The sequence below is a fragment of the Pomacea canaliculata genome, linkage group LG6 (genome assembly GCF_003073045.1).
Source record: "Pomacea canaliculata isolate SZHN2017 linkage group LG6, ASM307304v1, whole genome shotgun sequence".
Taxonomy (NCBI): Eukaryota; Metazoa; Mollusca; class Gastropoda; order Architaenioglossa; family Ampullariidae; genus Pomacea; species Pomacea canaliculata.
This window is the reverse complement of record NC_037595.1, coordinates 22,576,653-22,705,921: the sequence shown is the minus strand read 5'-3', so window position 1 is coordinate 22,705,921 and position 129,269 is coordinate 22,576,653. Positions and strand designations below refer to the sequence as shown.

General features: G+C 40.2%; 4 protein-coding genes and 1 long non-coding RNA gene across 11 annotated transcripts; 2 read left to right on the top strand and 3 right to left on the bottom strand.

Annotated features, from left to right (window-relative positions):
- The first annotated feature begins 12,976 nt into the window (after nt 1-12,976).
- Nucleotides 12,977-51,205, top strand: LOC112566740 (ras-related and estrogen-regulated growth inhibitor-like). The gene is made up of 5 exons (XM_025243078.1): nt 12,977-13,572; nt 16,550-17,629; nt 36,597-36,653; nt 40,770-40,843; nt 49,621-51,205. The coding sequence occupies exons 2-5, from the start codon at nt 17,563-17,565 to the stop codon at nt 50,077-50,079; spliced, it is 657 nt and encodes a 218-aa protein (XP_025098863.1). The 5' UTR covers nt 12,977-13,572; nt 16,550-17,562; the 3' UTR covers nt 50,080-51,205.
- LOC112566739 (putative nuclease HARBI1) lies at nt 17,971-19,484 on the top strand. Its single transcript, XM_025243077.1, has 2 exons — nt 17,971-18,676; nt 19,072-19,484. The coding sequence occupies exons 1-2, from the start codon at nt 18,149-18,151 to the stop codon at nt 19,342-19,344; spliced, it is 801 nt and encodes a 266-aa protein (XP_025098862.1). The 5' UTR covers nt 17,971-18,148; the 3' UTR covers nt 19,345-19,484.
- On the bottom strand, nt 19,835-21,365 carry LOC112566741. Its single transcript, XR_003099689.1, has 3 exons — nt 21,148-21,365; nt 20,503-20,529; nt 19,835-20,291 (listed from the first exon to the last, which is right to left on the bottom strand). It is a non-coding gene; the product is annotated as an uncharacterized LOC112566741 (long non-coding RNA).
- Nucleotides 51,206-53,865: 2,660 nt separating the features above from the next.
- LOC112566097 lies at nt 53,866-81,027 on the bottom strand. Of its 4 annotated transcripts, none has more exons than XM_025242063.1 (15): nt 80,694-81,027; nt 75,769-76,088; nt 67,930-67,960; nt 67,559-67,699; nt 67,114-67,245; nt 66,510-66,607; nt 66,201-66,265; nt 65,876-65,919; nt 64,316-64,408; nt 63,181-63,261; nt 60,990-61,070; nt 59,293-59,447; nt 58,610-58,681; nt 58,283-58,420; nt 53,866-57,665 (listed from the first exon to the last, which is right to left on the bottom strand). In XM_025242063.1, the coding sequence occupies exons 2-15, from the start codon at nt 76,059-76,061 to the stop codon at nt 57,455-57,457; spliced, it is 1,635 nt and encodes a 544-aa protein (XP_025097848.1). In that variant the 5' UTR covers nt 76,062-76,088; nt 80,694-81,027; the 3' UTR covers nt 53,866-57,454. The 4 variants fall into 4 exon arrangements, with proteins under 4 accessions (XP_025097848.1, XP_025097847.1, XP_025097849.1 ...); XM_025242062.1 differs by lacking the exon at nt 80,694-81,027 and adding an exon at nt 79,945-80,229; XM_025242064.1 differs by lacking the exon at nt 80,694-81,027 and adding an exon at nt 79,496-79,720.
- Nucleotides 81,028-87,504: 6,477 nt separating this feature from the next.
- LOC112566096 lies at nt 87,505-126,281 on the bottom strand. Of its 4 annotated transcripts, none has more exons than XM_025242056.1 (26): nt 125,880-126,277; nt 124,884-125,086; nt 124,360-124,487; nt 123,772-123,866; nt 122,193-122,256; nt 120,609-120,767; nt 120,096-120,264; nt 118,567-118,644; nt 118,160-118,216; nt 117,550-117,614; nt 115,466-115,631; nt 113,590-113,799; nt 112,844-112,971; nt 112,043-112,080; nt 110,913-111,073; nt 108,210-108,325; nt 104,080-104,120; nt 103,598-103,680; nt 102,629-102,727; nt 101,786-101,896; nt 101,079-101,184; nt 99,838-100,765; nt 98,809-98,958; nt 98,486-98,557; nt 88,787-88,862; nt 87,505-87,566 (listed from the first exon to the last, which is right to left on the bottom strand). In XM_025242056.1, the coding sequence occupies exons 2-24, from the start codon at nt 125,028-125,030 to the stop codon at nt 98,521-98,523; spliced, it is 3,336 nt and encodes a 1,111-aa protein (XP_025097841.1). In that variant the 5' UTR covers nt 125,031-125,086; nt 125,880-126,277; the 3' UTR covers nt 87,505-87,566; nt 88,787-88,862; nt 98,486-98,520. The 4 variants fall into 4 exon arrangements, with proteins under 4 accessions (XP_025097841.1, XP_025097843.1, XP_025097844.1 ...); XM_025242058.1 differs by having other exon boundaries at nt 113,596-113,799; nt 125,880-126,226; XM_025242059.1 differs by having other exon boundaries at nt 113,620-113,799; nt 125,880-126,216.
- Nucleotides 126,282-129,269: the final 2,988 nt, after the last annotated feature.

Here is a 129,269-nt window from a genome sequence, read left to right as displayed (position 1 = left end):
GCATCCATCCACCGAGGACGCATCTCAACGTTGGCAGTGATGCTGCAGCAGACACACCTGCTGTTTCCCGTCATCCACCGGACCAACCACACTGCAGCCAGTTAGCGAGTCCAGCACTTTCACTAACGGCGATGAAAACATCGACGACACAAGAGCCTCGCTTAACGAGTTGGATTTACGGCAGCTGGGAGGCTGCGCACGTGCCGGGTAGCTGTTCCGCCGTCACGCCCCTCGGGTACGTCAGAGGGCGAAAAACTTGCCAGGTCCAGCTGTTGAAGACTAGCTGACGGAAGAGGATGCATTAACGCCTGAAAATTAAGGGACGAAGATTAAAGGGGAGAAGAAATAATTAATCAGCAGCCATCTTGCTGCCGTAACCTCCATCGTCAAGTTGATGGAGGTATCGTCAGGAGCAGCAAGCTTCCTAGAAGTTCCTTTGCCCTAGTCGCTCACCCACCAACCCACCCAGGAATAGGAGGAAGAGGACTTCATTGCACAACCACAAACAGAAAATTGTGGATTAGGGAAAAAAGTTTTGTTACTGTATTATGTAAGAACTTTCTAATTATCAACAAGCTTTAAAAACTCCAAGCACTTGTTTCACCATGCTTTTGCTCATTTTAGTGAGAATAAAATTTACACCTTCATTAACTTTAAATGTGTGGGAGGACCGTTGTAGGGATTCAGTGCAACTGTCCAAAAATAAAAAAATAAATATACAGACATAAAGACAACAGGAAAAGCACCATATAGGAGCAGAGCATATTTTTCGAGCATCTAGTTTAGAAAAGGCTGATTGTAGTGATTCAAAGGACAATCAGTGGCTGAAGTGTCTAGTTGTTAGTGTTAACACTGTGGTGAAACTAAGGCATGTCCATATAAAAATTATAGCAGGCTAGTTTGTAAGTTGATAATTTTGTATGGTTAGCTAATGATGCTATAAATATCAAAATGGTCGTCGGAGGAAAAACGGATCCCCACCCCTGCGCGAAAGTACACTTGAACTGAGGTTGTGGTAAAACAAACAACATCAAAAAAACTTCATACAGACACTACAGTCAATAAGTAACACATAGGATAACCACAATGCACAGTCCTAAAACAATCCAATCCTGGATGTCAAACACAATTTAGAGTCAACAAAAATTCAAAAAGAAGTTGAAATGTTTGCCACGGAGGCAAGTGGACATCGTCGTTAACGTTATTCCGAGCATTCGACTCAAAAATGTTTATAAAAATATCAGTATTTTAACCGACTGTTAACTACGAATTTAGCGTATTTGAAAAAAGGAGGAGCATTTGAAACGGGTGTTCAGAAGTTTCAGAAATATAAAAGGCAGCAGCTTCCATCTATGCCCTGGAGATAAGCTACTGACAGGAAAGTGTCATCGCTGATGATAGCTTGAGTCTGGAGGCTACATCACTCTGAGGAGACATGAAAGAGAATACTGAAAGCTTCATGGTTATCAGCTGGATGTACGGAAGGATGGTGAATACCAAGGATGATTATAAATATGATTAAAATCAACAGCTACTGCCACCACTTCTCTAGTCACACGACATCCCACATAAACATGAATTATAGCATGGGAAAGTAAATACACATGGTTGTTGATCGTCTCTGCTCTAGTCGAATGGCTTTCCGATCTGTATCTCTCTTTCATCGAAATCTTGGAGTATGAATGTCATCGGACAGAAGAACGACCTGGGATTTCTGTTAACTTCACAGAGAGAGAGCCAGAGGATGATGTTTGTCTGTCTTGTGTTTTTGTGTTTGTAATGTTTGGAAACCTGGCTTTGGCTGAGATACTGCTCTATAAAAGCTTAAATCATCATTATTACTGAAAACAAATTGAATATTATGTTACGAAACTGTGAGATGTTTTATTTCATTCAGAATTCTGCCTCTTTTTATTTTTTTGCTTTTTGATATCATATCCCCGTTCTTAATCTTTTAAAGATTTATTTTCGTGGCAATGCGTTTGTAAACTGTCAGTAAAGCAGGTCAGCACTTTCCCCTACAATCGTATACAGAAATGCTTACAAGAGATATACCATGAATTTGGTTTTCAGATTATGCCAAACGGCTTTCAGCACATCATGAATTGTAGCTCGCTCCTTCCTGAATCTGAATGCTCTCTGTATTTGTCTGTCTATTCTGTGCGTTCATGCTTGTGCATGTGTGTGTGTGTGTGTTCTTTAATTATATTTCTTCTGGTAATTTTGGCTTCTTTTCCCACATCTCATTTTCCCCAGTCTTCACATTTCCTGGACATAAGGCAGCCGTCTTATCAGCAAGCATGTTGACACAGCACGCAGCCAAAATAAAGAAAAATAAAATAAAACTGACATAATGCCTTCTCTGTCCTGCCAGGGCCTAGGTGCACGGCACAGTTTTAGGTACGAGGGGAGAACCACAGCTCAATTATCTATATTTTTCGTGCAGTCCACCGACTGCTTTTATATTAGCCATGCAGCTAGGACTTAGCAAGAACGTTCTTTACTAGTCTAAGCTCCTAGCTACCCGCTGTGTACCCGACCCCAGAGGACATCTACATCCTATCCGCGGGAGACAGACTTCAAGCAAGATGACCCAGGCCGGCTGGAATTAGAGATATGTATTTCTTAACTTGTTATTAATCACATAAGCGACGGCGTTAAGTACTGTTGAATAAAACGTTTGGGTGCACGATGCCAGGGGTTACATCAGGTCCATCTTGTCTGTCTGCAATCAGTCACCGCCCTGGGGTGACCGCGTGCTTTTCATTTTGTGGGCGATGGGCTGACACAGTTCCCTCCATCAACTGTTTGTGTGCAACACGATGTGTAGTGGATTTATACATATGTAGAGCATGCGGTAGGGCACGTGCAAGACGTTACACGCCATTATACTTTCTTTCTGTCTTCACACAGACCAATCCGGATGCCCAATCACTCTTGCATCACATCCCATCATCAATCGGAACAATAGCTAAAAACATTAACGATAATTATTTCTCTGCTACCTGTGTGTGTGTGTGCACTCACTTTTATTTGTTTATACAGTTGAAGTCAAACTATTGTGTACATGGTATCCGGCTCCTCTCACCATCCATGTTGGGTTACTCGCTCCAAAAAGGTGTCTGAGGACACAAACAAACACAGAAAGCAGTTGCTAATGGTCTGTTTATACCCTCCTTCTGTTACTTCTTCTCTTCACGGTTTACGGTCACCTCGACGTGGCGATTGCCAGGTGTTGTGATTTATTATTGGACAGGTGCGACTCAACACGCTCAAAGCAGGTTCTGCAGAAATCATTTGCTGGGGAGGAGAGGCTGGGGCTGCAATGGCTGCAGGAGGACTTTTTCCTGCTCGATGCGTCAGTACATGATAAGTATTTCAGACCTACACCTCTTGGTGTTACCAAGGGTAACAGAGCCGGGGAGGCCTGTGATCTGATAGTGCATAAAGGTGACTGCTGCAGACAACCAGCTCATCCAGAGATGGCGGCGGATGATAAATAAAACTATTGTTTTTTTTTCTTGGTGATTTTGGTGCAAGAAATCATCTTCCTTACACCCATTTTCCTCCCATCATCCCTCTGTGTGTGTGTGAGTGAGAGCGAGAGAGTGAGAGACCCTCTACATGTTTGTGTTTGTGTATATTCTTCTACAATATACTCAATCTCTGGCAGTGGTCCAAGAAACAGCATGAAAAGGCAAAACTAAACAACATCCCCTGCTGATGATGATTAGTGTTTCCGAGAAAAATTACGGCTTGTTTCAGCTGTCAGCAACAAGAACTTTGTTCAAGAAATATTATCCGTAAGTTGATAAGAGATCATAACATAAAAATATTCAGTACATAACATCAACCTCATCACTCACCTCTTCACATCTTTACTACAATGTCTTCTCTGAACCTCGTCTTTACAGATTCAAACTAATAGTACAAGACATATAAGACAGGAGTTTGGCGAAAACAGCGGATTCCTTCATGGTCACACCAACTCCCGGATTTTTCTGTTAAATCACAGCCTTGGCAATCAAACTCTGTTCGTACCCATCATTTTGATATTTTTGTCTGCAGTTTGCGAGTTTGCTTGAACCCATTCAGATCTTCCAACCGTCCACGTTCATCATGTCTATAATCCTGTCCAAGAACACCAAGCAAAAGTGCACCATTCTCAAGAAACATTATACATATGGTTAATGTCTTCTTGTATCACATTGGCAGATGAATGTTTTCAGCAGCCAAGATGTTTTAAAAAATATGAACGATGTGGTGTGTCAAGTACCTCAAAAGCAGACATCTTTGTTGACTTTGGATAAAGTATCTTTCCCCAGTTCCTTGTTTATGGAGGGGAGGCTGAGACTGTCCAAGCGTGCACCCCTAACTTACATATTCTGTATTTTTCTAAAAGATGGGAGTTTATAGCAGACATACACAGACTTTGGAAAAGTGTCTTGATGTTTATTTATGCAATATATATTTTATACGCGGGCTTGGAGAAAGTCTTTAAACTAAGATTTGTCTGTGTGTAAACTTACCTCGGTGTCAAGGCGCGGGGTGGATTCTAACAATTTATTTCTCTTTCCTTCTTCAGTCAATCGTTGCATGAAGGTGCCACTAGACTCGACGGCCATGATGGATTGTAAATAAACACAATCTCTCTCTCTCTTGTATTGAAACATCTGTCCATCAGACTACGTGTGGTGCTCATCTCACAGAGACCTTGCGCAAGATTACAACACATTGAAATTGTCGTCTGCTTTCATTTACATCTGTATCAGTGGTGATAACAAACACGATGAAAGCAGGCCAAGAATCGTACACTCTACGGTAAAGTAGATGATTGTAAACATCAGGAAGACGGATATAAATGATGGGAAATCGCTGGTTTGGAGGGAAATGGGGAATCCACTTGTCGAAATGTTTTCAAGAGATTTGAAATGAGTGGTTCAGTGGCTGTTCTTACAACCTGTCGTCACGCGGAGAAGCAGAATATATATATAAAAATAATATTTTATTGTTTTCATGCTTGCTTGTGTTTTGTGGACATGTGTGTGTGTGAGAGAGGGAATTAAGAATTTTTTTAGTTTTACTTGTGAAACACAAGAGAAGTGCAGAGCTGGCAGTCTTGCCTTAATACAAATTTCATTAGCGATCAAAGAACTACTAAATCTTATCAGTCGTCGATAAGCTTTTGACGGCTTTCGCTACTCCATATGAACTCTGCCCCCAACTCAAATACCTGTGTGTACACCTTATAACATTAGCCGACATTTCATGAAGATCGTGAACTAATCAAACCAGGTTGTTGAACTGTGGCAGGCCTGGGGCGTGTGAGTGATGAAGATTCGATGGCAAGCTCATTTAAGATGACAGGTTCATGGTACCAGTAAACCTTGACTAAAACACAGAAAATTTCTCCATTTATCTTTCCTTTTCTCAATCCACCAATGCATGTCCATATTAATTGAGTAAATGTAGCTACATTTTTTTTTTCTCATCTCTGTTTTCCGTTGTCAAGTTCAGTAATAAATATCTGAATACTTTTCCTTCAAATAGTTTAATGTTCTTACAAGGCTTTTTTAGCCGCTTATATTATCAAATATGTGACTATGATAGTTTTTCTAACATAACCGTCATATAAAAATGTCCAAACATAGTAACATGGTCGACTTTGTTCGACAAAGAGAACTTGAACAGTGACATAGCGATGAAAGCCAGATTGGACTTCGTGCACTCACCACTGAGCTCTCGCGACACCCGACGGCAGGCACCACGTGATCTTTCATTTAACAGCTTTTTCACCTGGAAATCTGTACTCGACCCACTCCCGAGAACTTGACAACGCTGCCTATTCCACGGTTTGACCCCGGAGTTTGTTTAGACATTGAGGTGGAATCAGAGAAGCTGGCAAAACAGGAGGGTTGGTAATCACGTGACTTGTCCCGACACACCGGTTAGAATTACCTGCGGATGTTCTGGTGAGTCTGGGGCTAAAAGTCTCCATTTGAGCGAATGATAGAAGGGTATTGCCAGAAAACAGGCCTGTTTACCTGGGTGGCTTTTAGCACCTAGAGGGCGAGACGTTTGTGTACCTGACTCGGAGCCCGCGCGATTAGAGAAGCAACTGATTGCAATCGCTTACCTGCAACCAGGTGTTGTGTCACGGACAAGCTGCGGTTTGGTCTCAGACCAGAGCTGTTTACTTTCTCGTAGAAATGTTCGGTGCAGTCTATTTTTAGCTGGTGCAATCAGAAGACGGGGGTAGGGGGTGTGTGTATGTGGGAGGGGAGGGGAGAGGTAGGTAGATTCACAACAGTGATATCTCAGCTAGAGGCTGACAACAGCAGTATGTCATCTACGGCTGACAACAATATCTCAGACAAAAGAGATAACTCTGCTGCAGACTAATAATGCAGCACACACACACACACACACACACACACACACACACACACACACACACACACACACACACACACACACACACACACACACACACACACAAAACACACACGCAAACGATATGGTGTATGGCGGCACAGGTAAATTTCCCCTTTATGTACATTCGGAAGCTTCATCCACCCGCTTCTGGTTACACCTGACGAGGTTGTGACCCCAGCAGACCTCCACATAAAGCATGTAACATGCTTGTCCAGCTTTGTAACAGAGGGAAAGCGTGAGGGTCTGAAGTGCGTTCGACCTGTACAGGTAAGCTTGTGGCCATCTCTGGGAGAATCAAGGTGTGCAAAATGTTTCTTGATGTGTTGAAGCAAGTCTTGTTGACTGTCATAAACAAGACTGGCATTATCGTGTGACATTATCATGCGAATTTTAAGTCGGAATTGAAGGTAAAAAGCTTATTTATCAACAAGGTTTTAAGAGATGCTATAATTAGTTTTTAAATGGGAATATTTGAGCTAAAAACACACGAGTACAGGTATACAACTGTCTTAGTGTCAAATTTGGAATGTCCTGAACTTCCTGTACTTTTCCAACTCACTCAGCTTAAAGACTGAAGATGTAGTTACCTGCTTTTGAAATATTCAACTCACCAATCTGTCTTGACCTTCTCAGCCATGATTAATGACACACCATGTATTACTTGCCGCCAGGTATCTCTGTCACTGTTTAAATGACATAAAACTGTCAGAAACTAAACGAAGAAAGATATTTCTAATTGCTATTCTCTTTGATACGATTGTTTATGCACACATATTAACATGTATGAGTTGAATTGTAATATTTTATCCTTAAAAATTTCATTCGTACTTTTTTACTAGTTACTGTACGGTCACAAGATGCTGTCCCCTAGTGTGTACTCCCCATCCCCAGTGGGTTCAACTAGTCACATATTAGAGTCTGTTTTAAAAATAATACGCATCGAATCGACAGGAAGCTGTATGTTTATATGTAAACCATCCATAGTGCAACCCGAAATTTTGTTTGGATGTGATTCCTCAGGTCAGCATCTGAATGATAAGCTTAAAAAATACATAGCTGGAGGTCTGAAAAAACTCTGCTATGTAATGAAGTAAAAAACCAACTTTAAACAACGATGTGAAATATAGCCTCATAAAGAAATCCCGTTAATAACCTGAGCAATGTAATTTTTTGGTTTTTTTTTTTTTTAAAGTAGCGATGAGCTGTTATCGTGCTAAGATCACCCACAAATCACCGTTCCTCCTCCTCTCCAGAGAAGTGTCTGGAAATAGCATCAAAGTCGCTGATCGATGCCCTTGCACCGACTTGTTGCTGCTGCAGCAGGAGCCGCATGCAAGTGGTGTTGGCGCAGCAGCTGCGGCATGTTGCTGTCTCTGGGCAGATGTGAACCGACACCAGGTCTCGCTGTCGAGCTCTGAACACCCGGCGATCCCCCGCATTTCTACCTGACACCAGACTCCTCCTGCTGTTTGTCTACACCTTACAACACCTGGCAAACACTCTTCTTGTATGGCACTAGAACCTTCTGTCAACTTTGTGAGCCTTTGCTTCACCCACACCACACCACACACACCACACCACACCCAGCCCCCAGCCACACACCACAGCACACACACCCCCACACACACCACCACACCACACACACACCACACCACCACACACACACCACACTCACCACCACACCACACCACCACACCACACACACCACACCACCCCCACCACACACACCCCACACACCACACCACACCACCACACCACACCACACCACACCACACACCACCCACCACACACCCAACACTCACACCACCCCCACACACCACACCACACCCCAACACACCACACACACTACCACACACACCACACCATACACACACACCACACACCACACACCACACCACCACACACCCCACACCAACCAACACCACACCACACCACCACACCACACCACAACACACACACACCACACCACACCACACACACACACCACACACAACCACACACACACACCACACCACACCACACACCACACACACACACCACCACACACACACCACACACCACACAACACCATCACATTACACCACACACACACACACCAACCACACCAACCACCACACCTTTGTTTTTTTTTTTGTTTTCTTTTCCTTCCAGAGCTGAAAGATTCGAACTCATCAGTCTGTTTCCGTTAAACGCTTTTCCCACTCCTTATTCTCTCCACCCGCTTTCTACATTTTGCTTCCTACACTATTCTCTGAAAATTTTATCATTCTGATATGTCTCCACCTGACGAAAAAGGAAATACGTGCTGAGTTATATTTCTGTTTTGAACCTTTACTCAGCTATAAATGTTCAGCATGTTATTGCTGTAACTATGGGATGCTTTTAACTTATGTGTATCAGTTTCTTCTTCGGCTTACATCAAAAGCTCAAGTCAAAGGGCTCAGTAATAAGCAGTGTCAACCAATGAGTCAAGTGTAAGGCGCCATATGTCTGCAGCATGGCAAATGAAGAGTTTTAGCACGCTCGGACTGCTGTATCGGATGATACTTATCTAAAGGACGGCCCACCATCATGATGACCAGTTCTCTCGGCAAAAACATATCAGTTATAATAAGTCTTTGCATGCCATCCACAGACCAGATGAGAGCTGTTTGCTGACGAAAGCAAGTATTTCAGGGTTCTGGAGGAGACTCCCGGCGGCTTCCGAACAAATTCCTTCCTTCCACAGTGTTTCTCTCCATTCCTGAGCAATCGTCTCATGCATTTATAGGGATCCTTGTCCTATTCTCTCCCTCCACACTTTCCTTTCTTTCCTTTTTTAATGCTGTGCCGAGCGGATATTTCTGTAGTTGCTGGCAGGCGGGTAGTAAGCGAGCACAAGGAACTCGCCTGACAGGCATCCGGGGTGCGTTCTTCTCAGCGGGTACAGACGGGTACTGATGTACGGGTACTGCTTTCTGGCACTGTAGCTGATAATTGACCAGTGGGGTGACGACTTGCAGCAGACAGTTGATGAGTAGGGGCAGTGATTCACGCCTGACTGGCGATGTCTGCCCAGCATGCATCTGTGTCATGGTCTGGGGGAGTCTGTCAGGGACCAAACTAAAAACTGTCGGTTTGGTGCTTCTTCCCTCCACTGAACAACATCTCAAGGGAAGGAACAACTTGCCTGTTTCAGATTTGCAAAACATGAAGCTGATCACAAGCAAGACCAGATTTTCAAACTAAAAAAATTGGTTTAAAAAAAATCAAAGTTGCACTCTGAAGTCTGAAAATGGGCGACAGGATGAAAAGAGGGCTTGAGAGAAACGATTTAATTTCCACAGCTGCCGTTTCTTATAAAAGATCTTATGTCAGACTTTTTAAATCATATCTTCTTTAAAGATATGAAAAATGCGAGCAGATAAGAGATGAACCAAGAAGGGATAAAAAATAAATAAATAAAATAAAATGTTATGCGTTAACAATTTCTTGTCAGTTTGAATTTTACATTTAGCCACGTAGATATTATCTGTAAGCTGCTGATAACGGACAAGTGAAAGGCGAGAAACAGGTTTTAAGGGGAAGTTTTCAAGGAAAAGGATAAAGATTGAAACAACTGAGAATCCGATTCATTTGGAAAAGGGGAACACAGGGGCAGGGCGTCCAACCAACAATGCATATAATTTTGAATATTACTATTGTTTATAGATTTCTGGCGAAATATTGATTCTTTAACATATTTTGTTTGCAAGAGTTCTTTCTTTCATTTCATTGAATAGTTTTGGCAGGCGTTAGCGGATTTCCATTTGTTTGTTTGAAAGAAAGGGATTCGTCCTGATGAATTGGAATCTTTGATGGAGTTCGGAACTTTGTAGTTTTTCCTTTTCCTCCCTGCTGCAGGTGCTGAAATTCCAATCAAGGAGGAATGTTAATCAGCATAACGGGTGTAATGGTGTATAATACAAGAGGACCTTGTACATTGCCAAGGATCATGTGCCCAACCTCTAACTTCAAGCAGAATAAAATGAAATGATGGAGCTGCTGGAGATGATGTTTCATTGAAAATGTAGGTCAAGTGGAACAGTTTAGTACGGTTTATTCTTTGTTTTGTGATATTAAGTCCTTTCCACGATTGAGTTTAACCACCGGGGGACAACATTCAGAATTGCAGGCAAGCTCTAATTCCAGCAACCTTTTGATGTCAGGTAAGATAACTACCTGAGAGACTCCAAAGGAAATGCTGTTATTTGAAGCATGGGATGGATGGATTCCGCCAGGAAAGATTACGATGATGTTAGCTTCGCAATTCATGTTCACTTCACCAGGAGCTGGAGATGTGGGTCTTTGGAGATATTTCCGGGGAGACAACTCGGCTTTACTTCCGTTCTCGGTTTGAAAAACTCGTTCATTATCGAGTAATCTAAGTAATCTAATTTTGCAGGGTTCATTCGGGAAGGTTTTAATTATCGAAGGGGACTTCGGCCTGTTCAAAACCACTTGTTGTTATTTTTGCGACTTTCATTAACTTTTCCCCTTCCTTTAACAAATATTTATTTTTAGAAGGTTTCTACTACGATATTTTTATTTGTGAGTAAATTCTACCCCTCACCGATTATTTCTTTTAAAAAAATTAGTTATTTATTAAATAAAAAGAGATGGCGGGGGAAGGGGAGAGGGCTCTTATCGCTGTTCACGTGACACTGTATAGGATGTTTTGATTGGATGATTGTTTTTCTTTGATCTGCAGTCGGCATCTGTCATAGTTTCCAACCGATTTCCAATCTTGAGGTGACATTTAAAGATGGAGCAGCTCCTGTCTGACCATCTTCACATTTTCCTCCCTCGTGTCTGGGAAGTGGTTTCAACTGTCAAAGGTTAAGGGAGGTTAGTGGGTCCTCTGTACTTGCTGTGGCACCAGGGTTCGTACCCCAAAGATTTATAAGCCCTGGGAACGATGGAATGATTTAGCTGACAGCACACATCTCCGCTTTACCGGCATAGGTTAACAGACTAATCTGTCTATAGGGCTTGAGTTTTATTCTTCCTGTGGTTGAGAACATGTTTTATGCCACATCTTGCTAGGAGTGGGGTGAGGGCTCTTTTTCGCTGGCGGCGATTAAGCGAGAAGATGAGTGGGTCTGGCAGGGTACTCTGGGTAGTTCAGAATGTTCGTACTCATCTCATCATGGTCTGCGGGTGTCGTGAGCTTAAATCTCCTTTCTGTGTGTGTGTGTGAGAGAGAAAAGAAAAAAAAAAAGAAAGAAAAAAAGGCCACCTACTGTTTCCCTGCTCTTAGATCACCCGGATTGCATGTAGCAAGGGTCAGGTGTGCAGTTTGCTAAGATTCACACCTTTGGCACCTCATTCCGCCAGTCGAATTCCACATAAAAATTGTCTCTTGATGAGTAACAGTGTTCCTGATTGGGTTGACCACTTCCCTGCTCTCTCTCTCTAATGTTTAGTGATACTTCTTATCGTGCCAAAGTCTTCAGCCTTCTCTTTATTGCGCTTTTTGTCTTGTGGGTAGCACCACTTACCTGGTCTCCCTATAAATCTTCATTATGTCTCCGAGTTAAAGAGCCAGAATGGTTGTACGAGCTTTTAACTTCTTTACCTGAATGTAAGTTAATGAGTGCCAAGGTAATATATATATATGCAATAGCTATTTCAAAAAATGCGAATTGAACTGTGATTGCTTATCATAAATAAACTAAACAGCATAACAGGATAACAGATGTGATATTTTTTTTATTTAAAGGACTAGAATGCCAGTGAAATGTCTTCGCTTGCAGTTCTGGCATCTGAAAAAAAAGATTGATTCTGTCATGGGATTAGTCGAAATACACATCAGTTGATCTCTCGACAGTGTATCATATAACTTGTTTTTTTTTCACCGAACGAGGACAAGTAGATATAACTACAAAGACCAGTATATAAAACCACAAGAGCCAGTAGATATAGCCACAAGGGCCGGTAGATGTTTGGTTGGAAGTTCCAGAGCTGGTCTACATGTCTGTCCACAGCTTCTGTCCCAAGACATAGCAAAGCCATTGAACTTTTCAACTTATTAACGGACAAGGATGATGGACAAGAGCGGTGGATGATGGGTAAGGGCAGTGGATGACGGGTAAGGGCAGTGGATGACGGGTAAGGGCAGTGGATGACGGGTAAGGGCAGTGGATGACGGGTAAGGGCAGTGGATGACGGGTAAGGGCAGTGGCACACGCACCGAGTAGTACGGGCAGGTAACACAGCGAGCGTTGGCTTGGAAGAATACCTTGGTATCGTGGGATGGAGAGTTCTTTCACGTCTGCTACAAACCTTCAGCTTGAGAATTTAAAGACTTGTACTTGGCTGTCTGTCTGGCTGGCTGAAGGTATTCGATTAGTCAATCAGCCAGCCAACCAAACACTCAATCCCTCCTTCTTTTCTCTAGTAGCACCCCCTTCACACACACACACAACATCTCTCTCTCTCTTGTGTGAAGCCTAGCCTCACTCCCACCCACCCCTCTTGTTGACCCCCTTCTCCACCCGACGCTTGTATTGCACCGCGCGCAGCACGTGCAGCAGACGTGGGTGCAGCAGCCTACAGACGCACGTTGCTGTGCAGCTTGTCGCGTGCGACTCCCTCCACACAAACATCTGCCTCGTAGTGCCCGGCCGGCCGTGTCGCTCGTCTTCACCAACATCTTGACGACAGAGTAAGAGAAGTTCATCTATAATTTTATTTTTAGGAACCACCAGCCCAAGATAACTTACCGTCCTGTGGCATTCAAGTGTTCACCTGTTGTCTGCGCCAGGAACTGAAGACAAAAACAGCCATCCTGTCAACTAAACAGCCAACCAAACAAACAAACAAACGGGGCAAAAAAAAAATGCCAAACAATCAACCTTGTTAAGACACTCAGGACTTAGTGCCCGTGAACTAAATGGTTTGTTTCGGGTGTGTTTTTGTGCCTCGTGAGTTTTCGTTTTTACGCCAGAAGCAGATGTCAGGGTACATAAAATCCACTGAAGTTTTTCTTGCTGCAAGGTGAGGGCTCCCCACCAGCATCTCCTTCTGTACTCACTGGAAACTGAGTTGGTGTCTACAGGAACTGGAGCTGAATTCGTCCGACCATCATCAAGAACTACAGTCACAGAACTCTTTAAGGTAAACTGCTTTAAACTGCTTACATTCTCTAGGCTTCCTGTCATGCTGAGGACTGGTTGCAGAATCAACTCTCTTAAAACAAACCAACAAACCAACCAACAAACCAACCAACAAACCAACCAACAAACAAACCAACCAACAGACCAACCAACCAACAAACAAACCAACAAACAAACCAACAGACCAACCAACAAACAAACAAACAAACAAACAAACAAACCAACAAACAAACCAACAAACAAACAAACTCAGAGTGCATGTACATGTATGCATTAGACGTGTGATTATAAAATTTTGAGTTTTTCTTTCATAATTCTTTATTTTCATTCTCTTTTTTTGTCAAATATAAAAAAAAGTTGGAAAAGCTGCAAGAAAACTGTCATTAAGGTATTTTAAAACTGGAAACACTCGTTTTGAAACTACTTATCTTCAAGTACATCCTGCGCTGCAGTAAAGATATAATTTCCTCTTTTTTTCCCCTTGTAATATTTCTTTTTTTGAGTTAACTGTCAAACTCCGCCTCGGGTAGAAACCACGTAACCGGATCTTGAATTTGATTGGTTGCTGCAATATCTGTCAAACTACATTCACTTGCAAGCATCGGTTGTTAATCTGAGACGCCGGCACCCCGGGGGTAGCAGACCTGTAAACAAAGTTTTAGTCGATAATGCAAATCTGTTTTCAGCAGGAAGGACAAAAAAAAAAAAAAAAATAAAAATAAATGTGGATGGATCTCTCTCTCACACACACATATATGTTTGCGACAGTTTTTACCCCAAACTTGAGTGTAAATCCTTAACCGTGACCAGACCCAACCGTTTAAAGCGAGGGTTTGTAGAGAAGGGGAGGGCGCTCGTAGCATGGAGGAGGGTCAGAGGCAAAATATTGCCATCACAAGTGAGCATCGGCGCCAATTTTCCGCCTTCTTGTTCTTGGCACATCATCTGTCTGTCGTTTACCGCGATACTTGATGCGATATTCTCGTGATTTACAACAGTAAATAACTGCTCATTAAGCTGGACATAATTCTCACATGCTCCATAGCAGTGACACGATAGGCGTGGACGTCTGGCGGCAACGATAGGATGAATCGCATAAACCTCGAGCATGAACGAGTAGAAAAAGAACGCATACACAAACACAAACACACATACAAACACACACACGCACACAAACTCAGCATATGGAGGGCATGAGTAGTGCTTATCATCACACCAGATATCATGGCCAGCAAGTGGATCTCTCATCTCTTCAAGCGTATCGCGCCTCGCTCAGCAAAGCTATAAACCTGATCCTCCGGCCTTAGGATCCCTTCACAGGAATGTTGCAATAACAGTATCAAGCAAGATACTCCATGATAAGGTTACCTCAACGGTTAGACTACCTAGGAGATAGTCCGGAACGGAAAAAAAAATATTCCTTCCCCTTCTTTCTTCCCCTTCCCCTTCTTTCTTCATTGTTCCTTCGTCGGCCGCTTATTCAACAGCATCACTGGCATTCAATCCCTTCTCACCAGAACCGTTTGTTGTGAGTGCTGACGGTGCCAGAGAGGGAAGCCATGGCGACCCAAGGATCAAGAGATCCAGGTATTCGTGAAAACTATTCATCTACACGGGGTCATTGATCATCTTGACGTGAAGGAAAACGATTGATCACGTGGCTAGGGTAGGTCTGTAAATTCCCCTATACACAAGTATGGGCGGTTAAAGGCATACTAAGGTCAACATTTGTTGTGTAACTGATTATTTTGGGATTTAGACTAAAACTTCTACACTCAGCAAGAAGACGAAAAACCGATCCTATTTCGAAAACAACAACAACCTATTAAAGTCGATACTTTGAGAGTTGTAAAAATAAGCTATAAACCCTTTTTATGTTTTATCTCTATCTATATATAATACACACACAAAATACTGAGTGGTCAAAGGAAAGATGTGCACATATTTCCATTAGCACTCCAAATTACTTGGCACTATACTCTCTGCTTTTCTTACAGTCTCTGTCTCTTTTTTAAATTCAGTCTCGGAAAGGAAAAAAGATTTTCTATCCAAAAATCTTGCCATCCTTTTGAATTCGGTTCTTATGGACGTGCAGCTACACTGAAGAGGTGAATGAGTTTTATCCGAGAAAGACTAATTAGAGTTCTGTTAGAAAGATAAGTGACTGTCCTAAATGCAGTTAGCAGCTTACCTATCATCCCCAAACCTACTTTTTGTGTGAGGAGGGAATGGGGTGAGCTGTCCAAAAAGCTCACCCAGACGTTCCACGTCAGCATTCCAGCCACACCTCGCCATTGCGAAGCACACGATACATTAGCTTGCAAAGCATCATGGTCTGACAAGATTCCACACCCACTTTCTTGTTTATTTTTACGTATTGTCCTTTCACTGCGCAAAAATAGAAGGTGTATGGGGAGAAGGGCAGAGTCGGGTGGGGTAGGGGGAGGGGAGGTAAGTAGAACGTTTCACCTGTTTCCTGGCTGCTGACGCCGGCCTGTGTGTTGATGTTTTTGCTCCTGTCACTGATGTAACTTTAGTCCTTGTTTCTTCTTTCTCTTCCATCAACTGAAAAAAGATAATTATAGAAACGTGTGTTTTCTGTCATCTCTCTATCCCCCCCTCTCTCTTTCCTGTCTTCCTCGTTTTTTTTTCTCTTCACTATATACCCTTCCCTCTATTTCTCATTCTTCCTCACCCTTTTACACTCCATCTCTCTCTTTATTTTTATAACAATCTTATTATACTCATTTCTTTATCTCTTTCCTCCTCTTCCTCTCTATGTCTTTCTCACACCTTTCGTAAAGTTCCATCTTACTGGCAAACAATTTTATGTACTCTTTTCCTCTTCTTTTCTCGCTCCCTTATTCGCCCTTTCTCCCTTAACAATAAACAAACAGAAAAAAATAATTTAAACATATACAACATATTTACAGTAATTATACTGTACTTGCTGTCACACCAATACTTTCTGTGTACAGATCAGCGACAGTGTTCGAGAGGCAGTAACCTCCCTTCCTGAGTCAGCAGCGCCACCCGGCAGGTAGCGGGGTCAGCAGCGCCAACGCTCGTCTCCCTTGAGCTGACGTCCATCACCGTCGTCCCCACGTGATGTTGAAACGTCGAAAAGCTTGAGTCAGGGTATCTGGGTGTACCTGGCAGGTGAGCACCGCACCCTGCTGTCTCCCGCTCACTTGAGTATCGAGAAAGTTCTCTGTGGTGAACCTTCCACATGGATGCTGCAGCTCCACACCGAGGTCTGGTGTTGTGAGGCTGACAGAAAGTCATCAAGAAGGCAGGTGAGAACTCCTCCCCCGGCGTCAGGTCGGCAGTCTTCTCCTCCATGATTTGTTAACCGTGGCGATACTTCAGACCAGTGAAAAACATCCGTCTCTAGTTTCCATTTCCTTTGAACTGAGGGTTACAAGCTGCTTGGAGCTAAATCTTTCAGAAAAAAATATTTTTAAAACCCTGAATTCCTAAGAAATCAGAGTCAGCTGTTGAACAGATCACTTCAGGTCTACCTGCCCCATAGACAACGCCGACTACGGTTTGAAAATAAGTCCATAGTGCCTGGAAAAGTGATTGTTCTTGAACAACATAGTCGAAACTTAGTGTTTCGCGAAAGGTCTGTGGCTTGTTTATTTGTCCTGTGTTTGTATTCACACAGACCTCAGTTCCAGCTTCTCGTTCCCACACAGACATTACTCCACTGATTCAATAAAACTTCATAATAACATCTCGTAAGAAACTCCAGAGACTGACAGAAACCATCGTGGTGGCTGTTTATAAAATAAATTTGCAAAAGATCTACTGAGCTGTAAGTTTGTGAAGAAGCAGCAACTAGTCAACTCAAACAGACCAATCAGGATCAGAGTGGGATCACGTGACGTGCCCTGTCCTAGGCAGATGGTTGCCGTTGCTGAAGGGAAGAGCGAGGGTCGAGTCCTTTAGTGTCTGCTGCTGCACGTGACTGTCAGCTGACACCATCGCCATGTCACAGCGGAAGTTCACTCACGCCAAAGTCGTCATCCTGGGAGGCCCAGGGGTCGGGAAAACAGGTAAGTGTCAACACTTTTTTGTTTTTGTTTTCTTTCTTTCTTTCTTTTCCTTTGTTTCTTTCTTTTTTCCTTTTTTGTTTGTTTGTGTTTGTTTGTTTGTTTCTTTCTTTCTTTACCTTTGTTTCTTTCTTTTTTCCTGTTTTTGTTTGTGTGTGTTTGTTTGTTTGTTTCTTTCTTTCTTTCTTTTCCTTTGTTTCTTACTTTTTTCCTTTTTTGTTTGTTTGTTTGTTTGTTTGTTTCTTTCTTTCTTTCACGCGTGCTGCCCTGTTTGTAACTCCAAAATAAAACCCGGATGCTGTCTATAAGCGCCAATGTACTCGCAGACAGGAAGGTTCACCATCAGGGGCCGTAGTCTCATCGGGCCTCTAAGCCACTTAGAGGCCATCAAAGGTCCGAGCGCCCTCTATGTGGTTTAGAGGCCGAAATATGTCGCATCTTTTGACTCCGCTGGCGGCTGATTCGGCCTGTAAGTGTAGAGACGGCCGCTGGCGCCTGTAACTCGCGAAGGGCTCGTTAAACATGGCCGCCGTGTTGTTTATGCTGTATGATGCCGACCGAAATCTTCGCAGAGAAAGGATATTTCGGGATCGAAGTAATCCCATCGATTCATGGGATGACATAACCATATACGAACGTTTAAGATTTCGAAGAGTTGACATCCTGGAGATCGTCGACGAGATTCAGGAGGCTTTAACATTTGCGAATCGAGGGCACAATGTCACACCGACATTGCAAGTATGTCTTGCCCTTCGTTTCTATGCGACAGGTACCTTTCAAAATGTGTGTGCTGACCTAGCCGGCGTCTCACAATCAATGGCTGGCCGCATTATTGACAGGGTTACCAGAGCCCTGTTAGATCGGGCACACAGATGGATAACATTTCCAAATCAACAAGAAGCCGATAGACAAAAGGCGAAATTTTTTAACCTCGGAGGATTTCCCGACGTTGTGGGATGTATTGATGGTACGCACGTACGGATTCAAGCACCTTGGAGAAACGAACATGAATACGTGTGTAGGAAAAACTACCATTCCATCAATGTTCAGGTAACAATTTTACATTGCAATATATATATATTTCACTTCATTGAATGTCTTATGTGTAGCGCATTTAAAAATTATCTGTACAAGATTTTCCTTATGAATTATTCTTATTCGTATTATTATTATTATTAATGCGCACTGGCATCAACATTTCACATAGAATGTATTTAGTTGCTGTTGACTATGTATCCGATAACAGTGTGCAATGCTGTAGGTAAATGAAGTACACTGGCTACATCATAATGTGGGTCCAAGCCACACACCCCCAACATTTTATGGACTTAAAAAATGTCCCCAGCCAAATATAATGCATAGTAACTTAAAAAATTTAATATTTTGAAGCAGATGAAAAGAAAAGAATAGTTTAATAATAAATTGCTTTATATATATATCATCAGGTCATCTGCAATGCTGACTTACTATTCATTGACGTTGTGGCAAAATGGCCGGGAAGTGTTCACGATGCACGGATTCTTAGACAATCAAGTATTTTTGCTGCTTTTGAGGGACATCCAAAACCAGTGGATGGCGTCATGCTTGCTGACAGTGGTTACATGAGCAGAGAGTGGCTTATGACACCCTTTCTGAATCCCACCACTAGGCATGAGAGGCGGTATAATGCAGCTCATGCTTCTACAAGGTGCACAGTAGAAAGAGCCATTGGTATGTGAAATGTACATCAATTACAAATTATTACTAGTGTAATTCCAGACTGACTGTGGTTAATTTGGTTTTTAACTTTCTGTGTCAATAGTCAGTGTATATTGCTTACATTTTGTGTGTGTGTGTTGTCTTTCAGGTGTTGCCAAAAGAAGATGGCACTGCCTGCGAGGTCTCCGGCTTGAACCTACAAAGGCATGCCATGTTATAATAGTATGTCTCATGTTAAGCAACAAAGCAAGAATGCTCAAGCTGGAAGATCCACAGGATCAATATGACAATGACGAGGATGATGACTATATGTATGACATGCTCCAGGATAATATACTTGTGCACAATCTTCCAACAGAAAGGATGTGAGTTGCTGCAGGTCAAGCTGCAAGGCACAGATTTGTTGATCGGTTCTTCTGAGGTATGTAGCATAATTGGATATACATTTATTGGTTCAGTATTAGTTAATAGTCACAAAGTATTGCCCATAGAACAGTGCATGGTGGGATTTGTGATGAGTTACTTATGCAAGCCCTTTAATATTGATATTAATTTAAGATTGCATAATGTGCATTGTGCCACAGTTGGAAATAAGAGATATGTATTACCTGGCTTCAAAATGTCACTGTGGAATATTTTGGAGATTACAGCGTATAAAAATCCACAATGTCACTTGCATTCATCATACAAAGTACATCTGTATGATTAAGACATTTTTTTATTCATGTCATTATGCAAAAATATCTGGACAGAAATTACACATAGGTGACACGGTCAAAAATATCTCCGTGAGATATATCATCTATCTTGACCAAAGCTTTTTGTAGGATTTCCTTCCGCAGCTTGTTCAGTTCCAGGTTGGACTCATTTAATTCAATAATAGATTCATTTTTTTTTATTTCTGATTTAAGGTAGTCGTCCACAAGAGGACCTCCAAATGCAGCTTTCCTGAGAAGCTTCCTTTTACCTGTTTAAAAAACAACACATATAGTAAAAGCAGTTGGTTCACTACAGCAATGCATAACTTTGATGGCTTTTTTTTTCTTTTTTACTGCTAATTCTTGAGTGGTATGAATGAATTGTGCACAATAAGCAGTAACATCTTCTATTATTATGCAATTGCAAGTTGAAAAATATAATCTGTGCATTAAACTGGTCATAAGGTTATATTCATTCACCTCTGTTAGCCTCCTTTGACGCCATCCCTGCAAAGAAACATCCATTTATTTTCTTTATGCTTTATGTTTAAGTACTACTGCATTTAAAAGTTCAGTTGTATGGTTTCTTTTGAGCATCATAGTACTCTACAAAAGTGATATCTGATTTTGCTTCACGTAGATGAGAGTTTTGTGCACAATAACATCATTCTGTGGATTTTTTTTGTGTCATGTCTGTGATGTGACATTGATATTTTTCTGTACTTCTTGCTAACTCTTTGTTTTTGTCTTTGTACATAATTGTGTTCATGAGCATTACACAAAATTATCATCACTATATACTTGTGTTAAGTTGTCAAGTAACAGTTTTACAATAAGGGGAAAATATTAAATAAAATTACACAACAGCATACAAATTTTTATTCTGCTTGTTAGTGTGAAAAAACCCTTATTAAGAAGTGTACTTCTAAATTGTGGTGCTATGTCAGTTTTGAAGAAGTATTTCAGTAGTATAGCCACAAATCGTGAAGTGCAAGTGTTAAGGAAATAGTAAATTTAGAAATATGTCTTTTAGTTAATGACTCAAAATCTTTATTTCTTTTTATTTGTTACTTTTCATTTGTTTTTTTAATATGCATAGTACTTAGCTAACATATTGTTACAAACCTAGTGAACTGTCTGCCACTTCCTCTTCCACCAGCTCGACAGATTTTTCGGTGGCAGATGTTGATGGAATGTCTACAATGATCCATCATACTTGATTAAGAAAACTATTGCTTGACAGCACCAATCACTGTTTAAATTTATTACCTAAAATATAGCTTCACATCTTCAGAAATTGTAATATGCATTGATGTGATTTTATAGTTTCCAAATAAAGTGAGTCATGTATCACATACCAGCTTCAATTTCTTTCCTGGTTGGATATCATCACATTTGTTGTGGCCATAGGCTCATCGAGGTGTAATAAGGAATAAACTAAGCTAAACTATATCATCACATTATAATTGTGAGCCATAGATCAGATGGGATTGCTTCCTAAGTACATGTAACTCTAAAACAAGAAGTTTCCCAGATGTTAATGCAGAAATGTAAAATTAACTGTTGGCTGTTTGGCATGATTTTTGATGTTACACAATCTCTCCAGTTGTAAAATCTTAAATACTTGCATATTGTATATCATCCACTTTCTTCAGATTGTTTAAAGATCATTTTATAGTTAACTATTATCTATAGAACTTCACAGATGTAATTGAACAAATACAAACCCTCCTGTGACAGTTGATCGGTTCTGACACAAGTTGGGCTGTCACTAGTGACAGTCTCTGAAGGCATATCTGCACAAATAATGAAAAGTAGGAAGTACCTGTACACTTATGTTTTATAAAAGAGGAGCCGTATACACTGATGCTGCTTCTCATACATGTTGTACAATGCATTAGTAGATTCTACATGTATGAGGCTAGTATAAATAACACTTAAAATAAGTATTAGCTTTTACAGAGTGTAATGACAGGTTGTCGCAAGCGTGCTGTACTATTTTTTTATTTTAAATGCTTGTTAGCCTGGAAAAGGCTGGAAAATTAGGTGGAAGGAGAGGTGTAACAGACCCCAATTGATGCGGCTGTTAGTGTCGACAGTCTGAGGCGTGCCGCGCCATGCTGGATGGCGGCCGGTCTTTTTTTAATCAGTTGGTGTTGATAGGTTGTTTTGTTCGAAGAACAAAGGAAAGAGTGTTGTGATTTGAATGTTGTTGTGTGACTGAGTGTTTTTACTTGATGGGAGCAGGGAGAAGAAGATTCTCTTCGGTATTGTCAGTGAGTCCGGAGCGGACGTCGGTTTTTTTTTTTTTGGTACCAAGTCTTGAACCAACTTGGTGTTGACTGTAGAGTGCAAGTGACACATGTACATAATTTAAATAACAGCTAACCTGAGCAACTTGGGTTGTTCTTAGGCTGAACATATCTATTCCACCTGAAAAAAAGTAGCTACAGCATCGGTATTGCTTACATATAAACTACCATGACTCAGAACATATTAGTCTGTAGCCTCTAATAGAAGTAGGAAAAGCTAGTTGGATACAAACAGAAATAACATTCCATTTTATCTGAGAAAAAAAACCCATCAATGACACTGTTATTACATGCTGCTTCTATGATAAAACCAAGCAAAAAATAAAAGATGTAGAATACGCTATGATTTACTATATAAGCATAAAGATTCTTTTTAACAGGTACTCACCATCTATGCCATCTGCTATGTTGGATCCTTCGCCTAATATATCGATATATGGTATTGTCGTATTCGCATTCTTTTACTGCACCACCCCTGTGCCTTTCTTTTGTCACGCCTTCGTTGTGCCTCAGACTTCAAAGTCCCCACTTCTCTCTCACACTTACAAGACTGCGATGTTCTACGCCGCAAGAGGCGGCAATTTTGTCCGCAATTCGCTGCCATATTTGCGCTCTTCTTTTTATTAGTTATTTCATTTGTCAACGAACTCATTAAGTACTCCTTTTCCAACCTTACCTGACAAAAGAAAAAATAAAACAAAAGCACAGTCAAGATATGTAAAAAGAGAAGATAGCGAACACTACTTCAGAATTCAAGGAACAGCGCAAATAACTGTCAGTTACAAACCTCTTCTAACAAGATCCAGATTTCCTTGTTTGTCCAGTTCGCCTTTCTCTGCTTCTTAGATGGCATGTTGTCTGTTTCATTTTTTTCTTCCATTGTTCTCGATTCTTGGTAAATACTCGAACTTGTACTACACGTTGGTTCGCGCATGCGCACACGCGGAGTTCCCTAGGTATTCCCTCAAGGTCAGGGTGTCGACGGCCCGATTGCTGAAGTGCGGTTACACGGGTGACAATTTTCGCACGCATCGCGCTCGCCTGGCGGCCGGCCAGCTCTCGGGGGGTTAGAGGTTAGCGACCAGGAAATTGTCGACGCGATGAGACTATGGCCCCCTTCTGCAACTTGTCCACGCTCGAGACAAACCCGTTAATGACGTCACCCATGTCCACTGGAAGGTGGAGCAGGGCAGGATCTTGAAGGATTTGAAAGTTCCTGGGGCAACCAAAACTTCTGACCGTTGCATGCGCTATTTTTAGTGGCACTAAAGTCTTTTTTTTTAGTGTTCTGACCGGCAATCTTCGTACTAATGGGTTGCTCCTGCGACTGCGCACTACTCACTCTGCTTGTAGAGGTTTATCCTGCGTATGTCTTTGATACCGCAGCCTCCGACTGCTCGACTCGACAGAATTAGAACCTCGCCGCCAGCATCTTCATTGCCCCCCGAATTAGATCTTTCTTCGGGGTGCTTTATCGCATTGGTTATCTCTTGGCTAAAACCTTTGTGTGCCACAGAGGAAGAACGTTTGAAAGTCAGATGTACTCCTGGGAAAAAAACAACAGCACAGGAAGAAAACCGTTAAGTCGTTGCCTGTAGTTTGGTTATACGTCTGAAGTTAATAAAATGGTAAATATGTTTTTTTCTTATTATTGCATTCATTTATTATTTACAGATTCATTATTTTTATCTTTCTTTATTTTTTTGTTATCTTTCTTTGTTTACTCCCAGCAGCAAACATTACTTGTACCTTTAAAAGACAACAAATGCCATCCTTCATTCACCTCGGATCGTTTCTCCCAGCATGGAACATGTTTGCTGCCACGAGTATATCTTTTCAACAGACGATGCGATACACAACAATATATCCGTGTGACTGTTTACCTTTGCTGAGAATGGTTCTTGCAGTGGAAGTGCACTCTGGTCGTGTTCGACACCCACACCTGGACCCCAGAACTTCGACATCTGCGTTTGTTTTGAAGAAAGGTTTTATTGAGAAGTTCATGGAGGAAGGTTGTGGTGGTAGTGGTGGGAGGGTCGTCTCAGTCATCGTCAGGTAACACCACACGGCGGCAATTAAAACGAGATGATAGGGCTGGCATTCCATGGACCGTTAGCGCCATGACAGCACCAGGAGCCATTGTAATGAAGCGAGGGTAACTCTCTACCCTGGGGTAGCATGGGGAACTCAAGGTAAAAGTTTAGTTTCCGAAGTTATAAAGCAGTATCCAGACTCAACAGATTTTTATCCCAGGAGTTATAAAGCAGTGGCTAAGATGTCCTCGGGGTAAGAAACATGAAGTAGTGTCCGCGATGTCGTGAACACCGCTTCATAACTAAGAAAAAAAATTCTTTTTAAGTTTCTTATTTTACCCCGGGGGAACGACTTACTCTCGCTTCATGACTTCGGCCCCAGGAGACTGAATACGGGTGGTGGAGGTCGGGGTATGTGTGGGAGGAGGGAGGAGGGAGGAGGGAGGAGGGAGGAGTGGGTATGTGGGCAGTGACTGGCTTTTCGAGAAGCTAGGGTACGAATGATGTCAGGCCTGAAGTTTTAACGAGCGGTGCGTTGCTGAAGATAAACACCATAAAATTGCCTCTTACCTGTCCCGTCTCCTTCCACCCTCTCTGTTAATGACAGGTGCTCTGTGAAGTACCAGACATTTTAAGATTGTTCCAGAGACTTCAATCCGTCTCTGATGATGTCAGGGTTTGAACTGCCGTTTAAGATTTATCGGCTCAGAAACACATTTATTTCGAGGTCCAATACTCCCATCAGCACGAAACAGGAAACAACAAATATATTTACTTTGTGGAAATTGTGTGTGTGTGTGTACGCTGTGATTTAAAGAGAGAAAACCAAACTCTGTATTACATGTAAGAATCTAGTGAACACCCGTTACACTGCTTCAAAATAGCGCACATCACTATTATTATTCCATGCAATTAGTGTTAATGAAAGCCATGTAAGATGATACCTCAATAATAAAAACAATAACTGTTGATAACTTTGGTAATGAGCATGTGGAAAATTACCATTTCTTTAAAAAAAATCGCATTTTTTTTTTACCCAGAGCTGTATTTGTATAAATTTGTATAAATTTAGAAACTTACCTTCTACTGACATTGGCAAACTAACACTCAAAAAACAAAAACAAAAAAAAAATCGTTTATTGACAAAGTAACACGATCTAAAAATAATTAATATTTAAATTCCACCAACTCTATCTGCATGTAAAAGCAAATATCTCCTGAATCCTGATTATTACACACAATCTGTCAGTCACACATTATCTTTACCTTCATCTTTGATTAAGTCAAAAACTGAATTAATTTTAAAAAATGTTCACATGTGCTTCTTGATTCCACTTTCTTTTCTAGAAAGAGGATGAAGAGAAAATATTGAGGACTAATGTGAGATAACCGCGCACTGGCGGGTACAATAGAGTTCAGTCCCTTGACGTTATTCCAGGTTAATGTCTGAAGTTTGACTATTGAGGTAAGTAAGTGTTGTAAGACCCATTTTTTTCGTTTTTAACCCTATTCAACTGCACTTAGACTCTAAATGCTCTTCTCTAAGGCATAATGCACCGTAATTCTGCAATTATCTCTCAGGTTTTAGTGAACTTTTATGGCCCGAGGACGCAGTAAACCTCGTTAAGTATTTCTGCCGAACTTTTGATGTTAAAGGGTAAAGAACATGGTGTCTTTCTCCATTCCTCTCCCCTTTCGCTCTCCAAGCCGGAAAAAAATGTCGTTTGACATCCATGTAGCCTGATGTAACCGCATTTCGTAATAAGTCTCAATTTCACCTTCTTTGAGGTGGCTTTGAGGTCGGGTGCGGGTGGAAGTGAGCAGCTGGTTTGAACATGTCTATTCTTCATCACTAGTTAAGAAACAATTTGTAATGAAGACGCTTCATGTTACACAGAAATTAAACAGTGATGAAGTTCATTCGATTCCCATAAGGGGAGGGGAGTAGTCATGCAGCAGATGTCGTGCAAGTGCAGGAAGCAGGTAAACACACCTGTACAGGTAAGCACACCTACCATTTAGTCAGAACGGGGTTAAGTCCCATTTCTCCGGAATAAAGTCGCACAGCATCTTTAGTGCCAATAAAACTGGAGCAAGAAGCCACATCAAAGTTCGTTTCTGGGTTCTCTTGACTATATGTAAACGGTTCTGGCTTCGGTTAACAGCGGTCACTAATGTGCGCTTGGAAACCACTTGGCAGAACTCAGTCACACAGAGGATTGAACCCTGCTGAACCCTGCTGAACCCCTAGTGAGGTCGCACGAACTCTGCTGCAGGAGGCTGTGGACTGAAGACATCTTGGTCTGTCTCGGAGAAAGAATATTGAGACGAGGTGCAGGTTATGTCTCAACCCACTGATTCTTTGCTATTTACATTCTTGGTGGAGTTTTTCTGCTTTTTTTGAGAAGTGGAGATAGCAAAGCATACAACAATCAAACAGAAATGCAATCAAAGGTAGGTAAGTTCACAGCACTGGTCTACATCTGTTCTCAGGGGTCAATCTAACCAAAACAGGATGTATGTGTATGTATGTGTTTTTTTTAATTACTTTGAGTAGTCGTATCAGGGATTTCCAGACGAGGGCTGTCATGTCCTGGTAACTGCAACAATTGTGATCTCCAGTGACGAGTCCTGGCCTGATGATTGAGAACTTGCAAGAAAACATTCTCATCTTTCACCTGCATTCTGCAATGGCATGATGAGACACTCCCTCAACTTTGATTGGACCCTCATCTTTCTGGGCATGCGCTTGAGCCGCCTCATTCGCTTCTTCCTCCACTTCGCCCTCCTCATTTTCACATGAAACCTTTCAAAATTCCGACCGGAAGGGATTGTTGGTAGACTGGAAATAACAGAGCTTTATTAACCAGGAAACACTTTCATGAATATTCCTCAATAAACAAAGAGACAATTTTTACAGTTCATCTTGCTCATCCACCTAACAGAAGTGGAAAAAGGAATGAATTACGAACGGAAAAAACAGAAGCGAAAGAAAAATATGAATAAATAAAGAAGAGTACTGACAACTCATCAAAGAAGGTTTTCATGTTACAGAGCTTACAAACAACCCGACGACAGCTACATCAATCGGAAATGTTCTCACATGGCGAGGCTTGTCCTGTCCCTCCCTCAAGGTGTCTTACCTGAGTGTCAGCTCATGTACAACTATAATATTCTCTGTCTTTTTTACCTGCTCGTGATGGATGAACACCGGCTGTGAGGCACTTTCCTCGCAATCTGAATGCTAATTATGGAACGTGGGTGTTCTTATCAGTTTGATCAGTTGAAGCCAAACTTTTTTCTCCATTTCCCCATCTCCCGCTTTCTCTCTCTCTTCCTTCTTTTTGTGTAAGCATGCGCGTGACAGCTAATGTATTTGTGTCAAAGAGAAAAAAGAAGTGTGTATAAATAAATACCTGTGGGTGTGATAGCACAGGGATTTCTGTGTGTGGGTGGGTTTGGTGTGTCTGTATGTGCGTATGTGAGAATTTATATATCGTGTGTGCGTGCGCCGTACATGCGTGTTCCTTCGTGGTTTTTTTTTAACTAGACCCCTTTTGGTTACATGTAAACTGTGAAGAGATGTGCAGACGAAATCTTGATGAAATCTCATATTTAAGTTTGATTTTTCCAGACTTGAAAAGCAAATTATTCTAGAATTATTTCCCCTCTCAGGCCTAGCGTCCCCAGGTCGAAATAAACCTGTACTGTGATTGCCATGTGTATTCTGTTTTATCCGAAATTCATTATCAGAATCTTCCTCTAAACTCTTCGTACCCTTTCTTTATCAAGCAACGCCAGTAATAATCGGTATTGTAATGTTAAAGGCTTCACATTTTGCATAAACAATGAGAATCGTAAGGCGTTGTGTTCACATCTCGGTTCGGGAAAAGATATTATTTTTGTAAATGACTAGCCTGCGTGGGTTTTCTAGAGTTTCCGGCCTTTATCATCCTTCAACCCCCACTTAGCGCGAAATTACCACCAGGTATAAATACTTTCTTATAAAATAAACTAACCAACCATTTTACTTGCCACATTATCACCAGTCTTCAACTAACAGCCTAAAACTGTTGTTTTTAAAAGTTCATTTTAAACAAAAACTTCAAAGTATTCAGATTAACCTTTCTGCACTCGCCTAGATTGCGAAGTCGTGTTCCTTTTGATGCTGAGTTAATGCATTTCTATTTATTTAGTTGTTGATAAACTTCGGTCGAGGTGTAAGTGCTTTGTTTATTTTGAGTTCGCGTTTGTATATTTTGTGCTTTCCTTTCTGTACAGAACACCGGGACTACTTAAATGTCGGGAACATGCGATGTGAAAAATAATTAATCGTTAAAATCCAATAAAACAGCTGATTTTGGAATAAGTTCCAACAGATTTAAACTTTATTTAGAAGTCGAAGATGATTAAGCCCAATCTTTGACTGAAGTTAAAAAATAAAAAGGTTCAAACCGAATTAACTCGGCAGACTGGTAAATAAATCTTAAATTTGATGGGCAACAATCACAAATATTACAGTCTACGTTGAATTATTGTAGATTTTTTGTCACTAAATAGGAGCATGAGTTAATTTTTCCCTGTTTATTATTGTTAATAAAATACAAATACATTTCAAATATGAACTCCTGTAATTTTTTTTATTTGATAGAAAGTTAATTTCCAACATTGCAGTTTTATCTTATATTTACAACTAACTGATGATAATGACTTCATTACAATTAAAAATATAATAATATAACATTATAAAAATTTGATAAGTATTTATCGGTGTAAGGACTTATTTCTTCCTCATTTAGCTGCCTGTAAAAGTTGCTATTTACTTACTATCACGAACAGGGTGTGGGGACAAAGTTCGCTCGGTGGATTTAGACAAAGAAGAGATATGTAGATACAAACTCCATGTGAGTGTCAAAGAGAACATTCAGCATCACATTGTGTCCTGGTCTTTTTTTTTTAAACCGAGGATTTAAGCTTTCCTCTTCGAAGGCAGAAAAGGCTATTTTTAGAATACTGCCCTTTTTTTCACTTGCTGTTTTCTTGACAAATCCGGGTGTAATTAAGATAAAAATATTAATATAATATTTCTAGTGCCTCTTCGTCATAAAATACCACAGGAATATGTTTTTGTGATTATTCTTTATTTCCAACGATTTTCGCAGAGTGCTCGGGTTAGCCTTTAATAAATCATCCTCTCAGCGCATGATCACGAGTGAAATGCTAGTTCCACCTTTCTCTCTCTCTTTCTTTCTCTCTGCCTCCCTCTCCCTACACTCAACTGCGCTGCAGGTGGTTCCGTTCCAGATGTTTATTCATCTGCAAAACTCTAGCATTGAAAGAGATGATGAATGTGATGCATAGTTCCCGTGATTTGCAACGGGAAGCGTCTGACATCATGGAAAACACGACATGTTTCTCATTCCCCTCTAGGATTTTCTCACGACCCAAGTCTGGCACTTCCTCTTCCTTATCTCAGCCTCGCAATTTCCTTTTGTGACCGATTGCCTTGAGGGTGGCTTCCCTTGGCTGCTCGATCATTACGCCTCAGACCGAACTCATGAAGGGAAGGTAAGTCATCGTCCAGAGAAAATCAAGAACTAGTGTTTTGTCTCCACAGTTATGATATTTAGACATCGTGGAGTTCACTTTACCCCTGGAATGTAGTTGTGAATCAGCAGCAAACATGCCCTGGGGTCATCAAACAATATCCGCGGGGATCTGAACAGTGTGGCGAAGACAAGACATTGTCCTTGATCCCTCAGTTTTGCCCACGGGTAACGACTAACCCTCGCTGCGTTAGAAAATGAGAAAAAAACAAAACAAACACAAACAAACAAACAAAAACAAAAACAACAACAAAAAACAAACAAACAAACCAAAAACAAAAAATAAAAAACAAAACAAAAAACAAAACAAAAAATCAAACAAACAACAAACAAAGATGAAAACTAAACTTGCCAGAAAAGTTTGTATTTGATTCATGAATTAAATTGCTTTCGGCGATGCGATGTCCTGTGAGCAAGGGGCGTTTAACTAGAGACTTGCCCCCCTTAGTTTCACATAAACGAGGCGGCAAGACAGCTGTAGGGATGCTGCTAGGTTCGATAACTCACATTGTAGAGACGTGTCCTCCATGTTGTTCTCTGGAGGCTCATTGTCTGAATTATCTGTGCTGTTGTCATTCTCATCAATTTGTTCATTTTTGTCGGGGGATCAGTTCAATCCCTCGTTCAGTGGTCAGCCTGATAATGCCAGATTCTTGTCTCTCATTACTGCATCCGCTTGTGTGCAGGGCCGCCGAGAGCCAGCCCGGGCCCCGGGACAGACGATCTCTCCGGGCCCCTTGTACTTGTAATCAGTACCCCGAAATTGTATTCTACAGACTTGAAACTCAACTTCTGCATGTGTAATGCTTGGGTGTTCTGTCCTTAGACCTTTCTTTAAAAGAGAAAGAAAAGGAGAAGAAGAAAAAAAAAATCCACTGACCAAGGCCGGGCCCCCTTGACAGCCGCGGGCCCGGGTACACCAGACCCCCTGTCCTCCCATCTCGTCAGGCCTGCTTGTGTGAGCGAGTCAAGAAGTTCTGACCAAATAATTTGTTGATCACTGACACTTCCCAACCACAAATCAGATACGACTGAAAATACAAATGAAAAGATACAACTAGGGGTATTGTCTCTACTTCGATGTCATATTTTCTTTGTTATAACTGTATGCCAAGCTTCGTGATATGAGGGACGATGGTCCTTGTGTGAAAAGTTCTGGGCATGGTGGCTTTCATTTGCCCTTTTCAGTGAATTAGTGGGGTCAAATTTGTGCACAAAAATGTTATCCTTCTGTCTGCAAGGCAAGGTAGTAATAAACCCAATTGAATCCATTTGAGTACCAGGTAAAACTCAATGTAAGAATTTTTTTGGGTGTCTACTTCAGTTTTCAAATGTGCTTCATCTTTTGGAAGTTCATCAAACGGCGCCATAAAGCAACCCTTGTTAGGGATCCCTGTATAGAATTTCTTCTGTATCCTTAAATGTCTGTATAGTGGGACTGCATTTTCCCATCTTAACCCTTTCCTGCTCATTGTGTGTGGCTGAAGTACCACTGTCTACTCACCGCGGACACATTTCTCGAGCGCAGACAGCTGCTAACGAGTTAACGTATGGCGGCGACGGAAGTCTTTACCAACGAGGACAAGGTAATCTGAGCGAAAAATCTGGCTTGTGGCTGCCTGCAAATAACATGCCACGCCAGGAATAGAACCCTAACTGATTGTAATTCACCTTTGGGACATTCTTGAAACGGAATTTTCGCTTTCAAGCTTTAAGCTGGAGATCGCCTTACGGTGAGAAAAGTGAGGAGTGGGAGAACTGGAGGAAAAGAAGAAAGTGGGAGGAAGAGGTTATAGTTACTGCACACGTGTAGAAGAGTCCATGCACAGGCAGACACACCAACAGGTAGGACTTATCTGACTTTCCTGTTCCCTTGGCGCTTTGTAAGTTTGAATCAAGATAAAGAGAGTTTCGCAGGCCAGAGCGAGGAGGCATCCATTAGGCACTGTGAAGCAGTTAAGGTGAGCATGGCACACCTTGATATATTTTATATTTCCAGAGTGAAAAAAGTAGGGAAGCACAACCTATACAGGGTTAGTTAATTACTATACTCATGCTGGTAAGCAGGAACATACAGAGAACAGGAAATAATGTTAGGAGTCAAATAGGGACAAGAAATTGCGGCCACATTTATTTTTTTTAACCTTTTTAATGTCCAACAGAGAAGGCAAATAAACAAAGAACATTAAGGAAAAAATGTCCATCAAAGCTCCGGAAGCAATGAGAGTAAATGTCAGCAATGGCACAAATAGTGAAAGAGGAAACAAACTGAATAAAAATGGGTGAAAGACAAACAGGTGTGAGGTGAAGCGAGGAGGTGATAGGACAGGTGACAGATTGTGAGATGAAGATGAGAACTAACGACTGTCATCTCGATAACAGCCTTTCCTGCGACACACTCACAGAGAGGAGAAAGAGTGTGAGAGACAGTGTAGACAGTTACACGGGTCTGTATACAGACTGGGGAGAATAATTGAGCACGGCCATTTTATTTTTACCTGTCTGGAGAAGAAAATACCGGTGTCGGTTATCTGCCTTGCCTCGGGCGCAACCTTCAGATGGCGGCGTTCAAAGACATTGCCGCCGCATTCATCTCATTCCTTCCGACAACGAAACCTGAAGGCAAGAGGCGCCAGAGAGACAGAGATATAACAGGAAATACCTGGTTATACCACTGGTTATACCAGGGTTATACTACGGGTTAGCATTCTTATGGGGTATGACAACGTGAAGTAGGATATATATTATAGAATAAGGAAATTCCACCGATTACAACTGGATATCTGGATTTTGATAGCAGAAATAATCTGTACATGCGATTGAAAAAAATAAAGAAGATTGGTGTTAGGGATGTAGATGGCGATAACAAGACACGGGATTGAATAAATATATTTATATTAGTTGTATATAACAGTCATAGTCTAGGATAGCTGGCTATAACAGTATTAGACGGGTACAATAGAATACTTTGATAAAATATAGTATGAGCAGTTAAAATAGTTAATACGTGGATATAGCACAGAAAAAATGTGACAAAGAGAAATCTTACACGAGCATGGAGAAAAAAAAACTTGACAATTGATGTTGAAAACAAAGGAGGAATTACATAAAGAAAGAGGAAACAGGAATCGGAATGGAAATGAAAGAAACAGTTAGACATGAAATAAAATTGAAATGCAAAAGAAATGAGATAAATTATGGAAAAAAGATGGAAAAGAGGAAGAAGTAGGACAGATCGGGAAAAAAGTTAGGAGGACAGAAAAAAAATAAACAACTAAGTCGAACAGATCGGACACCATCGGAAAGTTTCCTTTCTAAGTCTTTAAACATGATTGCCACGAACTCCATTTTGCTAAGACCTGACATTGTTTTCAAGACACCAGAACGAGGTTTTCACGATAAAGACAACCTCGACTTCAATGCTTTTGTTTGCAAGCGGTCCAGGGCTGACCCCAGGTGAACAAGGTTCAAACTCCGAGCATGTTGAGGTTTGCTGACTGCGATGCTGGAAGCTGCGGCAGCAACTCAAAGTCTGGAGTCGGTGTCGGCCATCTTATCGCCCCGTCAGAATGATGCACGTGCACTGCAAGAGGATGCCGGGAAGGTTCGCGAGGCAAGGAGGACGCTGGCAGCCCACAGGGACCTGTTTGTCTCCCTTGTCTGGCCAGGTGATAAGCGCGTCTGTCAGCGGGACCACAGCGCTCCAGCGGTTTATCGCCCCTTGGCGGATGCGCGAGAAGATGGCGGAGAGATAGCAGCCATTGCCGGTGCAGGCTCCCTTGATCGAAACCTCCGACTGAAGGATTACAACCTCGTTTAGCCAGCTACCTGGAGTCAGATGCAACTTCTTTCTGTGATTACCGCAAAAAGTTAAAAGAATGAGTAATAAATAAATAATAAGAAAAAGTTGTTACTTGACATAAAAAAAGAAAAAAAGTCTCCAATGTTTATCAATATTTATATAGAACAACCATGAATATGGTTAAGCCCGTTTTATGCTTTTTTTTTTCCACCGCCACACGTACAGTTCACCTTCGGGCCAGCACTCTCTAAACTTTTTATTTGATATATTTATAGATAAGATGTTCTGAATAATTATTTACGTAATTTAAATTTAATACTGAGTCCTTGTACCAGTTTGTGTTGTTGAAGATAATTTCTGATCCGATTAAAGTAGTTCCTGAGTTCCTGAGTTCAGCTCGATATTCTTGAGAACAACGAATTCATAAATTTTAAAAACAGGAAATCATTCACCATTTCAAAGCACACGGTGCAGGCCTTCACACTGGGAAAAGTGTTTTATAAATTCTTCACTTTGTATTATTTCTTGTCGGCTTTAACCAACAACTAAACTCAAGTCTGTTTGCCCTGCAACTATAAAAGCTCGTTCAATCGCAGTGACCATCTGACACTCATGTCTGACAATTCGATTCGGTTTCTAGCCACTCGATCTGTCGACAAAACCACTCAGCATCCCTGCGGACAGATTAGTAGATGTTAATTAACATTTTTAAAAACTCCAATCGACTGGAAGTCAGTCACAGACAAAGAAATGAAGTGGCTTGGAAAAGCCTACAGGCTGGTGTGTATATAGCACAAATCTCATTTACAATAGAATTGTCTGCTCGGCAGACACCTAGCTTCAAATAAAGTGGCTGAAGACAAAAATATCTCAACCACAAACAGTCCGCACTTACAAACAGACCCGCCTGCAATAAGAGTTGTTCCCAGTCACGTGACGCTGCTTACAAACAGTCCCAGTCGCCTCACAGCTGCGATTCCGGTGCCAATGTTCTGCGGTGGGATTCAATTTTCAGAATTAAAGCACATAGAAAAATTATTGTCAGCTTTTTCTACCCCTTCCTTTTATTGTCCTTCTTTTGTCCTTCATTGTTCTCTTAACACATCACTATGATCCACAGACAGGTCGCAAAGGGTTACATTTTCCTTCTTCTTAAATGAACTTCTTTGTTCACCTTGACATCATCCGTACATAGGGTTCTCCTCTTTATTAACAGGAGAGCCTGCATTGAAGATTTTATGAAATAGTCACATGCTGCACACAATTAGGAATAGTGTTTATTGAAGATACTTTTATTTCAATTATTAATACTGAATATAAAAATCATTTTACTCTAATCACTAATTGCTTTTATTGATGTTTTGGATGAACCGACTCGCACTCCCTTCCAGGCTTGGCATCCAAACGGATTATAAGTGATTAAAAAATATCCTTGGTTGCTTCGACATAAGGTTCATTGCGTCCCTTTGCAAAAGATATTTATTCTAAATGCTTTCCGCCAACAGATGGCGCGAGCTGCTAGAACAGCGGAAAGTAAACCAAGCGTGAAATGACAGGAAGAGCCAGCAGGTGCAAAGGTATTTCAGTCCTAACTAGCTGGTGATCCTCCTCCTCCTCCTCTTCAATTTGGTCTTCCTTGCATTGTCCTCCACATAAAATGATGTTAATGCGTTTTTCGAGGTTTTAACAGGAGGCAACGAGTGCTGGACGTCCCTCAGTCCGGAATAATGATCACTCTCCTTGTTGCCTGACTATTTCCTGGCTCTCCATCTCTCAGTCGTGTGCCTTGATGCCCTTCTCCCCCTCATCCCCAACCAATTTACCTGTCCTTCACAAAAAAACCAACACACATGCGCACATGATGCACGCGCACACACACACACACGCACCTGTGCATTCTCGCCGAGAGCACGAGAAATCTATAACGGGCCCGAGGCACCTTTGACCTTCTCGATTCCAAGCTCGGGGATGTTTTTATGTGTTCTTACGCGTCTAGACAAAAACAAGTCCGAGCTAAATATAGCGTGGACAAGGTATGAATCTGTTATCAACGAGACACTCCATCCGGGTCACCAGCGGGTCAAGGTCGTTGTAAACAGTTTGAAGTCAAAGATGGAAAATATGTTTGGTAAACAGGTGATACTTGGAATGGAGTCCTTTCCTTTCGTATTTGTAAGATGCTATGATTGTTATTTTCTTTAAATCTGAATGTTAATGTCTCCACCCACATTCCGATTGTGTCTGAGGTTGCTGTCCTCTCTAGTCCTCGTTTACTCATTCGTTTTTCTCTCTTTCTTTTTTCTGTGCTTCTTCGAACATTTCCAAGTCTCTTTACTGCTGTTGTTGAACTTTCTCTTCTGATACTTTTAATTTCTTTATTATTTTATTGTCGCTTCTGCTTCTTTCTCTGATTTGTTTTTTCAATCTCTGTTAATCATCAGCTTTAGTCTGTTTCTGTCCTTCTTTCTCGGTTTCTACCTTTCATTTTGTTTCTTTTTTTCTCTCTCTATTTGTTTCTCATTCTTTCCATTTTAGTACTTAGTTCTTAATTTACCCAGTTCTCATTCTTAATCTGTTTATCAGTATCCTTTATTATTTAAAAAAAATTCACTTCTTCATATTTCTCATTTTTTTTTTTTGTTTGTTTCTCATTTTCATTCAGTGTTTTGTGTCTTGGACTTTCCCCTTCCCTTCAAAAACGTTTGACCCGCCGAAAACATTGACAGGTAATGGCAGAGACATCAGTCACCATGCTGCATGTGCTTGTTATCATTTGCCCCTCGCGTGCTACTACTGTTCTCTCTGTTTTCTCTGTCTGCAGCCTTCGCCGTCAGGTACATCACCAAGCGCTACATCGGCGACTACGACGCCAACAAAGGTGAGTACAGCGACCCCGCGTCTCTTTGAAGTGTGTGCAGGTAGGAATGCTGAAAAACACGGAGAGATGCTGAGTTTACGACCCTCCAACATCTTGTGGATGTTCCTACAGATAGCGGCGATGACAGAGAAATTGAAGATGTAGGTAAAGCCACGAGACACGTGGAGATGCTCGGTGGAGATATATGTCTGAGGCTTCATTCATACCAGCGCGTGCACACGCACGCAAACAAATGAGAAAAAAATAATCGAAACCTAATGCATTTAGTTGTCATACATTTCTAGTTTCCCCAAAAATTTATCTTTCTCCGTCTTTCACTCTGTTCTCCCATTGCAAGCAAGGCTGCGTGACTCCGATGAGGGCAGAGGTCAAGGCAAGTGGCTGCAGTGATTTTTGTAAAGAGGTTGAGGGTAGATTATGGTCCCTCCTGCTTGTCAGGTCGACGAGTAGCAGAACCCAGGCCAGCACACCACCCAAGAGCTATTCTCAGTTCCTCCCAGGGCGACTGGAGATACCCTGTACTTCAGGCATCGCGAAACCTCGCGAATCCCGATGTTTGTAATGATGATTGAGTGACAACCAAACCTCAAACAATCCGGGTGATCGTCTTAGTCTTGTCAAAACTGGGTTTCAAAATAGTCCTGATGTTGATACCAGTCATTAGTATAAGGGACCTGAGCACAGACGGGTATGAACCCTACCCTGTACACCACCCCAGACCTGTGTAGCCTGGCTGCCAGAACCTGTCGTACACCCGAGTGCAGAGAAGTCACACCTCCGTGTACAAGTGTTTGTTTGTACGAAACAACACAAATAAATCTGGAAAAGTGTGCAGTATCTATATTTAGTATCCGCAGGTATATTTTGTAAGGGAGAGAGGTATATTTTGTAAGACAGGGGATATGCCAGTGAGAGAGAGAGAGAGGGGCTGGGCGATTTGTGCTTGTCTGTTTATCAGTTCATGTAATGTTTATAAGTGGGTGCGAATATATGTAGTGTTTGTAAGAGTAAAAGGCTGTTATTCCTGTTTCTAAACTTAACCATTTCTTGTCTTCATGCTGCCTGACTTTCTTCAACCTCTCTGTCTCTGTGTTGATGGCCGCATCGCCAAAATAATCGACGCAGTCATCATTGTAGGTCATCTACAATTCACCGGACTGTGAAATCAGCAGTGCATCAATCATCTTCCCGAGGTTGCTGTTTATTATTTGTAGATAACAGTAGCGATGAAACGTGGAAGCAAAACCTTGCAGCAGGCGCCGGCAGCTGCTGGCAACCGAGATGCTGGAGGTGAGGGTCTCTGTGACCAGATGCAGCAGTCGCACCCCGGGGCCTGAGTTATTCAGGTGTTCCTCCCACTCACCCCAGGACTTGCAAGGGTTATAACATTCTGATGTTCTCCAGACTGATTTACAGAGATTAGGATAAAATGGAATGTGCATCTGTTGCCCCTATCCTTACTGTTTCCTCAGTCATCGACAAGCATCGATGATCAAACACCGGCTCCCAATGGCGAGAGCTTCACACCAATACGAAACAAATCTGAATAATGATCTGAAACAAATCTTAAAGAAAAAAATTGCAATCGAAAATAGTTGTTAATAATTTGAGAGTTGATTCTGATAATGATAATGGTAATGTTAATAATAATTTGTTTCTTTATGTGTACGGAATATGTCTCTTCCTATATAACAAGTCCAAATGTAGCATCCTTAATATAGAAGAACACACACGCGCACGCACACACACACACACATACACACCGAAGGTACCCGTACAGTCCTGTAAACAGGTATGTCCTTGTATTTATTAAGCATTAATTACAAATTAGTTTACAGAACAAGAAACCCTTTCATTCAAAGCTTTTATTATTTTCATTTCATCCTTTTTTTTCCTTCGAAAGTTGTTTGTTGTTATGATATTCAGTTTTGACAAAAACAAAAAAACTGAAAGACATGTCTGGCGATTTCATTCTGTTGTCACAACAGTCATCAGTCGAGGTCCGATGGTGATTCACTCTCTGTTGTTAACTCGTGTGGCAGAGGCTGTAAAATACATCAACTGTTTTGTTGCTTTCGTTTTTATTCCTCAGACTTGTGAGATGTAAGTTTTATCGCACGGCAGCCCGTGTTATCTCCTCCATGTACTTGGTTTACCGTGAGACTGATAATCGCCGACGATAACACCAACGGATTTGACACCCACTGGAGCAAGTCCTGCATCTCGTCCCTAAACACCACGTGACCTCCACTTCCGCCACAGAGATTGGGAGGAGGAGGAAAGTTTATTCGCTAAAGTGTCTTGGATTGAAGTGGACTATTTTTGGATCTTATCTCTCTTTTTCTTGTGTGTGTGTGTGTGTTCTTTTAAAGTACACCAAGAAATTTATTTTTAAAATATTTTTTAAAGGAAGAAAAATGAAAAATGAAAAAAACCCAGATTATCACCCTCGGTGTCAAGCAAACCTCACAGCCAACAGTTTAAAAAAATCACATCAACGGCCATGGTTGAGAGCAGCATCTGTGTTAACCCCTGGCTACTGGTTTGTTAGCAAGTAGCTACTGATAGTGAGGGTTACAGACTTATTAACAACTGGTTACAAATAGTGGTTAGTAATGTTAGTAACTGGTTGCTTATAGTGGGCAGTTGTAGACATGATTATAACTAACTACTGGCTTGTTACTAACCTCTGGGATATCAACAACTGACTGCGGATATGTTAGTCATTAGTTACTGGTGTGTAATTATCCACCTTTCTATCAGGTTCTGGAGATTTTTGCAATTTAAACTTCTACCAGCGTCCACCCCGTCTGTAGGGAGAATATCCCGTCATTCAATAGAACAAAAACTTTAATCGTTTACTTATCTTGACAAAGAGAAGAACTTTCTCGTGTAGCCTTCAATCTCCATATTGCCCTGGCGCTGTGTGCGATGCTAATCAAAGTAAGAGCAGCAAACCTTCTTGTCCCTCAAGTATTTGTTTTCCTCCCATCGGCTTGCCAAGGTAAACACATTTTATCATCTTGTCCAAGAGATTAAACTCAGGCCGCCCTGTAACACTTTGCAGCAATCATACCGGGGTAGAATGACGATAAGGGTGGCACCCCTTACCTTTCCTTCGTCTGCAGCTGAATATCAGGTGGTAATATCAAGTGGTAATATCAAGTGGTAATATCAAGTGGTAATATCAAGTGGTAATATCAAGTGGTAATGACACGCAATGGCCAGACAGAGAAAACAAGCATTCAGCATTCCGGTGTGTTGATGTCAAGCAGGAGCCGATCTCACCAGCGAAATATTTGGGAAGACAACAACTTTATTGTCCAGGAACATGAAAGTAGTCGTTGAGGCAGGGTGTCGAGTATTTCTCCCCACACCCAACACTCTCTCTCTAACACACACACACACAAGCAAACACAAACACACACTCACACATTTCTTACAGCAGTGGATAAAGAAAATGCGATGACAGAAAGTCTCTGAATGTGCCTGTTCGCTATTTTGAAAGGAATCAGGTAAAGAAGATTTAGGTGGATAGAAAATATTAGCGAAATAATTAAAAAGTGGTTAATTGCTAAACATTATCACGTATTCCCTTTAACAGTCTTGGAGCAGACCAGAGTAGGAGGCAGAGGAAGAACAAACCAGCTCGAAATAACTGGCTGGCATTCTAAATAATGAGCAGAATGTTAACAGCTCATTAAAACTTTAGCTGAATACAAAAAAAACAGTATTATTTGAGGAAAAACGAGAATAAGTGCATTAATTGTGTATTGCTGTTCATAATGAGTTTAGAATAGCATGAAAGAAGAAGAGTGAAAAAAAGGTTTAATGACACGGAACTTCCAGAATATTTTTTTTCTTCCTAAATTCATGATTGACTTCGTTGTTTATTTTTGTTGTAGAATTCTGGTTTGAAAGATTGGCAAATGCATTTTCACCGAATTTACTCACACTGCTAAAAATAATTACTCTTTCTTTTAGAAAGCAATAAATTCGTAACCTTTTCGTTACTTTATAAATATCATCGAATATTCGAAATAACAAAAAGCTTATCCTCTTTTGTCCGGAAAATTTGAGGAATTTGACGAATGACCTGTGTTCTCTTGTGTCCAGAAATGATGTACAACCACAAGATCGCCGCCCCTAGGGATGACCTTTCTCTAGAGATTCTTGACACCGCATCAAAGGTATGTCTCACCTCCTCTGATCATCAATAAACTTACCTACCTTACCTGCTCTTACCTTTATCTGTGTATCACGGGTCTTAAAAGGTACATTTGTGTCTCACTGATCATTGGTCATCAACAAAAGTCTGTATCTTACTTATTTATATTATCAAAAGTATGTCTTAATCATTCTCACCACCACAAAAGATATGTACCTCATCTAGTCACCTGGTCTTGTTGTCATCAAGGGTTCTTGATTCACCTAGTATCATTTAATTGTCAAAATCTATCAGCTTTTTCTCTTGTTTTGTACATCTTTTAACCAGTAGAAAAACGCGTTTAGTTTAATTTGTACTGGACAATTGTTTCATGCCCCACTCTCTCTTTTGTTACTTCTTTCCTCACTATTCCGTTTTCTGTATTTAAAAGTGTATCTTCGCTTTTGCTACAACGAAAGAAAAATGACATGAACAACAACGATGTTTGTAACAACAACAACAACAACAACAACAACAACAACAACAAAGACAACAACAACAACAACAACAACAAAATACACACCTCTTGCGTGTTTTCGAGCTACAGCGAGGGCGAAGGAGAGCTAGAATATATAGAGATATATAGAGCTTGAGATTTGCAGTTGTCGGCAGCGAACAGCAATATTCCCGAAGTCTCCGAGTTCGTCAGGGATGATGAGCTGCGCGATAATACAGCCTCCCTTAATCACACTCTGCACTGCAACTGTCCTCTCTGCCATCACTACAGTCAGATGGTCTGATGGGAGAAGAGGAGGATCAGTAGATGAGCACACCGATAGTCAGAGTTCACCTGGTTCTCGAGGGAAATGTTCTGTTTGTTTCCCTGTTCGTCTGTCTTGTCCTTTTGATAGCTTATTTGTTTATCTTTATGGCTATCCGCTTGCCAGCTTACCTGTCTGCCAGTTTTTTTGTCAGTTCGTCTTTATGTCCGTGTGTCTGTCCGTCTACCTCCATCTCTCTCCCTTCGTCCACTTCACCACGAGGGTAACACCACACACACACACTTACAAACCACACACACACACAAACACATCAATGCCGGCGCACCACGCACCTTTGTGTACTTTTCACGGCACGCGAGCCTTTAAACTATTTTTATGTCGTTTGCTCGTCTGCAAATGTTGTAACGGCAGTGCTCAGAGATAAACACAATCATTATGTCGGCGAGAAGGCCTCCCTCCCTTCCCCCAACCTCCATCCTCCCCCCTTCAGCAGCACATCATCGCGCAGTTATCTCCCCCTGGTCAGCAGCCGGCGTGTTGCTTTTGTTTTTAGCTTATTAGCATCCTGAATGCATCTGTGCGCTCGTGTGTGTGTGTGAGAGAGAGAGAGACGGAAGACATCATGCACACGAGAGAGATCATGCTCTCTGTATATATATATGTGTGTGTTTGTTTGTTTGTCTGTCTGCGCTGTCCTTGCTGAGCATATTAAGTAAACATTTGTGACTGCGAGCAGGAAGCTCTGTCTGCAGGCAGGGTGGCACACACTTAAAGAAGATGTTTTGTCTGAATACTTTTTCATCTGATGCCCAATATTAGGTAAAAGGTTTAAGGATTCTTGTTTCCGATAGCACTCGTTAGTTTATGCCTGTAGGCAGGACAAAAAGTATGCAGAACCCTATAATGTTTATAATAAAACACACAATATAATAGTTATACATGATAAATATAATAATAAAATATTGAACCAAAACAAACATTCATTTTATATTATGAACATGACAGAGAATATACTTTAATATTAATAATATTACAAGAGAAGCTGCGTTAATTGTTTCTAACAAAAGCCGTAAAGACTTCTCGGTGAAGTGTGTTCTTCCTGTAAACGAATCACAATGAATCTTTTAATTATCTCTGAATGACGATCTCTTTCCGGAAGGCAACTTGAGGGTGAAGATGGCACTAAACAAGACATAAACCAGTATACTGACAGCCCACCTGCTTACCAACAGGAAATTACTTTCTCTGCAAGTAAAATACACCACCTGTCTCAGAGACTCTCCTTACCCCGGTCTCCATCATCCACAAATAGCGAGGCCATGTCACAGTAGTTCAACTCTGTCGAGTTTTCCCACCAACACGTGGAGCAGTCTGCACCCCTACCCCACCATCCCACCCAGTCTCAGGAAGGGCCGGGTGGCTGCTGTGCCGGGCTGAGAGGGTGAGTACCCCGGCTTCCACAACACGTGGGTAGGACAAGCGGAAACGGGTGGCAGGTACAGGTAGTGTGGTCGTGTCCTCTCTACCTGCTTAATGATGAATTCCAACGGACTTGACGACCATAGCACTGACCAGCAGCCAGTAGAGTGGAAGACAGAAGGTATTGCTTACATGGTCGGGAGACTTGTCATCATCCATACAGTTAAATCATTCACAAAGAATCGCAAACGACTGTTCTGGGAATCCCCATCAGGCAAGGTGTAAAAAACAACCAACCCAACCCACCCACCTTTATTAACGCTCAAAAGAAGTTGAAGTTAAGGTCAGACACATAAGAATGTTTATATGCTTCGGTGCACCCAGACCTCGTTTTCAGTTCTCCATCCTGGTTGTAGAAGCACACAGCCCATCCTTCTTGGCCGATGTTTTCTCCGAAGAACATAAATACGACAGTGCAGGCGAGTAAACCTCCGATGTTCCCCAGGGCTGGAGGAGCTTGGGACTTTTACTGTATGAACACTGGTTTGTTGCCTGACTGGGTGAGATGGCACAGCGCCCCCAGGTACCGAAATCCACTTCAACAGACGCTCCTCTATTCCCTCCCCTCACATCTCATAAAAAATGTACTTTTCTCCCAGAACCTGGAATCTCCAGATTTGCGTGTTTGGCTACAAAACTCTCAGTTCCTGTTGTTGTCTTTCATTTTGTACATTAGTGACGATACCACCGCATTTTTCAAACTTCACATTACAAACGACTACCACATTAAAAAAAAAAAAAAACCAACTGTGCTGCCTCCACCAGTTTCAGACCTTTGTACATTAACGACGACCCCTTCCCCTCATTTTAAAAACTTTGTACATTACAGACGACATCCCAGAATTTTTTGAAAACTTTTTTCGTCTTTTTTTTTTCAAACGTTTCTGCCCCATCAAAGTTCTGCAACACTGCATGTTCTGCTTATGAACCTTCGAGAGCAGCCAAGAAAGTGTCTCGTCTATCTTGGTTTACACCTTTCTGTTTATTAGGCTGTTACCGCCATATTCCAGTCGCTTACTGGCTGCCTCTGCAACTTTGTTACCTGCTAATTAGGTTATTCAAGTTCTGGCATACCTGTAGTCTCGTTGTCACGCTTGCAAATCATGTTTTGGCAAACCAACCAAACAGAAGCGAACTGAGAGAATGTATGGAAGAGCGAAAGGCTGTCAATGGCTGTTGAAGTCTCTGGCAGAGAGAGGACTTCCAGACTGGCCGGCCGCCCTCCTTGCTCTGGCTTTGTGAAAGATAGCGAGGAGGCCTGGCCACGAGAAAAATCATAAATCTTTCTGAGAACCTCAATGCACGCGCCATGTTTAACTTCATCTGCGCCATTTGCTTCCAGTGTGATGATGTTGGGAGAGTTCTCCGCCCGCGGGATTGCGTGTGGCCTGTCATGAGAGATTGGCATGAAGAAAAAAAATGATGAATGAAGGATAGATAGAGGGACAGATGGATAGAAAGAAGGCAGGTAGACAGATAAATGCCACACGACTGGATTTTGTTTTTCTTACCTGTTCAAAATAGGTTGACTATTGCCATTTGCCCACCCGGTCATGTATCTTAAGTCTTCTGTGTGGCCTGGAGATGTGAAAATCTCCATCTGGACAACGGTAAGTTACTTATGATTTAAATGCTAACCCGAGTGCGAAAATTCTCTTTGAGTGTATTGCATTTGTTACAGAATATGAATTCCTAAAATATCTGTGGAAAACTTCCGTTCTCATCTAAGTTTTGGATAAAGGTTAATATTTCATTTCCTGCGACACAATGAAATAAGCTCCCTGTTATATATATATATGTTTGTGTATGATATGGTGGCCCACCCAGAAGAGAGCAAGCACGCACGCACATGCAAACATGCATACTCAGACCTCCCAACGCATCGGACACTAGGCCTCCTGGCATTGAAAACTGACCATGAAAGGAACAGGAACATTCTCTTCTGTGGCTGAAATAAACAAAAGCCACAAAAAGGCAGGAAAACAAGTATTTGTTAGATTTTTTTCCGTCGTCTCCTTTTTTTTTTTTTTTCTTTCCTTTTTGGAGGCGAACCGCGTTTCCACATCACGTTCCGCTGTGAAGATCAACATTCCTGTGCACGATGCACGATGCGCGATCAGACCGGAAGCGAGTGCCGGCGACTCCGCACGTCAGCGATGCAGCAGCCATCAAATGTTCGATGCTGAACAGCTGCACAAGACCTTGGCTTTCGCTCAAGAAACGCAGACGAAGTCCCGTTAATGTTCCCGGCAAAACTCGGTGGAAGGACGACTGTGACAACAAGCCGACAACAAACATCGTTGTTGTCCTCCACCCTGCAAACACACGAAAAGCGTTTGCAGCTGCCTTTTGCTCCTTTTGCCCCTTGTACTATTTTATTGAATAGTTGATCGAACTTATTCTCCATGGGTCACCTCATTTCCTTGTTTGAAATGTCGTTTTTTTGTTTCTGCTGCTGTAGTCGTTCTTTTCTAATCCGTTGGCTACGTTTCAATGCCCGTTTGGAAACGTTTTAAATTCCGATGATTGTATACAACCATTTTAAATGTTTTTCCTGCTCGATTACACTTGCGTGGCTGTTCCGACTGGCACTGCTGTTATTTTCTCTGAGCTCGTACCTTCATCAGCGACTTTTAGGTGACTACCCTAGAGGGCGCTGCACGACGTTTGTAAACATGGCGGGCTCCTGGCCGGCGTCAGACGAATGCGATGTCAGGCATCACGGCTGCAGGCATCAGATCGCAGGCCTCGAGCATGATGTGAGGAAACCTGCACAATGAGGTCTTCATCCAGGCAATGACGAGTATCAACAGCGCTATCAGGGCCCCAGGGGAAGGAGGGGTAGAGTGGGAAGTGCCAGGAGACCCCATTCAATGCCAAAGCGTTGAACCAAATAAATCGTTACTATAACATCCAACAAATATGAAGGATTTTCTTAAGTTCTTTCCATAAAACAGTTTACAAATTCTGATATTCGCAAAATAAACTATTTGTTCCGGTTTTGACAATTAATATCTTGCAACGAACTAAATATTTGAAGAAATTGCGCTGGAGTGACCCTTTAACCGTCGATTGATAGTTCATTGCATCTTTATGTATTCCTCACCTGCAGACGAAGCTGACTTTGTTTTATTTCAGACCAGCACGGACCAGTTCTTGGCTGATCTGGACAACATCCCCCATTGTGTGGAAATTAGTTTTCCTCCCGAGATTCATGTAGCGCTCTCAGATATTAGACATTCTCCTGAAGAGCAATAATCTCTGACCATGACGGCTGTTTGTGGATGAAGAAGTGCAGCGATAGCCAGCGCTCGTATCAATTTCACAGTCAGACACAATTTCATTATGGATGTTTGGCTAATGCCTTCTGCACCACACCATGCAGCTAATTAATGGGAAATGTTTACAGTGCTAAGGTAAACGCCTTTTGGAAAGAAAAGGCTCTGTTTGTTTGCTTGGCCGATTTAAATACTTCCCTTCTACGTGTGTCCTTTGTCCGTAGCAGGAGAGCCTGGGAACTGCAAACATGGGAAAGGTAGTTGCACTGGTGTTCAGAAGTCCGTAACAGAAAGGTGTGCGAAAGTTCCAGGTGTGAAAGATAGCTTTGTTGGAGTTCAGCGGTCCGTAACTGGAGATGTCAACATTCCGATCACTTTGTACTTTGCCAGACTCCCGGCTCACGTGACATCAGTGAACAGCTGCCATCGAAACAAAAATTGAATAAAAATTCCCAAATTCGACAAACCGTCAGTCAAAAGGCAAAACATCTCTCAAATAGTATTTTAAAAAACCGGCAAGAAATGATTACTTTCCTACTCAGAAACAGTTTTTTCAGAAGTCGCATAAAAGTTTCTTAAATTACTGAATTAAGGCGGGTAACTAAAGTTCACACATGCGCACAGCAAGGATGAGACTAAAACCTTAGATGAACTCAACAAAATGGCTGCCGGTGTGTTCGTGCGGTGGTGACTGCGCTGACAGGAAGTTGATAGTTTCTAGAGAGTTCGCCGGAATTAAAATCCACAAGCCTGCTGTTGGGTTCCCCTTATCTACATCATCTATTAAAGACACATTAGGGAGCTCGAACACTCGGCTAGCATGCATTACCCTAGCATGCTCACCCTCTCTGCTGCCCGTGCTTACCTCGCGAAGCTGTTCACTTCAGTGAGTGGAATCATCCACGTGTACATTTGAAACACTGGGTCCGTTGGCAGAGACTAAAGAATCTACTGCTGGAACACTTTCAACACTTTTATGCCATTTTACCAATAAATTCAAAACTGTCTAAATTAGACTAAAGGTCAGGAAAGTCAATGGATCAAAAGTTTTATTTATTTGTTTGAACGAGGTTTAGTAAATGTGGAACGCTGACGTGTTGGTCTTCTCATGGTTTATACAGGTGAGCAGTTCTCAAACACTATTTTTTTTAAACTTCTGTGTCAATTTTCTCAGGCTTTTACGGTGTTTGAAAGCATCTTTTTGCGAGGTGCGTGAAGACACGTTTTGTGAAAGCAGCTAATTACTTCCTGCACGGGTCAAAGGTCAGCAAGCGCAGGGTCTCGAGGCTTTAGGAGAGATCAAGATTTCAAGCGCTTCATAGATCATAAAAATTTCTTTCTATTTGTAGTGCCAAGAGAGCACTGGGAGAGGCACACGTGACTGGAGCCGTCGTTATTTTACTTATTATAACAGTTATTATTATATATTAAGTATATTATCATAAGAGTACTGGTGAACATTTTATTTAGTTTCATATAGACACGTCGATTCAGACATCAAAAAGTAAATCTCCAGCAAATGAATTAGCTTTGAGCATATAACTGAGGCGCTTATACCCAATCAGCAAGCATATGTAAATAAGCCGTCATTCCCAATCAGCTACCATTGGTTAGTACGTTGTCCAATCAAGAAGCAGATGTCGATAATGCATAATGCATATGTTTGTGACATAGTTGAGAAACTAGCTGTTGTTCGCAAACGGCAGAAACATCCTTCTCCCCCCGACTAAAACAACAACAACAAACAAACAAACAAACAAAAAAACAAACAAAAAAACAAAAAACTTCGAGTTGTTTGAAAGGTTATATTTTCGATAGCCGACAGAGTTTTCGCTTAAATTTTAAGAATTTGAGAACTATTGTTTTATCATTTCTTAAAAGCACTTGCCTGAAGTATCAAGCTTTGATTAGCCATTAATATTTATTATTCATGCACAAAGTTACTGTTCTTAAAGTAGTGTTAACATGACCTCTGCTAAAAAGGCTTTGCTGTTTTGTAAGTTTAAGATTTTGAGGGTTTTTAAATCCCCTTCCGATTTAAAATTATGTCTTGTCGGACTTTGACAATGCTGCATCAATTTTTATCGCGATGATATCGTTTGGTGGACCATATCCTCACAAAATGTCCTGGCAATCTTTTGATCATCATGTTTTACTACTCTGTATTTTTTTTCCCACACATCCCTTCTGTGAGTGTTTGTGAGCATTTGCGTGTGTGTGTGGAGGGATAGTTGATACAGCGATACATCATGTGATCATATATCGTCTCGATCTTTATTATCATGAGACCGGTACTAAGATCGAAATTGGTGTGTGTGTACGTGTGTGTCCCAGATAGCATGCAAACGTTTTAAAAACGTTTTAAAAACATTTTAAAATGTTTACATAAAACATTTTAAAAAGGTTTGCAGAAAACGTTTTAAAAATGTTTATCATGCCCATCAAAGTAATGTTTTAAAAACGTTTTCTGCAAACATTTGTAAAACATTTTAAAAATATTTTTAAAACGTTTTATAAACATTTTTCTGTAAAACATTGTAAAAACATTTAATAAATATTCGTATGTAAATTATTTTAAAAACGTTTTTAAAATGTTTTTTAAACCTAATTTAAATGTTTTGAAGGACACGTTTTTTAAACGTTTTAAAAATGTTTTTGAAACCTAATGTAAATGTTTCACAGTTCACACATACTTTACACAGTTTCACTTCAAACATGAAGATTACAACCTTGGTTTTCAAACATACAGTACATCAGCAGAGAAAATGTCGCGCCGCGTGGAATCATGGGAGTACGTGCATCCACAAGAAGAATAGCAAATATTTAGTTACGTAGCATTGATGTTTTAAAAACTGCAATGACTTTAAACTATCAAACCTAATCATAAGTATAACAAAGTCTTTAAAAAAGCTTTGGTGAGAATTTTCAGTATCTACACCGTGGACTGGCTCTAAAATTCCATAGGAGAAGCGAATGCCGGCGAATCAAATAGTGAGTCTTATAAAAATTACGTCATGATGCGCAGCCATAAAGTTTAACATTGTAAACGTTTATAAAATTTATTTAACATTTTTGTTTTAAATGTTTTCAAACATTTTAAAAATGTTTTTAAAATGTTTTACTTAAAAATGTTTTTTTGGTAAATGTTTTTAAAATGTTTTTAAAACGTTTTATCTAAAACGTAAACCTTATTACAACCATGTAAACGTTTTTAAAACGTTTTTAAAATGTTTTCATGCTATCTGGGGTATATGCGTGTGTGTGTGCATTGTTTTATCTAGATGCCTGCGGAGACTCTAGAGCGGCACATCAAGTGGGCAGACGGCTTTGTTCTCATGTACTCGGTGACCGACAGGTCCAGCTTCCTGGAGGCTCGGCGGCTGAAGGAGGAAATCTACCGGCACCGCCACGCCGAGATCCCTGTGGTGCTCGTGGCCAACAAGTCCGACTTGCTCACGGCGCGCGCTGTCACCGAGGACGAAGGCCTGGATCTCGCCGGCGAGATGGATTGTCCCAAGTACGAGCTGTCAGTAGCCGAGGGCTACCAGGCCGTGGGTGAGACCATGGACGAACTGCTTTGTCAGCTCAAGCGAGAGTTCGTGAAGATGCTGACGACGGGGACATCCCCCGGGCTAGCAGCCGCGGGTCAAGCCCCCGGCATGGAGAAACGGTCGCGCCTGTACAACATGAAGAAGGCCTTCAAGAAGAGGATTGTCCGCAGCAGAAGCGACACCTTCTAGCAGACGACACGCTCGGCTGGTTGCAAAGGTGTGACTCGTGACGGAGGTCACAGGGGATCGCGACTTCGCGTTGTTCGCGGAGAGACACCCTTGACCCGAAGTATAAACAGGTTGCCTTTTTATTTATGTTTGGAGAGTGTGTTGCCTGTTGGATAAGCTGGAGACCTGAAATGCTGAATGCTGTGGTCTGACGTCCTGCTCCATGTGAAGCATTTCTGGCATAAACACTCCACATGATTTGTAAAAGTGATCTTCCCGTAGACCTCGCGAATGTGTGAGGACTAGAGTAGGAGACGAAGACACTTTATATGTTCTGGGCCTGCTTCTTTGAAAAGATAACCTTGATCTGCTGGTCTACCTGAATAAGATGAAAAGAGTGCCTTGATGAGATGTAGATCATTATGCTTAAGGGTACTTGCACTCGTATGTGCAAAAACAGTGTCTATCTGTCTGTGTATACGAAAGGGAATAACCTTAATACAAGTCATTAGTGAGGGCGGGATGGCAAGGGAGACGATTATCAAATGACAAAGATTCTGACTGACATGACAACTGTTTGAGAAATGATAGCTGAAATAAAAAATAAGTTGAGTTCATTTTAAAGTACATCAGCTGTATAATAAAACCACGCAGGAGCTAGGAAAAATCAAAAACGACGAAGACGATGACAATAACAATAATAATAAAAATGTTCGAGCAAAGCACCAGTGGCTTTGAATCCACCTATCACCTATTCTCAGAAATCGGCGATTGAAGATTTTGCCTCACACTAAGCGTGAAGAAGTGTCTTCGTATCGTCCGTCTTGTTATGTGCCGTTGAGTGTTTTGTAACGTTTTTACAAATGTCACGTGGTACTGACGTACAAGATGACCATGTGGACGCGATGTGCATGCACGTGGGACGTTAATATGATTGACCTGTTTGCTATCGGTGTCTACAATAGATTTTATGAGCTGCATGAAAACAGTGTGCAGAAAAAAGGTTTTTCTGATTGTATATGCTCTGTAATACAATTAACTTATTATCTATTCTAAAGAACATGTTCGTGTTTAACATTTCTCATACCAGATGATGCATGATTTGCCTTCATGTAACTATATCACAAAATAAACCACACTTTGCATATAGCGTCACTTTGAGTACAATTATTGAGCAGATGGAACAAGATGACACAAATCAAACCTTGAGACAAGTTTATGATGGCGCCAAATTTAGCTTTTTATCACAGCGATTTTTTTAGTTATAAGGGAGGCTACTTACAATTTTAACGTATAAATTGCACTTGTAGCGGTTGCATCCCTTGGACCAATCTTCTGCAACATTTCTCAGAAGGACTTACACCTTGTAAAAAAATATTTAAGCTATATTTACTTTTAAGAAAAAAAAAAACCCTAAAACAACAAAATACAAAAAGTGCATAACCTGATAAGGAATAAAAATAAACGCTTAATACGAATTTTGTATAAAGTGTAAAGAATCGTGCAGTAACTCCAATGGGGTCATGAGGCATAGGCCGGATTACATTATAAAATAATTTGTGTCTACATTTCATGCAATCAGAAATTTAAGGCCTGACAGTTGGGGAAATCCCAGGCATACTATTGAGGTCGACGTACCTATAACCAAATATTTGAGAGGGAGATGGAGGGGTGGTGATATTGTTTCCATTGCTTTTTTGACCCACTTCGCGGGTTTCTTGCAGATCACTGATCGATGATGCCAAAACAAACAACGTATCTCGTATCGATGATTATTAATCTTTATCCATTGCGATTATAGAATTTCATCTAAGGTGTTATTTTGGTTTTCGTCACAATTTTTCTGAATGTGTGCCTGTGTGATCGCGTGTGTGCACACGCATCCACGTATAATGCCAAGGTGAGAGAGTGGAATATGAAGAAATCGCGTTTTAATTTATACATATGATGCTCTTTAAAATTATTTCGTTGACTGCTTTTCAAGTTAAGCCCTAACTGGCATTGCTTGGCTGGTTTTTCTGCGATAGAAGTGTCAGATTTTTTTCTTTGGAGAAAACGCGCGTGCTGTAGTCTGCACACGATCGACAGACAAGTCATACGCATCTCACAGAAGGACAATTGTGGGTACTGATGATGATGAGATGGAGGTACGTACATTTATCTGCATGCTTGTTTGTTTGCGTAGCCACTAAATTCTATGCGAAACAATGTGATAAATTATACACAACTTAATACGACAGACAAAGAAATTTTTGTGGCAAAATATCTTATTACTATATATATATACAATAAACTGCTCCACAGAGCAACGGCGCGTAGGAACCGGGGAAGGGGGAGCAGCCCTCAGAAAAAAAAAAAAATACTGAAAAGGCAAGAATGTGAGCGTCGTTCACTGTCAGCATGTTTTTCCCCACATTCCTCGTAAGCCGAATATCTTCCTATGCACTTCAGTCTGTGGCCACAGGTGACGATCGACGTGTCCAGGGTCGTGCTTGGGGCAGGCAGACGAGGCATGTGCTAGGGTCCGCACTTTTGATTAATGTGGTAACTATAGGCTCCAAATTAATCTCGGGCCCCACAGGGCTAAGAACGGGCCTGGACGTGTCTATCAGCGGCACCGATCAACGAGCAGGTGTCGTGGCGTGGTCGTGGTCATTTAATAAAACTGATTTCATTGAGATACAGCAAATACAATACAGACCACACGTCCGTGTCTTCCACCTAAATAGTGACTCGATATTATTTTTACTTTTTCTGACGGAAATATAGTTCCAAGCGTTATTAATGCTCCATTAATATATCAAACAATTTTACAGCAGAATTATATAAACTTAAGACTACACAGAATTTAATACTAACAATATTACCTAACCTTACATTTTCCACCGAATGAAAATGCAAATCTCCCCCAAAACATGTTTGCATTGATCCAGTTAACCTGTTCTTTTAAGTACAAAATTCCTATGCTAAGTTTTTATTGTGTACCAGGTTTCATAATTTATCACATTTAATTAAGGAGTCGAAGCTCTCGTTATAGACGCACGTTCATGTACCAGATGGCTTGTATTTTGGGTGGCGAGCTCGATCAGTCCTGTGAACTGTCAAAATGTCTGAACGTTTGGGCGCCAGACAGAAGCCTGGGTGTCAGAGACGATTTATCATTTCTTTTCTCTGGTTTCACTGACGTGTGTTAATCTAGCTTAGACGAATTATTTCAAATAAATGTGCAGAAAACACATCGTGTTTAGCTGTGTACACGTGTGTGCGGTGTGTGTGTGCACGCGAGCGCGTGTGACAAATAAGCTATGGAAACATGATATCATGATCAAGCAGCCCTCTACACTTACAGAGAGAATTACAGCATCTGTGATACGATCTCGATCGTTGTCCTGGCCTCTTACACACACACAGACGAATGGACGGACTTGAAGTGTGCGCGGCATAAGCATACACGTCACTGCAAGAGTTCGATCCGGGTGTGCGAATGTCCTACTCCCCTGTGTATGTTGGGCACTGGCAATAATGTCTTAACTCGATCTGGAAAATGTTGCCATAAATTCTAACTCTCCTTTTTTCAGCGCATCATGTCTATAGTGCCAGAAATGGTTTTGAGCAACGTATACAGGCTGACGCACACACATGTGCATGCATACGACACCCCAGCATTGTGTCAGAGGCGGTGAGCATTGTCGTGTACAAGCGCTAATGGTCCCAGAAACAAAAATGCACGTCCTTAACCTGGCACATTTTGTTGGCAAACTGTATCACGCCTCTTTTAACCTGGATACACAACAAGTAAGCACACCATTTGTTTGTAAAATATAACTCATTTATTATTGCTGCTTCATTGCGCAGTCTCTATCACAAGGGACACCAAGCATATATTCTAGCAGGACAAGTGGCGTCCACCACCACAGTGTTCACACTGTTTTAAACTCATCTAACTCACATCACCTGCAAGAGTCATTGTGTAATTTTGTCTTCTCTACAATTATCAGATTTTTGTTTCCACTGGCTTACTCCAGTTTTAAAAGGTGGATCTACAAGTCTTGATACACATATCCTTGGCATTGAAAAAGCAGCATAACAACTACAAACATAAGAAACAAAGAACTGAATTGTACCATGAAGATAGCCAATGATGTCCTCATTTTTTTAACCTAAGTAAACAATAAACTGTAGTAAAAAGAAGACACCTCACCCAAGAGTTATTTTAATTGTTGCATAAAACTGAGTCTTTCACTCAAACCAAGCCACCAAAGCCAGTCATCAGTTTCATCACATGCTACTGTTTAAATGGTCTGTATTATCTAAATATCTTATTGACATGTTCTGGTAACAAAAGCCAAGTAAATGAAATGATAAGAGAATTGAATAACAACAAATTTAAACAAATTATTAATAATTGATGACCTGTATGAAGATAACACAGCAAATCTTCTCATGGCAAGACAGTTTTGCCTGTCTCTTATATAAACACAGTAGATTATCATTTAAAACTCTTACTGCTCAAAATAACGGGTAATTATAAGAGTTTGTCTTTTAGCTTGATAAATGCATTAATAATCTTCAACCGTTTCGCTTATTATAGAATAGATAAAGATTGCAAATGTTAACTCCTGTATTCTCTGGCACATTCAATAAAATGACTAATCATGCGAAAAATAATGTAACAAGTATATCTGTTAAGAGACATGTAAATAACAGTATGATCACGAACTTATATCCCCTTAAATACTTAAATACACGTCCATGGTATGATTACTTCCAAAAGTAACAGTTTCTTCAACTAAAGGTAATTATAAAAGCTGGGTCTCAGCAGACTCTACATCCACGCACAGCTACATTGATGTACAGTGTTGCCCCATTGCAACAAAAATTAAGTATACATAATATCAGGCATTGCCGGTTCATTTAACAAGTGAAATAAGTGATGTGGTCGAGGAAGATGAGCTCATACAAGAATACGGGAGAGTTGGGCATGAGTCTAGATTTTTCAATGCTTATAAAATTATTAGAAATAGATGAGTTAGGGACTGATTTAAAACTGTAACTGTACTGCAAACAGATGAAGTATAAAATAAAGCATGCAGAAACTACAAGTACACCTGACATCAACATGAAAAACCAGTAATTGTCACAAACTGCAATAGGTGACCATAAAAACTGGTCTGTTTTACAGAATTATAACCATCTTCTTTGCTAAAAAAGTTCGAATAAGCAAAAATTAGACATTCCCAAACTTCGTAAATTATATTTCTGATAATTAATTATTGTCAAGAAACCCAAGTTTAAAAGCAAAGGTTTATCTCATAATTAGAAATTAAAAGAAAATAACATGCATACTGCATGCTTCTGGATGCTAAAGGACTATTAGTATTCCTTAGACAAAGAAAATATCTTTCATCCTATCCCAAAACTCCCAAGCCAATATCCTGAATATTGCTTCAATATTATTGAATCTATATTGTGTACAACCCATCTCAGCATGTCACTGATTTTCAAATGCACAGTTACATATATTGAAAATGAAACACTCCTTTAATATATATTACATGTTTGATTTCACTACCCTCATGAATATTACATTTTAGCCTTTCAGTGCACAAAAAATTTCTGTAACTGAACAAACACATAAAAATAAATCAAACATCATAAAACCCAGTCAGATGGAGATGTTGGGTACAGTCCTGACGAGAGGTGCGAACAGGTGGGTCTGGTGTATCTGGGTCTGTGGCTGTGAAAGGGGCCTAACCTTGGTCAGTGGATTTGTTTTCAGTGGATTTGTTTCCCTTCTTTCTTTTCTTTTTAAAGAAAGGTTGTAGCATTCCTCACTCTGGGGATTTTTTTTTCTATCATTTACTAACCACTAATGTGTAAACATCTCTATAGTCAAGTAGTGATGTAGTTAATTTCTACTGTACTTGTCCTAATGTTTGAAGTCTATATTACGTTACTGAATGAAATGTAGATATTGACAATCACATTGTAGGCATATTATTATATACTGGGAAAATAATTTTCAATTACAATTACAAGGGGCCGGAGAGATCATCTACCCCAGGGCCTGTGCTGGGTCTCGGTGGCCCTGGTTGGGTAACACTAGTGCCAGCCACTTTTCCCATTTCTAGCAACTTCCACATTTTGTTGAATGATCTTCAGAAAATTGCACATGTGTTTATGTGGTGCAAGAAGACACAGGACTACTGTAGTAAAACTTTGTAAACAGAACATCAAAATAAAAAAGAATACTTGTCAGCTAAAAATGGACCATGACTGCCTACTCCAGATGTGGTCTTGATATGACCAGTTCAGTGATCCATGCAAAAGATTGTTAAGTGATTTAAGATTCCGCTAGGATTTTTTTTAAAAGGCTCCATCACAAATCAGCTCAAATCAGGTAAAACTATTTCTGATACTGATATCAATTTTTAGAAAAATCTTGTGCAGTCATTATAATTTACAAAGGATCATAGCATAGTACAAGTAACACGTAGGTTTATGTGTCAGTTGACATTTCTTTATTTTCTTTCAATGTCTAAATCTAAACCCAAGCTTCATCTAAAACATACTGTAAGTATTACTTCACAGGCTCAAGAAAAATTATGCTGAAATCCAAAAATTTCCATGCACATAATATATCACCTCATAAAAATGTTCATAAAAAATAAATACCACACTCTTTTCAATTACTATGTTCTGGAGTTTGCAAGCATTTTACCCAATTAATTCCAGGGTTAGGTGGTACAAACTTGTATAGAGTTAAAGATTTTGCCATGTTATGGACTTAAAAATGTACACAATCTTCTGTGGGCGTAGAGTTTAGGACAGCTTCATTTTCTAAAGCACATCTCATTTAACTCAGCTTATCCTAACGGTGTCAACCAGTACCAGTTAAAGGATACTAGAAAAATTCTAACTTGAAGTCTTATCTCCTAGTCTTCTCTTTGATAAAATGTTTGCAAGCATTTTCTGTCAGCTATACCAGTCAAGATCTTCATTATGAATAGGCACAATAGGAGGTTTTGAACTGTTGTCCATGTAGACCTCCTCACATTTAGTCACCTCAAAGATATACGGTACTTTTCCAAAAATTGACACCTACATCTGGGAGACAGACTGAAGGTGCAATTAACATCACAATAATTGCTTTTATTGCATGACCAGAGTCATCACATTCATCACTGGTAAGGGTTATTTTTGCAACAGCTATAATTTGCTGGAACTGGTCTGGTAAAGACTTTCAGATGGTGTCTTTACCTGCTGTGCCTACTTAAACAGTCACCTCATGTAATACAAGCTTTCTACTAAACCTAAAATGTAATATTCTTTCACAGATGAAGCATTATTTGAAAATATGATATTTCATATTTAAATAACTAATGTTTGTCAGTTGTCACTGAGCAGGCTGCCCATGACTACGCACAGTAATATTGGAAGGGATGAGAGGAGCAAATGTGAAGATGACAACCAGCATGGCCAAGAAAAATACAAGTCCTGACACAAGATGACGTAACGTAAGGCTTGTAGATGACCAGTTTGGGTTGGACATCCACACTCGTAAGCGGCCTAATGCATCCTTTACCTTGGCCATGGTTTCTTCTCTGCTGACAAAAGACAAAACAGCTACTAAGTGGGTTTGTGCTGACCTCTGTGTCTCTCCCAGTCTCCTCCTCCAGTCCCTCATAAACACACACAACAAAATTAAACTACACAGCATCACTTCTTTTTTGGTCATATCTTGAAAGTATAAGGAACCATAAATAAATGATCCAGACAGAGGCCTAACCATTATTCCAATTCTCCCATTTAAACAAATAATGTAGAAGCCTGCTGCCATAGCAAAATTTAGTGTGAAGTATTCATAAAGAAACAGTAGGTCCCAGAATCATTGGTTGTAGGAGCAATCAATTGTAAGCAGTCCACCATGTCCAGGGCATGACATGTGAAAGCCAAACTCTCTTTAACTGCCTTTCACTCCAGTATTGATGGATGGGCAGATGTGTGTTCATGGTCACAGGTCAAAGCAACCCACAATCCACTTTAATGATTTGCTTGAAGGCATCAAGCTCTAAAGATGGAACATTTAGTAAAACAAACTTTGGTAAATAAAGACTTACAGTAAGAGAAGAAGAAAGGAGTAAACAATTAAATGGAGGGTAAGAAGAAAGAAAAGGCTTGTGTTATGAGGGAAGAAAGAAGATGACAAGCTATATATGCTCACAGCTCATCCTGATGGTCCTCCTGCTGCATGTTGTCCACACGGTCCATGATCTGCTCCAAGCTGCTGCTGATTGTAGTTTGCTGATTGCGCAACTCTCCTATTTCACGCCCCAAGCTGGCCTTCAAGCCCTCTTCATAGCTGTTCACATGATGTCAGAAGATCATGTATACTTCTAGAAGTAAGAAGACTGCTTTTACAAGCACACAGGGTGCTAAGACTGCAGTTGCATAATGTTTACAGCAGTGTCAACGATGATTGTGGTGGAGAATATGGTGGTGGTGGCTATGATGATGATGAGTTTACAAAAATTCTGAATGCAATATTCACCCCTGTCGATAGGCCTCCTCTTCTTGTGAATGTTGTTTACTGATTTTATTTGGCTGGTCTTTATCAACTGACCTAACGGACAAAGAATAAGTAAAAAATGAAATTTTAAAAGTTATTATAGATTCTAAATTTCTAAAACTACTGCTCTTTGTTCTGTCATTACTGATTCTTTGCCATCTTACCAGTTGTTTTGATTATTTTTATCAACATTTCTCAGGGATTTATTATGCTACTTTAGTTTCTGTATTTAGCCAAATACTGGTTACATGATATGGTAAGCAAAGCACTCAATACATAGTACCACTTGACAATATAAATTAACGACTGCTCTATTGATCACAATTAATGCATTCAAAAGCTTTCTCTTGTGAATATATTTTGAGAACCCTTCATTTTTTAATGTCATTACTTAATTTGTAGATCAGCATTATTTTAAAATATTTCAGGACACTCTTACAAAGTCTGAGAGGGCTAAGAACAACAAAAATCTTTAAAGTCAATATGTAGCATTTGAGTAGCATCATGTCATCTCATGTCACTAACGGTTTGTGTGCACTCAGAAAACATACTCACACAAGGACTGATCGAGCTTGTGAAAGGCCCATACCTGCTTCTCATTCACTACAAGTTTATAGTTGTTCTCAGATTTTTGAAAAAACATTTGGAATAAACAAAACACTCACTGATCACTGGAATTGCCTCTTGATAACTGTGAACTTGTAGAAGAGTTCTGAGAAAGCCTCTTTTGCCTTTCCAGCGATGCACGACGAAAAGAATTTGAGACAACATTGCGAACAGTGACATTGGCAGTGGCTGACTGAAAACGTTGTCGTGGTTCCTGTGTAACCAAATTTTAAAAATTTTAGCAACTTTAGAACTTAAAAATTTTCTGGTTTCATACATTCTTGGATCAAGACTGTACTTATCATATTGGTCATGTTATCAGCCTCAATTATCTATCACAATCTGAGGGTGAAAAATGGAATGCAAATGAAGACAACTTTAAACAGTACCCCAAAAAATCTCACAAAAGATCTCGCCGCCTGCTTTAAGAATTCTTAACAATGTATTGCTTAATAAAAATAATTAATGTACAAAAGAGATGTATGAACATCTAGCACAGACATTGGCATAATTCAACAATTTTTAATATTCTATAAAAATTATACCAGGCATTTCCAACTTGTTACAATCCAACATCTATGTACACACACAGATGCATGCACAGATACACACACCCACCATGCATGCACAGAGAACAAGAGACAGAGACACAGAGACAGAGAGAGAAAGAATAACTATTTGTTTTGTAGTTTGGAGTATATTTCTCTCCTCTTGCCAAATGTACGCAAACTAGATATCTGATGCACAGTCAAGCTTAAATTTTCATCTATTGAATGTAGACAAATGTTATGGTACAGAATATTACAATGTGATAACATTTAAGAAAAGGAAGGAGAGATATTGAGGGACAAAACCACAACCAAGATTAAAATAAACACCATTCAAGAAAAGGAGCAGATGAAGAATGATATAGATATCCTGTGAGAAAAAGAGGAAATGTTTTATAACTTAAGTGAAGATTGCTACAAGTTTGGAGAAAACTGGAATCTAAAGTTAGTGCTCGACTACAGCAGGCATATTAACAGAAGCAGAATACCTAAATTGTTAATTATCAACCAGTTTTGCATCCTTTAGTATTAAGTCATCACAGCATATGAGAAACATTTGGTGATATGAAAGTTAGTGGCAAAATGTGGAGTAATAAAAATAAAATTGCACCAAGAAAACACATAACAAGGCTAGAATTTCTGTTCTGGGAATCAAGTTACAATTCAGCAGTTTGTCTTTCATAGATGACACAAAATATAGATATATGGTATTTTGTCATGAAAATGAAGCAATTTTCTCATTTTTACTACATTTGTCTATATGATCTGCTGTCACATGGGTACATGCTTTTCAATCATGTTTGATAGGACACATGAAAGAAAGCACACAATCTCTAATACTTTATGAAGTAACTGATTACTCCAGGAGTCATCTATTCCAAGGTATTTACATTTTCAATCAGAAATGAAATATATATTAAAAATTATCGGCCAAAAAATTACTTCATGATTACAAAGCAGCATATATAAATGCACATGTATGCTGCATTTCTGGTGCATGTTTCTGAATATATATATATGCATACACACAGATATAACAATGTTAGTCTATGATTATTCATAAAAATGTGTTTCATCTTCTGCTTTCCATTTTTTTCACTATTATTTTACTCAAAGCTTCACTCTTACTTGAAAAAGCCACCAGACATCATAGAATTACATAACATGCAAGTGCCAACAAACAGGCTGCACAAAATGTGAAGACTTACCTCGCCATTCTCAAACCCTGCCTGTCTAGAAGTGGAGAAAGTGCTGTGGTGCAAGAAGTCCCCAAACACACCTGCTGAGTCCTAGGTCATGAAGGAAATATCATGCAAATATGGAGGCCAAGACTGCTACTGAGTACAAGCAGCTGCTACTTGACATGCAAGGGTTGAGAAAGTTTAGAGTGCATTCCATGACATCTGGATGAATAAAGGTACAAAGGTTTCTCTCTGCTTGGTGATAATTATAGTATCAGGCAAAACATTTGACTTCAAATCAATGAATACAAGGGCAGCTTACAGTAAGTAGACTACAGCACCCGATATAAAGTGAGCAAAACTGCATCAGCAGTTACATGGTTGTTTTGTTAGTTTGGCTGGAAAGTGCTTCCACCTACAGGTGATTTCACAGGAAAAGGATAACGGAGGAGGGAGGAAACTAGAGTACCTAAGAAAAACTTGGCAGCCAGCCCTACAAACAGGTACATATTTATGCAGAAAGTGTCTCAAGATGACATCTGAACCCAGGGACTTAATTTTTAGTTCTCATTTCGTTGGTGACAAGTGATTGCTTTAACCACTGCGCATTACCAGGTACCTCTTCAGCAGCTAAATCTCTGGCAGTGATACTTCATAGGACATATAATAGGTTATTTAATGATTAAAACCTGCTCTTACCACTATCGTGACTATTAGATACTATACATAATTACACACTTATACATTGCTTATAAACAGCAGGATATAAGAATATCATACATAGCTTATGAACAGCGCAGGAGATAGGGATATTATGATCATGCCTGAGCCTAAAAAGGTTCTCAGCAATTTTATCCTTCAGTACAATGATCTGTTTAAAAACGTGAATGATTTATGTCCAGGGGCAACTATTTAAAGAAAACAGCTATAAACACTTAAGGAAGATTAATAACAATACACATTTAACAACATGCAGACAATGAAAGATACAGGAGTAGTAAAAAAAGTGATGCTTGAACTGTGACAGCAAGCAGAAATAAGTAAAAGGTGATTGCAGTGCTTCATAAGTGATGTTGGGGAAAAAAACTAAAACTTTTAATGCTTGGGATATGAAATTACAGTGCTTGAGGCAGAAAAATGCTACTGGAATAAACAGCACAAGTTTATTCTATCAATAAATCAAAGAATACAAAAATATATATTTCAACAACATTTTTAAAAAAGTCAACTTACACTAGATCAATCTGTTCCTGATTATTATCATACAGTTTCTTCCTAAACACATTCATTTTTAGATAATTAGAAAGAATTAAGTGCTGATAAATGCTGCCAAGACAAAAGATATATTTTGTTGTCACCATAACGATGACTAATAATGTTGCATTCATATTATTTTATAGATTCTTTAAGTTGCATTTATATTATTCATATAGATTCTATGATCGAGCTCCATTCATTGTTTCAAAAAAAAAATCTGTTTTTTAAAGAGTAAAATATAATGTCCATTTTTTAAATCTATCCCTACAAAAAAATTCATATAGATATCTTGAGATTGTTCTTGATTATTTTCTGTAATACAAAAAGGAAATATATATATATACCGCATCAATAGTCCCAAGGTGGTTTAAATATAAGAAAATTCAATTTAATGTCATTCCCTCTCAGTCTAATGACTCAGCTCTTACATTATATACATTACTACAAATTTTATGGCAGAAGGATTTAGTTCACAAGTTGAATAAATATTAAAATTACAACTGTTATAATTTATAAAAATCCAAAGAAATAATTTTATTTTATTATCCTTCATTAAACATTCATATTTTGCATTTTTATTGCTTTATCCTACAGAATAGGAGAAATTTTCAGTAATAACAAAAAAATCTGATGTTAAAAAGAATTTCAAGTTCTCATCAGCATTTTGCCAACTGATTTTTTTAATTTTAAGTAAGACATAAATCTAAACTTATCATCAACTTTACAGTAACATTTCTTACATGTCTGATATATGAAAGATTGTGATAACAGGAATAAAATGTGTGTTTCAAAAGCAGAGTGAGAAACAAAAAGAATTATTTATTTAGAAGAAATAAAGTGCTACCGAAGAAGCCAAGGTTGAGTAGCCTAACACTCTACTTCTTACTCACATTTAAAGCTGCCTTTATTTAAAAAAAAAAACCTCCAGCTTGTAAAACAAATTCTTGAAAAATGTACCTACCATTGAGGAACTTGCTGTTAGAGGTGGGCTACCGATTCCCCCAAAACATCGTGGCAATACCACTTCACTCCTACGCCGAGCCTGGAAGTGGAGAGAAACACATAAAACTGATGATTGCACTTGTCAAAGAAAATTGATTCAGAAATGAAATCACCTCATTCAAGGGTGTAATGTTCAAATGGGACTGATTTTTGTCTTCATAAAATAATTCAGGTGACTTATATAGTACATTAGCAATTGAGGACATTAAAGCTGACAGACAAAAGTGACCTTATCAAAATTCAAACAACATAAAATGAAATCATTTGATGTCACAAAAGCTGTTTGCAAAATGAAAATAACCCCCACAAAACTAAAGTGGCCATTAAAGTTAAAAAAGAAATTAGATTAAGTGAGAGATCTTTACTTTCTCTGTGTGCATATACATATCTATGAAAATAAAACAGGTCAGGTATTCACCTGTACTTTATTTTATGCACTCTTCTGAAGACTTCCTTTCAACTGTTAAATATTAGAAATTTGTGAAACATGCAGCCACATTCAAAGGCATTTTAAACATCTAAAAAAATGCTTGAATATTGCTAGCACATTACAGTTTCACATTCATCAATGTGCATATCAAGCATGCTGCATGCAGCAAAATGTAAGATGGTAGATACTTGTGCAAAACACAAACAAGAATCCTGCTTGGCAAAGCAGCTGATCTGCAAGGATAGGATCAAGGCAACCTTAAAATATAACCATTTAACAGACTTTCACATGTCAAACTTGCTGAACATGTAAATACACACCCACAGTCTCTCAGATGCACAATTTATGTAGCAGTGAAAAACCCCAAAGTAGGAGACAGATAATGAAAAAATGTACAAAGCTATAGATAGTGCAAAACATCACATGCATGCAATTATCATCAGGTTTACATGTATTCATGCCTGTACATGCATATGTGAACACTTTACACAAAAGCAGAAAACTGAATAATGTCAGCAGGATGTTTTTCAGCATGGTGCAAATAGGTTAAACATGGCTGCATACAATGGTTGCTATAGAAGATGGGCAGGCTATGCCACAAACAGGCTAGCACAACAGCGTATTTGTGATAGTGTCAGGTTATATTTAGAAAAAAAAATCTTACATCAGAGCTTGTGTTCGCATCCAATTTTTCTGAGCTCTGGGTCAGAGAGTTAGGACTGGGGGAAGGGGAGTGGGATCTAGCACGCTGGGTCAGCTTGACACAAAGAGACAAGAAAATAACATTAGAAAAACCATTATCCATACAATCATAACCCAAATCAATGTAACTTAAACTAGGAACCATGCCGTGCTGGTGAAATATTTTGTAATCAATGTTATTTTATTGATTGCTCTGAAGGGCATAATGAAATGAAGAAACTGTCAGGTGAAGTCAATAGAAGGGGAAAACTGAGGATGGAAGTATGTGAAGGCTGGAAAAATAACTTGTGAATAGACACCTAAATGTACTTATCCAGGTAATGACCACCTATGCCGAGGTGTAGAACAGAGCGATTTTGTCGTTCGTTCATTCCGGCTGCTGTCAGACTTTTTAACAACAGTATGACCTATCGGCTGGCTTCTGATTTTATGCTTTGAGAACGGTTCTGCAGGTTATATGACTGTGGTAGTAGATGTGTGGGACTGAGTAAGTGTGTTGTGCGGTAGTATGGGAATGTTGAAGTATTTTATGCCCCTGACGTGGACACATGTATTTCCGCTGAGGATTATAATAAACTTGTCTTGTCTTGTCTTGTCTGTGTTTTACTGTGACCTCCCTAGTAGGGGTAGTGAGCACGGTCCACAATGTTCTGTGGCAGATCCTGTGACGATCCTAACCCTCTCTTTTTGCTGTCTTTACCTCCCTTGATAAATCAGGTACCCATTCCTGCTAAGCAGCTGCTGGTATGTAGGAGAATTTTTCAGCAGCAAGCAAGCTGGCCTCAATTATATGACTTTATGCTCTGTAGTCTATTAGACTACACTGCCTTCCTGACTTTAAAGATTGCAAGTATGAAATTATATTTGTATTCCAGTTACATATGTCTTCATGCAGTTTGTCTGGATAATTTGCATTTATGAAATATTAGATTGTGTTTTTAATGAAATAATGCCAATTGAAAACTGAACCCCGAGCAAACTTATTATTTCAAACAGGCACTCTGATTAGCCTGTTCTATAAAGCTTATCAGTTTTTCCATCTTTTGGGATGTAGGGTGTGGGATAATTGGGATTATATAAATACATGCCAAATGCCAGTCATGCATTTCCTTTGGGCATACAGGAAACACAACAAAGACTTTTTCTCTCATTTTTAAGCAAATGTAGACCAGTTTGTAATACATAAGTTATTTATAGTTTACATGTACAGTTAGTAGGTTTCCACAATAAGTATTTCTGTTGAATTGTTTTAATCAAAACATCAAACATGCTAAAAGGTAGTTACATATATTCACAAAGCAATGTCATTAGCATTATATTATTAATACAAAAATATAAACCAAGAAGAATTAAACAGTAATTAATTTTGTTATTGTGTTTTGGTGTCCTGAAAATCTGAGTTCATGCACCAAATAAAAGAAGCAGCCCAATGTTGGGTTTTTGTTTTATTCCATTAGATGGAATAGTCAGTGGAGTATATATATACTATGAGAGGTTAAAAATTATGATTTAAATCACTCACTCTGGGATTGTTCAATGCAGCAGAGACTGAAGCTGATCTCCTGTCTATCAAAAAATGTAAAAAAAAAAAAAAAAAAATTTCTGAACAACATAGATCATTGATTGTAAAAATATAAAATAACATTAGTTGACATGCTTTTAAAAATATTATAACAGTAACGTTATGTTTTTCCATCCTCCTTTACAACTTAAATGATAATCCTTCCAGATTATATGTTGCATTATAGGAAAGGTGCATATAATTTCCCCAAACAGCCATCATTTTGCTAAAGAACATTGTGTACATGTACTATGAAATAATGTGTGGAAAAAATGCTGTAGCTTACCACTTAAACCTCCGATGTCTAGGCCAATAGCTGTGGTGGTCTGAGATTTCTCACTCAAGATTCGCCTGAACACACACATATGTGCCCATGCACATAAAAATCTCCTGTACCAGCCAAAAACGTTCATCACAAAAACTAGGTTTTACAAACAAATCTTTGGTATCAACAAAGTTGACCTGAGGAGAACTGGGATATATATTGTATTTAAGCAAAGGCTATATGATAGAAAATGTATATAAAGCTGATTTTATCAAAAACTTTTCGAAGAAGAAGACAGTTCCAACAATCAGTTTATTCCTTTTAGTTCACCTTGCTTCCTCCACTTCTGATTGTTCTTTTCCCCTCAGTCGTCTGATATTTTCTGTATGAATGATCATCACTTCCATAGCTCTGGACATCCTCTTTTCCTGCAATATCATTAAAAAATGAATTACCTGTCCAGATTGTCCCTTTTTTGGTTTTTGGAATTATATATCATTTTCACACTTCTGCTTCTTCACTGCATAAAAATGCTTAGTAGCAGTAAAGGCTATGTGCACATATGACAAAGGTTAAGGACAGTAGCAAGATAGATAATACCAGACTTTGGAATATAGGTATTATCTCATGATACTGTACTAGCTAAATTTTCTGTCTGGACATTAAGTTTTCAGAATTAGTGTTCTTGCACTAATGTTAACTCCATGGTAATCACAATTTTTCTTTCTTTATGTTTGTTAGGCAGTGTTTGCCAATGTGTCTAACTATACAGTCTCTCAGCCCATTCATCTGCCTCACATTATATTAGTGACTTCCTGATGCACCCATATCTCGTCAGACTTCTGACAACTAGTATAGCTGAGCCTTTCCAACAGTCTGTCAGCCCATTTATACAATTCATTTTCCAGTTATTTCAAAAAAAAAAACTCAGTACCTGCTGCACAGCCCCAAAGACTTCAGCTCGACCAGAAAGCCTTGCTACAGAGGCTTCCAAAATGTTTAGGTGATGCTGGATTTTAAAGATGACGGTTTTGACCTGCTCATCATTACACAGCTGATTCAGAGTCTGAAACAGTAAAAGTTACTTTAAAAAACTTTCTTTCATCTTGATCCTTACATCTTGGCCTTTATTCAACTAAATGAAAGTCTCAAAGCTTCTTGCTTTTTAAAGACACCAAATAAAGCATCCCTTTGCAATGTAGAGTACACCCTTGACATTTGTTCAGCTGTAATCATTAAGTCTTCAGTTTAATGGTACCTGCAGAAGTGATAAGATCATCTTAAGCCACTGACATGGCCTGACTAAATTCTATTTTAAATTTTAATTCAGGGTTAAGTCAGTTTTGATAGTACTAGAAGCAGGAGATTTTATGGCTTACTTCAACTGCCTCCCTCAGTCCTCGAAGCTCTTTGTCAATATTTTCCTCTGTCAAGTCTCGAGACCGTTCCTGGATGCCTAGTCTTTTATCCAAGGTTAGACGGTCTGTCTTGAAAGCCAGCGAGAGACTGTTGAATCTACTCTGAAATATAGTAGGAACCTAAGTATCATTCCTCCTCTTTTGGCTTTTGTGAACTTGAACGATACATTTTTGATCAGAGGATGCACATGAAGCAAATATATAATGATAAATTTAAATGATTAAAAATCATGTAACCTGAAATTATATGTTGGCGCTTATTGCTCTTGTAAGCTGAGTGTGTGCATGTATGCTTATCTTCTGTGTATGTGCAGCTAAACAATAAAACATACCTCCAGTTCCTTATCTGGAAGCTGGTCAATGCTGCAAAACAGATGTACAGGTAATGAGCTGCATATAGACATGAAAACAGCTAATTGTTTTTATATTGGCTCAAACATTGATACACCATCTTGTGCACACCAGCTCTAAATTCCAGAAGAACTCATGGTCAGGTTTACTGGCAATGGTCATTTTCTGGGACCTGGCGCCTAGTCGATTTGTCTGCTACCATAATAATGTTTTGTATGGTCAATGATTTTTACTGGATGATTCCATGGTTCTCTGTTCTGATTGGACACATGAGTTTTTTTTTTTTTTTACCATGCTACATCAACACTGTCAGGAAGAGTGGAAAATACAACTGGTGTTTTTTTCTGTAAAGGTAAAATTAAGCATAATGGTGGGGACGATATGTAAGTAGTCCTGAACAGCTTAGAACAGACACCCTCTTCTCAAAAAACAAATGTTCCAGGAAACTAAAACCTAAAGCTGCATATAGTTTGAGTGCATAATTCACATAGTTATTTTGCTTTTGTAGAAAATGGGCTGTTGAGTTAATATCCTTCTTCCAGACTTCCTTCAACCTAGTGTATCTGTGCCCAATACCGCCCTCCAGGTATGAGTATGTATCTTAAATGTATCTTAAGAATCTGGTTGTCCAATCTGGATGATAGATGAGATTTATATTATTTCTTTTCAGTATCGGTGTATACTGATGTATTCAGTTTATTATCATCCATCCATCCTCGCTAAACGTCAAGCATATAGCCTGCAAACATTAAACAGACACGTCTGAAATAAAAAACCAACCTAGTCTAAATGCTGACATAAAATGAATCTTTAACTTACCCTTTTTTTGCTCTCAGGGCTTGAAGAATAAGCTGAGAAAGTCCTGCCATCGCACAGCTAGTATGAGAGCCGATAACAGGCTTCTCTACTAGGGGCAAAGACTGACTTATATAGAATCCATTCTAACTTGTATCCGCTAGACTTTCTCCTATTATTCCTAGCACGGCTAGGAGGTTGGATTTTCGTGAACTGTACATAGAGTTGCGACCATCTTCGCTAGCTTTTATCGGAAGATCTGCAAGGATATCTTTGGTAAAAAAAAAACTACAGCTGTGCGTGATTGAAATCGTTTTGTGGTTGATGCTAAGTGCTGATTGTAACGATGATAATCCGACAGGAAGAGTCTGGGAGAAGGCTAGCTGCAATTCCCAGCTCAAAGGCTACTCAACGGCTCAAAGCTGCATGATCTCTATTTGAAGACAAAGTCGATCGATCAGCTATGCCCCCTTCCCCCCATCGTTTCTTTTTGAAATAGAATGTTAGCAGATCAGATACGGGTGGCGCCAGACGCATAGGTAAAGACTACCAAATGAAAATGACAGGTTTGCGTATATGACTTAGGTTCTCAGTCATTTACACGCCATTCAGCGTCAGTTCTTCACTATAGAAGCTATACTGGGGTAGAGAGAGACAGACTATAATGATCGATATGCATTCGGATATTGGCCCCTTTCTCCCAACACCTCCGCTCAGCTCCATTCCTTAGCAGCAACCCGTGCAGTGTGACCGCTGAGTGCTGTTGAGTTGACCAGTTTGATGTCAAAGCGGCTAGCACTGGGTGCTGGGAAAACGAGCTTTAATGTCTTAGCTATACAACCGCTGGGTGCAGCAAAGAGAACGTTGATCGATGAAGCGCGGGTCGTGAGCTGCAACTACCGTGCAACACACAAGGCCGTCATCAGCACACCCCCGCACGTGCTGCTCGAATCCATTGTCGGCACGTGCAGGCAGCCGCGTATCGGCATCCAATGAATCGATGTCAGCTTGCATTAGGATAATGAATCCCCCTCGTCCACCCATGGCGCTGTGGCCAGAAGAAGATCCTAGCCTCGGGCAGAGTCGCATCTTCAAATACTTCTCGGCTGAAAAGGATGTCTGTTTCGCTGGGTGGTGTCTTAACAACCAAGGATTGGTGTATTCACTAAGGCAGAAGACGTATAAGTTATCGCTTGCTTGTCCCGCGTGTCGACTTGCTGTTGTCTCAGCAGGCAAGCAAGAGAAAAGACCCAGAAATAAACAAAACATGGATGTGCAAAACTATTTTTACAAAAATACTGGAAAATTTAGGCTCAGAACTCACTAATCGTTAAGCTTCTTTTTAAATTATAAAAACCCACACATAAGTCAAAGAAAGCAGATTTTCTGAGCTTGGGGAAATACAAATCTGCTTTTTTCGATAATAGAATAATTTGCAAATGTATTTCAGTCTACTCTCTTCCTTCAAAAGGTCACTCCTCAAATAGTATGTGTCTTTTTGCGTGCGCATGTGTTCATGAGTTTGTTTTTTTTTCTGAGTGCCATGAATTTGCTCTAGGAAGAGTGTGCGCTTTTTAAACACCTTAAGTATTATTATTAACCCCTATCTCACCGGAGCCTTGTCTCAAGACTCATTCTGTCTGTACGGGCGCAACATAATGGCCTACCACCACCATTATGAAGAACACAGAATAAGACCAAAGACCACCCGACTCAAGACCAGTGGTAATAAACTCTGACAGCGGATGCTGGTGTGCAGTTTAAGACAGCTGTCTGTAATTAGAAGGCGCCTGCTCCAAGATGGCCGACTGAATGTGTTTACAGCGGGTTAATTCAGCTTGAGGCGACTTAAAAACAGCGGATGTGTGCGCGTCTAGAAGGTATTCAGAGGTAGTTTCGTATTTTTATTTTCTGCATATGTTTGCGTGTAGAAGGTATTTATTGGGCTCTGATGTTCTTAGGCTTTGCTTATTTGTATTTTTTTAAAAAAATTCAACATATGCATATGTTTGCATTACAGAACGAGCGCTTAGGTTCATGTGCATTTCAACGCAGAGCGAATTCCAAAGGCAGTAGAAGTCTTGTATCCGGCTGGTTATTTAGCAAAAGAATTAGCCAGCTGGTGCTTCTTTCGTTTACAGACTATACAAACTTCGTTCTCTTGGTCGGTTGGTCTGTTTCCTACAAGTTGTGAGATCGTACTATGGTTGGAATAGGACAAGACCTAACCCTGCAATGGGGAAGGAAGCACAGCATCCGGGGAAAAAAACCAATACTCAAGTGTCACTTCCAAAAATGGAGCGAGCGTCTAGACAAGATTGAACCGAGAACCAAACAGTTCTCACTTCTACTGGGAACAAGCTAGCTTACACTGCGCTGCTGGACCTCTCCCACGTGATTTCTCTCGCAGCAAGAAAACATTAATATACATGTACAGCCAATAACTTGGTATCAGTTCTGTAAGAAAATACATCTTAGATGTTAATTTCTTGAAATGAATCAAGAATGAATCAGGAATTCTTTGTAAATGAATCAGGTAGGCTGCATCAGACACGTGCCCACAATAAGCGGCACGAGAAACTGCGCAGATCAGTCGTCGGTATGACAGCATGCAGATGGTTGTTGAGAAGCGAAAGTGCAGTAAGCTTTCTGTTATCTAAAGCGAGGCTAACAGACCTGTCATGACCCCTTTAGCACATAAGAAGAAAGCAACGACAACATACTTCACACAGTCGGAGAAATATAAGTACGCAGTGTAGGGCGTGAAATAATAAAAACAAATATCCAAAAGTTTACTGCCGACAGGCAGGCAAAATGCTAATGATGGTTAATTTTTTTTCCTTGATATGGCGCGTTTGTGTAGCTCAGAATTACCCCGGCACCTGCGGTCTCCATGCTTGACACATAGTTTCTTAATTAAAATGTTTCTCACAGTTTCTCAAAGGGACACATTTCTTAGATTAGATTTACAGGCACACGCTGAATAGCTCAGGTCATCTCAAGACTGCAGAGGTACAGCTGATTTGGTCACAGATCGCAAGCAACAGCTTAAAGTTCCTTCTAATCCTTCCAACAGGTACTGTCGTATGTGTGACTAAGCTTGTCTAATCCTTTAGTCTGCCAAATATGCTCGTCGACGTACCCAACCATCTTACGTGGGCAACGACAAGTGTTTTCCCTCTTCTGAGCATTTACGAATGTCAGAAAATGAGCTGTTTCCCTGGACAAGTAATACTTCGAGGGCTTCGAGCATGTCTGAGTGTAACTATACTGCAGCAATTAAGTGAATTTACACGCACACGAGCACGTACTGTTGCTTATCTATTAAACCTGACCAAGTGAAAAAAAGGTGTAAGCGGAAGAAGCGTCCTGACATTTTTTTTTTTTTTGACAGACTACGTTACATTGTGACTATCATCCAAAGACGTGTCTCTCAATACATAGAATTGTCCCACGAAACCAGGAATTAACAGATTCATCCCGAAAATCGTCCCACAACACAGGCTGTTCAGAATATTGTTCCACGGCCCAAGAAACTGTCAGAAGAAATCGTCACTGATAGGCTAGTCTGACATGACCAGCTCTGCCACTGCTTTGATAACGAGACCAGAAGAAGCAATCGCCGATACAGAAAAACTAAAGGTTAAGTATGACTTCACCAAGGGACACGGAGTGAATTTATAGCCACTCAAGTCCAGGAGGTCTAGCTGTAACATCAAAATCGTATTTTTCTGAAACTTTGGTGGACGACTGGTGATTGGATTGGCGTGTGCAAACCTACATTAACGAAGATAAATGACTGGCACATGGGTATGTTCGCAGACCTAAGATTGTTTAGTCTCAGTGGCAGTCTGTCTACAAGTTTCTTCCTGCTCATGGCAGTGGAGCGCTTTTACACTCTAACGCCCTTTTGTCTTGAAACAGCTTACTAATATAGTCGTACTGTCAAAATATGCATATTGAATCCTTCTACATGCCATGAACTTCAGCTGGATTCTAGCTGAAAAATGGTCAACGCCTAGAATGGACAAGAAATGAATGACCAAAATTTACGCCAGAGAGGAAACTAAGCACTGGAGAATGCGTTGGCAATAAATACTGTGAACATCCTTAAAAGTATGTGAAAGTAAAGTTTAAAACTTTTAAATGAGTGCTGAATATGGAAAATTTCAGTGGAGGGGGAGGGGAAGGAATAAATTAATATCGGGTTATGACTTTTAGTAAAAGACCGCCACAGAGAGACACAGAGGTGTGTGTGTGTGTGGGGGGGAGTGTTAGGGATAACTGTTTTTATAAGAACATTGGTCGGCGTTAACAGGGTTATATATCAACAACTTTTTAAAACATTGCACTCAAGTGTCCACTCTGCAGAAGAAAAAATCCACTAAGTGCAACGCTTTCGCAGAAAAAAAAACACACTTAAAATGACACAAACAGCTGAGTTAACGACAGCTGTAAACAAGGGTATGATGCAGACGTGGTATATTACCCAAGCAACTGCCCAAGTGCTTGATAGTAACTGATTTGTCCGCTTATGATGTAGACTCAAGAGTGTACTATCTTATGGAACGTGCGCGCCGAGGGACACTCTAAGTGAGTCCGAATATTTTGGTGGTGATGATCACTTTCTCCCAAACTGCTTTTTCCAGCTTGTAAACAATGTTGATGTTTTGATTGGGTGATAAATGACTCCCCTTTCCTCGTGATGATAATGTAATCAAGACGACTATAACATAGCAGCTGAGGAACTGATCAATGTACTGATAATGAGGAATGAAAGTATTTCTTAGACAGAAACCGTGTACAATACCTGCGGCCATTATAGGCGTCGGTAATAATGTCGCAGCACTTTCGAACATCATCCATTTTGTTAGTCGTGCACTTACAGCTCCGATACCGCACAGAAGGGCATTCACTAGATGAGTCTAGTGTCACCTTTTGCCAGGAAGTGAGAGATGTTCGGTCATTTCCAGGTTGGGAAGTATCCGAAGGAATCCACGCAGTCAGTTCACGACGTCCACAAAGTGCCCACGCACCAAGAGTACAAGACTGACTGCTAACAGCAGACGCCCTTTTCAACGTACAGGTGACACACAAATGAGCGACAGTATCAAGACAAGCAACTCGGTTCACCACCGACTCCCACTCGGTCGAAAACTTTTTTCTGGCAGGGCGATGGTCCGTCCTTATGTTTATCGCGAATTGCAGTCGTCCTGTTCCTGCACATTTCTTGCACAACGTGCGTAGAAGAAATTCGACATCCATAGACTGCATTATGTGATGTCTCGTCGGTTCTTAGGCGAAACGATTAACCTTATTGCTTGCTGAAGTGCAGTGGAAACCCAGTTTAATCTCGTTCTTCATTTATTAGCCAGTCTCTTTTGGCTGTTGACGAAACGTAGCTTAATGAAATATTACTCGTCCATCTACAGTAGTAGACTGCCTGGAAATTACTGTATCTTGCTATCAAACTGGGTTTATTTTAACATTGCCTTGCACATTTGTTGGACGAAATATTTCTAAGCAGTAGAATACATGAATGCTTTGTTTCAATCTACTGTCCACCAGCCTGTTTGCAGCAGCAGTACTAAATCCATTTCTTATAACAAAAGCAGTTCACTCAGATTTTTGGATTTACTTAAATTTGGATGGTCAGTGACAACCATTAAAAAAGTATTTATAGCAGACTGTATACGTTGAAACGTATTGCTAGAAAAGCGCCCGAGGTCGAAACAGAACACTTTCACATTGACAAGTTTTGCTTTTTCCTCTCAAACTGAACCAGATAATCCACGGGATTGTCTGACCAACGAGGAAGTGACGTAACTTGTCTAGTTTTCTATCTGCCAGTACTCGCTCACAAAAGGAATGGGGTCAAATCATACCCGGTTATCTTACCCGCGATAAGAGGAAATGCACACGTGCATGCTAGAAGAAGAATGCGTTTATTTATCAGTCCTTTTATACCTAAGATACTGACTGCTACCGTCGCTTCTTTATTAACTATAATAATTTTCCCCTTTTCAATAAGGAGGCAGTTTATTCACGTGGGTCCAGTAGATGTCGCCCATCACATGCGACACTCGCATGTCTTTCTCTGCGGCCGTATCAGGTATAAAGTTTACTCACTTAACACAAAAACTGACGGAAGGACTGAAGACGGGAGGATGAAGAAAATAAATTTCTTACGACTTGTTCTAGCCACTAATGATGCAGCTTGCTGAAGGAGTGATAATGAAAAGTAGCCATGTCACGAGCTTTTCTCCCTTATCTCATCGCATTGTATGTATAGGGTACTTGTGAGTACAAGCAAGCAAATATAGGTCTGTGTACGTGCGTGTAGTTGTCAGTACGTAAGCTATCCCCACTTGGGAATGATGGTACCCGTGCTTTCACCCACATTAATACAGATACGGCCATTATAAGAGTTGTGTGTACATACCATACTTTTCTTTGCTGAAAGTACCATTTACTTCTAAAAGCGGGTTGCCGGTGAACTATGACAAGTGGCTGACTCCTTGTGTCAGTCTCCATATCTGTGCTTCGCCACATGTGGCTGGGTGTCAAGATATCATCTAATCATCGAAAGAGGGAAGACGGTATAGATCACAGAGCCTTGGCGATTAAGTAGCCAATGAAGCGCGGGCTTCATGGGATGCTAGCGGAGGTGTAGAGGTAGGGAGAGATATTGTTTGGAGGCTGGAGCCAGCTGGTCAAAAGCTAGAATAATAAGTATGTCTTCATCACCAGTATTAACGTGCGCTACAGAAATGTGCCTAGGAATGCAGATAACCAATTCCTACGACCATGCTTACAACGGCTTGGGTTGTTGGTAGCTTTAACTTTAATGAGTCTGTATGATGGCGAACTTGTCCAACCTTTTAATAGGATGCCACATTCACAGAGGGTGCGAGTCCTTTTGCTTTATATCTCTTGAGTATACAACAGCAAGAAGTCTTGAAAAACGATTGCTACCTAATCTGAGCATTCCTACAAAAGCCACAAACTTCAGCTGATGCACGTACCTGCTGTCATTCATATCCACGTCGCCGGTTGAAAGACCGAGCTGCTTGAGAAAAGAGTCTGGGATGCTAGGGGTCACGGGGTCGTCGGAGGGTATGGGGGGTGTTAAGACGTTCCCGCTGTTCATGACGGGGAATAGGTCGCCATCTTGTGAAGTGAAGGGACTTTCGGACGTATCGAAGTCAGCGGAGACGGTTTCTCCCGATGCCGCCGGAGGGGCGGCGCTGAGTGTTGTCTTCTCTTTGGCGTCTGATTCTACATGCTCTGACAGCTCGGGCATCTTCATCGTCTTCATCTGCTCCCGTTTCTTGGCCAAGTTGGTCTGAAAGACAATCAATCAATCAATCAATCACTTGGTGCCTCAATCAATCAATCAGTCAATTAATTTCGAGATTAACAATGTTCTAGTATTCAGCATGCAAATGAGCTCTCCTCATCTCGCTTCCTGGTTTCATGTTATGCTGACATGTAGAGGCGCAAGAGACAAGCACTTGTCTTCTCGATTAGCTATTGTGTCATGTCATAATGTCAACTGCACTGGGAGTAATCGTAAAAAGTTTTTCATGTCGCAGGCTAACAAATTTGTTTCTGTCTAGTAGCGAAATCTATAACACTCTGATCTCTTGCGGGTTTTGTAATAATGCTAAATGATAATGATATGATTATACCAATTGTACCAATTCAAAAATCAGTTTAAAGACGTTGTCATCGTCTTACATTTCATACGGATTGATGATATCCTGTGAAGTTAGGAAAACTGTCAATAGTAAGTCCATTTAAAGTCAAGTATAAATATTTCACGTGTTAGATGCAGGTAAGTAGTTTCAACCTGTCACTACATGTGACTATACACCCTTTATATCACATTGTCAAGGCTACTGGAAAACACGTCATTATAAATAATGCGATTTTGTTGAAAAAGCTTTTAAAATGACAAGAGTATCTGCGAAGAGTGCACTCTCACACACACACACACACGCAGAGAACTCCCTTCTTGAAAAAGACTCATAGCCTAACAGAGCTAGAATTACAGGAATTGAAGTCGTATACTGTTCGGAGGCTGTAGGTGTAATCGAGAAGCGACCTCAGAAAGGGTTATGGACCGTACCTAATCGAATTCATGAGGCGTGAAGAGACGCGGACCTCGGAAATGGGTAATTAGCTAAATTCCACTTGCATCCAACATAGTACTATGACCTTGTGTGGATTCCCGTGGCCGAAGAGGTAAACCAACACCGAAAACATAAACATCTCTAGTAAACAGCCTCAGGTGTGCCACATAGTCTTTGTAAGTGAGAGACGTGATGCACTGGGGACAAAAGTTACCCGAAAATACAGTCCACAGAAAAAAAAGATGAGATTAATCATGTTCTCATCGATGATGCTGTGTCTGTCTGAGATGTTCTCATCTTTTGCATTCTGGCTCCATTTGAAGTATACACATCGTATGCAAGAATTAATTGAGCACAGGAAGCGGAATCGTTGATTTTTTTAAGATGTATTAGCGAGTGTCTTCAAAGCAGCCAAGTCTCCCGATTACTATAGTCTCCATGGATTTTAGTGTGTGGTCGTGGATGGCATGAGATTTAGTCCTCGAAGGCTGACATCTAAGATACTCTTGTGAAGGCTGGGAAGTAAAAAAAGCTGAAGCCACTTATTATTTGTTGTTATTGTTGAAAAAAATGAGGACATGGAGCAAGTCTTGTCTTAGCAGATCTCTTACCTCAGTCGGGCAACAGACTTGTATCAAGGCATCAAATTTACAGGGCATACCTAATTAGTCTCGTGTCTTTGTGTAGCAGGTTAAATTAGTCCAAAGTCGGTGCACTCCTCGCGGACATTAAATAAAGAAAGGTCACATTTTTTAGCAGCAACGTAGCAGCTATTCTGCCCGAGAGAGGCAGCCTGGAAGCGAAAGATGCCTGGAAAATGGCTGTAATGCGCTTCCGGGAAAGACCCAGTTGTCAGTGTCTCGTGCCAAAACGTATGCCATCAGATGTTAAGGTCGTACAATGGCTTCGTCTTCTGTTCCATCAGACTCCTGCAGCATGACATAATACACAGAACAAAGGCGACCTTCGCAGGGAAGCCGAGCACATAACTACCAGGTGCACTTGCAAGACATCAAAGCTTTCTTCAATAAAAACATACCTAAAAAGGTTTTGCGTAATGACTTTTAAAAGAAAATCCAGAAAACGAAGCGTGGAAATGAAGAGCTGGTGTTTGTAAAACAATCGCTGGCGGTAGATTGAAACAGGATGTAGACACGGTGAATAATAAACAGCAGGAGATGAGCTGTTTGGCATGAAACGACAAACATTTCGTTGGTTAGCAGGAAATATTCTAGTGATATTTGTAAAGCGTTTTTCGCAAAGAAAATTTTGAGTAGTGTTTTGTGGCCATATTATTAATATATACCAGTAGTGCACCTGGTAAAACTTGACAGCAGGTAGAATAAACAAAGAAGGTAAACGAGATAGGACCGGAGGGAACGAGGAAAAGAAGAATGAGGGAGGAGGGCAGATTTTTACCACCTTTTACATTACTGTTTGTTCATTGATTACATCTTGAAAATTTCAGCGCTTGATCACGAACTAATATGCCTCTGTGATGAAACAGCTTATGTTGCAAGAAGTTACCTTTGTCTTGTTTACGGCTTCGTTTTCTTCTTGCATAGCTTTGTGTTTACCTGCGCTAATCCTTCTCTACATTTTCTTTCCTGTTAGAACAATATACTCTATAGAACTGTGGGTGGTTGAAAATGAATCTCTGAGGCAGTATTACATTTAGTCATCGTCACTTTCTTTAGAAATGCATTAAGTGATGTATTGGTGTGTAAATCTAGAAACTTAACATGGATCGCACTTTCAGATAATGCTGATAACAGAACTATAAATGTTATTTAAAACATCAATGAAGATTTTATACTCTAAATTGGCATAAAACCTATTGGATTAGAATCTCTCGCGATTTGCTTGTTCACACCACACCACTCTTTTTTGGTTATGGTTAGCGTACATGCTGATACTTTAATTTTATTAAGCTATTGTGTAATAAATCACAATCAAACGGATCAGGTTTCCGCCTTCAGCCGAGGTAGCCTTTTCTTTTCTGAACTGTTCATGTACTGTCCTTATTGCTAGTCCACCTAAGCCTGAATTTTATAGCACCTCTCTACACACACAAATATGCAACACAAATGACTTTGATCTTCAGCCGCTGTTCTTCTCGAGTTTTCGAAGATACTGGGGGTTGAAATTCTACTCCATAATAACTTATAAAAGAGTCTAGTGTGTAAGTTAACTCCTATCGAGAGTGGAGAAAAAGACAGTGACGGTGATATATTACTTCAAGGTGGGTGGAGGGAAGGAAGTGGGTGTTTTACGCCGAGCCAGCAACTAAGGCTGTATCATGGCAAAGCAGCAGGCCATGTAAACAGGTGCCACATGCAGAGACGGATCAGCGGGCTCGAGACAAGATCTGACCCCAGGACAGCTAGTTCTCACTGTATTGGTATCAAATCAAATCAGACTTTATTGTCTGTCGAGGAGACCATAGACAGAAATTTTTCTTTTGCTCACAAGGGCAGGCATACTTACTCATACAGACAGTTAACACACACAGTTAGGAGTAAAGATACATGATCATGGTAGTTTGAATCACCCTCAAATGGTCAATGAAATTTCAATACTTTATATTTCTTGTATATATTGAAAAAAAAGCGCTTACCGTTGGGCGACTTCAAGGGGAGGAAACAGTAGGAAAAGCTACCAAACGGGAATCACAATACATTCTTTGAAACGACTTTAGTACCATGGTAGTTCACAAATAAAAGCTGGTGCTCACAGCTGTTCAGTCTTTAGAAAGTTATCTGCACACCACTCAAGTAGTTTCTGGTACAAACTGTTTGTAAGCGCAGACACCACATGCACTCGTCGCCCTGGCTAGATAAGATCGGGTCCTCTCCTCCTAGGCAGACGGATGGAGAGATAGAAAATGGGTCATGCGGAAGTAGTCTGCATAACTCTGCCGAGCGAGACGAGTAAAAAGGTAGGTGGTGGCTGAACCAGACGCGAGTACCATCTTTAACACACTCACACACAAGCAAACAAATTTCTGTCCTCGCTCGGAGGCTCGGTATCGGCAACAAAAAACGAGCTTCAAGGGAGGTTACTTACATGTGCACGTTCACGCCGCCCTCCTCTGTGCGTGCGCCGCTGTTCTATTGTATCTCAGAGTTCTTTGCTTTACCTCTCGGTACCTGCAATCTGCGACTGCGATGCGCCACGTGTCTAGGGGAAAGAGAGAGCTCTGGTGCCAATACATGACAGCGCAAGAATAGCCAGTGACAGCCTAGTCTCTCTTGATTCTCCAGGCCTGCATCGTTCCCGCGTGAATGACCTGACAGATTGCCGCTAGAGGGAGTTCTCTTGTTGAGGAGACGGCATCTGTTGTGTTCTCTCTCGCTTGCAAGCATGCTCCTACTGTCTGATGCTCGTGGGAATGTGTGTCCTTAGATCACTTTACAAAATCCGGGAAACTGTAATCTTAAGCGCCTGAAGGCTGGTATCGTCTAAACACACTGCTATCGCTGTATCACTTTGCTCTCGTTTTCCTCGTTTCGATGCTGCACTGTGATTTCAAGGGAAAAATCCACTTGTTTAAAAGAGACTGCAGGCAGATTTTATTTTTGAGGTGTCATATTGAGGTTGTTGACTGTGGAATTCAGTGTAGCCCAGTCTGGAGTCTGTCGTGTATTAAAAGAGGCCGAAGAGTGATCTGCGATCTCTTGTGAGCTGTGAGCATGAACTCACTGTAGGCGACTAAATTACAATCTTCCTATTCCTTATTCCATTATTTCGTGGCTTAATTAACTTTAAAAGCTTTGTTTCCTTCGTTTACTAAACGATAAAATTTATATACTTACTTTGGAAAAGCTGGCTCCATTAATTCAAAATGCCGGTTACCCCTCGAATATATCTTTTCTCTGAACGCAGATTAATCCACAAGATAATCTGAAGGAGATATTCAGGGCTCATTCCTTAGGTGTACTGTCAACCTAAGCACGGCTGTTTGTAAATACAATCAACCTTGACCTCCAAAATGTGCTTTGATTTTACGACATAATCATTTAGCTTCTGTCCCACAGACTGGAATAAAACCTAGAAAGCTAACACGAAAATGATCACGAGACCAAAAGGGATGGTTCCTACAGATAAAGCCAGGGTCACAGCCACAGTGCTGCCCGAGCTTATCGCTGGCCTGCAATGTAGCTCAGAGGAGTGCACGTGGAATTAACAGAATGATGCCAAGCAGCAGGGCCATCCTGTGGTTATGCTTATCATCACGCTGCTGTAGAGCAGCACGTGATCTTCTCGTGATGCCATCATGTACAAAACTTGTCGAAAGTTCTAGTTTTATCATAACCTTAGGGTTATGTTACTTTGAACAAAGCAGGGTATCTTCTGCAGGCATGCAGGGAAATGCTTCGCTGAATCTCACAGATGCGGATTATTTGTTCGTAAATATTTAGATTTTCAAGTAGAATAATTAATGTTATCGACATCTGCTCGCGGGCATCATGTGTGTGTGCGCGCGCGCATCATGCATATATATATATGTGTGTGAATTGGTGGGAGGAAGGACAGTGCCTGTGTCTCATATGCTATCATCAAACGTCATTGTAAATACCTCTTGAACGTATTGGCGAACCCTGCCACTCATCCCACTCTGGGACCGCCACTTACCAGCGCTGGGGGTGGGGTGGGGTGGGGGAGCAGTGGCGACTGCCCAAAGCACCCCGCTGGGTCCCAGCGCTAACAAGTGCGTATGTTGTACCGGCTTCCAAAGGCCCCACAATTCTATTTACCCAAGGCACCACATCCCCCTAGCACCGTCTCTACACACAGACGTCGTCTTAAAGAGATTGTGAAGGCAAAAGTAAAACTGCTTAGAATCTCGTAAAGAGTAGGATCGGTTTAAATCTCCTCTATTTTCGTGTCTATGTGGAAAAAGTTGAATGTTTTATATGATGTTATGTTTAATAAGAGAAATTGCGAGGACTCTTTCGTCTCTTTCGTCGTCCGATGACTTCAACTCGATCCCAGTGTGAGCTGATGCAATGATATTGTTGGACATTGCTCATAGCCATTTTGGTTGTTATCACTAATATATATATCACTAATCCTACTAACGACACACCACCGATCACTTGAGTTCAAATCCTAACAGTGATGTACACATCCTCTCCCTCGCTGAGGTCACAGCACGCCACAGCCATATCACAGCCATATCACAGCCATATCCTTCACAGCCTTTACTAAACCTTTAAAGAGTTGTGTATCTGTCTCACTACAAGAAATCTCAGATTACTTCAACAAAGCACGAGACAGGACTTGTCTTCCTCCACCGATCCTCTCCAGTGTTTTTTTATGTGAACAAGAACACATGCACACAATGTTGGACCATGCAGGCGTGAAAACCTAAGCCCGCTATCAATTCCTACGCTCGCTGACAAAGGAAGTCAAAAGTCATGGCAGCAATTATGTCAAGTGTTGAAATTCAAGTATGAGTGGAAATAAAATCTCGTAAAAGTTCAGCTCTTCGTTCGAGGACTGGTCTTTCGTGTGTCAATGCCTTCGTGCGTAAAACGCAGTATAGACAAAACAGGTTTACTCGAAATAGCATGAGAGACATGTTCCTCTGACGATTTCGGGTTTCATTAATAGCAAAAATATCAGAGTATAGACTACTGTACTGCAGTGAAAAAAACAGGACCTTCTCCGTTCTCAAAAATGTCGACAGTACATGATCAAATGGAACTTTTCCTTTGGTTACAGAACAAATCCTAGAAGGAAGACAAGCATCCACTTGGGATACAACAGAAGGCCGCCAGATTTCTCCCAGCCACAAAGACACAGTGAATTCCAGTGCATTCCATTAAGAAGCTATAAAGGTCAAGCCAGGAACAGCTTGAATTTTCACAGTCAGCTAACGGTGAATTGAATGGTACTCTCTGATCCTACGTTCAATGTGTTGGAGACAATAAAAGAGAGAATAACCCGAGAAACGCTTGTGCCTAATGCCCAGAACCCAGAGACATACCGTTGCTCTGGTATTTACAATTTGGTACAAAGTACACAAAGCCTCCTCTGGAGAACTGGGCCATAGAACTCTCGGCAGGAGACGAGATGCCAGAAAAGCAATCCGTCGTCTCCTAGCGAGGATGCAATTCGAGACATATCATAAACAGTTTCAGACTGTTTAGCCCGGTAGCAACACTCTTGGGCAATCACTACAATAATTCCAAATCTGACGATGCAATGTATTATCAAATTTTGTTTCTCAAACACTCAACGCTCGTGAGTTTACTGGGAAACAAAGGCGGCTTAGGCATAGTGGTTACCTGTTTTCAGTTTGCACCCATGCTACACTTTTTAAAAAAATGATTTATAAAGCATAAAAAAACCCACAAACAAAATAAAAACAAACGTCTCAGTATGCCAAAGCACTACATGTCCTCTTTGTGCTAGGCCATTTTTCCAGATGCCAGCAGAAAACCAGACTGTTCCCTGTCGAGTTATTCAAAGATTTACATGTGCTCTGCACGTCATTTTTGAAACGGAAACAAGACACAGGAAGGGTAAAATCTCAGGAAGCAAACTGTTTGGTCAGTTACAAGTAGATCCGTAGAAATTACATGTACTGTGACTAATGACTAAATTAAAATGTGGCAACACTAAGTACTACTAACTTTCATGGGAATAGTAAGCGGGAGTTCTATAAATGTTGAATTAAAAACGAGTAAAAATAAATCTAGTACTCAGAGAGGCAGTGAATGTGTCTCAGGCAAAGCACGTGGGAGGCGGAGTACAACACTCTCCTTTCCCAGCCTTGACCTTCCCTGAAAAACCCAGAGTTCCTTTCTGCTGCTGGCTCCCAGGTACTTGAAACTGTTGACAAACTGTTCCAGCTGTTCTCCGTTCTGCTTTGCTGTTATCACTGGTCTCAACCATGACCTTCGTCTTGTTAGCGCTGATCTTAGTCTCATATGGATGGGTTTTGTCAGTCCTGTTGGTGATGTTTGCTGCTGATGTCTGCCATGATCCGATCGATGTTGTTACCAACGGAAATGGCGTTGGATGATTGTGAAGAGTTTCTCGCATCCTATTTTCCAAGAAGACGATAAATAAAAGAGGGGACGGAACACCATTGACACGCACTGCTTTCTGACTCTCCTAGATAGTTGTTGATGACTACTGTTTTTTTTTTTAAGCTTTTGCACAACGCTCGACTACTTATGCTGAATAATTATTACAGCCAACAACCCTTCTCATTACATGCAACACCACGTACTGCCAGACAATCTACGTACACAGACTCAAAACTACAGGAATAAAAGTGCGCACGCACACAGATGAAAAAGTATATATATATACGCGCTTTAATACCGAGTCAAGGATGAATAAGAGTAAACTTACATAGTGTACAATTGTCTTGTCAGTTGGTTTTTTTTCTCTCAGATACGGTGAAGGCGCTAGTAATCGTATTTTTAACACAATCTAAAATAATAAGATTCAATGGCATTTCCATAACTGTAATCTGTAATCAGCATGAATGTGTCGTTGCTCCTTATTAATGTCATACAGGCGCAAAGGTAATTTAGTTCATTCTCCTAAATCAATCATTAGCTTGACGGCTACATATTATGACAAAATTTCGCCCTTTCATGTAAGCAGTTTCTTAGCTCACATCAGATATATCAATTATCACAATGTTGCTTTTCATGGATTAGCATTTCAGATTGCACATCAGTATAAATACAAGTATTATTAATGATTATTGTCCAGGTGAAGATTGAGTAAAGAAACTGTCGTGAAAGTTTAAAACATACGTAACCTCGCACTTTGAGTTCAAGGAATCAGGCTATAGAACAAATATAACAGCTGAGAAATTTAAAAAGTGATCTGTTAAGACCAGCCATAAGCAGCTGTCTCTTTACTGGTCGCCTAGGGAAAAACTTCTTTATGGGGCTATAATTCACTCTCCCCTCAGGCTGTTTCACACGGCTGCTTCTTTGAAGTAGGGTTACCAACAGTGAATATGAGGACTTTTCTAATTTGTATGTTTGCCCCGTAAACCTACGAATTTTTTTTAACAAAACTTATAAGCGAAAGTTCTGAAAACATTTTTATAACATAGATCACACAAAAATAAGTTTATTATGTCCGTTAACATATAGGCTTGAAAAATAAACGGTCACAAAGAGCTAATTTTGTTTCATCTATGTTATAAAGATGTTTTCAGAACTTTTGCTAATAAGTTTTATTGGAAAAAAAAGGAAATCGAAGGTTTACGAGACAAACACACGAATTAAGAATAATCCTCATGCTCACTGTGCTTCATTTATTTGCTTATTCTCCTCTCTCTTTCCTACTTCCCTTTTTAAAAACAATTAGCATGTACTGAGATAGATATTCACACTTGGCAACGAAATTCTATATACTTTTATAGTTTCATTCGAAACATCGTTGTACTACTTTCACGAACAGACTTTTGTGTGTGGTACGTGCCTCACTCATTGGCATCTGTTCGACGATACGTTTCATAGCAATATATAACGTGTGTGATACCGATACAGCGCTTCGCAGAAAACAAACAAAAAACACAGCAAAACAAAAAAAAAAAAAAAAAAAAAGCACAATCACTTTACTGACGTGCCAAAAGGCACCTACTTCTTGTCAACAGTGAATCTTCCGAATAAGAGTATCAAGCGCAGACTGATACGCACTGAAGTCAGTCTGACCTCGGGAGTTTACAGCATCACTGAAGGTAAGAGAAAGAAACTGCTGAGATCGAAGGCCGGCAGAAGGGCAAGACTTACCTGGCGAAGCTTGGCGAGTCTTGAGGGAGGTCCATCCTGCGCAGCAGCATGGCGGCCATCGTGACCCAAGCGCGGCGTATGAGGGGGCGAGCCAGGCACCTGCGGAACACACGAGCACGGCGTCAGCCCAGGGCGCCAGTGCAAAAGAGACAACTGGAGGTGAGGAGGGGGGAGGGAGCGAAAGATCGGGTTTGTTAATCTTGCCAGCTGTAACCGGCGCGTGCACCTTGACACCCCTCCCCTCCTCCAGAAGAGGGTTTCGGCTGTAAAGGAGAATACTGTGCGAAGGCTCTTTGAAGGCTCTTTGCAAGCAGAACTCTGTATTACGCTGTACACTGCACGCTGATTTTCAGCATGTGTTTCAAAGAACGGAGTGATTATTTTTTACTCACCATCTACTCATAAACAGGCGAGAGTTTTGGGCTTCACATTACTATAGATACGCTAAATTTAACAGAAAATGGAGCATAAAGAGTAACTTTTACGCCATTGTGTGTTTTTCATACTGCACCATTTTAGTTTGACTATTAGATTTTAGTTCCGGAGACTAGATGGACAAGGATGGCACTGTCAGACTAAGAATCATCGGATAAACCACAAGATCGAGTGCATGCTCATTATAAACCCTCCTGTAGTGAAGGAAAGATCAAGACTTATCATCGTGTAAAGGCAATGCTTAGAGGACGAAGGGTTCATACCCCAGTGTTTATGGCTTAATTAACCGACACGCATATCAGTCAGGTTTCAGCACTGCAGCCTTCGCGCCCCAGTCCTGGAGTACATACACAGATTACCACTGAAAACTTACACGTTAAACTCCTGTTGTGACCAAGATGAATACATATTTCCCATGGTCTGTTTTTGTACCCACACCATGGAACCAATATTATATGATATGATGTCAGTGGGTGGCGAATGCTCAGCTTATAGCGAATAGCTCTGCATCAACAGTATGTTGCACAGTTTCACTTAATGTCTATGTCCTACATGCCTGATATACTATGTCTGCCTGCATATAGAGTAAACGGAGGTAGAAATTTTGGATTTGATGAGTTGCACCTTCTGCTGATGGCATACTGTTCATAGGATGAGTAAATTGGTTCCATTCAATTTAGGTGACAGACAGACAGACAGACAGACAGACAGACAGACAGACAGACAGACAGACAGAGTGAAACAGGCTTATCATTATTCTTCCTACCTATCTTCACTACCTGACATTCTTTGCACTGACTCCTCAAAGCATAAAAGCCGAGAGACTGGATTTCATTTAGATGCAAATCGGCCTGGAGCGAGAAGATGAGGAATAGACAATACTTTCCTAGCTGGATGAACATTCTGTTATCTGATTGTTTCCCTTGAGCGGAGCACTGCTTATTCAGGTTTTTACTTCATGAAGCACATTAGGCGACTGAGGCCTATTACTGCAAAAAGTATGAATATGCAGGATGCATACGCGCACGCACGTGCGTGTGAAGTGTGTGCTTTGAATGTATTGTTGAGGTGTCATCGTCGAATGGTATCATAGCATTTCATCATCGTGCTTGTTTTCAGGTTCATGTCCATTCTCTGAAGCCCCTCATTTTCCTTTATCTCTCTACACTTTCTTGCTCTCTCTAGCTTCTTCTGTCTTCCAAATCGTGTACCTGTGCCAATGTGAGGGTGTTCGCGCGTGTGGGACTTCATATATATATAAACTTGTTTCTATGTCATTAGAAACTTTTTAGAAACTTACCAAGATAAAGGAATCGTCACCGGTTAAAATCACCCTGGATTCGGAGATTGATGTGGTAGTAGAAACTGACGATGTCGCATCGTCCGCAAAGGGTTTCTCCGTGATGCTGTTTTGTCGGAAGTGAGCTGGCATTCTCTCGTCGCCGCATACTTGGTAGTCATCCCCGCCATTCATGTCCTCGTCTATGGGAGCGACAAGCAACAGACAGATACTGGGTAAAAAAAACATCATAATCTAAACATTAACACAATATATACATCACACATATAATATTAACATTAGTAATAATCTTCTCATATATTTCGGCCTGGTATCATGTATAATCCGTGCTGGTACTGAACCAAGTAAGTAAACTGCTTATAAGATTATGTTGGTCTAATGCTAGACACATCTTTTTTGCCATTTTTTGCGAGTAAATTATTCTAGTTTTACATTGATTTTAAGACTTATTGAATGTATAAATAAAGGTTTATTTCTTTATTTTCTTTTTAATCTTTATTTTCATTCGAAATAATGGTTAATATTAATTCCACGATCCATACAGCTTTCTTGAACGATAGGTAACTGACAATGATGCCTCTGTTATAAAACACCAACACACTCGCACAGTTGTCATTCACACATCTTTATCGTTGTAAAGAGAAGAATCTGAAATTAGCCATCAGAAATCTACTGAACTTTAAACCACAGATAAACTGCAAAAATTACCACCGTGTGATTCTACGAGTCAGTTATCAAAGAGCAAGATCGGAAAGCAGGGTGCATGGTTGCTGGAAAGCAAGGGAAGTGGTGGACGCCCGTGTTATCTGGAAACACATTTGCGGATGTTCCTGCTCTCTTTACAATCAACTTACTGATTGCTTGCTTCGCTCTACTTGAAAATCTCCATGCCAACGCCTCGTGAGAAAGCAAAGACTCACAGGCATGAACAGAAGACAGCAAACGTTTATGTAAAGGATTCACTTTTGGAGGTAAAAGACTTGCTATCTCTCAATCGCGTTTTTTTCTATTACATTTGCACAGACAATATGGAGTTGTTCTTGTCTCGAGGCTTTTGCAAAGAGTGGTTATTAACCTATGTTCTAATTTCAGACCAGCTGAATAGTCATTGCAATAAAACTTGAGGGTCCTTTTGTGGCGTGATATTTATATACATATCTTTCGTATTATATTTATATATAGAAGGGGAGCTACAGAAGTGAAACTTGCAGCTTTTTCTTCTATCCTCAAAGTTGTAGGTGTGCGCACATAAAAGAGAAGATATACATTTATATTGAATACAAATGAATGTTTACCTATGTGTTTCTTCGTTTGAGCGAAGATAAACTTGCCTCGGCCAAGTTTTGCTAATATTATAAGCATATTTTTTGACGGAAGACATCAGTAAGAAATGACCACTCACCAAAAATCACAGCAGACGATGAATTCACAAACTGCGGGTCCTGCCAATCAGACTGCCACGGTGGTATCGGAGATGCCTAGAGAAAACACACAAACTATTCACCTGTACGTATAACTAGTAACACATCAATAGCATACCCCTACATTCTTCAGTTGGCTACATATGTTTACCTATATCTTCTAGCTAATGAATGAAACTAAAGAAAGAACACAAAGAAAGAGGATTCTTACCTCAGTAATCACAAGTGCAGAGAGAAACAACGTGGACTCACTTTCAATCTAAGTCTATAAAATTTGGTAAGATATCATTACGTTTGACTTTCCTTCCACGGTCTGTGTTCTTCGTAAAACTTTCTAAAAAGCAAGGAAAGCCAATGTTCTAAAAAAGAAGTTGCATCCAACAAAGCAGCCCTTAATGTCAAACTTTGCCACCGTTACAATCCAGGTAACATCTCCAAGCTTAATATCTTAGGGTGATGTCAAACTGGAGGCAGGATAGGCAGTAATAACTAACATCTTAGAGCCATAAAAACAAACAAACAAACAAAAACTGCAGCACGTGCAGAATGACTTACATGTGACTGCCGAGTTACATCTTTGTTCACTACTCGTGTTAAGGTCAAACCCGTACCAGCCAATGAGAAAGTTGGAGACACAAATAAGGCGAAGGACATCGGGAATATCGACTGTGACTTCACGAAATATTGAACACATGCTTTTACAAGAGAAACGCATTACTGCAAAGAAAAGCGAGCTAGTGACTGTTTTAGTGTCCTTGAATGCAAAGCGAGGAATTATTAACAGGAATAATAGTTTGCTCAACAGCTACGTAGACCAGAGAGTACCGTCTACTCTCCGCAGAACAAGATCCTGACGTGAAATTTTCTTAACGAACCGTTAATCGACGTACCTCATCGCTTCAGCGTTTCTCCGGTTCTCGTAATACAGAACACGAACGGGCCCCCACGAGCCGTTTGCAGGCTAGCAAGGACTTATGGAGGATATTCTGTTAACGATACCTACTTTTTTTGGCTCACTTTTCCAGCCTGTAGGTGTAGTGCTCATACACTTGTGCTAACCAATCCCCGTACACAGAATTCCACACTGGATATTATCTAGCACAGCCAGCAGGCATCATGAGCACAGGAGGCGACGCATACTTTGACTGAGCGGGCATCTGGCCACAGAGATGGTCATATTCCTGGTAAATTAAACTGGCTGGCCCCACATTAGCTTTGTGGTTGCAATAAAAATCACAACAATTACTTACCACAAAAGTACCCAACTATTTTAAAATTTACGCCTCTGGCGCTTGAGAACAAACAGGAAAGGGAAGTCACAAAATTGGGTGTTTCAAGTTTTTGAGAAAATTGGCTCGTCTGCAAGTGTGTGGGTGAGTTTTTTCCCCTGGTACTCTCGTGTGTCTCTGTAGCAGCGAAATGCCAACTCTAGTCAGCTGACAACATGTCCTACAGCACGTATAGGAGTTTGCAGCCGCAATTCAGTTATAACAGCACACGGACTAACAAACAAAAGCTAATTTTCCGTTCTAACATCAGCAGCTCGGTAGAAGCTGACGGAACAATCATACCACAATGAGCGGATTCCACGTGACTGTTCAAATTCATTACCACCTTTCTCAGAACTACTTGTAAAGCTAGAAGATCAAAAGATTTACCGACGACGATGAGGAATTACTTTGCCAGACCGATTTCTGATCGTGGCAATATTCACGAAAGTCTCATACAACCACTTTTCCCTGGCAAAATAGGTATTCAACGACACGACAGTTAAGAACATACACACCAATTTAGAATCGTTTTCCGACAACTGGCATTTTCGGCACTGACGCTCGTTTAGCAACGCGAATCAACAGGTCAAGGAGAGAATTACAGGGTGTCTCTTTTATTCAAATTGCAGTGTATATATATATATGAGATATTTTATTTTTATACATTATAGAAAATGTCTTGTTAAAGGATACTCTCCTATAACAAAAGTGAATTTTTAAATAGAAAAGGGCATACACTGAAATCGAAAACAGCCTAAAATGTACAATTGGCATTTTCATGGCTCACCACTATAACCACTATAAATATGCTCTTTGAAAGGAGGAAGGAAAAAAGTTCTTTTTGTCAAAAAGTTATTAGAGAAGTCATCGCGAAGTTGGTTTACTCTAAATATTTGTCATGAATCATAAAAGATGTTCTCTTATGCTTTAATTACTGGGTCCGTGAGTAATGGAATTTACGATTTTAACAGATAAACTAGAACTTCGATTAAGCATCCAGTCATAGTTGCCTTTTAAACTAGCTTAAACAGTAGCCAGAGTCGTCATGTTGGTCTCGTTAAAAAGAATTCCCCAGGCCAGACGGTTACTGCATGTGATATGGAGCCTGATACATCTGCTCGTCCAGCTCACAACTGGTCACTTATGTTGCATGTGACAGTCTTTTGCATCTGCCTATAGAACATTTTGCACAGTCATCGGTAATTAAATGTTATCAGAGTAAAACCTAGTCGACACGATAATGCGGAACTTGTCAGGGCAAGAATATAACGAGATAAAAAGTTTTATGGCGGAGGTATATCAAAGCCCTGTGTAAACATAAAGCTATGGCAGTGCGCATGCGTCTCAAGATCTGGCGGATTTCTGGCTTTAAATCCCACACCGACGTCGGCACTTCGCAAGCGCAGCTTGACCCAACACAAAACACAGAGCACCTAAGATGATACTCAGGCAGAGGTTTACTTTAAACATGACACGTCTGCACGTCTCTGATATTCTCTCTGACATGCAAGGGCATTTATGAAATCCTCTGAGATTTCTGCACGTGCATCTTTGACTGTATCTAGGATACCTGTGCCTGCATTTTGACACTGTATTCTATTTGCACTAGTAACTTTCTGTGACACATGCACCTCAGGCATTTATGGCATCTGTGCAGAATCTCACTGGTTCGAAAATCGGCTTCAGACAAGTAAAATATGTTCTAAAATCAAAGTAAAATATTGTCCTGACAGGCAAGAGAATCCATACTGTTTGAGGACAAAGAAAATGAGATCGTCGGTATAATGACTCTCGCTCGAAGAGGCAGAAAAACATAATTCCAAAATTGTATAGCTAGCCTCGCTACAGATAAGTATACTAATCAGACCTCCTGTGGGCAATACGTCATCAGTGCATAGGTGCATGGAGGACCGAGGTAGTGGTCGTGACTTCTTCGCGCTATCGACAGAAAGACAGATACTGTGACTGTGACTGTGACAGACGTGTGATTAATGAAAGGCAGAGACCTGATCAGAGAGAGAGGCTTGGTCAAAGACTTGACAGACAAGCGAGGAGAGATTAATTAGTAAATTACTATTAACACGTCACTTCATTATTAAAGAGAATCTCAAATTTCACTTACTGACGACGAACCGTGATTAAGAAGGTTGAGATTGCTTCCAAAGAACTGTTGTGAAATCCGTCTGCACTGACACGAACAAAGCTGTATAAAGTGTAACGAGTCAACACGTGCGTGCACACTCACTGCCAACACATCCGCATTATCCACGAGGCGGAACTGATTTCGCTCGCTTCTAAAGTCAGAGTGCAGCGAGCATAAAGGAGCCACACGGTGACCCTGTACGAGTATACGTGGACGTCGGTGATTCCTGCTAATGATGTAGTTCCCTCCCTCATTCCGTCTGCTTTTATTTACATGCTATGTCTCACTCTCTAATCTCTCTGTACGTTTCTCTCTCCCTACTCTCCAACTTGACGATTTTATGCTGCATTTGATTTTGAAAACAATGGAACAGAGAGAAAATTTCCTAAAACAGAGCTGTGTACCCATTTCTACGTGCATTACTACGTATGCAAAGACAGAGTGGGTGTGTGTGGATAAATAATTTAATGCTCATTCCCGGGACCACCTCCCTTCACACTTGGAACGGGCTGGTGCCTCACCTTACTCTATCTCAGACACATAAAAACTCAAACCCACGAACGTGCGCGCGCGCACACACACACACACAAGTAAATAAGTTTTCATGTGATTAGGGTACAGTGCAACATTGAGAAGCCTAAATATTTATGATATCCTGCTCTACTAAAATGTACACAACAGCTAAGACTTTAAGTAAAGAAAAAAAAAAAGATTGATTAAAAAGTCCAGTAGAAACATCTTCCGATTCCATCGCTATTCGCTGACTACATAGGACAAATGACAACTCTTTATTTACGAGGGTAACAGAATAAACAAACGTTATGCTTTTTTACATCTAACCCTCTGACTAAGTAACAAAGATAAAAATATACTACAAGGAAGAGAGATATCGCTAGCACTAGCGAGGTCGTATCCTAATCCTGCCAGCAGGAAGACACGCGCTTACATTGCTAGATATGGTTTGAAGTTAGTTCCTGACAGCTATGTGCCTTATCTCAATGGCTGAAGTGAAGTCCAGTGGAAGTTTCAAATTATGGCGCACATAATGTTCACGTTTCTGACCTCACCCAGCCCAGAGTCAGTCAATTCACTTTATGCACTCGTGTCGCAAGCGTCGTTAAGCAAGCACGGATATAAAAGACACTTTATACATTACTCTCGGGAAAGAAATGGAGACAAAACAGAGTCAGAGGAACAGATATACAGTCATACAAGTGTATAGACAGAAGGAAGAATAGGCAGGCAGAAAGACAGACTTGCAGACAGGCAAACAGATATCTAGAGTGAAAGACGGAGATAAAAATAATAACGAAACTAAAAATAATAGTCGGTAAAGACTACATTTCTAATTATAGATTAGAATTTCGGAAGCGAAATAAAAAATAGATTAATTTAAACGTCTTCCGGAACCTATTGATAAAAGACTCCACAGCAGAGTAAAAGTTTCAAGTATTTACATGTTCTGCACTCAGATGGCCGTAATAAATCACTGAGACTAGGATGCTTGGAATGCTAGGAGCGAGTTTTTGTAGGAGACATTTGTATCTGCAGTCTTCAAGATCATTTAAGAATCCGTAACCTTGTCAACCGTGTGAGAAAATGATCATCACAGACCGTATTGTGTCCATTGACAAAAGTACTCACATCTCGAAACTCGCCATCAGGAGCTGCCGCTAAACAGTACAGTGCCTGACCTGATAGACCTGACAGACTATCTTTTGGATACACCACTTCCCCTCATAGCCAAAGTTGTGTTCTTAATCTGACATGGATGTGCGCTGATATTCATGTTGAACTTGTAAAACACTTAGAGTTCGGTAGAATTGAATAAGAATTAAGAAAATCGATTAAGTTATGCATGTCTTGTGCTTTAAACCATAATACAATTTTACAGTCTTTTAGCTTGTGTGATATTAAGAAATTTCTATTGCATCCTGATAAGATCGCCATCGTACCACTTGCAGAACAGAGAATTGGCCTTCTTGTTTACATCCCTAACAGTTGTTTGTATTAAAATAAGAACCTTTGCTATGTGGCTACTTTTGTTGACGATGATCGTCGCAATTCTTTGCCCTATTGCTCCACTAACTAAATCAAAACAGTCTGTCTTTATCTGCTAGAGTGAGAAGAGCCATAGCCTTCCACATCCTCTTTGTAAACACAAAACTATATAGTGCTATAGAATTTAGTGATTCATTTAGTCTGAAACCCATTAGTCTAGTCCTGGGCGTTTTCAGACAGCCAGCAGTTAGCGAAATGAAGTGTGGCGCTGGTCCAGGCAATCGTAAAGGAACCCCGAAGTCCCGCTGCTACCACGCCAAGCCATGTGGTACCTGCGGGAAGGGGCTGATCAGCCCAAACTAATCTTTGTCGTACACATTTGTAGTATATTTTTCACTCTTATTTTCATTATGTCAGAACAAGTTGCTGCAACTTTTTTCGTTGGCTATGCAAAAATTAACTAATTTTTTGGCGTTTTTGTTTTGTTTTTGAAGTCTTCAGAAAACCACTCGCGTACTAGTAAGCTACGAGCCTCTGTTTATCCGTGAAGATACTTAAATCCAGAGTTGGGGAGTTATGATCAGAATGCCCGCTTGCACTGGTTGTCAGCCATGAGTTATCTTCACCTGAAATCTTTATAAGCACGGACGTATATCTCTGGACAGCTGGCTCTCTGCCGAGAGCAACTTAACCTCTCGCGAAGTTGTTGGCTGTCAGATCTCGGTAATTCATCAAACAGTTTAATATCCGAAACACGATAAAATTATCTAAGTCGAAATTTACTTATTTGCTCTTTCTTTTTCTCCTTTTATGCCAAATGTCCTCGACCTCCACTGCCCACGACCTATAGCCAATAAGCTGAAAACACAGCAGATCATAAAGCTTGAGATTTTGTACATCCGTCAACACGAGAGTTTGCATCGTCTGCTCTTCTTCATTATGTTGATAGTTAAACTGAAACCGAATTTGTGTTTTGGTCTCGTCCTAAAAGTTAATTCAGGGAAAATTTGTCTGCAAGCACTACAGACATATACGTACGTGGAATAAGCAAAAGTCAAGAAGGGCTGACGTATTTCTTTGGAGCTAAAATCCTAACATACAGCACGCTAATGTTGTATTTACACTTCAGCTTCCAATTGTATCCTATTGATTTTTAAAATTACAATCTGCAACTTTTAAATATATAAGACAGCAAAAAAGCCCCATAAAAGCAAAACAAAACAAAAATAAAAAAACAAAAGCCCAAACCAAACCAAAAAAAATTAGATAACCACAAGTGTACTTAAATCGATCTTTCTTCCTGGAAACTAGGCCACCTGGTCAAGTTACCGAAGAAAGGAAACCTCTCTCAGTGCAACATTGGCGGGGGATCATGCTGCTGTCCATTCCCAGTAAAGTCCTATCAAGGGTAATTCTAGAGAGACTGAAGAAGGCACTAGAAAGGAGACTGAGACCAGAACAAGCAGGGTTTCGCCAGGATAGGTCATGCACTGACCATATTGCCACCATCTGAATCATCATTGAGTGTCAGTCCTCCAGTCCCCTCTATAAACATTTCATGGACTTTGAGAAGGCATTCGATAGCGTAGACAGGGACGTCATCTGGAGGCTGATGATCCACTATGGTATTCCACCTAAACATTATTCGGGGCTTGTACGAAGACACATCCTACCAAGTTATCCACAACGGCAAACTCACTAAACCTTTTTTTATAAAGACCGGCGTAAGACAGGGTTGAATATTACCACCAGCAATCTTCCTGATGGTCATAGACTGGACTATGCACAAGACAACAACAGAAAACAACACCGGCATACATTGGACCTTCACCAAACAGCTAGAGGACCTGGACTTTGCAGATGACATTAATCTCCTATCTCATAGGCAGAAACATGCACACCAAACTGAGTAAGCTAGCAGAGGAATCAGAGAATACTGGCTTAAACGTCAACAGAAAGAAGACCGAAGTGATGAGAATAAATAATAAGCAGGAACTCCCAATCCAACTTCAAGGAGAGACCATCTTGGAAACAGACGGCTTTACGTATATGGGGAGCATTGTCAACAAGGATGGTGGAGCGGACTATGACACCAAAAGCATCAACAAAGCCAGGCATGCTTTTAACAGCCTACGCCACATCTGGAATTTCCGAGCATTATCCTTCCTCAGTAAGATCCACATCTTCAGCATCAGTGTGAAAGCAGTCCTACTGTATGGTTCTGAAACCTAGAGAATGACAAACACCGTCAACAACAAGCTCCAGACCTTTACCAACCGATGCCTTCGCCATCTCTTGGAGATAAGATGGCCTGAAAAGGTCCCAACAGCAGCCTGTGGTAAAGAACCAACCAGAATGCCACTAGCCAAGACATCAAAAAGCACAAAATGGAGCTGGATAGGACACGCCCTGCGCAAACCAGCTGATACCATTGCCAAGCAGGAACTTGACTAGAATCCTTAGGGGAAGAGGAGAGTTGGGAGACCAAAGCAGACTTGGAAAAAACCGTAGAAAGTGAGTCAAAGGACGTCGGAACCACATAGGTCCAACTGAAGGGGGCTGCTCAAAACCAGGTCCGTTGGAGAGGTGTTGCTGCGGCCCTATGCTATCGGGGAGTAACAAGGACTAAACTAACTACATTAATTAATCTTAATTAGCTGTTCTTTTCTGAATGTGGCTAGGAGATAATTCTCGACTGGTTCCCTTTAGTTTTCTTTTAGCGGTAAAGTGCATTTGCACTCTCTGTTCTTCACACTGGGATGAGAGTGAGATTTCAAGAATTTGGAAACGCCTAGAAAGCAGGATGGGGTGGTCTCCCCCTCCCCCGACGACCTGTACATTCTGACCAGCATAGGTCGGTTAGTACAAGTCAATAAATGGAGATCTGTGGCCAGCTCTGCATTTTCCGGTCCCTTTTAGTCCATTCCTGTTCAGCTAGTCTGGATTAGCATTAAAGTGAACAAGACAAGAGATGGATCTTGCCTCTAAAAAAAAAAAGAGATATATACTATATAATACAGATATAGTGATAAAATGTCACGCGTCACGAGTTATTTTTTCATGAAACCCGAAGGGAATGTAAGACAGTGCTCCAGATGCTGCAATCTTTAGCGCGGAGCTAGTCTTCACCAAATAGAGATGGAGTTTCAGCTTTAATTATATGAAGGCACATTGTACAGTGACCTTATCTTGCGTCCAAGATTTTAAAGACTATTTAAAATATCAAGATGAACCATAGAAACAAAAGTTTGAGATATGAAATCGCGTCTGGTTTTAGATAGAAGTATACGCAGGAAAAGAGGAAAAGAGTCACGGAAAGGGAAAGAGAGAAAGCAACTCCTATCACATATTAATGCCACTTGCAATAGCTTTCGAATTAATATTACGGACTAAACCGGCAATGTTGCACGGATGACTGATTTGCAAACATAAATGAATCCGATCCTACTTGTGAAAGTACACACCCATGTCAGGCCAGTGGTAGTAGTCCCGACTGCGCTGTATTTTGTTTGTATTTTGTTCTCTTTTGTTATGTCGATACATTTTAACAAAGTGTAACATTGCTTGGAAGCTGCTTGATCGAGTCTAACATTTCACACAGTGCAAAAGAGCCCTACAGAAAGGAGGCAAACCTGGAGCTTCAGAACATCCCGAATGGGACAGCTCATTAAACTTCTTGGTCGCCTAATTTCAATTTTGCCTCGGGACCAGTCAACGATTGATTTTGGCTCCGAGGCCACACAAAAACTACAAACATTTTGACATATACAAGTAGAAGAACTCTCCTGTGTGTCGTTGGGTAGCCGCTAAAGCGCTTCACTCCCCACAGAAAGTCATTTATTTAGCAAGATTGATTTTACTGCTTTGTCGCGGTAAATATACATGACAATTGTTCTTGATCAGAAGATACATCCTAGTCGCTTTTCCGTTACCTATGCCTGAACTTATTCGAAGCGTCGGAGAAATCGGATGCATCTTTCACACCTAGAGACGGATTTAAATGAAATGTCCAAGAGATTCATAGTCTAACTTCGGTGGGTACACTGACTGGGAGTTCTTACACACAGTGGTACCATTGCTGTGGCTGTTCTAAAACAAATGTGCGCAGCGCAGATGTAGAACACGGAAATATGTCAATCAAACTAGGTATTTAAAGCTTCCTAATATTTAGCGTTACTTGTGTTGTCTGCCTTGACCGTGATTATGGTGATGGTATTGACTACTACTGAAACTGATGATGATGATGATGATGTAGACAGCCTTACCCGTTGTTCTGTTGCTACTTTATCTGCTGAAGATATCAGATGAGCACAATGGCCACTTTCACTGACGTCATTCTGTAAGGACAATTCAACATTTAAAAAATATTTCGCACAAGCCCATGCACGCGCGCACACATTTGATGAATAATGACCTTTGCACAATATCTTGAAATATCTATTTTAAACACTTCATTATTAATTTTTGCTCTTTCAGTGGCCTTAGATCCACACATTGAACTTAGAAAACATTTCTAATAAAGGTGCAATAAAGGTACAAACTGCGAATAGCACACACACGCATTGCATACAATGCAAAATAAGCTCACCTGTCTAATACAGCAGGTGCGTACTTTCTCAGAGGAGAGGGACACTTGACCCGCGGGGAGGATGGACTCATTCTGTCAGGTGACCTGGATACATCTTCTCCATCTTCCTCTACAAGGATTGACAGCTTTCTCACCTGACCGCCCGCGGCTCTGCAGAGCGGCAATGTGTTTCATCAGTCACCTATTTCTTCTCCCTGTTTTACCAGGCTAGAGGCATGGGAATGTTTTAATCCGGTTCTTGTCCACACGTACACCTCACTTCTTCACACTTACACTTGCTGTCAAGCGAGGGCATAGCTACACTGGAAGCGCAAAGGGCCTCTGGTCTTCCGACTCGTGTAACGTCTGTTTCCTATTGAGTCGACCTCTAGAACACCAGCAGTTTATTCGCACTACTTCCACGAAGTAAAGCTTTGAAAATGTCAACTGCCCCTTCACAATGCTTGCAAAGAGCAAGTGTCTTGAAACCAATCAAAAGTTTTACCGCATCTTTTTGCCGGGCTACATAACTAGCAGAGGGTAAGAGTGTAAATAGCCTTTTTGTGAATGATATTCGTTGTCGTGCATAGTTTTTGTATCTCACAATGTGGCTCTTTTCTTTACAGTTCCGAGTTTATTTGATTGGGTTTTTTTCCTCAGGTTTTTTTTGTGTGCTTTAAATGCTCAAGTAAAATGTTTAGAATTAAACGGCAAATACATTGTTACATCGAAGGAGAAGACAATAAATAAAAAGAAAGAAAAAACAGAAGTATGAATGAGACAACAAAGTGAAATAAATAAAAGAAAGACTAAACTGTTGCTGTAAAGCTTTGCACATTTGGGTGAAAAGTCATCAGGTGGAGTCTTCTAAGAACATTCAGTGACTGCAAATTAATTCGAAATCAAACACACTAAGGCCTCTCCACTTTTTGTTTTTACAAGTGTTAAAACCACAAGGGCAGGGTAAAGGGGCGATCTTCATCTATAAATCAACACGCATGCCGTGCTTCAAGGCGCTACAACCAATTAGATTCAGCTCCGAAATCTCACCTGGCTGATGGAGCAGACATAGATATCCAGGTGGCCGAGCTGTCCACGTCCGAGTGGAGGACATTGCTCGAAGAAGGGACGTGCTGGTTACCGTGGATGTGGGCATAACTATAGTTGCCCTCCAGCTGAAAGGTCACGCTCTTATTTTCTGTCCTCCCGCCTGACGTTTGGGGACCATCTCCCTGCCCGTGTCCCTCCATCCTGTCCAGGTGGTTGTCTACAACCGTCGCCCCACCATCCAGACCTAAGAACCTGCGGTCTATAGCCGCTCGGTAGCTGGGTCGCCGGTGTCGCTCGCTCTCAGACTTGTCCACGGCAGCCAAGAAGCTCATGCGGCGGAAGCCTGCTGGGGAACTCTGGCCAGCACAAGAAGCGGGCTTGGCCTGTTCATTGTTAGCTCGCTCTCTTGGCCAGGCGCTAGGTGCGCACACACCACCGCAAGGAAGCGCCCGGGAGGAAGAGACGTCGGAGTTGGAGTTGCTGTCCATGCTGGTGGATGTCACGCTGTCCGTAGTGCCGCTGGTCCAGCGCTCGCAAGACCTCACGAACTCCAGCCTTCTGTGTTGAGCAGGGGAAGAAGTGGTTGAAGTGAGAACTGGCACCGCGTTCTGCCTGTAGTTCAACTGACTACCGTCCGTACCTACCATGGTGTGGCTTGCCATGTTCGGGGAAAAATTGGATCTGGAGTTGAAGTTGTAATCCAAGGTCGTCGCTGCGTTGAGGCCGACTCTGTCGTGGCCAAACTTGAGCTGAAGAGAGGGGCAGGAGGACATGCCGTGAAACTCCAACCCCAGTCGAACGGCTCGGCAAGCCATGCAGTCCACGTCTTCGCAGGACATACGAAGGTAGTTAAGATAGGGGTCTGATACTTGTGACTTCTTGGCCATTGGGTAATAGTTGCCATTGAAGAAGTCAATTGTAAGAGCATCTGAAAGTATCATCAATATCATCCTCATACTTATCCTCCTCCTTATCATCATCATCGTCGTTATAATTTTTAGTGGGTTTTCCTTAATGCATGACATAATGAGAACCAGAGGAACGCTAAGCAGCATCAGTAAAGCTGAACTGTATGGCAAGCAAAAGTTTTAACTTTTTCCGAACTGTAATTAAATTTTTAAATAAACGTCAGTAATGTAGTAACAGTTTAGTCATTCGAAATCCACGACACCTAGTAGATAGCATGTGCGCAATCTGTGTAAAATCTAGCTGTGAATAGCTGACAAAGCTTGTTAACGTACCGACGAGAGGAGAGCTGCCAGACGATAAACTTCTGTCACAGCACCGAGTTCTTGTCTTGCTATGACTGCACGATTTTTTGGGAGACCCAAAGGGATGACTGACACTCTAAAGAAAAAAAAAAAGAGTTTACTGGATGCGGTGCCACAAAAGAGAAGCTTTTATAATCTTGTTTTCCCCAGTCAATTTGTCTGAACTTAATTTTTTTTCCTTGTTCGATCATCTTATCAATAAATATCCCGGGACTGTTAAGCCAGAATTGGCGGCATAGCCTTTTTGAATAAAATATGGAAAGCCCAAAAATAATAAACTGAACACAATTTTAATTCTTCATATATGATGTGTACAGCTACCAGTACAGTATGCATGCTCAATAAAACATTACCTAATCTCTTACACACCGATCTGTTTTACTTCTGCAGTCTTTTTCTATAGTTGTGAAGGCTAGTTAATCCCAAAGATATTGTTGTAAAATGTGCCAATATCGTATGACCGTTTTCACTGGAATATTTGTATTCTGAGTCAAGCAAGCTGTATCCACGTTTTGTAAAATCATTAAACTTTGTAAGAAAATTCAGATAACACAAGAACACAAAACATAAACATAAATACGTTTCAAAGCAAATAGATATACTATAAAATACGGAGTTCTCTCTTTTAAAAAACTCAAAAGGTTTTAATGACAAAGAAACTAAATCAATAAACAAACCAAGATTTTATGGGTTTCATGTTGAACACCAAGTTCATCTTGACGGGCCTTAATCTCTTGAAGTATCTTTTCTTTGAGTTCCTCTGTGGAAGAGGATATGCCACTGTCCTCCTGGCCACGGAGCAAACCAACAAACAAAAACACAAAAAATAAGGAAAAAAAGTTACCTGGATAAAGGCCTAGTATAAGTGTTTTTACAATGGTTTTCAGATTTCAACTGCTCTGTAATCTGCCATCTTTGTAAAATAGCTGACAAAGCGCCAACGTGTCCATATGTAATCACTTTCCATTAAACAATCAGGTACACCTCTTGTTAGGGATTATCAGTGCAGCGTTTGCATGCTGTAGGGTTCCTAGTCGCGCAGATTATTTTTAGAAGCCAAGATCATTCCCTTGTTTTCAAAGATCTGCCTTATTCGACAATGCCTTCAATTGTTGACGCATTAAAACTAGTGTTACCGTGTTTCATGTTCACAGTTACACGTAAAGGCTCGCTTTCTAACTGTGGAGTAATAAGATACTAAAATTATAGTTGCTTCTGGTAGCTAATAAAATATTAAACCTCATGATTTCTCCTAATAATACGTTAGACTCTAAACGAACTTTGTGTTAGTAAAATCTATAACCTGATCTGTTCATATATTAACTGTTTCCATTAATGTTTCATGGTGGTCGAAAAATCCAAGGTAAGGTTAAAAACGGATCCATACAGTGATTTTAGCATGCTTGAAGAAGTCAACAGAACGTCCTGTACACATCAATTGTATTATAGCTACCGTGCCACATTCATCTTTCCCTTGAGAGACTATACTATGAACGTTAGAAAAATATATCTGAACTTACGTGGAAGTCAAGGTATTCTGTTTCCACATCCTTCTGAACCAACCTCCAGATGTCTCTGAGGTCCAGTTGCCGGGCGAGTGTAGAAGTGCTTAGTGAATCCTGTCACACAAAAACAAAGAGTGAAAACAGAGCACAGAATGAGCACAACACATTTAGATGAAGACTAAATTTAGACTAGCCACAGGTCATATTGTGACTCATTCTATTCTTGTCTAGGAGCTAACTATTGACAATTGTGCTCAGAAAAAGGAAAGATGGGGATCAAGCAATCATTTTAATGAATTCAATCATGTTCTCTCAGTAAAGTTTGATTCTGTTAAAAAAAATCCCAACGTAATTGAAACTCTCAAACACTTGATCCGAACTGTCAGTGGAGAGCTTCATATTCCTTCCAGTTTACATGAGATAAAAGATGTGCAAAAAGATTGATGGGGTTTGGGTTTCAAACGGCAAACTGACAATCAGGTAATCATACATATACACATACATTAATAATAGCTGCTGTTTCTTTGTTTGCAATAAGATGTTATATTATCTGTAATAAAAATCTATCGTATTGACGATGAGTCTGTTTCTTCATCACATCAAAATTCTACTGCTTTTTGCAGTTATGTCGACTTATGCTATGTTTGATTAGTCGTTGCAGAAAAGACTAAGTGTGAGAGAATTATTTTTTGGCTGATAAATTATAAAGACATACACGTGAAAATAACTGTATACTTTAATGATAATTTCTATCACAAACTATATGCTTACTTCACGGACTTAAAAGGCGTTATTAATCGGAACAAATTATCGAGTGTGTTATTATGTTTGGCAGATTATTAATACGCCCATCACCTAACACAAAACTACCGACAGAATAACATAACTGACGATAAATGTTCCATTTAGAATGCCATGTCGGGTTAGGACGGCCCTTTATCCAGTGGTATAGTAGGAAACGAGTTTGTGACGATAATTTCTTACCTCCAGTTTGGCACATCGGCTCTTTTCTCTCTCGAGTTTGAAAGCGGCTTGCAATGCTTCCTCTTGCAAATCTGTGATCTTTACTGCGACAGATAGGACACATGCACGCAGCATTATGAACCACACCTCCAGACGAAGTCACGAATATCCTGGCATAAGCCGGTTTACCTAGCTACAGCAATAAACCAGCAGGACACTGTCTTCCCCCAAAATATCGCATATGCTAGTCCGTTCAGATACGCTATAGGGAGGCCAGAAAACGGAGATTGTGAGACAGTTAAAGGTGGGGTTTGGGGTTTTACCCTTTTCATGCTTTACGTATGCATGAATGTTACGACTAAGCAGGCACATTTAATGGTTTTCATTGATGTTTTCGTGGCTTTTCCTTTTGCAAAAGCAATTATTGTTAAATCGTGTTTCATAAAGTGATATGACACGTACGTAATATTTTATGCTCAGAGACACAAAGTAAAATGTCTTACATTCTGCTTTGTGATATTTCTCGGAAAGCAGCAGGTTGGACCTGAAAAAAACACACGTCTTTAAAAGAATGTCTGAAAGATGTGCACTACACAAAGTCACAAATAGAAGAAAGTGTATTCCTGTAATATTTACGCTTGAATGACACAACTTGCCACCTTTCTGCAGACACTGGTGAGAACATTAGCCACCGCGACAGTCTTTAAAAGTGGAAATATGTCACTGCAACGAATTAGATTACTGGGGGAATATGATGAGAAGTCACAGAAAGGCGATAAACACAGTGAGAATAGGCGTCCTACTTTGCATCTTCTTGCGAGGCAGGCGAAGAGTAAAATCAAGACATAGGGCTATTTCTCGCAGTGATCCATCTTCATCCTTAGTTAAGCCGCTTGCCACTCACCATCTCTGGGCTTACACATGTATTTGCAAAAGTACTAGCCCACCGAGACCCAAGTGTGACGTTCATTTTTCTTCCAAAGAAGCAGACGAGGGAATTATTTTGTCCAGCGTACTCAGCAAAGGAATATCCGTCCATGCAAGCGACTCTCTTTCATTACAGTTCACTCACATCTTTTGAAGATGGCCTGTAGGTTACACTGGAAAAGACCTTCCTTTCTCATATTGAATTCTTCCCCAGTCGTGCTGTGCAAGCTCAACAGACGAAGAAAGTTCACTAGACAGTGCTCTGGTGCAGAAAGGCCACAAGCAGCCTCAACTAGTCTAGACACAACGCCTTGGTCCACGCGGAGTGAAGGCTCCGCTAGGGTCGGCGTAGCTGTCGGGCTGGTATTGGAATTGATTCATAGGATGCCGTGCTATGATCGAATTTCTTCTGCATTTCGGCCAACTTAGCATCGTCCTTTCATGTTATCGAAGGAAAAAAATGTAAGAAGCGAGGGAAAGGCCACGATGTGGGGCAAAAATGGGTAAATACATCACCGGATAGGTATTGATCTGGATTTGCAAATTTAACGTATGGTGTTTTCTGTGTAAGCACTAAATATGTCTGGCGCTTAAAAATTTGGAAGATGTTTTGTATACCGTCTAGGAACAGCCTTTCTGTTTTTTGAGAAAAATCTATTTTTAAAAAAATCAACGGGTTTTTAGCATTACCTCGGCTTAAAGAGACAAGTATGAAAGCTCGCATCGGATAATGTATGGGAAAAAATGCCGCAGAAAAAAAGCAATCCAACAATGTGGAGGTAAGTGTTCGAGTCTAAGATATTCAATAAGAATATTTTGCATGCATATTATTGTCCTTGATCACCCACTCGCACGCTTACATATGTAAACGAGGAACTACGTCACGTAACTAGAAAATCAATATCATTTCATTATCACCGCCCACATGCTATAACTCGAAATCAATAGCCATAGGATGCATCAGGAAGAGAACAGCCGAAGCTGAAGCACAGCCGACCCTGTCCAGCTAACAAAACGCCGATAGCTACACGGTTCCTGTTTCTATTTTGCAGTCAGCGTCTAAATCAATAGTTCCTATTCTGTACACTGCTCTTCATACTCCGACTCAAAAAATATACAGTTCAATATGAGAACATCTGCTTGTAGAATATGTGTCTATTGAAATATATGCAGTCTCTTACTTTAAACGACAACCAAAACTAAATTTCATACAGGTTTTTTTAATTGTTTTATTAACACCACTCATTAGGAAAATGAAAACGGTTTATTTTCAAAGACTAATGTTGCTGCACATCCGAAATTCTTCCATTACGAAAGAAATAGGCTGTAGAAAAAACAATTTTAATTGTTATAACCACATTAAATCCCACAGACTGCTTTATTATTTACCAAAAGATCTACATTAGTCAACAAACGCTCTTGAAGATGTCGCAAGGCGAGACTTCACTCACTACTTACTATTTTGACTTGTCCTTTCTGTGAAATTTCTCGTAACCTTTTCTCTCATAGATGCAGAATTTAGAATGGAACTTGGTGACACCAAGGACAACGAGTACACGATATTAGGCCATTTGCTTCCCATTTCCTCTGAGAAGCTGAGGGACACGATCTTTGTTCCGGCGAATAGAATGAAATGTATTCAGTGCCTTACCTGCTTGGCCTTGTACTGGAGGAGTGCGCAGACGGATGCATTGATCTCTTTGACGAGCACGTTCCCATGGCAGTATCCTTCTATAATTTTTCAAAATCTACTTTCCCTGTGATCACATTGCGCTAAAACATCATCAGAGAGTTGCTGTTAATTTCCTTTCAAAAATAATGTTATGCGCATTTTCATCCTTGCTTAATCCAGTTTGAGGTATTTTACATTCAGGCTGTTAAAATTTGTGAAAAACTGTGGTGCTTGTCATGACTATGAATAAGCAGAAACTACATCTGCTAAATAATGATGAAGTAGTCGACGTCTCGTTTACAGTCTGTTTCTGTGTTTGGTCAAACATCCGAACAACACCAGAAATATATTCGTTTACTAGATTTAGCAGCTCCAGCTATTTTCTGCCCTTGTGACTCACAAACTATAGCATTTCTGTCTCGTTAAGCGCATCCATGTTTATGTAAAGAAAACTGTCTACAGACAGCGCCAGCCCGCAAAAAGTACAAAATACATTGAAGCTTGTACTAAAGTTAAAGCATCTCTCTTGAACCACATTTGTCATGCACTTCTTTAAGCTCTTTCTCGTTTCGTATGTGACCAGCCCTGTTCTGAAAGAAAAAAATTTACCACAGATCTGGTGACCTATGAGAATCGTAACTATGGCGACTTGTTTAATACAGAAGTATCTCTAACATTTATAACCGTCTTTACTTCCATCTTTGTATCACTGTTTCCTTAAACCCTTAACATTACAGATTAGTGCCACATCACTGTTCAGAGAGAAGACCTAGTAAATCACCATATGTAGAACAGTCTGTGGAAAAGCACGCTAGTATTCCGTTCGATCTCGCTAGAACTTCCTGCTTCAGTACGCTTGCCAGCTCCTGCAAGGACGCCAAGAAAAATCGTCCTACACATTATGAGACCAGTTCTCGGCCATCAGACGCAGTACCAAACACAGCAAGGCCTGTTTCTGCCTGCCAGCACTGTGATACGTCAGACACGGAATCTCTTCTTCTGCTTGTGGTTTCTTATGCAAGTGACCCTCGTTTGTCTTCTCTTTTCGTGCCTGACCCTCAAGAAACGTTCGACTCCCATTCTTCGCTTTCACTTATCCGCACGAAAGGCGTTGGGCACTCCACAGAATCCATCAGGCGGCGGATCGATAGTCACCAATCACAGCCTCTATTTCTTCCGTCAGATGCACTGCAACGTTCCTTCCTCTGATTGCGCTTCACTCAGACACTTTATTTGGATATGAGGACAAGTTATGGCGAGGTAATTGGATGGACCACTCTTTATCGGATGTGTTTGATAAGAGTCAGCACGCTTGCACTAGCATGCATCTTGTTCAGTAAGATCCATTTGGCATTTTTGTTGCTAGTGTGTACGTAGAGTCCTGTGAAGTTGTGCATTTCTTTCTAATATTTCCCGTCATTCCTTATGCAATCATCATCCCCACACCACCATTTTTCAAAACATGGTTTCATTGATTACAGAAAGCTTTTATTTTAAGACGCGAAAAACTGTCCACCTTTTTTCTAAAAAAACAGTGCTATAGATTTTATTAATATTGGCAAGTTTTGTCTGGAGCAAACACGACTTTTCTCTGCGACCACACGATGGTTCCTCGTTCTAAGCTAAAATACCACCCAAATGTAACCTCCTTTAACATGCTTTTTTTAAAAAAAAAAATCTGTTCACATATACACAGAGATGTCCTCTGTATGCAGTCTGCAAATTGTTAGAACTATAAGCATCTGCATCTCTTGCTTTTTATATTTCTTAAAACTGGAGAATATGATGTGTAAACACAGCAAATATATTCTCGACGCTTGGTGCAAGCAAGTGCATTATGCAATAAATTGAGAATCCTTCAATTTCCGGTGGCGATCAAATTGGCTAAAATGTTACTTAACGAAATGAGCTATTTTTCAGAACGTGATTACTTCATGATCATAACACTTAACTGAAGCACATCAAAATAATGCATAAAACCATGTACATTACCTCCAAAGATCATTTCAAAGCTCAGAAATAAGAAATTCTTACTTTTCGAGCTGTTGTATTTTTTGTAGCTGGAGTGCCAGTATGTCTTCTTGATATTTGAATCCTGCGTCTTCGTGATCAGAATGTGAAAGACTACATTTATTTTTGAGCAATTTCACCTGCAAGATTGGACAAATCATGAAAAATAAAACAACTGAGAAAAAAGCCCTTATACAAGTAAGTCATTTACAGGAATAAAAAGGTAGAGATTCAAAGAGTAAGAAAACTGAAACAACAATAGAAGGTTCTCACTAAAAACACAAATGAGAAATTTAAAACAGAAGATTTTTTAGAGTGATCAATAGCATCTTTTGGATGATGTTTACAGAAAAATAACAAATAATCCCACTGAAGATTGCATATCGACTTATTTAAGTTGTAAATAAAACGGACTTGAGTTAGTCACATCTATGACTTTCAATAGCTGCTTTGGCATTTTATGAAAAATCTGAAACAATGTTATGGCAAATGCTAGTATGATTTGTGAATTATTCCGAGTATATTACACTGGTCAACAATTTTTTTACAAAGACTACATCTTAGATTTCTTTGCCTGTATCTTGTACACCTGTTCGGGAGCATCTATGGGGAGTGTCCAGCAGCAGTCATCCAGCATGGTAGTGGATAATTTTTCCTGGTATCGTTTTTCCACTGCTGCGATGTCTTGGTGAAAACGTTCGCCATGTTCACCACTAGCCCTACCATAACTGTCAGGAAAGAAATCCAGATGGGAATGAAGTAGATATTTAGAGACACACTGCAGCCAAGTGTTCGATAGTGCATCAGCATGTCTTCTACTAGTTCCTTGTAGTTTTCTGCCCTTACCTTCCAGAAAACGCTTATAGACACAAGGCGAAAATCATTCCATGATTGTTTCGCATCACCTTGCAGCTAGTTGTTGCAGCCGGTCATCTTTAAAGAGCTCTCGAAGGTGAGGATCCACAAAAACTTCTTTAATCTTTGCCTCGTTGAGTTGAGGAATTTTTCATGCAGGTATCGGAAAGCTGCCGAATTTCGGTCCATGGCTTTCATGAAATTCTTCATCACACCCAGTTTGATGTGAAGTAGGGGTAGCAGGATTTTGTGAGCATCGACCAGAGCTGGGTGCTGTATATTCTTCTCTCCTTCTGCTATATTTTGTCTCAGAGTCCAGTCCTTGCGCAAGAAACGTTTTGTATATCCCTGATGCAGTCCCGTTAACAGGGCTACCATCTTCAAATCACTTCAGAAGTGCCAGCTGTGCTTCTTATATTCAATGGAATTCAGTAACTGCTTTTAGTTATCGTAAGTCTCTTTCATGTGAACATCATGCACTACTGGAATAGATGGAAGACGGGCCTCACTGTGCAAAAGCATAGCCTTACGACTCCGTTTCAAAAAGTCTAAAAATACTCTCCTTTGTTGTGGGTCATGAGTGATTTCTAAGGCATTCATGAGGCCCTCAACATCGGAACAAAATAACAAATTACCTTCCTTTCTGAAGAAAGGTTCCAACTGCTGGTGGCGCTTTCGATATGAAGTAATTGTGACGTATTCTTCTAGAAGATTCCATTGTTGGGGTCTTGAACCTAGCAATTCTGCTTTGTTCTTGAATAAGTCCAAATCATGATCCAATCCATGTCATGTAGTTCTTCCTGTGTTATTCTGTGTGGGGTTGATGATGCACCACAGTGAAAGTCTGTATTAGTGCCTTCTGACCAGCAGAACAACAGGTCGGCTCACCCTCATCATCATTTAGATGAATCAAGAGAATATTCTACTGGAAGTTCTAGAATAGGAGGTCCATCACCATGTGGAACCGGTCTCAATGCAGAAGGAATGTTGGGTTTTTGCTTTGTTATCCAACCGGAAAGAGAAGAAACGAAGCAGAAGTAACGGTGATTTGTGTGGCTGCTTGTCTTTCGGCACACCATGGAGACTGCAAACGACCTTGATGGTCTTTTGCCATTTAACCTCTGTAAAAGCTGTGTTGCACATGTAGCACAACATATATGTGGCGCCCAAGGCTGGTCTTGGTCACCAATCTTGCATCTGAAGTAAAGATGATATGCTTTCTTCACTTGAAACTTTTCTTCTGGTTGGCAAATGTCCCTTCCTCACAAATACAGCAAAAATTGTCCACGGTCTTAACGCACTTTCGAGGCATCAGTGTTTTGTATTGTAACTAAATGGATAAAATAGTAAGTTTTATATAACAGTAGCTTAAACTGTATCCCACGAAGTCTGCAATATCTCAAATGCTCAACCTTTCTGACTGGGCTTTATATAGTACACTGCTGACGTCAGCTTACTTAAGCAGTCACCTGGTAGTAGTACTGCATTGCATCAGAAAACTCTGGATGATGTGTGCATGACGGTATTAGCAATGTAATGCATTATTACATAATTCTAGGCTTATTTAGAATGTTGTTACAGTCCTACTAAATTTGCACCGTGAAACATAGAAAATGAACTATATCAAATGTCTTCAAAACGACAGCCAATAAAAAAAAATTTCAGCACATCAAGATACTACAGATTACGATCTTTTTAAGTCAGTAATAATTTAATTGTTGACCAGCGTTATGCATTCTTTCTCTTTGCTCCTCGTTAGCCTTTATTGGATCTGTAGATGTAGCCAATCGCCTTTAGAAAGAAGCACTTTTCCCTTCCAAACACAACAGCATAGATGTAGCCAGTATGATTTCAGCATGACGTCCAGCTCACCTGTTGTTGGAGCTGAACTTTCTGCGTGCGTTCCTCTAATAGTAAATCTCGCAATACGACGACACGGGAGTCGGGTGTCACGACAGAGCCCTCGCTACTCGGATCACTCAGCATGGTATTCAGCACGCCGTCATGTATCTGACGTAAACGCTCGTTTTCCTCTGGAAAATACGCAGTCCACTGCTGAGCTACGTACTGTTCTAGTCACGAGGTATTCAGGCAAAATCAGGCAAGCAGAGGAAGAAAAAGAGAGAGAGTCTATAGGCAGGCGGGAAGACAGGCTGACCCAATGAACGGTAGGCAAGCACTATGAGGGAGAAAGAGAACAAAAGATGGTAATGTAAAAGACTTAAATATCTTCAAAATTGTTCACGGTGTATATATATATACACACACACGACTTTTCAGCTACACCATAAAGGATAAACCCAGTGATCTTTTAGGCCAAGGATTCAGCCAATACTCCAAAGCTGTAGATAAACCACTTCTATTCCAAAATGCCCAAACTAATTCTTAAACAGCTATCCTTAAGCAACCGTTTATCATGGAAAGGTCAATTGGTTTGGTAAGCTTTACTAAAAGTGTTCTGAAACACCTGTGCTTTCAGTAAGGGCCATGCGACGCAACAAAATGCAACACTTAAATGATGTTTAGCTCTTTACTACCAGTGCTGGGTAAGTGGCTGCCCCTTAGCTGTGGTCGTAAGGAAATAAAAGCGACGTTTTTGTACTGCAATTTCTGAATGAATGAAAAATTTGCAGATTCTTGGGCTCCCAAAGAATTATATGCAATAAACTGGTTTATTAAACGGAAGCTATTGTTTACGGAGTATGCTTCATGTTTCTTTGCCCCAATGCAACTTTGCTCCCACTTTATGACTCTAAATCCAGGGTAAAAGAACATCCGGGGGAAGGGGCTGGACAGCACACTATAACTTCGAAAACAAAACGCTTAATTCTCCATGTTACCCCAAGGCGGAAAATTACCCTTGTTCATAACTACAGCTCCTGGACACAATGGGAGAAAATAAAAACGGAGAGCAGTAGATCTCTCTTTTTCTTTAACATCAGTGTCGGGAAGGTTAAATATACATGTATACGCCTTTTTGAATTTCCTGGTACAAAGCTCACCTTTCAAGCCCTTAATCAGGGCAAAAAATCTTCGCAGTCTGAAACAAATTGAAAGTGGGGTATACAATGAATCTTTTAAATGACTAAATGAACAACAGGATGCATTTTTTTCTAATGATTGTATAAAGCTCAATGCAAGGTATTACTTCCCAAAATCGGAGTGAATACCTTCCTTCCGTTCTAGAGGTACACGCCAAAATCATCAGTTTTACCCAATCCCTAGGGAAAACTTTCACACTCCATTAATTCTTTAAGCAATTTAAATTAGATACATAATGAACACAGTGAACACATGAATGGTAAATGTTTGTGTGTATGTTTGTTTGTGTAGAGGGTCTGTGAGAGGGTGAGGGTGTATGTGCATTTTTTCCCACTCTAGACATTACATGCATATCACATTCATTATGCATTCCATGTGTCTGAGGAACTAATCTCTATCTCTCTCTGTCTTTGTGTTCTTTTTTCTTTCTCTGTGGGAGAGAGCGAGCCTGTTTGTAGGTGAGCTCTCATTGTTATCATCTGTGACCTATTTATTCATTAGCGTCGGCCAACTTTTCTACTGACAGGGATAAAGAAGACCATTTGTTTGATTTTGGAACTCTGGGTATATTACAAAGCAAGTTTAATTAAAAATTGATCTACACCAGACACTACATCAGTACACAGTTTTAATCCAGCTCCTTTATGACAGTGCATAAACACTGGTATCCCTCTGGACTTAAATTAGTGTTGGCACCAGATACCTCTTACTCAGACTATTGTCTTAAACAACTCTAGAAGAAGCAGTGTCTACACCTTTACCTGAAACTTGTAGCGCTGTTGTGAGAAAATGTGGCATCCTTCGATGCATCTTTCATAATCCCTCTGTCCTGTGAGGAACTTCTGGCGACATTTTCAGGCAGGTCTACTTGAGAACTGTTTTCTAGTCCCTGAAACGTTCGTTTCAGGCAGGGTATGGGTATTTGAGATAGCAGATGGAAAAGGAACATACGTTAGCACGAAAAAGCAGAGGCTGCTAACATATGCATCGAATCCATTAAAATTGTGACATGTAAGCGTAATCTATTGGCAAACCTCAAAGACATTTGTTTAGTTTTAAGACGTGAATAGTAGTCAAATAAACCTGAGAGAAATGTTTTCACTGATTTTATTTGGGGTAACGTTTTTTACAACACGATAGGTTATCGATGTCATGACCATTTTAGGTATTGTGAAATTTTCCCCGTAAAATGTAAAATAAAGTAAGTGACGAAGACTAAAGTAGAACATTATTATCCGGTACAAAAATACTTAAAAATTGTAACTTTCACCGTTTACTTTACAACACAAGAGAAAAAAGGACGAGAAACACATGCACGCACGCACGTCTTTCCCATAGCGGTAAGATGGAATGAAATCTTATCACAATATCACACTGGTATAAAATGCTAAGAATCTCACTTAAAGTAAACTATCATAAGTTGTAGACCACTGAAGTTCGTGTACTTCTGGAGATATTATTACTCTGTTTCGTTTCAGTCATAGCTAATCATATTATGATCTTTTACCCTTACGATCGATCTTGGACTTTCACTCACATCGAGGACGTCCTCAGGAATGGTAGCTAAAATGGAATCGATGGCGTGCTCAAAATCGTCCACAAAGCCGGGTACCTCTGTCTGATCGCCGGATGTCGAGAAGACTGTGACCCCACCATCTAGCATCTCTTTCTGCTCCTTCGCACACAATGGCAACTGGCACACCAGCGGCTGTCTTAGCTATGAGAGAGAGAAACGCAAACGTATGTTTGTTTGTGTGTATAGGTTATATAAGTAGATTAGAGATCGTGGGTAGACTGGTATGCACATTATAAAGATATTGAGAATGTAGAATCCAATAAGTATTTAAAGAATACCATCCGGAAAACCGAATTTTATCAAATAGGCGATGTGTAAACAGGACCAACTGTCGCTAGACTTGCTCACTAATGGCTGTCACTAATGTGATGTACTAAAATTTTTATTAACAGATTTTCTGACTGTTTTTTTTAACGAATATTTTATTTTCTATCTTGTTAACCTATTTTTCCGACGCTATATTTCGAGAACTATGCGGAACAACACTTTCATGGAAAGATTCTTAGAATCTGTACGTTATTTTTACACTAAATTTGTCATAAAACTAAAATTACTCGCATGTCATTCTGAAAGGATTAACCCATTCCCTGGAGACACTGGTAAGAAAATGACACAAAAAGTGACAACAAAGCTGCGGGTCAGGAACAGTCTACGTGGTTGGCTGGAGCCCAACTCTATATTTCCGCCATTTGCATCTTCTCGCATTATCAGAGACCCATTCCTGCAGAACTCTTGCTGGATTTTTTTCAACCGTAAGTTAGAGAAGGCCTCAAAGTAGTAACGTTGTACTCTGCAGCGGTGCAAAATGCTAAAACGGGCATATAATTTACGGCTGTAGACAATGCCTTGTCTGTTTTCACCTGAAAGTTTATGTAATAAGTTATACCCATTGCTCTTTGTGCATAAATTTGGCTGCCAGCCAAAACTCGTGCGGTACAAAGACATGAAGGCTCCAGTCGCCGGTGGCCTGCCAATCAAGAGTACATCGATACTCTAGCTGTATTGGGAGTTGAAAGACAGTTGTCACTAATTATACTCTTGCAATAAAGAAACACATTTTCTTAGAAACAATCTATCTATCCGTTACTTTATGCCAACAACTAGAGTCGTTAATATTTGCAATAGTGACCTGTGGTTGCAGTACAACGCTCAAGCATACTCTACTCTGTTTCTTGCTTACTCTTACCCTCAAGGTATATTAAAGAATCATAATAAGTAGGAGAAAACCTGTCACAACGTGTAATGTACAAAAATAAACCTTGTGGGCAAGAACCTCTCGGTGTAGATGCATATAATGTCGTCACTTTCCGCAACACAATGAAAACATCATAACTACTGGGCTAAGACGTTTTTGCTGTAATAACACCATGAAATCCACATGTTGCTGCTGTCGCCATTGTGGTGGTTTTGGTCGTCGTCAATATCATCGTCATCCTCATGATTCCTTGTTTGTATTTCCTTTTTTTTTTTCTTTCATTTCCCTTTTTCAGTTCCCCCTTCAGTCACCGTCTGTTTATAAGTTCTTCTATGATGATCTCGCTATATCTGATTATTTGCGGTATTCTTCAAAGTAAGGAGAAAATCCTGAAGTGTGGCAACATAGAGATTACTTTAATCTAGTTATTGGAGATGTAGAAGTGTGGGACTAGGGTGAAATGAGGAATTAAGAAGAAAATCTAAAATGCTTCATTAAAATAATCTGAATCCCTAAATTTGACAGAATGTGTTTATTCTGCTATTTTTGTCCCCTCATGTAAATAAACAAACGTGCTTCACATTTTTAAATGCATAAATGATAAACATAAACCTCCTTGATCTCTGAGTGAATTGAGGCAGAAGTGCTGGACCGAGTACTCCCAGATGTGGACCCTGGGTGTGAGGTCAAAATCACGCCATCCTCGTCGCTGTTGTCGCTGCTGTGAGAGCGAGTTGGTGCCAACAGGCCACTCTGCTGTTGATTCTGCTGCTGCAAACTTCAAGTAAGTATTCAAAGCGAGTGCAACATCTTTCAATGGATTTCATGTGAATGATCCTGCATTATTATAGGTGGTTTTGTATTACATATTTGTTTTATAGAAATGTGTTAAGTTGCAGACGTCCAAGTGAACAGCAACTTAGATACTTAATTAGATGCATCATTAGCTTTTCAACCCCCAACTATCGTTTAAGCTAAGAACACACGAGAAAACAAAACCTGTTTTTCAAACACGTCTTTCAAATACAGAGGTTTGCCAACTACTTTGCCAACTGTTTTACAAACCGTTAAAGTCAGCAGACAGACGGATCATTTTCTCTTGGTTTTGTGATCATTTTAGGTGCCAGAAACGCTGGTGTGACTCAAACCTCATTGCCGTTGAGCATATTATTCATATAAGTGAATGAGTTAATGTTTAGTCAAGCTGGCGAGAGGCCCTATACCATGGCTCCCATGTTTAAAAACCGAAAAGTAAGGCGAAATTTTAGAACAGATGGTAAACACCAGCCTTAAAGGTTTGCCAAGATGTTTGGAAAAAGTGTAAAGTGTAGGTCATATGACAAACAGGAAAACTGATCTATCTGCGAAAAGTATACACGTTTTTCCTTTCTCATTTGTTTGAAGGTTTAGTCCTATCTACCGTCTAAATTCCCTCTTGGACTTCTCAGTTTCTAAATCTCTAAGTATTGCCCTCCGTGTGTTGATACTGGAATAAATTAATGCATGCCTTAACACAGAACAAGAGAATACATATGTCAAAGCAGCAACTTAAAAGTCGGGTTCTAGTAATCAATATTCAAACTTCAAGATATCATTCAGATAATCTAGGTGACTTGGAATAGCAAACATTCATTTGCCTTCGAACCGTAAAGGGACTTCATTCTGCAGGACATCGGACATCAGTTTCAATTATGCTAATAAGCTTAAAAAAAGACAATGGTAATTGACTGTCAATTTGATATGTCGTTTAATTTCCGCACAGGACACACACTGAGGACAGTGGTTAGTTTGTTTAAAAGGCTTGAACTCTTTCTGAAGGTTCTGTGACGCAGAAAGCACGGCCAGTGGCTCACGCATGTGATTGCACGAAAGAACAGCGATATGCATTCTTAATAGAATGAACTGAAAATGAAGACAGACACCAACATTCGTGTACAGCAAACGAACAAATAAGTGAAAGAGAGGAAACAGACCTGCACGCACGCACGCACGCACGCACGAGCGCACGCACAGAGAAGAATAAGTAATGTTCACATATAGATACAGACACATTTAGAATATATGCATATGTTCCCGCACTAGGCCTTTGTATCACCAATAAATCGCGTTGCAGACATTGCACATAGTACGACACACTTTGTGACTCCATTTTGTGTAATTTGACTTTCAACCTCCTGTTAGCATCAGAATCTTACTCTCAAGGCGTCGTTAACCAGTTTCAACCTGAGATCACCCTCTTAAAGCACGTGCATCTTTCTACACTTAGTCAAGCACTCCGAACAGCTGTCTCTAAGTACACATCTTTAAATCACCACTCAGCAAGTATATCACAATGTCCTTGCTTGGCCTCGGTATTTTAGCTTGCCTGTGACACCCTCACAGACACAAGTAAAGGAGCACCGAGTCACAAGGGTCGACAAACACTTAGCTAGGCCTTAAAGACTTGTTGATGAGAGGCTAGCAGAGGCTAAAGTAGGCAATCTTCGACTGATCGTCCCAGATCTTGGTGGTCTCATGGTTCTGTCTCACGAGAAGCAAAGAGCAGAGCGTGTCAGTTGTCAGAAAGTTCGCAGCCTTACTGTACACAACTAGTGTGACTCTACGCCTGTTAACATGCACGAAAATAGCACGCACTCCGAGGACATCTTTCTAATTTCACTATCACCTCCTCATTAGCACGGACATTTCAGTCTCACCTGTTAAGATTCTGCTGCAGGTGTGCGAGCCGCAGAAGTAGTTCTCTATTGTTTGCCTTCAGCTCCTGCAAGAAAGATTCCGTCCGTCAGTTACACATCTTACAGGTTGAATACAGCTGCATTTCAGCACTAAGTCTAATATTATCACAATATAGCACACTGTCCAAGCTGATGCTTAAAATTTATGGTATTTACATATACTCATCTTTTATTCAAACTGTAATCCCTTCAATGTGACACATATATACGTACATCTACCCACCCCACCTTGCTTACCCTTCTTATTCCTTTTGATGGCAGTATTTGGCCAGATACCAATAATCTCACCCCCCCCACCTCTCTCTCAATCGCAAAAATACCCACATGCGCGTGAAAACAAACACAAGTCCACTGACTTAATTCTGTCTTCCTCTCTCTTTCTTCGAAACATATGTGTACATGCATACACATGCAGATGACTTGGGTATTACAGATGATACTTTAATAATACTGGGAATATTTTAACCCCACATAAAGGTATCTAGAGATTATAGTGTTAACAATACTAAACAAAAAGAAATGTAAAAAACTATCTTAGTATGGGAAAAATTTAGTAAGAAGTGAGACTTACGCTTGCTAGTTCTATTTCATGAGATCTCTTTGCCTCAAAAATGTTCTGAAAGTATGCCTGAAAAAAATGAAATCATTAGTTCAAGTGATACAGAGGTAGGAACGTTGAAGACTCCAGAAGAGTTATTTACGGTAATTAATTTCAAAATCCACCGATGTGATCAAGAACAGGATGCATAAGGAATGACTGCTTTTTAATAAAATCTTACGAGTACGCATGGTTCGTAGGTAATAATTTTATGCTCTCAGACATACACGATCTTTATAGTACAACTAAACGCCAGATTGTTGTGACCTTGCTACACTCCAGGCACACATTTTCGAAATCTTCTATATATGATCTATATATCTATATAAGATCTTCTATATATCTTCTATATATTCTAGAAATAAATCAGATCCACTCACCTTGAGATTCTGTAACGACGCCTTCAGATCTTTTACTAATTGTTGAGATGTCTCTTCTTCTTCATTTACTTTCGATAGCTTGTTTGACAAAAAGAAAAAAAAAACCCAGTATATTTGTATTATCTATCAGTTCTGCGTCCACTTTTTTGCGGGTATTTTGTCTTCTGCTGAGTGCAATGGTGGAAGGTATGAGCTAAATACTTAATTTTCGTTTCATGATAAGCCTACTGTATCTGAAACATTTATGAGGAACCTTAGATACCTATTTCAGGATACATGAATATCATTCCTTTTTGTTACAGCCTTAGCAGAGAGACAGCTCTGAAAATAAATTCTTACAGATAATTCAGCATTATAACCACTCAGTTGTTAAAAGAAAGCTGCATTTCTTTATGAATGGTTTCACAAGCAACGACAAAACAAAACAAAAAAAATCCTGATCAAGTGTCCAATCACCTTTGGCGTTTCATTAACACTAGAACAAACTCTACATCACGCTGACAGGCACCATGACTTCTCATTTACCTACAAAATTTGTGGGGCACAAGCTTGCCACGATTTAGCCGACTCAAGGTCAGTTTTCGTCGGTCGTCGAGACTGGCGCGATAGGCAAACACAAGAGACGCACACAACACACACCGTGTATCTAACATGACGGCCGAGCAAGAACTCACCAGCAAACCTAAAGTAAATAGGCCTGAACGTTTCTTAGACTCGATTTCTATTTCAATTTGTACAGAGCAAGGACATAAGCGCGTACCCTCTGTCCCAAAAGCGTGTACTTGCTACCTACAATACGGGTTAGATTAGCCATCGACTTCTATTCAGAGCACACAAGCCATGCTTTTCGATCACTAGATTCCAACCGTACTTGCGAAAGTTTCGCAAAGGTCAACGGAAAACTGGCCACGGCGTTAGAGAAAGAAAATTCTTTTAGATGAAGACCTGGAGTTAATTTATTCTTCTTAGACAATTCTACAATTTTCGGCCGTTGTGCCAGCAGGCATACTGCCACGGTCTCATTGTGGTTGCATCAAACAGGTTGTGTTTAGCTTAATTGAAACATTAGAAAAATCAGTAAGTAGCAGGCAGCAAACTCTATGCACTGCGAAAGGTAATCTAAGATCATGCGTGTAGCAAAGCTCTTGGACCACCAGAAAGCCTACTTGACCTGCCTGTAAAGCGTAAACAATGAACGACAGTCACAACCCTTCCAACCTCAACGGGGGACTTTGTCCCTGTTGCTTTTGAAACTTCCACAAAAGAAAACGTCTCTTAGAGGTGCCCCCAGATTCAACTCCTTAAAAACTGCTATAGAAGTCTATTTCCCCCCATTTTATAATAAATATAAAGGAATAGATGAGTAAGAACAAGCTGAAGATAGCGCTAATCTTTCTCCCTCAACTTCTTCCCTCAATGATTAACATCAATTATCTTATAAGTGCCTAGGGTTTCGTGCATACCTTTAATAACAGTAATAACATTTAACGTAGAAATGCAAAAACAGGGACTATCTAGCTAGCTCTTACCTGTGCTTCACACTCTGACAGCTGAGTGGCAAGTGCGATGTTCTCTTTCTCCTTTCGATTAATGTTGTGCTCGAAGTCCTTGATCTGATCTTGATATCTGATAACCGTGGCTTTTAGCTCTTCATTTTCTGCCACTATTTCTGACTGTAATTCAACAACCTCCTGCAGTCTGCTTGGACATAACCCATCATCCCCACCCCGCGCGCGCACACACGCACACACATGCACGCACAAAATGAGTTAGTCACTTTAGTTTCACTACAGTAGTTTTGCTATTGTATCGGCGAGCATGCTGTTATTAGTGACAGGCCTACAAGCAGTACTGAGCTGGGTTTCTCTAGTAGAAAATAAACAATGAAGTAAAAGTATTCAACGGCAAACGAGAGTGTTATGTTAGATTTCTGGGCTTCGACTAGAAGTACTGAAAATGTTACATCCCGAATAGGAATGCGGTAAACTACGCTCATTTTCCTTAGTAAAAGTAAAATAGCAGATGACAAGCATCAAAATTACCTGTGAATTTTCTCCATCAGGGAGGCTTTCTCCTCATTTAGAGCCGTTATGGAGTCCTCGTGAACATCCAATTGCGCCTGTAGTTTGTTGTTTTCTTGAGACAGCCGACGGATAGTGTTCTGTAACTCCTCCATTTGCTCTTGCAAGTCTGCAGTGTCTCTATTTTGCATGGAATTTACCATCAGCAGTTTTTTAATCAATTCAAATGATAAAAATGTTTCTTTTTTCTCTCTGCTTTTTTTTCTCTTTCAAAGTAAAATAAATGTGCCCTTGTTTAGCTGACAAACAGCCGGCGTTATAATTTAAACACCATGCCTGTTTTGTTTTTTTAAAAGGACCTAGTTCTTTTGATAATAAATTATGTACCACGATGGGTGAAACCAGTCTTTTGCTATTGACTTGAAATCATGCGAACAAAGTAAAAGGAATTACTTAATAGTACATCTGAGGAACTGTGGTTAAAAAAAAAAGCTATTAAATGTCTGCCTTCTCACTGGGAGGTAGTTTAAGTGCTTTGCTTCTGCTCTCGGCTACTATCAAGAACCGAGAATTGCATTCGTAATTGGAATTCATTAGAGACCACTTTTTTTTAATTCAACAATGAATTAACACTCCATTCGTATTCTTTCGCCTGCACCTGATTGCCTAGTGATTATTGTTACTGTGCTGGCTGGCTAGTGTCGACACATCATCCAGCTATGACTCTAGTACCAATATAAAGATTATGTATTAATACGTGGCTTTTATCAGTCAGTCTGCGCGTCTGTGTGTGTGTTCGCGCGCGCGCTTATTCCTCTCTGGTGGTATTTTTCCTTTCCTTTTTTTAACTTTCAGTAAGACACATACAAACGTACGCACGCACACACACATACACACAAGTACACGATTGCAAGTAAATACCTTCACATTGACGTCTAGACTTTTAATATTACTGTTCCCTCTAATGGACTGTACAGCGAACTGAGTGGTCGCCTTATGTGTGATTGTTGTAAGACCAGGGAAGACTAAAGTTACTCCTAAACGTCTGTGTCTTTTTGAGTGCATCCTAAATATGTGTGTCTTTCTCTCTTCGTGTGTGTGTATGAGAGAGAGAGAGAGAGTTACAGCGAGAGACAGTGCCTTTGATGTCCACTCTAAACAGCGTGCTAGTGCCTGTGTACTATGAATATATAAAGAACTTTTAGTCCAGCAATAAAGGCAATGAAAATAAACTATTGGAATATAGTATTTTAATATTAAATTATGTAAACCCTGTCGCTTCGCTTCTATTGTCTGCTAATGCATTGCGAATTATTTACTGCTGACTTAAACACGCGCGCACTCACGCACACCCACTTGCGCGCATTAAAATTACAAAAATACTTACACCCTCCCATCCCCCACTCGCCTACGTATACAAATCCGCCAACACACATGCACACATACACGCACAGAGAACGAGACAATAAAAGAGTCCACGAGACGGAGACGCAGCGACATAAAGAATCACACAATGAAACCAGTCGTTCGGCCCAAAGACCATAAATACATCTCTCAATTTCAACTAGATCGTCAGAGTAATCTAAATGCAAAACCCTTTCAAACCTCTCTTTGAACTCGCTGCTGTTGTGTTGGGTAACAGGATAGGCCAAGGACATAATTCCAAACTCTGCGAAAAGGCAAATAAATTCAGGTGACAATAACATTAGTTGCATAACAAAGCAAAACAAAACAGTTCCTCTGACTACTTTTAGTTTTCGTTATTTTCGGTGACTAAGAGTAGGTAGACTTAGGAGGGACACAGAACCAGAACAAATTACTAAATATTTCTCCCCTAACGTAAACAGACAAAAATAATTATCTGCATATTATCATACAAAGATGTCAATAAATGTTATTATCGACAAGATGAAAAATGTGCATTACACATGTAGGCGAACACTGCCCACCACAAACTTATTTAAGGAAACACCCGCTTACGCGAAAACATCAAACAATAGATTGAACGCATCAAAGATGATACATATGCGAAGAGATGGTGAACAAGCCTTCCAGACACTGAACCCAGACAAAGATAAAGAGCGGCTGTCAAAGTTATCCCGCGTGATGGGTGGCACAGCAGGTTGTCGGCATGAACAGGTCAAAGAGACCGAGAGAACGGAAAAGGTGGTAGTAGCTGGCAGTAACCCAATAAGGCCATGGAGACAACGGTAGCAGGGTGAGACCACCTTGTAGTGAACAAACAAGGTGTGGAATAGTCAAGCCGGAACAGCACAAATGCAGACATGAATTTCTTGGTGGAATAAACTGCTTCAATACAGTTTTTAAAAAATGAATTCTGCGAAGCTCCAGAAAAAGGACTAACAGACGCATTGTTGTGGTTTTATATAGAGAGTGGTGGATCAATAGTCACACCAGGATTCGTCTTCTTTCAACTTTAATTTGTTCGTTTTCGTTCCCTCCTTTACTGGCTTCACAATATCCTCTGTGGGGGTTACAAGTCTTTGTAACTCAGAAATAGGACCACAAACAAATAACTCACCAACATACACGTAGTACCGGGTTCCAATCTGGGGAATAACAGATCCCAGTAACTGATCATAAACTGCAAACAAGAGTGGCCCCATAACTAAACCCTTTGGCACCCACACACTTCATGTCAATAGGTAGACCAAATCTTTATCACAGACTGGGTGAGGTCTTTCGGGTAGAAGTCTAGAGTCATTTCATGATAGTGCCAACGAAGCCACCAGTCACACGAAGTCACTGAAGAGGGATGTTGTGGGCAGATTATCAAAGGGAGCCGAAAGATAAAGCATTGACAGCTTTGAAAGGTGGTCACGGTCACTGGCTGACAGTAGATCACTGATCACAAGTACAAGTGAAGTTTCGATGGAATGGTGCTCACAGTCAGCAGATTGAAATGGCTCTCGTAGCTTATGGTTTGCTAAGTGGGGGTGTGGATGGTGAAGCACAGCTTTCTTCAGTATTTTGGATAAAAAGAGGTTTGAGACAGGCGATAATTTTTTTAGAGACGTGGAAACCAAGCACGTGAACAGAAGAACGAAAGAAAGGAATGAAGAAAAAAAGCCTGCAATAAAATTTAAGGACATTTTTAATGTATGGAAAGGAAGTATGAGCAGCACAGGCATGGCTTCGCATAACATTATTTTATGAAACATACCTCTGACTCTATTCTGTGGAGAGCAAACAGCAATCTGCATGCTCGCACTAAGAATTTTGTTCTGTGGCATTACCTCTTCCTCTACACCAGAATCCCTGATATAAAAAAAAGAAAATGAATTTTATAATAAAGTTTATGAGCAGGCTGAGGATTTTGCTTCGTTTAGATGACTCAGACATGTAAGGAAACCCCCCCCCCAAATACTTAAAAAAAAAACAAAAAAAAAAAAACAAAAAAAAAAACAAAGCCAAAAACAAAAACCAATGGTTTGCAAGAAATATCACCAGACTGTAATCTCGGACAGACGCGAAGAAAATGTCTTTCGATGTCACGGCCATGAGGGTTCCAAATGCTTATACGAATGTCAGGTATATATGGACGCGTGAGCTGAGAGATCCACTTAATTGCCGCTGGGACAAATACTGTATTGCATTGTATGGTATGGCTAGCTCAGTCAGCCACATTCTGCTAGAAGGCCACTAGCTGATTGGAAAAACTGTGAATCTTTGTGACAATTGTGAATATTACTGCATTTTGTCATCACAGAACAAGAAAATGCTGAAAAAAACCTATGCTACAAACATGTACCTTATGTGGTCGCACCGAAGTCGCTCAATCCACCTATGCATGCCTTGCCTGTAGGTCTCGAGGTCCACATCAGCATCCAGGCCCAGAGGATCAAGACATTCTGAGAGAGTTTGCACCGCTTTCTTGTGCTGAATACAAAGACACAAAAGCATAATGAACACATTTCTTGGCTTTCTCTTCGCCTGTCAATACCAATCGGTAGTTTATTCTTTACTTCCTATCCCTAAAGGCAAATTTCTGCTGTTGACATGTGAAGGTTGCACCACCAAATGGGGTTAGAAATAACATCGATCCACGTGCAAATCATTTATACACATTTCTCATTAAAAAGTATTCGCTTTAAAATCTACGTGCAAACCTCATCATCTCTTTAAAAAATAAAGTCAATGAATTCAAGCATTGTAAAATATTTTTGCCTAGTTTTTTTCTGCGAGAAGAGCAGCAAGTGAGTAAAAACGGGTCATTCTTTTTATGGTGAGCTCTTATGGTGTGCATCTTGGTTTGGTTCTCCGTGCAAAAATTACCTTCTGGTGCATGTCCGTGACTCTCTCGAGGTAAGTTATCAGGGAAGACACCGGAACAGTTCCCACATTTTCCGAATCGCAGGTATGAAACAAACTGTCAATTATGTCCGTTTCTGACATCAGTTGAGTCACACTGACTGTCTCCATTTTCCCTGCTGGTTATTGTCTTCCGTAAGTCTATACAGCCTTCGTCTTTTCAGCAACTGACAAATATATAATAGTGCAGTTGTGAAGGGAGAAAAAAATATTCCACTGGGAAAAGAGTATTTCGACGTATTAATTGAACACGATTTAAGAGGCTTATACTCTGGGCTGGGAAAATAGTCTGTTATATGGAGCCACACCTAGATCTTAATTTAAAACAAAACTTTAAATCTTATTCCTCTGCGTGTGCATTCACCCCCTAAAAAAAACCAAAAGTAACATTACTTTCAAAAAATACAACTTTTAGCTTTGACGTTGACATTGGCATTTTGTCAGTGTTCTTTTATAACGAAAGTACGTGGTAGTAAAGAAAAATAAAACCCAGTGAAACATGCTTAGTTGTAGATTAAAATTGTCTTTTCCAATAATTTCTAATAACTGAATCTTTTCAGTTCATGTTGAGAAAAGCTCTATGAATCTTCGAAATTTTTAATCTTTCTTCGATATTGACTGCAAAAATCAAATGAGATTGGTTTTATGGAACTAACACACTGAAAAACTTTGAACTGAAAACTGCGAGGCGGACTACTGAATAATCATTCTCTGCTACAATTAGTATTACGAGTAGCACATAACCACAACCACCTCGGACTTGTACCAATACTTTCATTTGTACCACTGATTATCAAATTTTACATTTCTTGAGAGGCCTACATGAAGAGCGACTAGTTCTATCTACAAACTTTTGTCATCATCAACTTTCTCATCGGTTATCACTGAGTGGAACCAAAGAAATAATGTTTTCTACATTTATAATATTAAAGTTTGCTTTTAATTTTAGTAATAGTTTACCTGTATATGTCGAAAGCTCTCTTGCAAAGTGTGATTCTGGTCAGCGAACTTTTTTCACGTCAAGCCTAAGAATCTCAACTAGTCTTAAAAAGCTTTCAGTTACATTTGACTAAAACTATCGTCTGCCTGACTAGCGAAAACCATTCGCAACCTCAAATGGTCGTAAAACATTTCCTTAAAACATTGATGACACTATGGTCTATAAATAGGCATTAATCATTTTCAATCAATTTCAAACTATCCTTTCTATTATTTTCATCATGATTAAGTTTATAAATTATTTTGCGACATCTTTTACCGAGAAAATTGTCTTTTCTACGCCAGTCTGTGACCTGCACCCTTCCGGAAAAAAACCCAGAAAAGCCATATTTCCTGATCAGGAAGTAGATTTTAAACTTTAAACCTTTGTGAGCAAATTATTTGCTTCCTCTCTAAGTATGCATTTGAATCCTTGAAGGTACTTAAGATCTAAAGCAGATTATCAGATCGAAATAAGGATAGAGCCCTACGTAATTTCTTATCTGTTTCCTCTTGACAGAAGAGGATGTGTATGCGTGCGTATCAGCAGCAGAAAAAGCAACTTTGGTCGGAACTCTGTAAAACAAATCTTTTAAGTTCATAAACTCATTGCTTTTCGTTACCCACACCATGAACATTCGCGTAAGCGTCTGTGAAAGTGAAGCAGCAGAAGCTAGTAACGTGTTTTTCCCTGTTTTTTTAAAAACACCTTACGATCATTGCCAGTGGGGAAACAAATGAACTTATTTACCTTGACGATGTAGTCCAAATTTTAAACCTAAGAACTTTATTGTTGCTTCTTTTTTCTTCCAACAATCTCGTTTTTTCATGTTGTATTTGAAACTTGCTTGGGCCATATCTTGTGTTCACCGTCGGCATCTAAGTTCAGAATAGTGCTCGAATTTAAGCTATTGGATTTGACTGGCATCCGGATTTTCTTTTCTGTGTGAAAGTGCAGTTATAAAAACGTTTAGAGATAGGCTGATTTATAATTAGCCGCAAAGCTTCTTAAACTATAATTATCAGAAATTTTACGTCATATTTCATGCAATAATTAAAGTTAACAGTCTGGAATATTCACATGTTGTTTCATGTATTCTCACCTTTCTTAAATATATGCACACCATCTCTGTTTCTAATCTTGAAAAATGCTTTCATTAATCATAAAATGGTCAATTTTTGTATGTCATTACTCTGCAAAAGTGCAAAAATGAATACCACTTCTTCTAATAGATCTATAACTGAAAACAGTAACTAATGAACATTCATTCCATGTACCATTTACTTGATCAACTCCACTGGCCGTAACCTTGTATTAGGGTCACCAACTTAAATTGCTGGGAATGTGTGAGAGAAATTATTTCGACATCTATATGTATACTGCTAATTTGAGTACTATCTGAAAGTTGTATTGTATAACCTGTAGGACAAAAAAGCAAAGGATGTGTGTGCACACACACATGTGTACCTGCACCCATACATTAACATTGACTATTTGCAAGGATACATTCATTTTAATCATACTAATAAAAAAGAATCAAAGCATAATCTGTAGAAGCAGTGTTTTAAGACAGGAGCAAACTGTCTGGGCATAACTAATGTCGCCCCACAGCTTCACATACATAGATTTTAACATCTGTGTACATGCATGCATTCATTTTCTGAAAAAGAATGGGTTTTAAACCATGGAGCCAATAGTACACAGCAGCTCTGCAATTAGTACTGCCAATTCAAAACACTGTCATTATTTCCTCCCCATTGCATCACAAGTTACTTAGCTAAGTAAAATGTGTTTTGCATCCAGTGATTTATACTTTACTTTCCAAAACGCATGCTAGCAAAACCATTATTTCATTTGATCTACTACATGCTGTTATGTGTACTGGTTAAATTAAATCCACTTGGCAAGAGTTCATTTCCTTAATGCTATGAGGCTGGTATCACAATTAGACAGGAAAGCTAAAGTTTGATAAATTTCATAAATGCAAAAGAACAAGGCTTTCATAAAGCAAAATGCCTTATATTTTGTATAAGTTTGCAAACATGAATATGTTCGTCTGCTCAAACTGTTCCTGTCACCTAGTCTTCCCAGTCAATTTGATTTGAAAAAGTTTAAAAAATAAGCTCTCACAGTATTTTGCATGCCATTATGGTACACGATGCAAATTCATATGCCAGATTTAAATAATTTAGTGTTTTAACCATGTCAACAAATATGTTGCTTGTAATTTGGGGACAGATTTACTCACTGGGTGTCACTTATTTGACTTTCTCATGGCAACTTGAGGCACTATTAACCAGTGTTTCAAAAAAAACCAGATAAGTAAAAAAGGAGATAATTTTCAACATCATATACCACAAGTAAGCTGTCTTACAAAAAGCCACACTTTGTGGTGCAGAAAAAAAGATATAGCAGGATATCACATTTGCAGCTGCTAAAATGTTATCCCCCCAAAAGAGAACTACACTAAAGCTCCTCAAATCTTAATCACTACATGGATTAAATAAGCAAGCATAAATGGTAACTGTACATCATGTTCATAACACATAACCTGTTAGAATTGTATACACCATTCCATTCCCCACCCTCCAAAATATATTTTTTACTCATGCAACAAGATTTTCCTTTAACACATAGGCAATTAAATGCAAGTTCATGCAAATTTATACACCCATGTGCTCAGATATGCACAAATGTGCTTACATGTACACACACACACGAACTTCGTCCTCCCCATCTCTTTGCAAAAAAAATGCTTGGTACAATTTGTTGACATAAAAAGTTGAGAAAGTGCACCTCTATAACTGCAGCAAAGGTTACAAAATATTACTCAGATAATGGTCATTAACCACAGATGGCCTTCACTTTCGACTTCCACTAAAATCTAGTGCAATTTTTCACACCAGTTTTACACTTTTCATTTCATAGGATCTCTACATGTCACAGGCCTCCTTTTATGTCAGGAAAAAAAAAAAAAATAAAAAGCAGCTCTAATCCATTATATATTATCTTACACTCAAATTTTTCAAAATACAGTTCAGGGCTTCTGCTTACGCAAAAAATTGCGTACAGTACGCATTAAAAGTTCGGAGGATCCCTTCAATTTCCGTCAATAGGGTCCCATTCAAATTTGGGCGAAGAAAAGGGACCCCTTAAAAATCTGAAGAAGGGGACCCCAAAGAATTTAGCCTTAGCAGAAGCCCTGCAGTTTTAAACCACATTATCAAGGTGTCCAGGCTTTAGTATGCTAAAGACTTCTTGTCTTCTCTAAATGTGAATCTCTACTTCCCTGTGATTGAGATCTAGCAAAATATTTTTCATTGTTATCAGACTTGAATGTGATAGTTGTGAATTATAAGCTAATAGACTAT

What these genes read in the sequence shown, in the direction of transcription:
- LOC112566740 (XM_025243078.1), top strand. Translation starts at nt 17,563, where the DNA reads ATGTCACAGCGGAAGTTCACTCACGCCAAAGTCGTCATCCTGGGAGGC. An exon ending in CGACTACGACGCCAACAAAG is followed by an intron (nt 36,654 to 40,769) that starts GTGAGTACAGCG and finishes TCTTGTGTCCAG; the next exon opens with AAATGATGTACAACCACAAG. An exon ending in TTCTTGACACCGCATCAAAG is followed by an intron (nt 40,844 to 49,620) that starts GTATGTCTCACC and finishes TGTTTTATCTAG; the next exon opens with ATGCCTGCGGAGACTCTAGA.
- LOC112566739 (XM_025243077.1), top strand. Translation starts at nt 18,149, where the DNA reads ATGGCCGCCGTGTTGTTTATGCTGTATGATGCCGACCGAAATCTTCGC. An exon ending in ACCATTCCATCAATGTTCAG is followed by an intron (nt 18,677 to 19,071) that starts GTAACAATTTTA and finishes ATATATCATCAG; the next exon opens with GTCATCTGCAATGCTGACTT.
- LOC112566097 (XM_025242063.1), bottom strand. Translation starts at nt 76,061, where the DNA reads ATGAAGACGATGAAGATGCCCGAGCTGTCAGAGCATGTAGAATCAGAC. An exon ending in GACTGAGGGAGGCAGTTGAA is followed by an intron (nt 67,246 to 67,558) that starts GTAAGCCATAAA and finishes TTACTGTTTCAG; the next exon opens with ACTCTGAATCAGCTGTGTAA. An exon ending in GAGGAGGCCTATCGACAGGG is followed by an intron (nt 58,421 to 58,609) that starts GTGAATATTGCA and finishes TCATGTGAACAG; the next exon opens with CTATGAAGAGGGCTTGAAGG.
- LOC112566096 (XM_025242056.1), bottom strand. Translation starts at nt 125,030, where the DNA reads ATGGAGACAGTCAGTGTGACTCAACTGATGTCAGAAACGGACATAATT. An exon ending in AGCAGCGAGTTCAAAGAGAG is followed by an intron (nt 120,768 to 122,192) that starts GTTTGAAAGGGT and finishes CATGCAAAATAG; the next exon opens with AGACACTGCAGACTTGCAAG. An exon ending in GTCCAAGATCGATCGTAAGG is followed by an intron (nt 112,972 to 113,589) that starts GTAAAAGATCAT and finishes CGAACGTTTCAG; the next exon opens with GGACTAGAAAACAGTTCTCA.